Raw genomic sequence first — 141,483 nt, forward strand, 5'->3', positions numbered from 1 at the left:
TCAGCAATGCTCAAAGACGTCATCCTGTTGGATTATAGGACATGTAGGCTGTAAAGTTCTTTAATGATTTATTTTTAAATTTGCTTCGTCTCCATCTTAACAAGCTATTCTAGTCTTAACCTTTATCTGTGTTAAAATCCTCCTGCAGGTTTCTCTGGTCAGTTTCCAAGGGTCACATGATGTTTTGCTGGTTGGTCTCGTTCTGTTTCAAGATACTGAAAACAGGTGGAACGTCTCGTCCCATTGGCTGAATATTTTCTTGTTTTTAAAGAACGCTAAAGAAACTACTGGAGGCTGAACATGAGACCTTCTCGCTTTTAAAGTTGCAACCTGTTCTCATTCCCAGAGCACCAAATAACAACGCTTTGTCACATGTCTCATTTACATGTTCAAGGTACCCTTTATTTCGGTATGAGATGCACCCACTGTTAACTCATTCACAGCAATATCAAACACAGTCTCATTCCAGCAAGGTGCCAAACCTTCCTGCCAGGAGGCCTTTCTGACACATGGTTAATGATGAGAAACAGTTGCCATTTGGTTGGACTTAGGCACAAAAACGACTTGGTTAGTTTTGGAAAAAATGGTTCACTTTGTTTTCATATCTGTTTATGGAAAGTGGAAGTGGCGCAATTGTTTGACCCATCCATCGACCCCACCTTCCTCTACTTTCAAACTTTCTTTCCCTTCATAGTACATCAATTTGCTCGGAGCCTCTAATAATGCTGCGGATAGATTTACATTGGAGTTAGTTAGTGTTTCATACATACATACCCTAAAGTGTTAGGGTAACCCTTTAGCTTCTGGACGAGATGCCCTGGGAATGAGAACGGGCTGACCACTACAAATTTACGCTTTATACCGTTCAGCTTCTTAAAAACACACTTTTGATTACACATTTAATAGTTTAATCCATAAAACATAGAAACTGATGTCAAACCTCCATCTCCATCAGTCACCAGAGATCAAAGTGAGACCTTCACATTGTTGATTTTGCCAAAGTACAAAAAACAGAAATATTCAGTTAACAAAGATTAAAAAAGAAAACACAGAATTCTCACAATATAGAAAGTTAAAATCGTAGAGAATAAATGACTTCAAATGATTTGATAACTTATCATTAATCAGTATAAGCAGGCTGAGAAGCAAACAAACTGCATTTAAATTTCACAAAGATAAAACCAGTTTATAAAACCTGAAACAACAAAAGAGAAGCTAAAAAAAACACAACACGTGAACATCTACTGCACGATCACAGTTGTTGTGCCTGGAGTCTGGAGGTATTATAAAAAATAATCCACATTACAACATTTTTAAGATCAGAACGATGCCCGCAAAATGATCTTTACTTGATCATCAAACTTTCACTGATCTGAAGACTTTATTTGCAATTTTTAAAGGAATAGTTTGACATGTTGGAGAATCGTCTCCTTTTCCTCCCTGAGAAGCACATCTTAAGGCTGATTCCACTCTTATGTATGTACACTTATTATGATGCTACAGCCAGTAGCTGGTTAGCTTAGCTTCACACAAAGATCAGAAACAGGGGGAACAGCTAGCCTAGCTCTGGACGCTGTTCCTCATACCTCGGTTTTTATTCAGAAGAAGCAAATTAGATGTAACATGTTAATAAATGAGCTTAACAGGTGCCGGCAGGTGGATTCTGTTATGTTTGAACCTAGTCAAGCTAACTGTCTCCCCCTGTTTCCAGTCTAAATGCTAAACTAAGATAACCAGCTGCTGGTTGTAGCTTCATATTTGATGTATAGAGATGAGAGTGGAATGCATCTGAACATCTAACCCTCAGAGAGAATGACAAGATTTCATTAATTCAATCGACATGAATTACAGCAGAAACTGATCAATAAAGGCTGAATGACAGATGGATCAGGTTTGCTCCTGAGACAAAATCAACCTGCTCAAAGGAATAGAAAAGTTAATTTAAGAAGTTATAAACATTAAGTGGTATGTGCGACAGTTTCCCTTTGATCCACACTGATGAGATGATATCTGATTATTAGCTTTTCTAACACAGCTTACAAAGTTAAAGCAAAAATCCACCACAAAACTGATATCCACATTATTCCTGAGGTCAAACACAACACAGTCACATCCTCGTGTGAAATTATTGAATGTGAAGTTTCTTAATCTGTTGGCTTGTCTGGCTCTAAAATGGGTTTCTGTGAGTTTTGCTTTGACATTTCTGTCACCAAGTTGACCAACTGAAAGAAGTCACAGGAAGAACATCTATTGAAATCAGTTCTGAGGCGGAGTATCTCTTGAAACAAGCCCCTCAGTGGTCCCAGGTGAATGCAGGGCCTCTCCTCAGGCCTTGTCCAGTTTGGGGCTCTCTGGGAGGTTCAGAGACTCGACAGAGGACTGCTCATCTGGGTCTGGAAGCAGCTCCTCCTTGTCACTGTAGAAAGAGACAAATATCATTACATCCATTCATCCATCCATTATTCATTCATCCATCCATCCACCCATCCATCCTCCATCTATCATTCATCCGTGTATCTTTCATCCATCCATCCATCCACCCATCCATCCATCATTCATCTGTCATGATCATTCATTCATAATCCATCCATCATTCAGCCATCAATCCCTTATCCATTCATCATCATCCATCCATCATTCATCCATCCATCCATCATTCAAAGCAAAATCTGATCTGTTGGTGACTCTTCAGCCACAAACACAAACAGTTCCACAACTTGAATATTGAACAATAATTCAAACATAAAAGTCAATTCAAGGATATTCCTCTTTGTTCATTTTGTAAACTTAATGCATCGAATTCAGCGTTTAACTGGTTGTACTGGTTTAATAAATAACACTTTTTCTGTATCTGCACAGAGTGACAATAGAATACTGAAAATAATCTATCAATCACTGCGATCAACTTCTATTTATCAATACCCAACCAAGCACTGATGTGTGGAAGTGATGCAGATCATGTGATCATGTGACAGAGACAAGCAGACTGCTTCATCACCGGACTTCCATATTTCTGATTTGGGTGGGTGGGGTTGATTTAAATAAAAACCTGAGCTTTCCTCTGGCACCACCTTCAGGAAAAACAGTTTCACCTCGCTAAAGATCTTGCCAACTGTGTGCAGTGAGGATTACATCCTCAGGGGGGTGATGATGCGACTACAGACTGCAGATGACGAAACTTCATTTGAGGTTACTGATGGAGTTACACAGTGACGGGTGAACGTTACCTAATGGAGGAAGGACGACGGGACAGACCGCGACGTCTCATTGTGATGATGATGAGCGTTGCCAACAGCAGAGCAGAAATGGCTGCCAGAGTGATGAAGAGGAAGATGGCTGGAAGAGAGAAAAGATGAAGATTCATCGCAGTTGCACACTACAAGATAATGCACAGGTATTTTACACACAGGTGTTAGCATACAAAAGTTACTGTTGGAGGCGTTCAGAGGAAGCAGGTACTTCATTTAATGCAAGGCAGTGACAAGTGTTTGTGAAGCCGACAGACTGTCCTCAGCTTTGATTACGAACTGATGCCAAAATCCAATAAAGGTCTGACACGTTGTTCATGTTGCACTGCTGGCTTCTCTGTGTTGTGTGAATGTAATTCTAAAAACGCCTTCCATTAAAACTGTTCCAACCTGCATGTGATGAAGTTATTCACAAGTAATGTTGAAGTATGTTAATGATGCATTCAACTCTAAATGCAGTGTGCACTGGGAACTTCTAAAAACTAAAAGACCTGGTGATGATATCACACTGGAGGTTGTCTGATGACTGCAAACTAACCTGCAGTCCAGCGGTTACGAGCTCTGCCGTGACCGTCAAAGTGAGCTGGAAAGAGAAAAGGGTAGAATATTTAAGAAGTTGTAACACTGTGCAAAAAGCAAACAAAAACAGAATGCATTGATTTGCAAAGCATCAAAAAAGTTGTATATCAAGCAACGATGGGAAACAATTTCACTTTCAAAACTATAACAGTTAGTGTCCTCAGTTCCCAAACACTGAGTGTCATTTAAGAAAAGATGATGTAACACTGTGGTCAAAAGGTCCCTGACCCACTTTTTTAGAAGGTGTTGCATCAAATTCAGGATGAAAGTATATTCACAAAGAAAACCAGGTTTATCAATCTGAACATTAAGTATTGGGTCTCTGTACTGTATTCAATTGAATATAAATATAGAAATATATAGAAACCTGGCTTCCAGTCTGCAGTATGCCCAGTATGTCTGCAGTGTGGTGGTCACTGGGAGACATGTTGAGTGTAGTGATGATGAGTGTCTTTACCGTCTGTGGTGCAGCGCCTCAGGCAATCCTCCATGCTGCTGTAACGGTTCTGGTTGCCTTGACAACCACCATAAATGAATGACTGACAGGCGCCGGCGTTGGGGTTGAAGTAGAACATGGGGAAGGCAGCGCGGCAGGGACCGGGGTCAGGGCTCACCATACACTGGTCTAGAAACACAACATTCAGTTATGAGAGCTTCCTGGTTTTATTTGTCCCCAGACTGGATGTTTAGTGGTTTTCTTTATATTTGTTTACCTTTGTATTCTGTAAAAGATTCACCATCGACGGTTTTCTTGGAGGAGGGAAGCACAGTGACTGCAGGAAGAGACAAGAGAACTTCAACACTGACACACAGCATTTACTCACCTGAGATACAGACAGGCGTGTTTACTGATCTGTGTGGGTACAAACAGGTGTGCAACTGACCTGGGCAGCTACAGACTCACCTGCACAGGTGCAGAGAAGTGTGTCACTTACCTGTATGGAAGCCAGAGGCTTTAGCTGTCATTGTTATTACAGCCATGGTGCTAAATTATATACATATACCATCTGGTCCCAATACGTACATATATCACATACATAAATATATTGTATATCTGTATCTATCTCACATATTGTTTTATTGTTACTTAAATGTCTATTATTAGTGCTGTCATTGTATTTCTGTCCGGCACCTGTGCAGTACTTGCCTGCACCAGCAGAGTCAGGTGTGTCACTGATCTGCGCGGATACCTGTGTCAGTACAGGCTGGTGTGTTGCCGACCTGTATGAGTATAGACTCCCCTGTACATCTACATACAGGTGCAGTACTCACCTGTACATGCAGCCATGCAGCTCTCCTTGCTGTCATAGTTGTTGTTGTTTCCTTTGCAGCCTCCATAGATAAATGATTGGCAGCTGCTTGTCTCCGTGTTGTAGTACCAGCGCCGAAACGCTGCTCTGCAGGGGCCCACCAGAGGCTCCGCCCCACAGCGCTCTGATTGGACAACACCACAGAAACAGAAGTTTTATTCATGTCAGAGTTGTCTTTGTATCTGTTGTTTCATCCATCCAGGCAGTATCTTCATTTGTTTCTTTATCTTGTCACTGTTTGCAAACAGCAGACGGACAGAAAACATCAAGCAGCTAAAGAGACATACATTTTATATTGGGAGACAAAAGTGTTATGTATTCAGAATTCAGTAAGTTTTGTAAAGTCTTGTGAATGAGATGAAACGTGAAGAAATAAAAAGGAGATGAGCCGGTCTTGCTGCATTCCTGAACATCAATGCTGTTGTTAAAGGTGTGGTCACTCCTGCACTGAGATCAGCTGACAGAAACCACAGCTTAAGAAGAGAAAACACATTTCTGAGTCACCAGTTCACGTCGTTGTGTTAAACTGGTGTTGTGATGGTCTCTGTCCAGCTGCTTCTGTCTGTTACTAGAAATGTTTGTAAAACTACGTGTTATGGACAAAACTCCAAAATGCAGTCTTTTTTTTTTTTTTTACATTTAATGTTTATTTATTAATTTAGTGGAACTTTTTGTTGAAGGTGATGAAAAAAAAATAGGTTCAGTCTGAGCTGAAGCAGATCAGTGGACTAAATCTGACTGCTTTATGTTAAAAGTATGGACTCTTTGTGGCAGAGACAAGACTTTGACCACCGAAATGGTTGAATATCTTAGAAGAATGAGGTGAAGTTTCAAAGTTTACACAAGAAAAGATATTATATAGATGTGATCATATGCCAGAAAGACACTGATGGAGGTATATTTGTTTTGGAAGTTGGAACTTATCATTACTCCTGATTATTTTGTACGACAAAATGAGATGCTGGTTTGGTTCAGTCTTCTCATTAACTCCTGTTTTAGGTGTGTGAGAAGAATGACATATAGAGTGGTGCTTCTTGTCTTATTGCAGTGGTTTTATAACATCCTTCTGAATCATTTCGAGGTGTCAGAAAACCAGGAGACCTGCTAAATGTTTAGTAGATATTAAGATAGTGCAGGCAATGGGACATTTGGACCAATCCAAAAATGGATGGAGTATCTGTCCGGATTTTACCTGAAGCCTGCTGTGATGTGGTTTTTTATTTAATTTTGTGGTGGACTGGACTTCTGTATGTGCTACTTATTTTGATTTACTGTTTCTTATCTCCTGCGACTAGCTCATGTAACCCTGAAATAATATAAAACCTACCTTTTGTGCCAACTTTTTCTTTGAAATCAATAAAAGTTAATCTGCCTTTATTGATTAATCATACGTGATAATCTTCTCTAGGACACAATTTAATCTTGAACAGCTGCTGCTGTCATAAACTGATGGAAAGTGAAAGATGGACACAACAGTGAAAACAGAAGAAATAAATAAGAATTAAAGAGTGAAATAAACTGAAAAGCTGCTTCATTTCGCAGAGAGAAAACAGTTAAAACTTACCAGCAAAGTCTTCTGCTGACATTTCTGCAGGCAAGAAGAAGAAGTCAGACACAATCCACACAGACACACACACAAAGGTAACAAACACACACAGGAACACATACGCACACAGGGAACACACACCCACACACACACATCTTCAAATGTCTTGATTGACCAAAAGGCAGCAATGTTCATTTACTGATATTTAACAGAAAAACAGAATCTGACCACTGCAGAAACCAGAGGAAGACCGCAGCTTCAGACGATTTTCTGATCGATTAATCACTGTCTCAGCTCTATGCAGCTGTGTCCAGGTGTGGGTGTGTCCAAGTGGCGTGTCTTGTTTTTACAACACAGTGAAATGTGGAAGCTACAGTAGCTTGAGAAAAGCACCATGAGGCTGAATTTGACGAATTTACTGTTTGTCAGACCACAGATGAGACAAGAGTTAGCTAGCCAGCACTGACATGAAAGCAGCTAAAGACATGTGATGCCAATTGTAGTGGGAGTGGTTTCATCTACAGTGGGCTGGACAAGTGTAGGTGTGTCCAGGTGTAGGTGTTACCTGTCTCCTGAGGGTGTACAGACTCTGTAGCAGCAGGTTCAGGCTCAACTGGACCTTCAGCATCTTGAGCCACATCTGGATGGACAGACAGAAAATTATAAGATGGCATTAATCAGTTTAACCACTATTACAATGAATAACACACACACTGATTTTACACACACACACACACACACACACACACACACACACACACAGATAACACCTCTACTGACACCATGTCACCACTATAAATGGCAGAAAGTGTGTTTACTTGTTCTGAAGGCAGGAACCATTCGAGCAGCTTTGACAGGGGGTTGAGGAGCGTGAGTCGACTCATCAGGAAGAACTGAACCTGAACACACACACACACACACACACACACACACACACACACACACACACACACAGACTTCAGTTACATGGCTCATGTACTGGTTTCACTGGCGAGTTATTAGGGATGTGGATCTATTGCATTTATGGATCCTTTTGAAATCCCCAGCAAGTCTAATTCATTTGTGAATTACATGTGAAACATTGATTAAATGACTCGTTGAATGAAAACAGCTGGAGCCATTCATAACCACGACACCGATGACATTCACATGTTGATCTGGGATCAATAATTAACTGTGAGTTCAGCTCCTTCTGCAGAGAAGAGACACCGACCATTACAGACACACTGAGTCCACTGCTGCCGTTAATGATCTTCAGCTGATCTCATCTGATGTCTGTAAGAGGAAGAAGAGAGGAGGAGGAGGGGGAGGAGGAGGAGGAGGAGCTGGAGATTCAACCAGAAATCCTTTGATTTCTGTCCACCGGCTCAACTTCCTGAACCTGACAGGAAGCTTGCGTTGGTCATTTGTGTCTCGGCACTGGACACACAGGGATGACAGTGATACAGATAGCACCGGTAGACCAGTTAGACCAGGACTAACAGTCCAAGATGAGTCACTTCTGACTGTAAAGCACACTCAGCGCAACGAGCAGCATTCAGATTACGGCTCGTCATCATGTTGTATCATCACTGGCAGATGAAGACGCATGTGATCTGTTAAATGCAGAGCAGTGCATTGTGGGATTGGCACCTGACAGGACTGCACATGTTGGACTCTGCTTTTTCATTTAATTGTGTGACATTTGAGGGCAACAGACAGTAAATGTAGTGCACCACATAATAAATAGGAAGTGATGTTAGATAGTTTGTTTATCTGGTCTGATTCTTGCAGACTCACCTGCACAGGTGCAGAGAGAGGATTCTCCAAATCCTCATTTGTCCAACATAATTTAACTTGGTCTGCATTTTTCTTGCAAAATAAAAATCAAGGAGAGCAAACGCACAGCTTATGGCTACGCAGCAGATTTCATGTGCACTGTTCACTCTGTGTGTGTGTGTGTGTGTGTGTGTGTGTGTGTGTGTGTGTGTGTGTGTGCGTTTGTTCGTGATGACATGTGACACCATTTCTCAACAGGGTGGAGTTGTGTTGCTCCCAGTTGGTTTCAAATTCCTGTGAATGAATCCATCACTGTTCTGTCATCACACACACACACACACACACGTCATCAAAACTATGAAAGAACACATGGAATTATGAAGAAGCCTCCTCCAGCTTTGATGCAGCTTCGCTCTCTGTGGTCGTTCTCTCAGCTGCTTTATGACCTGGTCCTCAGGTAACAGGTTAGGCATGTCAGAAGGTCAATAGTGGAACTTCTGTCCTTCTTAATGAGTCTGAGAGCATCAGTTGTCGTGCAGAGGGAGTGTTGGTTTACAGTAAACAGCTCCATTCAACTACTGCAGGAATCCATTTTATGACGAGAAATGTTCAAATAAGAGAAATGACGTCCATCATTAAGACGTGAAGGTCAGTCCGTCCAGAGAGGTTCAGGAACTTTGAATGTATCTTCAAGATCATAAACCATCATAGCTCGGATGAAACTGGCTCTCATGAGGACTGATCCAGGACAGAAGACCGGGACGTCCCTCTGCTGCGGAGGAGAAGTTCATCACAGTCAGCAGCTTCAGAAATCAGCCGTTAACAGCAGCTCAGATTAAAGCTGTTCAGAGTTGAAGCAGCAGAAACATCTCAGCATCCACTGATGGAGGAGGTCTTCATCAGGCCTTCATGGTCCAACAGCTGCAGAGAAACCAAGACCGAGAGAGACCAGCATGAAGAAGAGACCTGCTCCAACCAAGAACCACAAGGACTGGACATCAGACCAGAAGAGACCCGGACTCTGGTCTGATGAGTCCAGATCTGAGCTGTTTGGTTCCAGCCATCGTGTCTTTGTGAGACTCAGAAAGTGAACTGATGGTATCTGCAGGTGTGGTTCCACCATGCAGCAGCAGGAGGTGGAGGTGTGATGGTGTGGGGGGAACCAGCACGGTTACCACAGCATCCTGCAGCCACAGGTCAGTCCAGCTGTTTGTCCTTCATCAGGACAACGACCCAGAACACACCTCCAGGCTCTGTGAAGGCTTTTTGACCAGGAAGTGATGGAGAGCTGCATCACATGACCTGGTCTCCACAATCAACTGACCAGATCCCAGCTGAGATGTTTGAGATGAGCTGGAGCTCAGCGTAAAGGAAAAGCAGTGAATCAGTGTTCAGCTTATATGAGAACCCCTTCAAGACTGATGGAGAATCGCGACGTCATGAAGCAGCTGAGAGAACGAGCACAGAGAGCGACGCTGCCATCAAAGCTAACAAGAAAAATTCTACTTGGTTTACATTTTTTTGATCTTTCAAACTGTAAATGTCTGAATCTACATCAGTGTACAAAGTGTGGACACAGTGTGTCCACACTTTGTACTGGTGCTGGTACGGTATATATACAGTATATATACGGATCAAATCACTCACACACAGCGCATTAAACTTCTAGTCATTGCTGAGGAGTGATCCAAAGGTTGTGGGCTCAAGTCCCGCCAGAATCACACTTTTGAAGTTGAGCCAACATGCAAACAATATAAATTAAATAAGTTTTCAATCCAGCAATTAAGACATGATCACTGTGAATATAATAACAAATTACCTACACTTATACCTAATAAATGTCCTGTTAAAAATGAATGTCTCATTTCTTTTAATAAAAAGACACTCAGGCCTGACTGCAGCTACAGCATTTGATTCAAAAATCGGACTCCTTCTCAGAGTCATAACCCAATCAACTGTGTATACAAGCACATGAAACACATGTTGACATCATTCAGTTTGAAGTCCACTTCTTGAAGAGGTCATGATCGCTGATGTCCATTCAGAGTAAATTCACTTAGATGTTACAGACAAAAGACTCTGCAGAACCTGCCAGAGAATCAGGTTCAAAGTGATCTAGTGATAACTGTCTGTACATCCGTGTTCACATTGAGAACAAAAGCTGCCAATGGCTAATTCAGTAGATTGCTAATGGAGACACTTTGAATAAACGTTGTCTCTCAGTTGTCTTGAGTCTGTCCACAATGTCAGATTTTGAAAACTCTTGTCTATGTAGATGGAAAATATCTCAACATACCGCCAGTCAGAACATTTTAACGTTTAAACTGAATTTAAATAAAACAGCAACTGTGATCAGCACGACAGCCAATCAGTAGCCTGAGACATCAAAGACACATGAACTGTGAGCAGCTTTATGAGGATGCTAAATGAAGCCTTTCAAACGTCTTTAATAGATGTGACATCAGTGTGTACCTGTGACTCCGCTGCAGGTGGTCTGACACTCGTCCAGGGAGTCAAAGTTGTTTGTGTTGGCCTCACAGCCTCCATAGATGAAGCTCCGGCAACTCTGACTGGTCACATTGTAGTAAAACTTTGGGAACGCCGCTCGACATGAACCAACCTTCATCGGCAGACGACAACGAACTGGAAGAACAGAAGACACGTGAACACAGACTGATTGATACTGATAAGTTATTGATTTAGCTTCCACTTCTGTCCACTACACCTCTGTTGGTCTGACTGCAACGCAAGCTAACAGCAGACGTTAGCATGGTCAAACCTGTAAGTGCTGTAAGCTTCCTCCCTCTGAGGCCACACCCGCTCTCTGCTGATCTACAACCAGCTTAAAGCTGCTTTTATGTCGCAGTTACACTGATGACACTGTGAGTCGAACACACAATGTTTTCTTAAAAGATGTTACGCAGACGACATAACAGCAGATCCTCAGTCATTTAAGTCTTCATTCAACCACAGGTGACAAATAAAACGGAGCATAGCACCGTTGTGTGGGGTGTCACCTGTGATTGGTTGGACAGAGATGATTGACGGATTTCAGGTTCCCACAGACACATATCTCTGTTTTTCCTGTTTCAAGTGTTTTTAGGATTAAAATCTGTTTCTTCCACTCTGACAGTATCTTTACTGCCCTGTGAAAAACATGCATCTCAAAAACAGAAACTCTTCTTTGTGATGGCGCATTTTTCAGATAGTCCATCAAATGAGTTATTTAGTTTCAAATGTTTCTGAATGACTTTGTTTTTACAAAGTCTGCTTCAATTTTACTGACGAATGTTTCTGAATAGAGACATTTTTCAGAAATAAAGTCTCAATACCGCATCATGCAATAGAGAAATAAGTTTAGATTGACTGTGCTAACTGAACATTTGTGAGACAGTTAATGTTCTATTCAGGGTCAAACACTTCATATTCAACGTCTGTTTTCCTTTCAGGTTTAAAGTTCCTCTTTCAAAGCTGAACAGAAACCAGACAGACCGGTCTGACCTGAAACACTCAGCAGAGAACAAAACCTCTAACACAGGCTGCATTCACACTGCAGATAACTGGGCTTAAGGCTTTCTGTAAAGACTCGGTATCTACCTGGCCAGGTTGGTTTAAAGGTGACAAGTGATGTCAGAGGAGGAAATACAATATACAATAATTCAAACTCAGCCACAGGACCATCCTCAGGACAATTTTAATACAAACTTATTGCCTCCTACTTAGAGCTGATTAGTAAATAATTTTCAAATTTCTGTAAAGTGTGAAAATGAATGAGGAGTGTCTGTAAGTAAACAGTCAACACTGGACTTGATGTTGGCCTCAGAATGTGAAAAAATGGCACAATCAGGCATCCTTGATAGTGCCGTCAGTGATCATACAGTTATTTTTTTCCTTATAAGATTTCTAAAAGACATAGAAGTGGTAGGTTGAGAAGTACTTAGATTCCATTTTTTGCTGTATGAGTTTCAGTCTGGCTTCAGAGCTGCATCCTTTCCTGAAACCTGCTTATTTATATGTTTGACTTCATGAAACAGTGAAAATTTGAAAAAAGCCTTTGACAGCATGAATCATGATATCAATAAAAGCTGCAGTGCATGGCTTCAGGCATTCGGCTATAAAATGGTTCACCTCTTACAGGAAGCACTCAAGCCTGTGAGGCTGATGGGGTTTTATCACAACCTCAGAAAATTACACGTGGTGTGCTGCTGGGCCTCTTTTCTTTCATGTGCTTATCAACGATTCGCCAGCGGCTGTGAACTGCAGGCTCTTGTTGTATGTAAAGGATGAGAAAGTGTAAGAGAGCGGCTCGTGGAAAACAAGCTTTCAGTACATTTGGGTAAAACTGAGTCAATCCTGCTTGGAACTAAGAAGAAATGGGATGTGAAGCTGTGGCTCCAGCTGTGCAACATGAGAGGAGCTCATAGATGGCAGGGTGGGTCGTATTTATGGACGAGGGTCACAGGACGCTAAGGACGTCTGGGGGACACTGTCATTTTAGCTGTCCTTGTCCTTTGATGTAGGAATTCTCTGGTTTCTTACACTGTGGTGACGTGTTCTTGATTTTCAGTTTGTCTTCTGCTTCTTTGTATTTTCTTTGTCTTTCAAAATCTTCTGACCCTGTTTGAAATACATTATTTTACTTTATCGACGTTATCCTTTGAATTTTTTTTTTTTTGTGTCACAAAATCAATCAATCAATCAATCATTCAATCAATCAATCAATCACAGTTACACTGCAATGTAGGAAGAAATACAAGTACTCAAAGAGTTTCAAAGGATTTCCTAAGAAACTGAAGAAGTAAATCACATTCCAGGTGATTTACCTGAACAGGTGAGAAACAGCAGGACGAGTTTAGCTGCATTTCTCACCTGTTTCTCTTTGCACCAACCAGGAAGTAACAGACACTAACACACTCTGCTGAGGCCTCTCTGCATTACTAATGCATATCTTTGTGGAATATTACAGATCTTTATACTGTGGTATACATTTTTCTACCATGCAATAGCACAAAAACACAGTATTTTATTATCCATATCTTACTCATGTGCAATTCAATTTTTTTTCCCATTGAGGAACAGCAACAGTGTGTTTATACTCTTTTGTATATAATGCACATCATATATAATTTGATTTTATTCTGTACCCTGTTGTATTGTAAATTTTGTTGTTTTCTATGTCTCCCTTTTATTCTTGCTATCTGTAACAACTAAACGTCCCCAGCGTGGGATCAATACCGTTTTATCTTATCCTCTGAAACTCAGAGAACATAGACCTTCATCAAATAAGGTGTTTTTTCTCAAACTTTCTCGACTGGTGGAATCATTATCGATTGAAAACTTCTGTTTCATATCATCTAGACTGTTGATTAGATAGAAAAACATTTTCAACAACCAGTTGAAAATGTTTCTGGCTTGTAATCAACATTGACACCATAATTAGGATTTCTCTGAAAGCCCTCACATACCTGACTTCATGCTCTTCATTTAGATACGGACTGATTTTACACAGTACGCTCACGTCAGTATGTCGGCCTGAACACCAGCCTGCAAATTACTCACTAACAATATTAATCAGATGATCAGCTGACGGTTGGGTTAAGGCTTTGGAATTCAGCTTGTTCAGGTACATCAGCATTACCACGAAAGCAGAATAACACATTTGATGAATGGCTTGATAATCTAAATTTCTATGAACGAAGAAAAGAACATTTCGATCTCTTGTATATAAACAGCCTTTTTTTTAATTTTTTTATTTTTTTTTTAAGAAAATCAGTTTTCCAGGACATGTGGGAATCAAATCTTCATCTTCTTCATGACATCATCATCACCATCAGCCTCCTTTAGACTGTTGGTCTCTTCATCTCTGCTCAGTGACTCATCACCTTACCTTCCTCCTCCTCCTCCTCCTCCTCCTCTTCCTCATGTCAGCAGATGTTTTTTTCTTATTCAACTTTCTAATGAATCAACCTCACTCACGTGCTGCTTTTATTTTGAAATGATTGAGTGGCTCTGTCATCAGATTTCCTCAGTTTTCTGTTTCCTGTCTCTGAAACTACTGAAAGTGGATCTTTGAGTTTTAAAGCAAATCATTTACTGATGTGACTAATTAATAAAGTAAAAATCAAACGAATCGATTATGAAGTTATTTGTTACTGGCATTTAGGATCCTCACTCATGTTTGTCTGATCACTTCCTCCCTTTAATCTATTAATAATCTATCTGACTTTGAACTTGATACTTTTCATTTTCTTGTGTCCTTTTCTGTCAACGAGGTTTTCACTTGACTCATTCAGCGGAAATGAGGAACTTTGCCGCTCTTACTGTTGTTGGTCTCGTTGGTCTTCGGCTCCAGGGGTCCCAGCAGGGGGGCGATGCGCCTCTCCCCGCCTTCCTTCGCCTCTTCGTTGGTCTCTGTCTTCACCTTCTTGCGGTAAACCTCGAACTGTGACCTGGGCTGGAAAACGCAGTCTTCCCGGTTCTGGGTCAAACACTTCACCAGCAGGCACTGCGGCGGTCCGTCCGCCGGGTGACCCAACAAAGCCATGTCGCAGTCGGCCTTGTCGCAGCAGGCAGCCCGGCAGCTCTCCGGGTCCGACACGCCCGGGATCACGTCCATGTGGAGCGTTCCGGGGTTCACGGAGGCCGTGTCCAGACTCTGATCCGTTCCCGGGAACTGGTCCCAGTCACAGTCCAGAGCCAGACCGGCACACACGAGGAAACAGACCGCCAACAGACTGCACCTGAAATGCCTCTGCTTCATGTTTCTGTTGATGTTGATCTGAAAGTGGAACCGGATTTAAATCGAGAATCACGCTGAAAACTGTTTGTGAGACGTTCGAAGGACTCAGCTCTGCGCGGACAAGTGACTCACTTCCGTGTTTGGTGGCTTTTTGTCGCAGCTAAGTTTACCTGAGTGACAGGTGAAGTCACGGCTGCCACGCCCACTCGCCTGCGTCAACATGACGCACAACACACGATTGATTCCAGACAAGAAAACATTGTGAAGGTTTATTTTCTCAGCAGCCAGTCAGAATACGACTTATTGATCATCTACTCCCCGTGTTCATTAAATTTCATCTGTCTAAATATTCCGAATAATAACAAAACGGGTTCATATTTCAAAAAACATTTAAACAAACATTTCAGGAGGATTACAATTATCTTTTATCCAAACGTGTCATTTCATTGTCTTTTTTGTTATTGGTATTCAGTATCTTCACGTCACCATTGTTTGACATGTTCTGATAAAAACAGAATGTTTTTATTGTGTAAAACCCCAAAATAAGAAATATAAGAACACATTCCCTTTTTCAAAACTAAATTTTTGTTTCTTATTAAAATTGACAATTAGAAGTTACGCTTTTTGATACCTGAAATGGGTTTTCTGTCACATTTATTTCTAAATATTTCTATTGTTTCCTTTCCAGCTCTTCTGAAAGCCTTTAACGTTTTATGTGAAACACCTTTTCTGTGCTCATTGTTCAAAGTTGCCGTCGAAATAAACCTGAAAATTTGCTTTATGTTGAATTTGTCACATGATCTGTTATTTCCACGCATTTCTTGTGACTTTGCTTAGTTCAAATGTTTCTACAGTTTTCTTTTTTAAAGCTCATCAGTGAAGGTACTCATGGTTTTTCTGCTTATAGCTGCTGTTCAATCACTGCTATATGTCTTTGACACTGGACAAAAAAAACAGGAATCTATTTTTAGGAGATTGACAAGGGCTTGAAAAACCTGCATATACGCATTCATTTTGGTATAAAAGTGGCATTATTATTATTATTACTAGTAGTAGCTGTAGTTAGGGTTACACCTCATTTTTAGTTACTGTTGCACTTCATAGTTTGTCACTTTTTCACCTTGTTTAAATGTAATCGGCTGATACCTGCAGTTCACTCCTCTACCACCGGGTGGTGCTGCTCCTTTATTCTACGTCAGCTGCAGTGAACCCCGGAGCTCTACGACCGAACGTGACCCTCTTATGCTGCATTTAATATCTCCTCGTAAACTTTACCATCACAAAACCCTACGCGTTGCTGCTGTGCAGCACTTTTGTCATAAAATGAAGTTTGAGGTGGTTTCTGATTTACATCATATACATGACAGTACATATACATCAAAGTATACATTGTATAAAAGACTGATTAGTGAAAGTTTGTTTTATTTTTTCTGATCCTTGATTCTTTTATTGCATCAGTCCAGAATTTAATGAAAGAAATAAAATGACAAACAACAATAAGTATTACTCCAATAACCAAAGATGATCTTGATTTATTCAAGTTGTTTCTTAAAGAAAAATGTCTATACTTAGATTTTTAAGTTTTGTCTCTAAAAACTGACTGTATCCTTTATTATTTCATTTAGACAATAATCCACAGAAAAGACAATACACACCAGAATTTCAGAGAAACTTAATTTGTTTGTGATTTGTGATGTAGTTTGAGAAACGATTCCCTGCAGACTTGACAGCTATGACAGGAAACGGAACCAGCTCTTCTGATTCCAAATTAAAAAGACCTCGAAATATAATCGTTATAAAATATGTTGATACGAACATTCTTTCAGGCACAAACAGGAATATAATGTTTCTGCAGAAATTATTACAGAATGACAACACGGTGCGACGCGCTGCCATCAGCTGTTATAAAATTTCACTTTCAGGGTTTAAACGCAAACAGGTCACATGAACTCGGCCATAAATCCCGACAGCACTTGAATGCGGCGCCGGCAGCGTGGTGCCCGCCCTGCTCTCAGTGTGCACGCGCCGCACGGACGGTTCACCGGTTCAATCCGAAGACTCGATTTTATTTTGTTTTCTGTTTTCACGGCGTCATCATCACCATTCATCTTTTTCTAAAGCAAAGCTTTGATTTCTTTGAAGACGTCATTTGGGTTTTATCATCATCATCATCATCATCGTTGTTATTATGATCAGTAGTATTAGAAGTAGTAGTAGTAGTAGTAGTAGTAGTAGTAGTAGTAGTAGTATTTCTCTCTCTCTTACTTTTTTTGTCTCTATTTAAAAATCGTGAAAAGGAAATCGTGAAATTTCACATATAAATATCAAAATCAGACTCGGATTTGATCAGCGGCCTCACAGGTTCCTGAAGCGGATTGTCCGGGTCCGGGTCTGATCGGTGCTGATGGCGGCTCACCGGGTGGGGCGGCGGGTGAACAAGGTGAGCGGCGGCGGTCAGTCACCGGGTCACAGCCTGCAGCGGCGGCAGGCCCGGGTCACCGTCAAATACAATCGCAAGGAGCTGCAGAGGAGGCTGGACGTGGAGAAGTGGATCGACTGCGGACTGGACGAGCTGTACAGGGGCCGGGTGAGTACTGCAGTACTACAGCCAAATACTGCTGCTGGGCATGGGACTACTGATTCAAGGCTACTATCTGAATCTACTAATATTACGTGTACCGACTGGCCTGCCGTCACTGCTGCTCGCACAGCTGATCCAGTACTTCATCTTTACGACAAACAAATACTTTCAGAGTGTTTATTGATGAATTAGCTGAAATGACTCAATCAATCAATCAATCAATCAATCAATCAATCAATCAATCAATCAGCGACATCACTTCCGAAGTACATCCAGCCTCATTGATCCTCTTCTGGTCCAGTCTAAGTGTTGGTTTGTTGTCCACCTCGTTGAACTAGGATGGCCGCTTGTTGCATTTGCTCTTTGCCCTTTTTATCTCTTTTTTTCCTTTTATCTCTTTTTATCTCTTCTCTTTTGTTCCTCTCGGTTAGGCTGAGTACTCGTTAGCTGTCTAATATGTGTTTTAGAGGAGTTTTAATCACTTTTCTGGTTGCTGTTTGACTTACTGCAGTACTGCATTACCTCATGATCGTAGTGATCTTATCAACATGTGTATAGTAGTTTTCTAGTATTCTGTTAGTTAATGCAGAATGTTGTACAGCAGACAGTTGCTACTTATTGAAGCATAATACACAGTTTACACATTCACATGAACACATTTCAAGTTGTTTATTATTTATGGTTGATATATATTGTACTGTCATGTACACAGTTGTACATACTTCGAAGTTTTTACATATCCCAAGATATTTCCTGTTTCTATTTTATTCACAGTTCTACAATGGGAACAATTCCAACTGTCCCGGTGTCCCCCAGGGGTGTGACGTGTGTTTGATTCTGATTTAAAGACGTCAATTTTAACTCTGTACTCTGTATTCTGTACCTGAATGCAGCATTTTATTTAGGATCTGTTTGTTTAGGAAGAGGTTCCACCATGTTCAGGTTATCCTCATTATGTACTAGTACTTTATACTATTACTACAACCCTGACTCCAAAACAGTTGGGACGCTGTTTAAAATATCAATCAAACAGGAAGTGATCAGCTGATCAAACAGCAAGTGATCAGCTGATCTGATCCTCTGGCACAAACTGACCTGAAATCAGCTCAAAGTCATTATATTTAATGTTCTTCCTCATCAGCTTCATTGATTTCTGTAAATATCTCTTATTGTGAATCTGATGCAGCAACACGTTTCACAGACTGAAAGATGTGGAACGCTCCAAAAACACCTGTTTGGAACATTCCACAGGTAAACAGGCTGATTTTTGCTACTGCAGCGACAAAGGAAACTGATGTGATTTTATGATTTTATTAGAAAAATCTTTTTATAACAAAACAAAAACACAGTTTCCAGACAGACAGCACATATTAAAATGATCCAAAGCACTTCACAAAGAAAATCTATCTCTTCTTCTTCTTCTTCTTCTTCTTATTATTATTATTATTATTACAATTGGTGCATGTGGGCACAACACTGGTCAGATATGATCCCTCCCCGTCACTGCTGGTCCGAATAAAGAAGAGACAAAATGACAAAACGACCAAACGACAAAACGACCAAACAACAGTAGAAACGCAAAGAAGGAAACGATGGAGGTCAAGTTTAAATCTGCAGCTCAAAGAACAAACAGGAGGTGACAAGAGCTGCAGGCCACACACTGAGTGTGTGTGTGTGTGTGTGTGTGCTAATGTGTGTTACTGTGTGTGTGTGTGTGTGTGTTACTGTGTGTGTGTGTGTGTGTGTGTGTGTGTGTGTGCGTGTGTGTGTGTGTGTGTGTGTGTGTGTGTTACTGTGTGTGAGTGTATGTGTGTTACTGTGTGTGTGTGTGTGTGTGTTACTGTGTGTGAGTGTATGCGTGTTACTGTGTGTGTGTGTGTGTGTGTGTGTGTGTGTGTGTTACTGTGTTGGTACCCTGACCAGCAGGGTCTTCCTGAGCTGCTCACTCATCCTTAACTTGATCACTAAACCCGGTTAAAAATATCTCTTGTGGTTCTTCGTCCACACTGAGGACACTGCATGAGAGAAGTGAGACTGGTACCTTGATCCAGGGAATGTGGAGAGATGAAGGGGGTGTGGGAGGTGGAGGTGGGAGTAGCATGGGGGTTAGAAGTTGGTTGTTGGCAAGCAGACAGACAGACAGACAGACAAGCAAGAAGACAGGCAGGTGGTCGTGGGACACGAGAGAGGCAGGTCAGGGAGACGAAACACAACAACACAAAATCATTAGGAGTACAAACTTAGTTGTTGCTGAAGTGTAGATGAAAGAGAGGGTTAAACAACAGTCTGATGAAAAATGGTTGAAGAGCCAGAAATGCTGCAAGCTGACGAGCTGATGAGTTCAGGTGAGCAGACTGGGACAGATGATGAGCTGATTGCAGACAGGTGCGCAGGACGAGCAGAGCCGGGAGCAGTGGGGACACAGGAAGGAGAAACACAAGGAAACCCTGAGGACGGTTCTGGGTTCACAGTCCAACACGGTTCTGCAGGTTAAACAGAGTCAGACGTCCACATCAACAGCAAACGCCTCATTTTACTCTGTGCTGACAGTGAGATATAACGTTGAATATAAAGCAGATCAATTTAACATTAATACAGTACGGTATCATATAATATGACACAATGCAGTATAGTATGGGATATGAGACGCAGTATAAGGTGAGGTGTAGTGATATAATATGACATAGTATATAGCCTAGTACAGCAACAGCACAGTTAAGTATAAGTATAGAGTACAACGATATAAGATAATTTAAAGAAGAATACTGCAATACAACATGAAAGACAGTAAAACATGCTATCAAATATAACATGGTAGAGTATTGGTAATATTTAATATAATTTAATAATAAAATAAGTAATATTAGTAACCGACTGAGTGAAGGATCTCAGGGCGTCGTTCATGACTGATAGGTTAGACTTTCATCAGCAGTGAGGAGAACACAGTGAGCTGAGGTGGTCCAGACCCTGAACAGGATCCTTCTGAGCACCTTCCCTGAGCAAGTCTTTGGCCACATCCAGCTGGTAGTAGATGGATGGATGGATGGATGTTGGATGGATGTTGATGGATGGATGTTGATGGATGGATGGATGGATGTTGGATGGATGGATGGATGGAAGTTGAATGTATGGATGTTGAATGGATGGATGTTGGATGGATGGACGGATGGATGGATGTTGGATGGATGTTGATGGATGGATGGATGGATGGATGGATGTTGATGGATGGATGGATGTTGGATGGATGGATGGATGGAAGTTGAATGTATGGATGTTGAATGTATGGATGTTGGATGGATGGATGGATGGATGGATGTTGGATGGATGGATGGATGGATGGATGTTGGATGGATGGATGTTGATGGATGGATGGATGGATGGATGTTGGATGGATGGATGGATGGATGGATGGATGGATGGATGTTGGATGGATGGATGGATGGATCCATCCACTCCATTCATCTGTTTTTGCTGAGTGTGTTTGATTCACAGCCTTGAACCTCCAGGGAAGGTGGAGTTATTGACGTGTCAGAGACGGGAAAAGCTGCATTAGAGGGAGATTAATGGGGGGGGGGGGGCTTCCACTGGACACACACACACACACACACACACACACACACACACGCACACAAATGAATATGAAATGCACATTAGACAGATGCAAAGGCAGGATATTAGTCAGGTAGTGAATGTGTGTGTGTGTGTGTGTGTGTGTGTGTCCAGTGGAAGGCCTGTCAGTGTGTTTGGTGATAAATAGATAAACAGATTTGCCCCTTTGGCTCATTTCCTGTCAGAGGCCCCATCTGGAGACACACACACACACACACACACACACACACACAATGTGTCACACACAAAGAGACTCCTAACAAAGACGTCAGACAGGCTCATCATCACAACAGCAGCAGCAGTGAAGAGGTCAGAGGTCGGATCACCATGACAACAGAGAGGAGAGTCAATCAGAGATCAGACATATTGATCGCTGAAGACATCTGTGTGCATAAGTGCGTGTCTGTATGTGTGTGTGTGTGTGTTTCTGGCATTTAAAGTTTAAAGAAAGGTTTTGGTGGCCTTACACACACATACACACACACACACACACACACACACACACACACACACACAGTGTTTTTCATTGGCTGAAGGTCATCTGTCCACATGTTTCAGATTTGATATAAATTGATAGTATTTCCTAATATGCATTTATTTCCTGTTTGTTTGGCATTTTACCATCATGTGACTCTTGATTTGATCGAGCAGAACAAAGCACAACTTCACTTTTGGCTGACCAACAAAGAAAAGGGAGAGAAAACAGCAAAAGGGCAACAACGCAGGGTTTAACATGCTCTCATGGTGGGTAAGACGTCATTTCACAGGGTGAGACGTCAATGTCCTCCCCATGAGCATCACAACGTCCTTACCACACGGCTCTATCTTACCTTCAACACCTTTGTAGAATCTGTACACAAGGTCTTAATCTTGATTTTCTACATAATTAAAGCTGTCAGACAAATGCTTTGCAGGAAGTAGTATAATATTTCTCTCTGTATTGAAGTAGAAGTATAGAGTAGCATACAAATGAAATATTCACTTAAAGTACAGGTACCTCAAACCTCAGTACAGTGCCTAAGTAAATGCTTTCCACCCTGAGGTATCAAAGTAAACTGGATTTCTCCTTTCATTTAGAAAACAAGCATTTAATATTGAAGGTTGAAATAGTCTTCACATACCTCGTACACATAGACCTCTTTCTGGACACATAGACCTCGCTGAAGACTGTCTGTGTGCAGCCTGAACTTTTCATCATAGTCCAGACTGAACATCTCAGTGAGGAGAGATCTCTGAGGAGCGAGGAGCACCGATAAAGGAGAGCAGCTGTCACATGCCTTCACCTTCTCTTATTGGATATCAGTTCCTGATTGGACTGATCTGACACTAATTTTCTATGCAGTGGTCTGCTGGGGCTGTGGAAGCTCTGAGAGGGACAGAAAAAGATTGAACAAACTGGTCAGGAGAGCTGGCTCTGTCCTGGAGTGCCCTCTGGACACCATCGATGAGAGGAGGATGTCAGACAGCCTGACGTCAACCATGGACAACCCATCATGCAGGGGGTGGCCCCTGCATGTGACAGCGGGGGGCTTAAGTAGCTCCTTCAGTAAAAGACGGCTGCATCCCATCTGTAAAAAAGAAGCTACCGCAGGTCTTCATCCAACAGCTGCCAGACTGTTTAACTCCAGCATCATGTGATGTAGCTCTGTGTTGATGTTTCTTTCTCATTTCAATGTCGTAAACCTGTTTTTTTTGCACCGCTGTTTATCAGTACTAATACATGCTCATGTTATCCACTATATCCTGTGCAATGTTTAATTTGTTGTATATTTTTTCAATTGTGTAATGACACTATTATCCATATTGGCAACAGTATTTTTGTAACCTGTACATATTGTGCATATACATATACTCATGCAATTCAGTGTTCTTTCAATGCAACAGTATTTCTCAAGTACAATCTCAACACATGGCTTTGATAGTTTTTCTCGTAAGAATATTGGCAATAGTATTTTTATGGGCAGTAGTATTTTTTATGGAAATTAGTATTTTTATTATCTGTACATAATGTTCATATACATAGTGATTTTTTAAAATTCTGTATTCTTTATCCTTTTGGAATTTCCCCTCGCAAGACTAATAAAGGAATATTGAATATATACTATTTATCTTGACCCTTCTGGGCCACTGTTTTTGCTCTTAAGAAAGAAAAGACATCCTTCATTCGTCACACTACACAACATGCACACTCACGCCATGCTTAGTGAAATCCTTCTTCTGCGTTTAACCCATCCTGGTTAGTCCTTCCTCCACAGCAGACCAGGAGCGGTGGGCTGCCAGCCAACCGGCGCCCAGGGACCCAGTTCCTTCTTCATGGTGATCTTCATACATGTTTTTAGAAAAGGGGGTGTCTTTTTTATGGAGGTTTTTTATGCAGGTGAACAAGGGGAGAACATGCAAACTCCACACAGAAAGGCCCCTTTCCTCAAGATAAGGGGCAGCAGGCAGGCACCAAAGGCATGGTGGAGGACATGCCCTCAGCACCCACAGCACGCCCCAGGCGTGAATCGAACCCAGGACCTTCTAGCTGTGAGGCGACAGTGTTGCCACTGTACCACCTTGCCACCTTGCTGGCTATACTTAATTTCCCCCGTGTGGGATCAGTAAAGTCTTATCGGAACATCACAGGAGTTTCACAGTGGAGTGAAAAGATAACAGATTCAGTTCCAGTGTGTCACTCCCAGGTTTACTCCCAGGTGTAATTTGTTTTCTGGTTCATCATCTACCTACAAATCTGTTAATCGTAGGTCTGAATAACAAAAGGACCACAACTGTCTGTCTCCATTCATGAGACAGATTTTTCTTTACGTGATCTTATTTCTTGCATTAATTTTTCTTATCTTTTTTTATCTTTCTTAAGTGATGCAGTCGTGTTTTTGTTGAGTTCATTATTTTAGGAGTGAAACTGATGAAATGGCCTGTGATGTTTTTCAGGAGGAGGAGATGCCAGAGGAGGTGAACATTGATGAGCTGCTGGACCTGAAGACAGATGAGGAGAGAACACAGAGACTGCAGGTAACTGTCTGACCGTCTGCCTGTCTGCCCATCTGTCTCTCTATCTGACCTCATAGTGTTTCATGTGTCTCTTTGTCCTCCAGGAGATCTTTCACTCCTGCAACAACAGCACAGAGGTGAGAACCACGCAGAGGCAGCTCTGTCCACGACTTATTTCAAAAATGTTTTCAGGAGTTCAGTGTGAACATGAAGTAAATTTTAGAGGAAACACGACTGCTAAGATGTTAAATTGGTGATTGAAAGCAGATTTAGATTCACTCTCATGTCCTGATGCCACAAACACTCATTAGAGCACCAGGTGTGGATTAATCCACTGATGAAGATAGTCCTCATCAAATGTGCCATTTGTCTGATCAAAGCGCAGTGAGCTGCTCTGTGTTTGACTTGATGTGTTCATGAGAATTTGATGGTCGGGGTTTGCTGTCAAACTAGAGAGAAAGATCGAAGACTTAACGAAATCCTCAGCATGTCGATAAACCTTTGTTCTGATGTAATGACCAGTCCAGCCCGTCGGGGTAGCTAACATTTAAAAATGCTGAATTACTCTTCTGTGCAGATGTTCATCAGTGACCTGGTGTTGAAACTTCACAGCGTACAGAAGCAGGAGGATCTGCACAATGACGGCATCGACCTCCCTCAGCTCCACGTGTTCCCGACCCGATCTGGGTCAACTGAAAGTGAAGTGCTGCACTGAGACGGCATGCTTACCGAGTCCGATCCTGACCTCAAAACCTGCTCCTCTCCACCTACGACCTGGAGGCAGTGGACTGGAAAACAAGCACACCCGGTGTCTGCAACCACCTAGAGTGTCCTGATCTCACACAAACACAAACCAGCTAAAGGGAATTTTTGTTCTTGAGTTCCTGAAATTCTTCATTGGGACTTTGTTATTAAAAAAAAGTCGCATTACTGACCATAGATCGGAGAGGTTTTTTTTTTTTTTTTTTTTTTTTTTGGTCACAGATCCTGTTTTACTCCAGACTTCACCAAATTTCCAGAGTATTTGAAGTTAGTCGACGTGTTGACGGAGCTGTCCTCCTGGGTTCTGTATCGAACCAAAGTCTGTTTGCAGTGTAAACACAGCTCATATGAGACCGGATCCTACTGATGTACCTGTGTTCTTACTGAGGTCACTCAGTGTGTCTTAAAAGTTTTCATAGAAAAATGATGCATCCATATTTATGTTCCCGGATGGTTTTAGTAGAAGCATCTGTCCACAGTGAAAAACCTGAAAATGAAAACAGTTCAGTCTCATCTTCTGCATCCTCTTTTTAGTTAACAGCTCCCGTCTCTCCTGGACAGACTTGTTTGTACATGATTTTAAATAAATCATTGCATTTGACATGAGTCTTACTTCGGACATCTTCTCTCATTTAAGGATCATTTCAGTTCATTATTATTGTGATGACTGATGACTGATGATGACGATGACCCTTTTCAAAACAAAGTCACAAAGGGACAGGATTAAAGCATTTCAAGATGGAGGCAAAATCAATTTAAATGATACTAAATAAAAAGCATTAATAAAACAACTATAAAGATTGGAACAATAAGGATAATAATAAAACATCAGACATGCTGAAAGTAAATCAGTGTTAACAAAAGGCTTTTTCAAAAGATTAGTTCCAGTCTGAGGGGCTCTGACTGTAAAGATAAGGGGCAGACCTGGAACACATCTGGGGTACAACCTATCACTTGGCCTGGGAACATGTTTAGATCACCCAGGGGGAGCCGGAGGACGTGGACAGAGCTCCTGTGGTACAGGTAAGGAATCGCCATCAAAACAGACAGATGCAGACAGGTGAGTACTGCAGGTATCTTGTCTTGTCTTCCCATCATTTCATCATCTTTGCATACAGTCGGGATACGATACAGGACAGAGTTCATGGGTCATGAAAACACAATATTTCAGGTGGCGAACATGTCGGCATGTGGAGGCGGCGCTCCGTACACATAACATGGGATAAAATGCCACAAAATGTGATCAAAACTGATAATATCATACGTAATAACTGTACATATCTAACAAGTGCGAATAATGCAATTAAAGTATCCCAAAAGTGGATCATGTGTGAAGATTATATATATATATATACTTTATTTAACCAGGTAAAAGCCTCATTGAGATTAAAATCTCTTTTCCAAGAGTGACCTGGCCAAGAAGGCATCCCAACAACATCATCACAAAAAAACAAATACAACAATATGAACAGACATAAAACAACTGTTAAACACAAGGGTACAGGTCAATACTGATAATCAAATAATAATAACAGCAATGAGGAGGGTAAATAAAATAGAAGCAGAAGAGCTCAAAAACAGTTACATTGATCAAGGGAGTTTTCCTCAGCTCTGATAATTATGTAATGACCGCACATAATCGGAAAGTGCAAATAATACAATAAACATGCAACCATTACAGGAAAAAAACAAAAACAACAGCTTAATTACTGCACACATAATATTCTAATAAAAATAATATAACTGAGAATATTGTAAAAAAAAAATCCTATAATTCTAAAAGCTTTAAATATTTCCTTAAATGTAATGAAATCTGATAATTTAATAACCTGCTTACAATAAAATAAAATGCAGAGGACATGCCATATTTAGTGTAACATGTGTGATTGGAGTTACGCTGTAATGATGTTCCAACGACAATGTGGATTTGTACACCTTCAAAACTTTTCTGGTCTGGTCCTGTGCAGAACAACCAATTAAATAATGCATGATAAATTACAGAAGTAATATCATCAATAAGAATGTCGAAATGAATATTTCTTAATAGAAAAATAGCTAAAATAGATCAAGTTTTTACCTTAAAAAACAAGCGATGACATAAAAATGAAACAAAGTGATAAAACAATAAGAAATTAATGAATACAAACATTAATAAAATTGAGTACTTTAAGTATTTTGTTTTATTTTCACACATCTAAGGACTAAACTTTTAACAGTCCGTTTGTGCCAAGTTAATGAAGTATATTGATCAAATTTCACAGTTTATTGTTGATTCATTAACTGATTAGTTATCAGTATCAGTTTCACTTCAACAGTACTTTTAAAATATAACAACAGTTAATATTTCAGTGTGGTTCACTGCTACAAACTGTGAGTTTCACTTTTAAATGATTTTATCTAAAGTGCATCAGTGGTTTTTCTTATTTTTTGTCCTCATTCAAGATCCATGACGGCCGGAAACTGGACTGACCTGAAACACACACACACACACACAATGAATCAATCACAAGATTTCTGGGCCGGTATTCACAAAGAAGAAGAAGAGACGTACTTTATTTATCACACACAACAATGCACGCTATGTGAAATTATTTCTCCGCATTTGACCTGTCCTTGGTCAGTCCTTCCTCCGTGGCGGACCAGGAGCGGACCAGAAGCAGTGGGCTGCCAGCCGACAGTGGCGCACCATTGGTCAGGTGGTGATCTTCTTGCATGTTTTTAGTGTTTTTTTTTTATTTTTTTTATGGAGGATACCCCAGATGAACACGGGGAGATCATGCAAACTCCACACAGATACAGATCCTCAAGATACGGGTCAGCAGGCACCAAAGGCATGGTGTAGGACACACCCCCAGCGCCCCAGGCAGGAATTGAACCCGGGACCTTCTAGCTGTGAGGCGACAGTGTTGCCGTACCACCACTGTAGCACCGTGCCACACCAAAGCTTCTCAGAGTCCTCGGACAGAGCTCCTAACGTAGCCTTCAATTCCCAGCAAGGAATCTGAGCTTAAGAGTGACTCAGGAAGTGTGTGAGAGCAACTCTGAGCAAGGAGGTACACAAACTCTGATCTGAGTGAGGAGGTGTGCTTGACCCCGCTGCAAGGTATGAAGCAGTCTTCTAAAAGCTGTGATTGGTTGTTACAAAAAGACAAAAAAAAAGGCTCTCTGCGCTCCTGGTAATGAATGGACAGTAAAATCAACCCATCACATCATATATTTGGACTGTATTAAGAAATGTGGAATCGTGACATTAATTTCATGAAACTCAGCAAAATGAAATGAATTGTGACATTAATTCAAAATGTTTGAACGGACCTCGTTCACATGCCGATTATATTGATTTGCTTACTGTTCTGTTTTCTGTCCATGCTGGTAATTTTACTCCTTCATGTATTTGATATTAATGGCGGACACAGACTCAGCTGTCAGCACTTCCTGTGACTGCTGGTGTCTTTATAAAAAGCGGTTTGGTTCGGCAGAAAGACCAAAACAACCAACGAAATGGATAAAAAGAGAAGAAGAAGCCAAACTGGACACAAGAGCAGCCTGCTGTCAGCACAGCTCGTGGATGGAAATAAAACAGTATTAAAGGGAAACTGGGTCCCGGGATCACAGCCCACAGGAAGAGGCAGCCTTGGGAGCGCACTGCCGCAGATCAGCGCGTCGTTCGCTCTCCTTTTATGACGAGCGACAGACGAGTGTGAGAAGCGCTGCTACGTGCTGCAATCCCAAGCGAGAGCGTTACTGCGCCGGGTGGGACGAGTAAGCTCATCCCTGATGAGGTCAAGCACAAACATTATCCCTGCACGATCGAGCCGGCAGCGTCGCTGTCATTTAAGGTACGGAGAACAGCTCTCCTTCCTCTCGGTCTGTCCGCCATCTTGTCTGTTTAAGACACTCTGAGGCTTCTTAAAAGTCCTCCTCCCTCCTCCTAACAGTTTTCACCTTAAAAGTTCTCTTAAGGCCTCAGACGCTCTGTGAAGAACTTTAATCTTACCGAGGGAAAATTCTAAGATCTTAGATTTGAGGAATTCTAAGATTTTTCTGAGAATGACGTCACTAAGAGCTGCTTTTAGCCTTAGCATGCTTTGTGAATACAGGCCTTGGACTCTAAACTCATCCTAACACGACTCATCTGTCATCTGGACAGACAGGAATCATCTTTCATAAATGTTTTTGTGGCCTGATTTGAACACGGTTCAGTTCATTTCTTCAATATTATACCAACATTAATTTTGTATTCCCATCTTTTACAGTTTCAACATAACTAAAAAGGAAAATGGCCAGAAGCAAATGTTTGGGCACCTGCATGGTCAATACTTAGTACTGTAACACTCCCTTTGGCAGGTATCACAGTTTGGAGAGGCTCTAAGGGTTAAGAGTCTTTCAGTTCTTTTTTGGAGGATTTTCTCCCTTTTCGTCCCGCAAAAGGCATCTAGTTCTGTCAGATTCTTGGGTCGTCCTGCACGTTCTGCTTTTTGGAGGTCCATCCACAGATTTTCGATGATGTTTAGGTCAGGGACTACGAGGGCCACTACAAAACCTTCAGCTTGGTCCTCTTGAGGTAGTCCATTGTGGATTTTGAGGCATGTTTAAGATCGTTATCATGTTGTAGAACGCATTTCTTTTCATCCTCTGCTTTTTCACAGATGCTGTACTGTTTGCTTCCAGAATTTGCTGGTATTTATTTAAATTCATTCTTCCTGTTAGGATTTGCTTTTAGTCTTCTAGTGTTTTCTCTTTCCCTTTTTCCCCCTGTCTGTCTGAGGCTGGGCGGGTCTTCCCCGTGCACTGCTGCTCTGCCTAATTACCTGCACATCTGAGGTGTGTTAGAGCCTGAGTGCTGGCAGTACTTAGGAGAGGCTTTCTGGACATATGGCTGCCAGTTCGTCCTGATCTTGACCGTGTGACCATCCTGTCCCTCGTGTGAGTAATCAACCAAGAAAACCTTTGATAGCCCTGCAATTAAGAATTGTCCTGGAGTTTTCCAGTGGATCTTTCTGTTGTATTTTTTGGACTTAATGCTTCTGTTTTCGCTCTTCATTTCAGTGTTCTCAGTCCCGCTCGGTGTGCCTCTCAGCCTCAGTTAACCAGTGTAGTTCTTTGTTATTTCCAATCAGTTTTGAGTGCGCCTTTTGTTCCTCCCTTTTGTAAATAGGGTTAGGGTTAGGGTTGGGGTTAGGGTTTGATTTTGTTTTTGTGACATTGTCTCTGTATTGGTCTGATCATTTGAGTCCTGAAATAAAACTTATCTAAGGAAAAACCTTAACACTTCCCTCTCCAATGAAACATTCCCCATGCACTGGCTGCAACACAAGCCCAAAGCATAATCTATCCATCCCCTGACAACTGCTTCAATGTGACTGTTGTGCACGTGACAAATAAAGAATTTGAACTGGACTACAGGTGGACTTGTCAATCCTCGACCCTGTCAACCTTTCCGAACAAACCCTAAATAAGTCAGCTGTAACACTGATGGGAGCGATAACTGCGGGGCCTATCTGATGTGTCTGCTGCATTCCCTGGTACCACAGGTGGCACTATGTAGAACATTAGCTGTAACATGTAGTGATGTGAAGCCATTCACTCAAATGGCACCTGCCAATAAAAGAAGTCTAAAAGCTGTGCAAGTATCTCACCAAATAATGAACAAAATCACAGCTTGCTTTTTTAATGTGTCATATGGGGAACCTTTAAGTTCACAGGGAACTTTTAAGTCTAATCCAAAGCCTGAAACCAAGTCTTATCCCTCATCCAGATATTTGGATGAGGGATAAGAAGTGAAATAGGACAAAATCTCCTCACCTCACCTAAAACCTGTCCCACTTTCCAGAGCTATAACTCAAATTTGAATAGTAGTATAAGACCACCCAGACCTTGTTGTGGCAGAAGCCCGGTCCCAGGATCAGTCCCAGCAGTGAGTTGAGGATGTTGGCTCCACAGAGGAGGGTTTGCAGCCCACTGGCAGCCCCCATCACACTGAACAGAACTACATTCCACTGAACCACACCTCTGGGCTCCAGACACACTCCAGACCACAGAGTCCTGTTATACAGATACCCTGCATGGCTGAGACAGAGACAAGAGACAAGTCAACAGAGTCAGAGTTAGGCCAAAACCTGTATTAACTTGTGTGTCTCTGTGGGTGTCTGAATGTATTTCTGTGTCTGTTTCTGTGTGTGTGAGACTCACTGGTCAGGGAGGGGTTTTAGCGGGACCCCCCACGTGGGACCAGAGGTGGTGTTATGTAGACAAAGAGGACCCTGAGAGAGACCGGTGGCACTGACCAGACAGCAGATCCCAGCAGCCAACAGACACACGCAGGAGTACACACCTTGACACAACATCTGCCAGACAGAAATTTGACCAATAACATCTGGATATGTGAGAAACACCTGTAACACCTGGCAAAATCCCTGACTATGGGAAGAAACACCTGTAACACCTGATGTGACACCCTGACACCTAATATAAATAAAAAATCTGACCACCCTCCTGAGCTGAATAAAAATCTCAACAAACTAGCGTCCTTGTGCAGAGGGTGAGGAGGACCTTCTGTTTCCTAGAACTTGTCTTCTCTGGCGGTGCTGGTCTGCAGGTTCTGTATCGCTCCTTAAAAGCGACTCTAACTTACCACCATCATCATTTTCAGTCTCACTGACTTTTTACATTTCTGATCATCATCAGGAAATTTTTTTTCAAATTTCTAAAACTTATCCTCAACCACAAAATATTGACAGATTTTCTTTTTGAAGCAGCTACAAATTACAGTTTTCTGTGCAACAACAATCAGAAAACATCCATCATCTCACCTCACTTCTGAAAGCACAGCAGCCTTTGGTTCTGCTGCTCTGCACAAACGCTCGAGCTCGAAGCAGAACCTGAAATCAGAAGACATGAAGACAAACATCAGTGTGATGTTTGCATGAATATTATCTGCATATAAAACTGTTTTGAGGATAGTTTCCTTGCAGACTTTGTTCAGCCTCAGTTTGTTTCTGATATATTCATTGTTTTTACATCTGAAAGCTTTTCACTGATAACGTCTGAATGACAATAAGGTCCAGTTTCTTTTAAACATATAAACATAAATACAGATTTTAAAAAAACAAAAAGAAAAAAAAAAACAAAACACAAAACCGAACAGGATGTTGACAAAGTTTTACTTTTGCTGTCAAGCATTTCACTAACTTCTGAGGACAGCTGTGTCCTTACCTTTAGTCAGTGCTAGACAGTAACTAAGTACATGTACTCAAGATCTGTACATGAGTACAATTCTGAGGTACCTTGAGTATTTCCATTTAATGTCACTTTGTACTTCTACTCTACGAATACAAACAGTGTGTTGTTGTGTCTTTGTCAGAAGTTCAGCCAAAGAGGAAATTATTTTATTTTTATTTCTCCTCAAAACTTCTGATATGGTTTCGTTTCAATATTTTTTTCAAATTAGCTGTTACTCAAAATGATCAAAAAGAACTGCAGTCAGGTGCCGTCAGTCATGTGACCCTGACCTCATATGGTAAGGTTTACTGTTTGACAAATGTTTATGGACATTTTCATACTTCTGTGACCCTGAGTCTGAATCGGGACAGGGACTATGTGAGAATGCAAATTTCAACAGGAAAATATATCTAAATTGTGACTTTAAGTTTGACATAATGAGTGTTTTTGTTTTAATAACATTTCATCCACTTTTTTCTTTTGCTGTTGGAAATTAGAGTCTGAATGTTTGAGACACTTGAAGCTCTCTGTGTAGTTTTCTAGTAACCCAAGTTCTCTTTAAATTCATTGTGTAACATTAGTTAAGTCCATTTTTTAACTCATCTGAAATCTGCATTGTTTACATTCATGTGTTACCTGTGTTGTTACCTCCACCTGTGCATCAGTGGAATAATGTGAAGCCAATGATCATCTATGATCATCTATGACCACAGATCATTAGATCCCAAAACCACAGATGGAGACATTTTAAACTTGGTGAGAAGTGAAGGCCTGAGTCTGAGTCAAACCTCAGATGAGAAAATAAACCAGCACACATGACAAAACACCAAAATACACAAACTGTGTCGCTGCGAGGGATGCATGACTCACACACACACACACACACACACACACACACACACACACACACACACACACTGGTGAGTTTTTCATCACTGCATGTATCACACACAGCACATGACACCTCACGCACTACATACGTGTGGACACACATACACACACACACACACACACACACACACACACACACACACACATACCAGGAAGCCGGACCCCCACAGACCAGTGGCCCATGTGGCCTCTCTGGTCACATGACCTTCCAACAGGAAGTGGATCTTCAGTTCAGGAAGCAGCAGCAGGATGTTGGACAGCATGCAGACGGCGGCCGTGGGAACCAGAGAGACGCCGACACACAGCAGACACCTTGACACACACATCTGTCTGCCGTCAGAGGGTGAGCGTGGTGTTAATCGCTAGAAGCTAAATGTCCTCTTCTGAATCTCCGTTACACAGCTTCAGATGTTGGTAACGAATGTCTTGAATTGTCAGAGTAACATCAGGAAAACAGTCCAATCATCTAATGAACAGATCAAACTGCTGCTGATCCAGCAGATCTTCACGCCGGAGAGTTTTCACCATGAAACTGAATCCGTCAACGTTTTACTGCAGCATGACATGAATGTACGTCAAGAAAGTATTTCATAGGACAAATGGATGGATCGGCCTAAAAGGTTCCCTGTGGAGTTTTGTGTCATAGTAGACTTTTTGTAAAAGACTGATTTCTTTCTGTGTATATTTTGTGTCACGTGGTTTCACATTATTCCACCGATCGACAGGTGGAGGTAACGCACGACATGCTGCAATGAGCCGACAAAGACAGAGAAGAAGACTGCCAGCAAGTAAAGGCAGCGGTCAACTTCAAATACATTTAAAAATCATCTTTATAAATACGTTTTAAGAGGAAGGAAATGCTCTCAACAGGTTTGACAGACCTCGACGAGACACAGAGCACTAACAGAAAACTTTACAGGGCATCTTTAACGAGGATAAAAACAATTATTGACTACAAGTTTCCTCCACGAAACATCAGAAAAGTCTTTAATGTTTGTCTCAGAGTCCAAAGAGACATCTTCAAACATCTTCTTTCCTCCAACAGGTTAAAAAACAAAGTGACTGACAAATCGTCTGCTCTCCTCTAAGAACAAAAATGTCCATTGTATTTAGACTTCACCTAATTAAACATGATTATCGATTGATAAAAATTATACTCAGACTGTAAAAATGTTTGAAGGTGTGAATGAATCACTGCTAATCAGCCTGATGATAAAAACATGAGTCCACTCACCCTGAAGATCAGCTGCTGCCGACAGACGGACGATGGAGCTTTGATTCGGTCTGAGGGACAAACTGACCATTTTAACTACTGACAGACACGTGAGGACATGCCTACTGCCATATATGGACACATGAAGCATCCTGAGGATCCACACTTACACTGTGCAATTACTGTCATCCAATCTGAATCCAGTACTAAAACTACTTCCAGAATCTGGTTTCAGTATCAAATCTGAATTCAGTCAGATACCTTATTGGATCCATTTAGGTTTCGTGTTCAACTTTTGAAGAAACTTGAGTTACAAAATATTTTTAGCAAACAGAGAGCAACGTCCACAAGAACGAATCAGACACCATCTTTTTTTTAACAGAACTCTTCAGGTGAATTTGGCCTAACTGTGACTTTGACCTAAGTCCAGCACAAGAACACAGACGAACACAGAAGAAAGACTTTCAGACCACCAACAATATGAAGGAGGTCAGAGGTCACTGAGGTGATGGTAGAGAAGTGAAAAACATCAAAGTATAAAATGTGTTTCTCTTGACTCTCAGAAAACTTCTAGAACCAGGTCTGACTTCTGAGCTCAGGACTCTGAGTCCACTTCAGCTTTTGCTCTATTTTTGGTTCTTCTAAATCCGTCGTCTTACTGTAGCTCATCTGTGGGCGCTGTGAGTCACTCTGTTGCTACAGAGGACAGCAAAGGCTCATGGGAAAGCTGATGGGTTTGACCTATTATCCAGCATTGACACCATCAACACTCACTCCTGGGAGGACCATTTCTGGTTTAACTGGATCTGGACTCAGCACTGATGCAGGTGCAGTATTCTGACCGTTTCACATGTGACAACTGGTCTTGGTCCGGTCTTTGATCCGCATCACCCTGCTTTTGGGGGGGCTCGTGTCCAGTTATCTGGTCTCTGAGGAGCACAGATGTTCACTTTTTCAAGAGATTTAGGGCGTATTCAGACCAGGAAAGTTTTGGTCCGCTGTCTTTGGTTTGGACCAAAATGTTTCTGTTTTTCTTTGGTTCCTTTTCACATCGCAATTTTCTCGCAATTTGTCAATAAACCCACAGGTGTGCAATTCGATCACTGGACGAAACGGTCGACCCCTCCGGCTGGGTCTCGGCCAGGCTGTTTGGTCCGCACCAGAGTTCAATGGTTTGTATTCACACCAATCCAAAAGGTCCGCACCAGCGATTTTTTTGGTTTGGTTGGAACCAAACAAGGCAGGTGTGAATATGCCCTTAGAGCCAGCTGTTTTGTACAAATCAGAGTTTGAAGGATGTGGACTTTGAAGTGAGACTTTTCTTTTGAAACAACAGGGCTGAGCACCTGAAAAAGGTGGATCTGGTACAGAGAGAAGCCAACTTTTTCAAGAAGCCATAGTCCAGTTCTTTGTTTCGGATCAGATTTTGTGTAAAAGTGGACCAAGAGCCTCCATTTCAAGTAGTCTAGATAAACTTGTTTGATCTCCAGATTTTCACTGGCAGTAACTGACTTAAATGAGCCAAATCAAACATGAAAACATACTAAAATTTGTTTGTAATGCACACAAAAGGTCGAAGGAGAAAGGACTGCAGACATCCAATAAAAACATCAGCTGATCTCACATCAGCTTCAAGAGTCCCATTCTAATAAAACTATAAACTTCACGATTTTGAACCAGGACCGTCAGTCTGGATCAAGAAGCTGATGAAAAATTAACTGTCAGATTTAGTGTCTGCTGCTTTACTTCAATGTTTCAGATACATATTTAATCAACAATTGGGTAAATATGAGTAACGCATTCTGAACTGACAGGTAATCAATATTTCAGGACTTTAATGACATCCCAAGAAAGTTTGCAAAATATCCTAACATGCTTCCTGCCGTGAATCACAGAAAACACGGTAGTTAAAACAGAAAATGAAACTATTAAAAAGACTAAATATCTTTAAAGCCCTTCACTCAGCAGGTTGAGAACGTCACGCATCGCGGTGTGAAACCAGGACTCGTTCCATCAGCTCTGATCCACGAGGACGGCGGTTTGGTGCAATGAGCTGCCGTCAACATCGGACTCCTTCGGGTCACGTGACCATGGTGAAACCACAGAAACCTCAGGATGTTGATGAAACATGTTTCGGGTGGAGGCAGCAGTCAGAGAACTAAATGTACCGTAGAGGTCGACGTCTTGTCTGAATGAAGATAAATGTTTTGTCAAAGGTTTGAAATGTAGTTTACTGATAAATGAGCCCACAGTCACACCAGCATCAACATCTCCAGGTGATGAATGAAATCTGAAACACCAGCAGCAACATTAAACTGACGTTTGATCAAATCAACAACTCAGTTAAAAAAAAAACATTTCAGCCAACTGTGGCAGTTTTCAATGTCATATGATTTCAGCCAAAAACATGGAGGAGCTTCCCAACAATCAAGAAGAAGAAGAAAAAAGGAAAAACTTTAAGTTTCAGATTTGATCAGGTTTTTCCTGTCAGGTAAAATCATGTTTCCACGTAGTTTCAGCTCTTAGAAAACCAGTAAAATCTCAGCGGGTGACTGATGATGACCTCCAGTCCTGTTTGTACAGTCAGTTCTCACAGCGCCCCCTTCAGGCTGCAGTGTTCAGCCACAACCTGAAAACTCCAGTCATTCAAATCCTGTCCTCGTACAGAAAATATGTTTTATCAGCAAAATGTGAAATTTGACTTTTGTGTGAAAATGGAGGAAGCGAAAAATCATGTTGCTAATCTGATAGACGCTAACATGCTAACACGGCCCGGTAGAGTCCATTTACAGGCTGCTGAATGAGCTGGATGTACAGACAACCATCACTGGGTCACTGTGATACTGACGGAAACTTCAAACATGATGATTCTCAGCTTTCTGGAGGTTTATTCTGATTGGACATCATAGATAAAGATCTCGTCAGGAGGTGAGGTCACACTGAATGACATCAACACGACTGACATTATTTATTTCTGAAAACATAGAGGAAATGAGGAGGTGAAGACCCTCTGACTCTGAACTGAAACCAGTTCAGTGATGGTAGAGAGACACTGGGACACGGTACAGAAGGAGAACAAGAGAGTTCAGCTACTCAGGCTGGAGAACATCTCAGTCAGTGTGGCCTGTTTGCTGCCTCTGCTGGAGGAGGGGGTGGGGGTCTTTGTAGTCTTCACAGATGAAGCAGAGGAGGGGGTGGGGGTCTTTGTAGTCTTACTGGAGGGTCTGCTGGGTGTGTCGGAACTGCCTGCCTCCTCCCTCCCTCTGTGGTTCTGGCGGAGCGGGTAAGCATCCGAGGATCCTTTGCGTCTGTCAGTGGCCCTCTGCTTCTCCTCCTGGTCCAGCTCCTTCTGCAGGAGCAGAGCCAGTCTCAGGTCCTCCTCCTCTTGCTGCTGTCTTCTCAGTAGCTCCGTCTCCCGGTCAGCAATCCCCTGCAGGACCGACCCTCCCACCTCCAGAGAGGAGGAGGAGGAGGAGGAGGAGGTGGTGGAAGAAGAGGACGATGAGGAGGAGGGCAGGGTGCGACAGACTCGTTTGGTGAATGTCACCTCCTCTTCCTGGGTCATCTCCGGCTCTGAGCTCTTCCTCTTGGTGGATGAAGGTCCTCCATCTGTGGTCAGGTGACTCCTGTGACTCGCGGGGTGAAGCTGATCCTCCACAGAAGCTGACCGAGCAGTTGGATGGAGGTCTGGAGGCTCAGGTCCGTCACCATAATAATCCAGTTGAGGGAGGGGACACTGGTCCAGGAGGATGTTCTCCTGAAACAGGAAGTTCGACAGTTTTCGTTCTTCCAGATCAAAGTGTTTGTGGTCATAAATCATGTTCAGACTTTGGGGGGGGGGGGGGGGGGGGGGGGGCAGAAAGGAGGTTTCAGTGAATGTAGCTTTTTGGACGTTTAATGTGAGACCAAAGAGCATCATTTGTCACGTTAAATGAAAGACGTGTTCTCTGGATGGAAATCAAGTGTGTGACGTTAAACATACCTTGTTGGCTGTGAAGTTGGAGGCCGAGCTGCTTTTAGACGGACGAGGACACAAGAACCTGAAAGGCAGAAATTACACCATCACCATCATGATCATAGCTTTAATTTCATACTTGTTCAGTCAAACCAGATGTAAAAAACAAAAAGATACACATCAGATATGATGAACGTTAAATCGTGATTTTAACTGAAATAAGATTCAACTACTGTAAAACCCTGTTTTCAAAGAAAGTCGTGACGCTGTGGAAAACAAACAGAACGTGATGATTTGTGAAACACTGAAACTCCATATTTAACTGAAAACAGCACAAAGACAACAAACACTGAAATCGAGAAATTTCCTTGTTTTTGAAAATGGTTTCATTATTCTGAATTTGATGCAGCAACACGCTTCTAGAACGTTTGAACAGTGGCAACAAAAGACTGAAGAAGCTGTGAAACGCTGCCTGCAGTCCAGACGGTCAGCACTGAAAATGTTTGGAGCATTAAGAAACGTCAAAGAAGGGGAGTCCGAACCTCTGCGAACGGAGAGCCAAACGTGAGCCCGCTCCAACTTTTCAGACACGTTTTCTAGATGAGGACATCATTTTCAAAAACAAGGAAATTTCTCAGTTCCAACACCTCATGTGTCGTCTTGGAGTTTCAATGTTTCACAAACCATCACTTTCTGTTTTTTGTGGACATTTTAAACAGTGTCTTTAAAAACGGTTGAGTCATTCTGGAACAGCTGTGTAACCCTGTTTTGATAATAAAATATTACACAATATTTTGTGATCACGATATCTATGATGCTATGATCAAACCCGAAGCTCATGGACCACCTATTCATACTGGTCTTTGTGTTCAGTCCTTCCCTGAAACGATGCAGCCTTTGATTTTAAATTAAAACACATTTCCAGCTAAAATCGACGTACTTCTCGATCTGTCCGGCGCTGACCTCCTTCTTCTTCTTGGCCGGAGTGACGGCAGCAGGACGAAGGTTTTCCTGAGAGACGGCAGCAGAGTTCTGCCGGAGAAAGATGAAGGAGACCACAAGAGAAATGAAGACTCTCGAAAAAGTTTTTTAAGACTCGACCGTTTTGGTCCAAACATTTACTGACCGCTGAGGCAGACGTTAATTTCAGACCCTGAACTGCGGCGTGTAAATGATATGACTTGTTTGCTCGTTCTACGTATCCTAAAAATGATAACAATCAGGACAGCAGTCGCCCCGAGGCATCAGGCAGGTCACATGACAGGACAAAGTGTTAACTGTTTTGTGATTGGTTCATCATTCATACAGCACAGCAGTACAGGAGAGCCAGGCGTGTGGTGTGCACATCAATGGCAGAACAGACACACGGGCTTCATAAGAACTACCAACAAGGTTCTACTGGTAAGACACACAGGAAACACACCGGAAGCACTGAGCTGCTCTGATCACAATATGAACGCGATAAAGGATCTGAAATGCCTCTTTCTTCTCAGTATGAGGAGATGAGCTTTGTTTGAGAAGAGGCTGTGGAGCAAAACAGGAAATCGTACATCAGACAGATGACGAGATGACTCGTTGTAGACTAGAAGTAGATCGGGACCTTTGATGATACTCGTCATCATCAAGCCTGCTGATGACACGACCGCCATTGACCTGATCGCCGGAAATAAAGAGACGAGGTCTGACACCGACATCTGAGTGCCAGGACAACAACCCCCATCTCAACGTCAACAAAACGGAGGCGCTAACTGTGGAAGACAGGAAGCAACAGAGTGAAGGACACGTCCCATCACCATCGATGGGACTCCTGTGGAGACACGTCAGCTTTTGGGGTTCAGTATCTTGAAGTATCAGTAGGATACTTCAGCATCTGGACTGCCGAGGCCGGGGATCGAACCACCGACCTCCTGATTGGCAGACGACCGCTCTACCTCCTGAGCCACAGCCACCCTCATCTTTTTTCGAGATAAGAAATAAGGATTTCATTGCCTGCAATAACTATAACATAACAGTATGGAACTGTTGCACACATGAATATAAAGACTGTAAACCCGAAAGAAGTCAAAACACTCAGGACTGAAACACTGACCAGCTGGCTACTGATCAGTCTAGCAAGCCTCTCGTCATCTTCGCGTCTCCTCCTCTCCTCCTGCAGCAGTTCCTCCTCCTCAGCCAGCAGCCTCCGGATGTACTCCTCGCTGGCCCTCCGCTCCTCCTCGTCCAGCGCTCGCTTCTCCTCAGTCAGCTGACGACACAAACAAGGAAGGTGTTTGTTTTGGGTTCTGTTGGACCTTGAGCCTTTTGTCTCTACGTGTTCTAGTTTAGAAAGGATCAGTTAGCAGCTTCTCGTGGCAGTGATGTCCATCAGCTGGACATCACTGCTCTAAATGCCAAAGGGACACTTTATGCTGCCGTCTGCTTCAGGTGTGTCTGCAGCCATCTTTGATTGATTGAACAGAAAGTCTGATCAGATGTTGGATGTGACTCAGCAGATAAAACAACCAGCAGCTCATCAGACGTCGTTCTGCTCCAGAAAACAAATGAAAGCAGACAAAAGTCTGGAGGTAAACAACTTTCCTGTTAGTGGTTGGTCAACGACCTCGGTACCAAAGTGCTCCGGATGACTGTCCTTTGGTTTTCTAGGGTTCGTAGCTTTTATTGTCCTGTGGATTAACGAGCGGCAAACCTGAATGCTGACATTGCTGTGCATGCAGATGAAAAATAACAAGTATATACAAAAGAGTGGGATAAAAAGAAACATCATCTAAAAAAAATTGTAAATAGTATTTACAGACTGTATGTACAGGTTGTATTGCATAGATTATTGCACTGATTACTTGGAGCAGTTTTTGTTGTACAGTCTGACAGCTGCAGGGGGGAATGACCTGCGATACCGCTCTTTCACACACTTTGGACGAAGCATCCTGTCACTGATGGAGCTCCTCAGTGCAGTGAGTGTGTGTTGGAGGGGGTGGGAGTCGTTGACTGTCATGGAGGACAGCTCGGCTGTTTTTAGTAAAGTGCAGTGGTGTTATGAGTCGAGTCCAGTTTGTTGCTCAGAAGAACACCACAGATATAAAACAGCAGCTGATGTTACATCATTTCCACCATCATCCGACTCGGCTCCTCCCGACCGCACACAGTTAACAAGACATTTTTTTTTCTGCCGTTTTTCAGTAAATTTCTTACATTTTTCATCCTTATGAAGAACAACTTTGGTACCTGACAAAAGCTCCTCGTGGTTTCTTGGTTTGATCGATCTAACCAACCGTAAACGACATGAAACATCTGCATTTACAGTGTTTGTTAAAGTGTTTCCTGTGCAGAAAATCACTTCCTGCTCTCCATCTGCAGCTCACACCACAAGAAAAGAGCGACGTGATATGTATTAAACACATCATCACATCAATCAAAAGATTATTAGTATGCTGATTTTTGTGAGGAGATGGAACTTACTTTGGTGACCTGGTCCTCGTATTCCTGCCTCAGCTCTCCTGGCTGACTGACTCTGGGAATACACACCGACACTGCGCATGCACGCACGCACACACGCACGCACGCACGCACGCACGCACACACACACACACACACACACACACACACACACACACACACACATTAAAGCACCATGGTAAGAGTACTGAGGTTTTCAGAGGTCTAAACCATGAACAGAGATCACTGAGTTATCAGGTTTTCTGGGACCATGGTGTTCACTTTTAACCAGGGACAGATCACCACGGTAACTTCTGCTTCAGAGGATCAACAGCCTGACCAATCAGATCATTAGACACATGGTGACATCACTCCGTGGCAGCATGGCGGCTCAGAGGTCAGCGCTGTTGCCTCATGTGAAGAAGGGTTTGAGGACTGTTTGAGTTCACATGTTCTCCCTGCATCTGTCCTCTTTCCCCACCATCAAACACATTCATGTTAGCTTCTGCTATCAGGGTCCTGGACCAGGTCTGAGGCTCCTGCAGAGATACCGTGTAGTCTGACCCGGCATTATAATCTCGATTCTTATTTTAGAACATAATGTGGGCGATCGCCACGAGCCAATCAATAAACTCAGCGTGAGCAGAAGCAGTTTCATATGATCAGGGTCACTGATGCTGGACTCACAGGACACACACAATGTTCAACGCACTTCCTGATACCCATCAATGAAGATTAAGAGTATTATGGGATGTCCAGGTGTCTTTGTGCGTCGTACCTCCCGGATCGTCCTCGGCGACAGCGTCCTGCCCGCTGAGGCGGCGCTGACACTGCAGAGGGAAGGAGGTCTGGATCTGCGTCCACAGCTGCTGGTTGACCAGCGTGTTGTTTCTGCTGTGCAGTCGGGCCCAAGTGGAAACTCTCTTCCTGCACAGCGGGCAGCACAGCGTGGCTTTATCCACCGACTCCAGGAAACAGCCCTGGGGAAACAAGGAGCTGTAACACCACGGATCAGTTCAGTCCTGCCCTGTTCGCCCCACTGCAGGCAACATGACACCATCTGAAGCCCTGAACGGGGTCCTGAGTCCTCACTCCTTCACTGAGGAAGTAGCTGCTCTCACCAACAGACACAGAGACATCAGGAAGCATCTGAAGCTGAACTTTCCTCCACTCCAAGAATCTAAATCCAGCTTTTGCCTCTGCTGGTGGGTTCGGTGGTTATTCTATATTAGGCTTATTTAATCACTGCTTCTACAGTCTTTAGTCTCATTAAGGTATTTATATTTATCTCAGGATGTGGTGTGACCCAGCTGAAGAACATGTAAAACCATGAGGCAGCGTCACGTTCACCAGACGCAGAAACTGCCTTTAATGTAACTTTATTGATCCCACGGCAGTAAAATAAAGATAATTCTGAGCCCAGCAGTTAACAACGACCTGAACCCAACACAGACAATGTGTGTGTGTGTGTGTGTGTGTGTGTGTGTGTGTTTGTTTTACCTTGCAGAAGGTGTGTGTGCAGGGCAGTGTCACCGGCTCCATGAAGATCTCCAGACACACCGGACAGCGGCACTCATCCAGAGACAGCGTTCCTCTGTCTGACACCGGGGCCATCCTTCTCCTTTTCCTTTTCCTTTTCCTCCTCCTCCTCCTCCTCTTCTTCTTCTATGGTTGGTCACAGCTCTGCTGGGAGAACTAAAGACTCAGCCGATCAGCCTGGAGGAGAAAGCACAGCTGTCAGAAATGAACCATCTTTGACTTTCTAATTACATAATGTCAGTCAGTGGTTAGTTTACTGGTTTACTCTTAGAACCTCATTCTAACCACAAGTTTGTTGGTCTGAACTTCATTCAGCAGATTACCTTGATTTTCTCAGGCTTCTTGAAAGCATCGGCATGATTCAATTAACAGTAATGACATTTATGTGTATTATATTTGGTTTCCTAGTTTAATGAGGACTTATAATATGGAACGCTTTCCCTGTAATGTGATGGTTTAGACTGGAGACTGAGTCGTGACGGATCATATCTGATGTCAGTGTTCAGTTGTTCTACAGTACAGTTTGTAAAATGTCCCATTGGCACTGATTAATGGCTGGACCTCTAACAGGTGAGACTGACAACACCTGAGCCATTCTTAATGTAGAAACAGTTATCTGAGCAGTGTGTGCAAGATCCAGTGTGCCAGATTTATGTTAAATAAATTGGTTACACAAGTGCCAGTTCCGTTACAATGAGTCAAAAATACTAACAAACAAACATGAATGAGACAAGTTGTTAAAGTTATTTTGAAGTGATCAGAAAGTTTAGCTGGTTGTTGAGTCCTCCAGCCTTCACGCACAGCAGCTGAATTCAGCTAGGTGCTAACGTTAGCTCACGTTACTGTCTTTCTGACGTCACAGGGCAAGTAACCGCCTCACCTGAAGCCCACCCTCAGCATTTTAACAGTCAAGAGCACAGATAAATACTGTTACTGTGACCCCCACCTGAGCTCTGTTCACCTGAACGTTTGAGGCTTCACTTGATGCTAAAGTTAGCTTCCCCACCAAAACAAACCGAGGCAGCGTTAGCTTCTCGGCTAGACGTCAAGTCAACCACAGCAGGCCGTTGTTCGTGCTTCGAGAAGCTAACAGTTGGCAGTTAAACCGTACAAACACGGTCAGCTCACGGCAACACCGCGGAGATTAATGGTCACCGGAACCTTGGGCCTGACAGACTATCAGAGGGGACTCACCGGAGAAGACCATCAGCAACAAATACCCGCGTGAATCAACTGTTTCTCAGCGCACATGCGCACACAGTCTGCGCTGCCTTCCAGGATCGTCGTAAATTACCACTCCCGTCCAGAGAACTAAAGAACCAAAGAACCAGAAGTATTATCACTAGAATGTATTTCAAGTATGGAAGTAAAAGTACTTGTTATGGACACAGCCCCTCTCACAACATTCAGTTACTACCTGACTACCTGACAGACAGATCGCAGTTTGTCCGACTGGGCAACGTTCTGTCTGAGACTGTGGAAAGTAGGACAGGCGCACCACAGGGGACTGTTCTGTCTCCTTTTCTCTTCACCTTGTACACCTCAGACTTTCAGTCCAACTCTTCATCGTGCCACCTACAGAAGTTTTTGGACGACTGGTGGGGTGTATAAAGGATGGACGAGAGGAGGAATACAGAGCAGTGGTGGACGATTTTGTAGAATGGTCTGGTAGAAACCACCTGCTGCTTACAAGACCAAGACCAAGGAGATGGTTACCGACTTCAGAGGGAACAGGACGACCACACAACCAGTGTGCATTCTGGGGGAGGATGTCACAGTGGTGGAGGATTACAAATACCTCGGAGTGCAGCTGGACAACAGACTGAGCTGGAAAACTAACATCAACGCTGTTTCCAAGAAGGGGATGAGCAGACTCTGTTTTCTGAGGAGGCTCAGATCGTTCAACGTGTGCAGCGAGATGTTGGAGATCTTCAACCAGTCTGTTGGTGTCAGCTCACTCTTCTTTGCTGCAGTGTGCTGGAGGAGCAGCATCGGAGCCGTGACACCAACACACTGAACAAACTGATGAGGAAGGCCGGCTCCGTTAACGACTGCAAACTGGACACTTCAGAGGAGGTGGTGGAGAGGAGGACACTGGACAGACCCCGAACATCCTCTTCACCACCTCGTGGACAGACAGCGGAGCTCCTTCTCCAACAGACTGCTCCAGCTCCGCTGTCACAAGGAGCGCTTCAGGAAATCATTCCTGCCACGAGCGTCACACTGAACAACAGCAGCTTAAAGAGTTCATCCACCAACCTCACAAACCAATACTTTACATTTTATCTGCACTACTGCAATACAACACTTATTTATATTTACAGTATATTTACATTTACATTTAGTTTGATATTGTATTCAATGCTGCTTTTTCTGTATATATCTTTTGTCACTTTTGTTAACTTTTTTAAATTCTTGTATATATTTTATGGTCGTCTGTGTTTTTTGTTCATTGCTACTGCAACAAAGCAATTTCCCAGATTGGGATCAATAAAGAAGCAACCTAAAGTCTTCTTATTACCATCATTTTCATTATGTTACATCAATTATTATTATTATTATTATTATCATCATTATTATTATCATTATTATTATTATTATTATTAAAACATGCAAGAAGATCACCACCTGACCAATGGTGACATAACGCAATTGGGTCCCCGGGCGCCGCTTGGATGGCAGCCCACCGCTCCTGGTCTGCCGTGGAGGAAGGACGACCAGGATGGGAGAAATGCGGAGGACGAATTTCACCTTCGTGTGCAGTGTCCAGTGCATGTTGTGTGATAATAAAGGGGAATGTCTCCCCCTGATTCTTCTGATTCTTCTTCTTCATCATGATACATCATATATTATTGGACTGTTATTACTGAGCAGTAATGTTTAAGTAGATCAGATCGGTCAGATAAATGTGGTGGAGTCGAAGTAAAAAGTAAAATGAAAATTAATCTTTAATGGCTGTTCAATGTTACGACAGACACAATTTACACTGTTTGAAATCTTTATGCAGAACAAAAACTGTATCAATGACAGTAACTTTTTGAATTGACACTGATCCTCAGAAGATGAGGAGGAGCAACTCTCAGCTGGACAACATGAAAACTTTGTGACCGGAGATGAATCTGCTGGGGAAACAGAAATATTTAGACTTGAACCTTGAGGAAACATCCAAATGAAAATCAGTCCACAGTCCTCTTTAGTGGAATCTGTTGAATAACTTCATGTATGTAGAAAACTTGGCGTACATTAGCTTGGTGAACATGAACCAGAACCAAGACTGCCTGAAACCTCTGACCACAGTTCGAGAACAGCAGAGGGAAACTATCTGATTGGACAGAAAGTACTGAAGCAAAGGTTCATTTAAGAGAAGCAGCCCTTTAATAGGACAGAAGAAGGCCTCTGAAAACTAAAGAGCACTCAAGTCACATGGAGCTGAACTGAAACCCCTTTCAAGAGACATGATGGGAAAAACACACCAACTGCTTTTCAGACTTTTTCAAAAGAAGTTGATCAGCCTGATCTTTAGCCAGATTTATTTTTGTCTCCATTGAAGAGAAAGTCGCAGTGTTTTCTTCTGTGAGCGAGGAAACAGCTCAGAGGACAAACAACAGTGAGAAACTGAGCTGGTCAGCAGACACAAGCTACAAACAATGCTTTGATTGGTTTTCCAGCTATTGACTCAAAAAGATTTTAAATACTGACAACAGAGAAGAAATTTGTTAGATGAATAAAACTACAGGAGCGAGATGATGGACAGGGCGGATGAAGACACTTGTGACTGAACAAGAACTAGTTCTGCGTTTTCTTTCTTTCAGTTTGTGTATGAATGAAACAAACGGCATCGACATGTTCGTACGTACTTGTTGGTTGGCGTATTTTTGGACTTGGGACAGAGCCGGGCTAGCTGTTTCCCCAGTTTCCAGCCTTTATGCTAAGCTAGGGCAACCACCAAGAGCATGTGACTGATATCCACCTGAACCTCGGAGAGAAAAAGAGGATTCTCTTCTGAGTTTCCTGTTCTGGTGCGTCACTGGTGTGTCAAGCCTTCGGTCCACGGGAAAGCGTTTTTCTGTTTTCTGCGTTTGCTGCTACACTCGAAGCTCTGAAGCTCATCTCCGCAGGTGTGCTTCTTGAGTTGCCGGGAGTCGGAGAAGCCACGGCCGCAGCGCTCACAGGCATACAGCTTCACCCCTGTGTGGATCTGCATGTGAGACTTGAGCTGGTTGGACTGCCTGAACTTCCTGCGGCACACGGCGCACTCGTAGGGTTTCTCTCCGGTGTGGACCAGCAGGTGGCGGTGGTAGTTCTGCGGCGTCCTGAACTCTTTGCTGCACTGTTGGCACTTGTGAGGTTTAACTCCGGTGTGCAGGAGCTCGTGCTGCTTCAGCTGCGACATGAGCAGGAAACCTTTCTCGCAGACGGCGCAGACGTGCGGCCGGTCGCCGCTGTGCTGCCTCATGTGGTAAAGGTACATGTGTCGCAGGTGGAAGGCTTTCCCACAGGTGCTGCAGGTGAACTCTTTGTTCTCGGCGTGGCTCTTCTCGTGCGTCCTCAGCGTGGTGTTGCTGCTGAAGCTCTTGAGGCAGATCTTACAGGTGAAGGGTTTCAGGCCGCTCGGCCGCCGTCTCCCCGTCGTCCCCGCCGCCTTCTCTCTGTCCTTGTTGTCGTGGACCAGTTGCTGGTGCTTCTGCAGCTGACAGTTGTAGAAAAACGTCTTTCCACAGCGGTCGCACATGAACGGCTTCTCCACACCATGAACCAGCATGTGGGTCTTCAGAGCCCAGGTACCCGTGAAGCCCTCTCCACATTTATCACACCTGAGACAGGAACACAGAGGAAACTGTGGTTTGTGTTTGTCTTAGCTCCTGCTTTTCTCGTTTTTAATCTTTAATGCAACGTTTCGTTATTCAGAGCATTGGGGGTTAGGTTTACTGCACTTTTTTTTGGGGGGGGGGGGGCTGTTTCTTGGGCGGGATTCAAATAAGATGAAAAATGTTGAATTACAGAGTCTGTCTGGTTTCTAATAGTAATGGTTAACATTTTGATGATCAAATTTTGTTTTATTGTTGATTATAGTTTTGGTGGATTTGGCTGTTATTGCTTTATTTTATCTTTCCTGGTAAATATTTTTGCCCTGTCAGAGCCTCGACCTCCTCTGGTATCGATATTGGACATGTGAAGAATGTGTTTCTGTCGTTTGCTGTTCGTCCCTCACGTCCTCTCCAGCAGACAGTCCCACACCTTTCAGGTGGAACAAAATATCTCCCTGTCCCTGCAGCACCTTGATTGTGATGCCTTCAGTGTCCACTTAGACTCTTTCCAATCTTCCGCTAATATGTTCATTTCTAATTCTTTTTCCCATTTCTCTTTTACTTTATTGTCTACGATCGCGAGCTATTAGTATTCTACTGATGGTTGAGAGATTATCTTTGGTTTTATTTCTGTGTGAATCAGGTATTAATTTGTCCTCTTCTTAATTTTCTCACCTGTAAATACTCACGCCTACACATTCACTGTTTATTTTTATGGACGTTTCCGTTTTGTTACAGTATCTGAAAAACAATGAATGCTGCTTTTCCTATAAATGTCCCAAATTCTATCATTTCTTTTTTTGTACTGACCCATTTGGTATGTGTTTTCATTTCCTTCACTTCATTGACAGATAATAGAACACCCGACCCTCCTTCTGACTATTGAACAAACATTTCAGGGTCCCGTCTGGCTCTGAACGAAAAACAAAACCTCAACCTGATTTAGTGAGTTTTCGTCACGTTTAGTCTTTGTGTCAGATATTTCAATCGTCCCTTCTTAAAGGTTTACTCTTCATTTTAAGTCCTCGTGCAGCTGTCTGAACGAAGACAACATCCAACAGAGATTCTGTTTAATGGAAGACGGAGACAAACCATTTAGAAGCTGCAGCTACAGGCTGTCAAATGTCAATCACCGATTGATAATCAAAACAGTATTGGCCAATACTTGCCCGTTTATCTGCTAATCATTTAGTCAACAAATGGTTTCAGCTCTAACTGGATGTTTTTGACCTCGTTAAAGCTCAGCCCTGAGTTGTGAATCTCAGTAACCCTCTACAGAAGTATGAACGGCGTAAAGGAGCATAAAGGAGCGGGTACCTGAACGGCTTCTCTCCGTTGTGGAGGCGCACATGTCTCTGGAAGTTGTACTTGAGGCCGAAGCTCAGCCCGCAGGTCTGACACATGAAGGGCTTCTCTCCGGAGTGGACCACTCGGTGCTGCAGCAGTCCCATCTTACACTTGAAGGCCTTATCGCACTCGCGGCACTTGTGCGGTCGCTCCTCGGAGTGTGACCTTTTGTGGACGCGCAGGTTACTGGCAGTGGAGAAGCTCTTGCCGCAGGTCGGGCAGGGGTATGGCCGGGCGCCGGTATGGACGGTCTGGTGCTCGCGAAGGCTCTTCTTCCTGGTAAAGCCTTTGCCGCAGACGTCGCACATGAAGGGCTTGACCGCGGCGTGCGTCACCTCATGGTACCTGAGTGCGCCGGCCGAGGTGAAGACGCGCTCGCAGACGGTGCACTTCAGCGGCGTCTCCTGCAGCCGGTGAGCTGCCTGATGGACTCGGAGCTGCCGCAGCAGTCTGAACTTGCCATCGCATCGGTCGCAGTGCAGCAACTTGTCGGGGTCGTTCTCCTGAGCCTCCCGCAGCTGGTGGGTCAGCTGGTGCTTCTGCAGAGTGCTCGCCTTGTAGAAACCTTTATCGCAGGAGCTGCAGGGGAAAGGTTTGAGGTGACAGGAGACGTGTTTCCTCAGCTGGTGCCTCTGATGGAAACCTTTGTTGCAGAGCTCACAAAAGAACCTTTTCTCTTTGTACAACTCCCTCCTCCTCTTCTTCTCCAGCTCCTTCTGCTCCTCCTCACTCACTGCTGCACAGAAGAAAAGGTTTCAGGTTAAACTCTGATGACAAGCCAACTGTCTGTGAACTTCCCCGTGGGAACTTTAATGTTCTGCCGAATGATGACTGATGGTGCCTCAGGTGACATAAAGCTGCACAAAGTTCAAGCTAATTCACCCCAAAACAGCAGATAAAGTTCACAAGTTCTTATTCTTTGCCAGTAGAAAACATTCGATGAACCCTTCAACCTCATATATGAACAGAAATCTGTTTGGAAACTGTAGTTTATTAAGACAGGAAACAGCTGTTCCTTCACACCTGTACCTGTTCTCTGACCCTCACAAGAGCAAGACTTTTGGTTTTTAGAGCAAAGGAAACTAAAGCGTGTTCTTGATGTGTTGTTACCTGTCTCACCCGGTTGACTCTCACTGACCGTCCGCTCCTCAATCCTGTGTTCAACACTTTCGATTTTTATCTCCGTTTCCTGCAAGCATGACGAGTGATTGTACTGTGAGAGCTTTCCAATACAAAGGCACTCATCAGCGGTTCATGGTATTACTGACCACACAACACTGTTTATTACAGTTTCAGCTTCAATCACTGAGAGACAGCATCTAACCAACTGCTGATCAACACGGATCAATTACTGTTATTCCTTATTACTGTGCTGCAGCGCCTTCCAGCTACAGTGTGTACATAAAAAAGACACATTTAATCATCATTCTTAAAATCGAAATGATTGATCGTAGTCAGAGGTCAGCCTGGCCAAAGAGTCGATGTTGTTTTATGTCACAGTGAATTCATCTCTGAGCGTCTCCATTGTGATGCCTAAATGATTATTCGAAGAACAAACAATCAATCAATAATGACAGTGATCATTATTTGGAGCTTTGCAGTGACCTCATGTTCCTCTGTGAGTGTTCTCAAATAAAAGCCAGTGTTCAAATCATCGCAGCGTCTCATGTAGCTGCTTCTTCTTCAATGTTTTTTCAATTGCTGTTAAGCTTCTGTCAGTGAAGCTCGACACTTCCTGCTGATGTTTCACATCAAGAGCAGGAAAGGGAGAGATTCTGTCCTTTGACCCACTGGAAGGCTTTTAATGTAAAAAATCTACAGGAAGTGTTGAGTTTTCCTGACAGTAACTTCGCTATGGTCAAAAAACAAAGTAGAAGCAGGCAGAAATGTTGAGGAAGAACAGAAGTCCTGAAGGTGATGAATCCAGGTGTGGTCCTCTCTGAAGGGAAATACAACATAACAACTCACAGCTGTTTAACGGCTGCTATTATAAAAGACTGTCTCATATATTCAGTAAAATACTTACAGCAGCAGCTTGCTCCTCTTCAGGTGTGGGCGTGTCTTTACTCTCTGTGGGCTCAGTGGTTGGCTGATCACCAGCCACAGGAAGTGTTGTCATGTCTGTGGAGGACTGCGTTCCATCTCCTGTTGATTCATTAGGATCTATGGAGATCTGGATCATTTCTACCATCACCTCGGTCTGAACATCAGTGTGGCTCATAGCAGCTGGCGGAGCAGCATCGGCGGTTTCAGCATTAGCGGCCCTTTGATCCGGTCTCTCAGGCGATACCTGGGGGGCGGGGCCACTCTGGCCCGCGACTGGTCCAGGGAGCGGCTGGCTGATGATGACCAGAGGGACCTGCGGGTTGCTGCTGGCTCTGCATCTGGATTTGGTGGAGTTGAGGATGGCCATGGCGAGGGCAGCTGGGTTGGCAGCTGGTTGGTTGATGTCCAGAGACAGGGCGGGTCCATCTGGAAGATTCAGTGCTGCGGTAAGACCATGACCGTGAGCAGCTCAGTGTTTACGTGGATGAAAACGTGTTGTGTCAGGACGTAGTCTGAGCCTGTCAGTGTAATGTCACATCATGCATGACCGAAAGCACTTCAGGTGTTTGTCCACACAAAGAGACCGAATGTCTGAGCGTTAGCTGAATGTTTCAATGTGTAATTTAACAAGTAGTTTAATGACCATGTTTAATTTAATGAGTGACTGTCAGCCAATCAGAGTAAAGTAAAACACGCAGGTGTTCTCTCCATCATCTCTGAGCTGCGACATTGCTTTTAAACTCATTTTAAATCTTTATGATTGATGTGGATGAGTGCTGGATGATCAGTTCATGTTCTCGTTTCATGACCCTTTTATTGTTTCACACAGAGGAGTCACGTGATGCCTAACATGACTCAGACCTCAGTTTATTACTGAATATACATTTGCTCTGTTGTAATACACGAATATATTAGTACACTGTTGTACTGTAGTTTCATAAATCCATTAGTAGCTGAACATGGGTGGAAACTCTTGACATTTTAACTTTAAACTGACCTGATGGTTTGATCCTATAAACCGTCTGTGTCGCACTCTTATTGGCTCCACACTTTCTCTCCACCTTTGACCTCAGTATAGACTCCAGGTGTCCCACTTTGTCCTTCAGAGCGTCGTTTTCCTTCACTAAGCTTGAGTACAACTCTCTGAACACTCTGCAGATTTTACGGACAGCCTCTCTGGTGGTCACATCCAGGACGGCCATCAGCTGAGTCTGCAGAAGAAACAGTTAGCATCAGTGTCTTAGCTTCCGTCTCAGACTACGTCCTGTTACAACATATTTCCATCCACATAAAGTCCCCACTTCAGTTCTGTTCCTCTCTTTCAAATGAGACATGTTGAATTATTTTTGTGAGGTTTGTCCTACCGACCCTTTATAAAGTCATCTGTCTGTCTGTCTGTCCGTCCGTCCGTCCGTCCGTCTGTCTATCCTTCTATCTGCCTGTCTGTCTGTCTGAGTGTCTCCTTCTGTTTAGTTGCTTTGTTTTCGTTTTGCAGTTCAGACGACAGCCGGTAGAGGCGTTAAAAGGATGCTGTCACTGCTGATTTAACAGAGCTTTTTTTTTGAAGCTTTACTTACCATTAGCAATTTACAATATACACAGCACTGTTTCCGCCAGGGGATTAGAGCAACAGGCGCAGTAACCAAACCAAAGTCCACAGACTAAATACAAAAAACACACACACACAAAAATAAACTATATGTAGTATACACAATCATCACTCTTTGTAATATTGGTCAAAAACAGAATTAGTTTTGAGAAGTCCATTAACAGTCATGCAGTATTGTTTCAGTTCATGTAGAAAGCAGGGTTTGGAGTCAGACCATTTTTTCTTATGAATATGAAATTTTCCAAGAAAAAGAAGTACCTGTACGAAAAAACAAGGTTTTTTTCACTCTCATTTTCCTCATGACAAACGACAATGTCCTTTTCTTTTAAATGGGTTACTTCCAGTTTTCCTGTTAATGTAATTCTGAATGTCCCTCCAGAATATTCTAGAATACACACAGTGACAGAACAGATGGCAAATAGCGTCTTCCTCTGTTCCACAGAAAACACAAAAATATTCAATATTCAACTTAAATCGCTCCAAGGTTTTTTTGGCTGGATAAATATTATGCATTATTTTATAAGAGACCTCTTTAACTTTGTTATTCAAGCAAAATTTATCTCCAGCCAGCCGAACCTTCCTCCAATCGATGTCCCCATACCGCGAGGTCCAAAAGGATTTTGCTGAGGGCACAGTTACAGTCAGCATGAGGCTCCTGATGAATTTATTCGAGCATTTGTTCTTAGTGATGTCCTAGCCACCGAGAAACAAACCACTGCTGAGTGGATCTGTCACAGAGACGCTGGTTGTTGATCCTCTAAACAGCTGCAGTAACTCCTCGGTATGGCATCAAAGACCTCTGCATATTCCTTTGGGCTGATTGGCAACCTGAATTTATCCAGGAATTCACCGTACATCAGTAACTGTCCCTCAGCATTCACAAGTTGTTTAACTAAGACAATACCATTCTCAACCCATTTTTATAGGACGATGATTTATTTTTATATTCAATATTCTTGTTATTCCAGATGTAATACCTAGTTGGTGAGAAATTATGTTTGTACACCATTTTCCAGGCCAGCAGCGCTTGTTTATGAAAATTTGCTAAGAGGTAATTTTTCAATCTTATAGTCACACTGTAACAAAAATTTTAGACCACCAATTGAGTTAAAGATATGTTTAGGGAAAATATTCCACATGTTGTCTTTTTCTTTGATCAAATTAAATAACCATTAAACTTTGAAAGTATTATTTAATGTCTGAAAACGTAGTACCTCAAGGCCACCATCCCTTCTCATATTACATAAAATATCTTTCCTTAAGTAATGAGATCTGTTCCTCCAAATAAAATCAAATAAGGTTATATCTAACTGTTTGTATATTGCAGCAGGCATTCTAAGTAATGAGGACACATATACGGCTCGAGATATCCCCTCCGCTTTAGAGAGTAAAACTCTGTCATTCATTGAGAGATTTCTCATTAGCCACATGTTGAACTTCTTTGATATTTGATCCACTATAGGGTCAAAGTTTAAGTTACTGCGAAGTTTTTCACTTTTATCAATGACAACACCTAAATATGTAATCGTATTCTTCACAGGGATACCATTCACTTCAGATTGATCACATTCCTTCAGTGGTAATAACACAGATTTGTTCAAATTCATTTAACAAGCGCAGAAACAAAATTTGACTTGACGCCATGATACACAAGATGGCGCCCTTTACAGTGTTGATAGTAGGTTTACATTGATACAAGAAGAAATGTCTGAATAGCAGCATTATCTTCACTTAATCTTCCGAATTTTAAGTAAATCGGATCTATGACCGTGATCCTTGACCGTAATTTCTACTAAAAAAAAAGACATTTTTCCTCGTGTTTCTGTTACTGTCTCGTGCGTATTCTCCAGCAAAGACGGAAGTGACGGTGGGATTTTCCTCTGAAGGTGCAGAATCTCTCAGATAAACGTCCATCCTCCTTCTCCTCAAACATTATATTTATTTTAATCTGAATATTTGTCCTCACCCGCCTCTCGTCGCTGTCTGTCCCCTCTTGTCCGAGTCTGTGTTGGAGGACTGAGACGGCAGATTCCACCGCCACCTCCATGATCAGCTCCGTCTGAGAGCAAAAAGTTTTGGTTGCCGCCGTGTCGATCTGCTCCATGACGGCCCGCTAGACTAACGGATGATCTCACGAGAGGAAACGATGCGGTTTACAAGGACTCGGAGCCGTTTGTCAGGCCATAGTAGAGGTGTGCCTGTAGGTGTGGGAGAAAGTCTGAAAAACAAACACTTAGGATGGTTATCTGCTGTCTTTGTATCTAATATGGCGCTCTGCTACACAGTCTACATCCGGTTCACGGACTGACCTTTCTAAGCTCAATGGTGAGATGTGCCTGTTCCTCCACACAACACGTCAAAAACTCGTAACGTAAGCTTCACCAGCCAAGCCTCGTTACACCCGTTTTGACATCATCGTAACTTCTGACCAATCACTGTTATTCAGGGTCAAAACACGTTTTGCTGACACATTTTATAGTGTTATTTTGAAGGTCTTCACCGGAAGTATTGAGAACTATTAATACATACATGCAGCCTTGAATATAAAAGTAAATAAAAACCGAAATGATAAAAGTCAAACTCAAATTAAATGTCAAGGAAAAAGATAAAGGAGCTGAGTGTTCATTGACCAATTTATTGTTGTTGTTGTTGTTGTTGTTGTTTATAACTGTACCTAAACTGGTCTGCGCTGCCAGTTTTATTTTGAAGGTGTTCACAGTGATTTCCATGACAGAAATAACTTATTTTCTGTATGATGAAGAAGCTTAGTGTACAGTGAGCAGTCAAACGTTTTATACTCCATGTTCATTTGTTTTACAGAGTAAAATTTCTCCAATACTCACATTAAACCTGAAGCAGCGATGGTTTACATACGTTTGATTAATACACACCTGATAAACAACATACAAACCATAGATAAGAAGAAAAGCAATGAACCGAGAATATCCAATCAGGAAGGTTTCTGACAGAAGTGATGAAGACATCAGACAAGAGGGACAAGAGGGACAAGAGGACAGGGCTGACAACAGGAAGTCAAAGGTCAATCGCTGAATGATTTTTTTGTGTTTTATTTCTTTCGCGTCTAGTTGAAACATAATCACCCATTGACATCACTTGACAGAGAACATCACCAGTTTTAATGGTAAAAGTGCTGTAAAAAAGGACCAAAAACCATAAAACCTGAAGTAAACTTGTAGTTTTTTGGGAGCCATCATTTGTTGGAGCGTCTTCAGTTCTGATGTTTTGGGAAACACCTCTTCATCTTTGAACGGTTTGTGTGATAGATTTTTTTTTACCATCGCAGCCTAAAGACGGACACACAGTGGTCAGAGATTTTTATCGATCTCTGTTTTTAATGTTTACACTTAAACTTCTGTTGATGTGCTCACAGTAATCTGATTACAGTTCAGTTCATCGATGTCATAGTGATCTTCAGCAGAAAAGACCTTTGAGATGGATCATGATGTTCGTGGTGATTCCGTTTCATCGGCGCGTCCTTGGTCGTCATGTCGACGGCTTCTCCTGTCAGACAGGTGAACCAGGTGATTGTGAGGACACTCAGGGTGAGGAATCGCGTGGACGCAGACACAGGAAAGAAAGAAATCAAATGTCTTTGTGGTGGTTTTACTCTGAAGAAAACCTTCAGATTCAGATGGAGATATGAATCTATTGATCATAAATCCCCACAAATATATTTGAATTTAATATTATTCCTGATGGTCTGACGAAGACTTCCATCTGAACATGTCTGAATCCAAGAAAATCTCTTCATAACATACATGTTTAAATGTTTGTTCTTCACACTGACTGAATTTCAAGTTTCACAAACTGAAGAAGTGCACTTAGTTTTAGGTCTGAAATCATATTTCTTGAAACAAACAACAACAATAATTTGATACTGAAGAGGAAGGAAACGATCTGTGTTTGTGAACATTGTCAGACAGTCTGTGTCATTTTGTGTGTGTGCATATTACAACATTAAATCTCCCTATGGCTTCAAGCTGATTGACAGAAATCACACAGGTTTCACCACAGTATCCCATAATGCTTTGCTTCAGTCTCATGTCACCTTTGATTTGACATTGTGCTGATCAAAGACTTTGTTTGCATCCATCCATAAATCGATACACGGCATTCATCAAGCCATTTCTTCCCACTGCCCCAAAAACTCAGACTGTCACGTGACCCACAGGTGACTTCAGGTGACCCTGATGAACTTCCTGGCTTGTTTCTGTCTCAGTTTCTCTTGATGTTTGAAGACGATGTATCTCAAAGACCAGCTGGTCCTTGAGTGAAACTCTGATCTGAACTGTGAAACGTTTTCATTTCGTTCCTTTAAAATCAGATGTTCTGGTGAGTTTAGTTGGAATATTTAAAGCGGTTTCATGAGTTTTGAAAATATAAAACCAACTGTGATAAATTCACTAAATAATTCAGTAAAGTGGAAATATTAAGTTGAAAACATCCAGATTTGCTGCATATTCATTTGACGCGAACACGATTTAATGGCGTTCGTACAAAGACAACACGCCAGCTCGCCTCCTGCTCTCTCTGGCTGTCCTGACGATGTCACCAGGTGTTTGTACCTTTTTTCGTATCTCGTTTTTGTGTCATTTTTCAGTTGTTCTGATTTGAGACCACTTTCATTGCTTTGTGTTCTGTACACAGTACAGATAGATGACAATCTGCTCTCTGCTCTCTTGTCTTATATGTTCTTGTATTTCGGGGTCTCTGGAGGGTTTGAACTTCTCATGCTGGGAAGCCTGCTGATAATAAATAGTCCTTTAAGAAGTTAACTGAATGATCTTTCAGCTCTTCATTTGTTCACATCATTCTGTTTATCAGCACTGAAGTGTTCTGCAAATGAAAAAGATATCTGAAATTCACTTAACTTGAAATGAACAAAACCTCTATATTTACGTCACATTGTCCATCTGAACGTTTGGACCTTTGAGCTGTGGGACAAAAACTCTGTTTCTGTTTGTGAAAGCACTTTTTTCAGCTTGTCGCCGTTCACATTGAACAAGTTTGTTTGGGATCAGAGATCATGGATCAGACGTTCTTCAGACAAACTGGTTTGTATTGACCAAAGGGGGAAAGATGGAGACCGGACATCCAATCATTCTCAGGGATTCAACCAATCGTCCTCTGAGCAAACCATGCTGTCTCCAATTAAACGTCAACATAAGAAATCACTTTAGTCTGAACAGTCAAACTGCACGAGTCCAGTCTGTGTTTCAGGGACAACGGATGAGACCAACCCGAGCACAACATGCCAAAATACTCTCCTTTTAAAATAGTGCTTTTTTCATCATAATAAAAGTTTGTTTAAATAAAAAAACACCATCACGTACTGACTTTTCTTCCACTCACAGACAAGCATCACAGACTCTTTTTGAAATATAAAAACATGTTTGACCGACACGTTCAGGTCATTTTTTCACACAGAGAAGAATTTAGAAAGTCTTCTTTCTTTTTACAGCGTTCTGCTACACGACAGTCAGACTTTAAAAAACATCTGAATCTTTTTCAGCGCTCAGATAGAAAAATAACATGTAGAAAGACGACAGAAAGCTCTGCTACACCTGTATGGCCACCCCTCGCTGCACTCTGATTGGATAGCAGAGCACCTGCACACGCCTGTGTGTGTGGGTGTTTGTGTGTGTGTGTGTGTGTGTGTGTGTGTGTGTGTGTGTGTGTTGACATGTAGTAAAAACTTGAGTATTTTTCAGTCACATAAATTAAAACATACAAGATAAAACATCTGCTCTGCAGTTTTCTCTCATTACTTCTTTGACAGTGTTTCAGCATCTGGATGGAGACGCTTCATGTGTCGATGTCACATTTCGAAAACTGTTCATGAGATCTGTTTGATTTATGATTAGAAATAAATGTTATATATTAAAATATTTGCAGCTTCTCTTATGCCTTAAGGATAGTTATAAAGAACACGAGTTATCTGAAATCTAAATGTTCATAAATCCAGTTGTATTCTTTGCTTCCTTCCAGTCTGACCTGAAACAAAAAGAAATGCTGTTTAATAATCTGCAAAATTAACTCTGGAATAAATCTGAGCGTTCAGTCTTGATGTTCTTCTAGATTCAGATCTAAACTTCAAGTCTCACATCAACGAGGTGACCAAAACTTCATATTGCACCTTCACCTTCACCTTCACCTTCACCGCCTCGATGACTGTAACACTTGATTTACTGACCTCCAGAAGAAAAACACTGAGAGGCTTAAGCTCATTCAAAACTCTGCAGCTCCACTGTGAACCAGAACCAGGAGCAGAGACCACATGAGTCCAGTTTGAGACTGACTTCCTGTAACATTCAGGACTGATTTTAAGGTCCTCCTCCTCGTATACAAAGATCTTAATGGACTAGCACCAAACTACTTCGCTAACTCCCTCCTTTACTTTTTGCTTTGAAGAACTCTGTGAACATCTGGTTCACTGATCTTCTTGCAGCTTCTGTCAAAGACTCAAAGCTCTGGAACAAACGACCTTCAGACATCCAGAAGCAGCTCTCTGAATATTTTTAACAGAAAGTTCAAAACTGATCCCCGAGCTTCAGACAAATGAGCTTTGACTTCCTGATACAGACCTGTATTTTCGGTTTTACCTGTATTTTATTATTTCATTCTGTGGTTTTACGCATAGATTTACTGTTATTATCAAATGTGTTTTGTTCTCCATCTTATCGTACGTTCATTTTTTATCCGTTTTTATGTCTTTTCTATGTGAAACACTTGGTGTATGTGAGTTTTTTGTTAAAGCAGTTTTAATTCCTGTATGAGCTGATCTACAAATAAAGCTTATTATGATTATATGAATTCTTTCTTCTGTTTTTGTTTCGGTTTGAGGTCAAATCAAAGACAACTAAAGTCATGTACACTCTTTCATGACGGCTCTCGCTGTTCACAGGAATTTTTCTGTCGTATTTGCTGCCTTTGAATAAACTTCATTGACTCTACAGCTGACTGACAGCAGTGAGAGGTCAGCTGATACTGTCAATCAAACATCCAGAGGAAACGAGGCAGCAAAGAAATAAAGAAATCTGTTTTGTTTTTTTTTTAACATGAACACGGTGTCAGTGTGGTGGGCGTGGCCTGATGACTGCATCATCACCCTCATCATCATCCTCCTTGTGTCTGCGTTGTCCAGAGCACCATCTGTTGCTGTGTTACATTGTCTGTCATGTGTTGCAGTGTATTTCAGATGGCGGTGTCCCAGAACACCGTGGTGGTCTGTCCGGCACCGCTGGCGGCAGGCGGGGCAGAATATGGCGGCGGCTGCTTCCTCTTCCAGCTGGGCAGGATGGGCATACTGTCCTGTTTACACAGATTCTTCTCGGGCCGCTGACGAGCTTTAATCTCTCGACACAAAATTCTTTTCTTCTCGATCATCTCCATCATGGTGGCATCGCCGCAGAGCCACGGCATCTGCAAACGGAAAACAGCTCAACATCAGCGAGTCCACAACGTCTCCAGAACCCTGCAATGAGGTCTGAGCAGGGTTAGCTGGGATGTCCACTTTGAGGCCTTTATGCACCTCCATGGCTGTTTCCTGTCTCTCTGTGCTCATTATTGACAGAGAAGGTAGAGACGAAATATGAAAATTCAAATGATTTAATTAAGTGATTGAAAGACTAAAATTATGAAGCAATTCAATGTATTTGACACCGTGACTATTGATTATTGATTGAATGCTGAATACTGTCAATCTGTTGTGTGATTGGTTGTTTCTGTGTACTGTGATGTCATCTCATGTGGGAGGTGTCTTGAGACAGAGGTGGTGCCAGGCAGCAGCTTGGAGTTGCTATAGTAAGTTTTGGCTAAGCAACTACAGAGCAACCCACAGCCTTTCAATATGAAAACTAAAAAAATCTGTTTAAATATGATGTTAAAAGGGTTTCGATGCTCGTCCTTACCAACAGTAATTAAAGACTAAATTATTATATTTTTCAAAACTAAGACGCGAGACTTGCGAGAGCTTGCCAGGTTTCATGAACTTCTGGTGGAAACAACCGCAAACTCCAGTGGAGACAGGTGACTGTCCCCTGCAGGTGGTGGACAGCATACGTACAGGATCTGAACGACAACGAGGGTGATGAACAAATTTGCCCAATGCTGACGGGGAGGACTGGGATGATTAAGAGCTGGTGTCGATGTCACGTGTCAGGCTCACGCTCAGGCTCAGGGTCAGGATCAGACTCAGGCTCGGGGTCATAATGTGCATTGTAGCTTAAGCATCACTGGTTTATTTATTCAGAAAATTGATCATGTAGCATCAGCAAAGCTACAGCAGTGAAAACTTCCTGCAGCTGAACGTCCATATTCAAACTTTCACTCATTTCAGGGTCAAAATGTGTGTGAAGGTGAATTTGACATGTTTGACTTTACTGTGGACCTGTGGACAGACAGACAGACAGACAGACACAGACAGACAGACAGACAGACAGAGACAGACAGACAGACAGGGACAGACACAGACAGACAGACAGACAGACAGACAGACAGATAGACAGACAGACAGACAGACAGACAGACACAGACAGACAGACAGACACAGACACAGACACAGACAGACAGACAGACAGACAGACAGAGACAGACAGGGACAGACAGAGACAGACAGACAGACAGACAGACAGATAGTTTATTTATGCTCTCAGGTCGTCGGTTTGATTCCCGTGTCACACTGATGTTCTTTGTTATGATGACAGGTGATGACAGACGCCTCAGGTAAGTCCAGGTTGACGTGTCACATGAGAAGCAGATATTCTTGAGATTATTCACAGAAATTCAAAGTTTTCACAGTTTGATGTTTAAACTCTGTGACATCAAAGATTTTATCGTCCTCAGTAAACAGAAGTGTGTTCACTGAAAAAAGTAGAACAACAACAAACACCAACGAAATGCATTCGCTGTCAAATGTAAAGAAAAAATCACCGTCAGCTGGCGGGGGTGGTGATGATGGTGAAGGGGCGGGGCAGTGGTACAATGGGGGCTGTGACAACGTGTCATCAAGGTTTATGAGTGGGCGGGGTTAATCTTGGCTGGCGTGGTTAGCCGTGGATGACATCATCAGTTTTTATTTTATTTTTGTCTAAGTGCAAAGTGTAAACAGTGTTTGAAGCGATGAAGTTTTAATGAGAATGAATTTGTTGTTGTTAATTTGTTTTTGTGAGATCAAATTCAGTTAGTTTAATGTTAGTTTAACGTTAGTTTAATGTTAGTATCAATAATGAAACTTTATTAGTGTTTAAGTGTAACTTCACTGTCAGTACAGATTCATTTTAGTGCCAGAAACACAATAGAAAAACATTTCATTTTAACACCAAATATTTCACACAAAACTGAAATTATAAAATGTCCCTTGAATGCATCAAGTTTACTTGTTCACATGTTTGCATTTGTATGTATTACTTGTTCACGTTTGCATGTTTACTTGTTCACATTAACTTCTTTCAAATTGAGTTGTTTACATGTTCACCTTTGCTTGCTTCACATGTTAACTTGTTTCATTTGTTCACGTTTCATATCACTTTGCAGTTCACGTCAGTCAGCTGATGAAGCTTTTGTCCGTCTGTAGATTTCTTATGTCTGTTGTTCAGTGAAGTTTAATAGCGTATAAAACATTAAAGTCTCTGTTTCAAATAAAACTGCTGTTTAATACATGATTCACAACATAGATCGAGATGAACAGACAAGTCACACGGGGGATTTACAGACAGACAGGTAAACAGACAGGTGTTTCACAGGTGTTGTACCTGGCTGAGGGCAGGGTGATGCTGCTCATGCAGGTGACGTTGTGGCGTCCCACCTGGTGAAGGAACTCCTGACGTTGACGCCGAACGGCCAAGTTTACACACCAACTTTGATTCTGCAGATAATTATTTTGACATTAATCAACACAAAGAGATCACTGAAGGAAGCAGAATCGCCTACTATTCACCTGGTGTTCACCTGTCTGGATCCCTCTAATCAGTCAGGATAAAGATCAGGCGACATGAACACAACAAAGCAGCAGACTAGACTGAATTTGATGATCAGCATCTGATTAGAAAACTTAATGTTTGATTAACTGACCCGTTATTCTCTTCACATGGAACCCTCACATCCTGTTATTCCCTCATAACAACGTAAACCCGACGTCCTCAACGCGTCCCTGTAGTGTCGCCGGACTCACCTCCTCCTCCTCCTCCTCCTCCTCCTCCTCCTCCTCCTCCTCCGGACAGCATCATGGTGGGGCTGACAGACGACCTTCCCATCCTGCTGGAACTGGGACTGGACTGTCCTTCTCTGTCTTTGCTGTCATGTCTGGGCAGAGACCTAAAGTCTCCTACAGAGACACAGCGAGACAAAGACCGGAGAGACACACATGATGAGACAATAAAACCATCTGCATTGTTTCTGACATCAGCAGCTAATTGATTTGTCCAAATCAAGCCGTAACACAAAGAAGCTCAGCATCACCTGTTAAAGCAGGAAGTCATAGAAACACTGAAATCCTGTCAGATCAGGTCCTGATGTGATGGAAAGTTATTATTAAAGCTTATTAAACTGACTCATATTGTGATCATCATGAAAGCACTTTTAGCTTCCATATTGCCACAGTATTTTCCTTTACACCTGGCCTGCAGCTGGTCACATTTACCTGTTTAATTCCTTCACATCCTGAGATCAATACATTCAAAACAGTGGCAGAGGGAAGCAGATCATGTTCATGATGGATCTGTCAGATATGCTTCACATCTGTAGAAATGTTATTTTAAGAATCCTCACATTGCGCTTCAATCAGGAAGTGAATGGAGATAGTTGTTTATCACAACAGACAATACGTGATAATTTAGCCTCATCAGGAAGTCTCTGGTGCTCAGACTCTACCGGGAGACATTTGTAATGGAGGGGCATCGCCCCGAGCAGCAGCAACATACATCCTCCATGGAGTCCAGACACTGCTGGTGGTAGCTCATGACTTTGTTGGCTGATGAGGATGATGAAATGATGAAGCTGAAGCTCTGCAAAGAGTGGGCAGTGATGGGGAGGTGGACTGACTCACATAACAGCAGCATGAGGCAGAGAGAGAATCATATTTAAAAAGACAGCAGCGAGATAATAGGCTAACGGTGAAGGTGTGTCGCTCTGCCATTGGACGGACGTGATCAGCTGATGAGAACAGGCCTAAAAGAAAAGTCTTCCTGACTGAGCTTTCACCAGAGCTTCATTTGTTTTATGTTACTTCATGATACTTCAAGAATTAAATAAGAAAGATTCATATAGCACACTACAACTCTCACCGATTGTATGCGGCCTATAAGAACTATGTGTAATGTTATTTAACAGTAATCAGCCTCACTGACAGAAAAAAACAATGAAACACAATTATTCTGTTAACAAATGAAATCTTCACAGAGTGAAACAAGCCAAAGTCCAAATCTGTCCAATCAAAGCAGAACTGAAAAGTTTCTGTGAACTTCATGTTGATTCCACATCTAAACCCATCAGTTGTGTCAGGATCTCCTCTGTTTTCTCCTCCCTCTGTCTGCTGTCTGTATGCGTTTGACTGCAGGGCTTGGCCGACAGGTCTGCGCCATCCCCTCCTCTCCTGAGCACACCTGACCTCAATCGTTCAATCAATCCTCATCAACCACCACAGTATATAAGCACCGGTCTGTCCACCAGTGTTAGTCGAGTCACCTGCTCACCTGTGTGGTAATACAGTGATCGACCCCATGAACCTTCTGCTTTTTGGCCTGTCTGTCCACCTGTCTCTCTGATTTGTCCTGTCCTCTGTGCTCAGGTGTCTGCCACATAGTAGGAAAGTTTCTTTGTTAAAGTTAAGGTTTGATTTTATTTGACCTGAGCTTTCAACAGCTGACATGGATTCTTTTAAGACTTCAGTCATGGCTGGTATGTCTCCCTTCATCCTTCCTAGAAATGGAACAAGCCTGCAGGCTGTTAAATTTCTGTGAGCGTGGTTTTAATTGATTTGAATCTTTGGCATGAAAACAGTGTTACCTGCCTGCTGCAGTGTGTCGTCACCACGTTCAACACCTCATTTATTTAATAAAATGATCTTCAGTCAGATGGCTGACTGACAGTTGTCACCATGGCAACACCGTCTCCACAAAGACAAAATGAACTGCTGATAATCCTCCTTCATAGAGCTGCAGTCCTTCATCCCTGAGTTCACCAGGACATTTAACCTCTGCCACCCAAATCCTGTGTGTCTGCTCTCTGTCCTAACAGCGTTAATGAGATCACTTCTCTTCAATCTGTCTGCAGTTTGGACTGATGGACCACATGATGGAGACCAAACAGGAAGAGATGAGAGATGAACACTGACAGATAGAAAAACAACAGCAGTGACACATTTCAATACCAGAGACAACGATAATACACAACTGTCCTCCATCTGTTCATCCCTCCGTGACTCCACTGCAGCTCTGTTCGTCTCAGCTGTAATCTCTCTGCTCAGTGCTTCATCAGTTCAGCAGAGACTCACACCTACTCAGGTACACTCAGGTTTCCTTTTGGAATGATATACTTAAGCAATACATCATGACAGGCCGTGATATATGCTCATTATACCACAGCTAAGGGGCGTTCTTCGCGGCAGGCACCTGGAGACGCAGCAGCGGCATCTGAATATCATGACTTCATGAATTTCGTTAGTAAATAATGTGAAGAATTGTAAAATATCATTTCCATGAGGCTGACAGTGACAGATCACCCTATAGAGCCCTAAGTGTCATAGTCGCTGTCAAGGTGCTGATCCTGTGACTGTCATTATATGGGAGCTGTCCATCGTACTCCGCTATTTGACTCCTAATTACTCATTGACGCACAGTGCAGGTTTTTACTGTAACAGTTGGTTGTTGTCATGGAAACATTGTTGCTTCCCTGAAGCGGAGTGATATGCTGTGATAAGGCTTTTTAGAATAGTAGCTGTGGTATACGCTCATTATATCAGAGTTAACAGCCAATCAGATTTCAGAATTTCACCTTTCAGTTTTATAATTAATTGTTTGTCTACAATGAATCAGCATTAATCAGACACTGACCATGCGATCTGACTCACAGCTGGGGTAGGCGTTAAAGACATTTTATTATCTTTATATTGCTGACTGATTTTACTTCTTCCGTTTGAAAAAACCTGTTTCAACAGAAGGTTTGAGAGCAGTGACCCTGCTCTGAGATAACAACCTCTACTCAGACTCACTTCAGTAAACTGAAGCCCCTGTAAGACCTGCACCCATGTAAGTTATTCTGATGGCAATTTAACATGTTGGTCTCATGTCTGCATCACCACCCTGGTCACAGCTATCAGACCTGAGACATTTCTGTGCGACTTTTCAATGTGACGTGAGTCTGAACTGAACTATGTCAGAGAGAACTGATGATTTTCATGTGAATCATATCAAAAGCTTATCTGAACAGAAAGCAATGCCTGAATGCAATTACGGTCGACTGTAGAGTTGACCCAAGTCAAGGTTAGGAGTCAAAAGACACATTATCTGGACAGTACCGTACTAGACCGTACTACTATATAAAACAGTAATACAGATGTAGCAGTGATGTAGAACTGATATAGTAGTAGTGTAATGCAGATCTAGTACTCAGTGTTGTCCTTACCTTCTCCCTCTAATCTTTTTGATGTTGTACTGATTGTAGTATGGATGTGATACCGATATAATACCGACTAAGCACACATTTAAACCTGTTGTAGTACTGAAGTGGTACTTATTTACTACTAATGTAGCACTGAGTCCCCCCCATTCTCCTTGGTATTCCTGTCTACCTGACAGGAATGTCTACCTGGTGTAATACTGACATAAAAATGATAAAGTAATGATGTCGTGCTGGTGTAGTGCAAATGTAATACTGAGTTACTGCTTCCGGATCCTTTCTTCATCACCTGTCTGTCTGAAGAAATACTAGCATAAATGGATATAATAATTATGTATTACTTATTACTTGTAGTACTGCTTCAGCATAGATGTTGTATTGTTGATGTACTGGTGTAGTACACTTTAAGTAGTGCTGTAGTACTTACTGTTTGCCTTCACCATCCCTGTTCTTCCTGCCTCCTGACCCTTTCTTGACAACCTGTCTCTATGTAATACTGGTTTAAAACTGATATAATAATGATGTAGTACTGTTGAAGTATTGATGCTGTACTTTCAAAAATCTCTGCTCTTCCTGCCTGCCAATCCTTTCTTCAGCCTGTCTACCTTATGTAACACTGATATAAAACTGAGGTAGTTCTCTGCTCTGGTGTCTCACTGATGTAATACTGTTGAAACACTGATGCAGTATTGGGTTTACCTTCACTCTCTTTGCTCTTCCTGCCTCCTGTTCCTTTCTTCATCACCTGTCTACCTGAGGTAAACAGGTTGTTGAGTTCATCCAGTGGGCTCGTGGGAGTATGTGACCTCAATGACACGTTCTGCATGGAGCCGTGGGTGGATGAAGAGTTGCTGAGTTTGGCCCCGCCCTCCCCAGCCCTGTGTGAGGATGAGGAAGAGGAAGATGAGGAGCGAGGCATACTTCCTCCTGCCATCAGTGCATCGTATGGCGGTGGCCTCTTCAGGCTTAGAGGAGTCAGAGAGCGACCCATGCTGACCGGAGACGGACATGCTGATTGACTGCGGGGGTAACCATGACCACTGTGGGCAGAGGCAGAGGACTTGTAGAAGTTTGAGGGAAGAGGCGGAGCAGATGAGCGGCCAGAGGATGTGATGGTGTGGGTGGAGGGCAGATCCCGTTCCCGTTCCCGTTCCCGGTCCCGGTCCCGTTCCCGGTCCCGTTCCTGTTCCCGGTCTCGATCGCGATCCCGCTCTCGCTCCTTGCGGTGGTGGGTGGAGCTCTGCAGGTGTTCGACACCGCCTGACTTGCTATAGGAGACATTCTCCATCATGGGCAGCCGGGTGACATCCAATGGGGTGAGGGGTGACTCATCGGAGTTTGGGGAGCACTGAGCAGGGGCGGGGGGGAAGACAAGCAGTGGTGGGCGGTGAGTGAGGAGGTTGGGAAAAGGTGGAGGGATATCGCACAGAGAGCCACGGGACGACCAGGCTTCAGGATCCATGATGGCAGAATGAGCGTCCTGCAAAAAGTCCTCCAGAATTGGGTACTTCATCTCCTCATACACCGACTCACTCTGTTCGTCCTCCACAGCTTCTTGACCTTTTAGCTCTTGCAGGATGTTTCCCACCATCTCAATATAGACTGGTTCCTCATCATCTGTGTCTCTCGAGGCCGGGCTCTGACTTTGGGATGAAGATTTGTCCCATCGCAAGGAAGACTTCTTGTTTCCATGATTACGGATATAAGATTCATCAAAGGAAGTGCTGAGCTGAGTGTTCGGGTTCCTTTTGGGTTTGGGTGGAGGCATCTTCTTGTAGTCCTCACTGCAGAGATGAGATCGAGCTGCAGACAGACAGACAGTGATGTTAAAACCTGACACTTAGATTGACTGACAGCAGCTACATCACATCCGAAAGAAAATTCTCAAACATAGGTCCGTTAACCCTGCATGTGTTGAGATTAACTAGCGGGTGTTGGGTTTAACCAGCCAACACATTCTCATCCCGTTGTCAAATACCGATGCTGCTTTGGCATGTTCCTCGGTGTCTCATACAGACACACAAAGTGCTCTGAAGTATCTGTGTGTGACGTACAAAGCTTTATTGCCAGAAAGATTGGTTAAGTTTAGGCACCAAAACTTCTTTTGGTTTCATGTTTGGTTTCACTTGGGATGCCAACCCCACTCTCCTGAGTGAAAGTCATGTGTACTCTAGTCCACGACCTCAACCCTCTAACGACTTTGTTGCTCTTTCTAGTAGTACGGTGGGTGGGGCAGTTTCTATAAACGTATAATACATCCCAGTGCATCTCATACAAATGCTAAACAGGCTGAACCAGCATATGTGAACTAGCAGATGTTGGGTTTTAACCATCAGGTGTCATAATTAACCAGCAAGTGTCAGATTTTACCAGCAGATGTTTTGTTCCCACCTTCAGCTTGCTCTGGTGTCTCTTTGGTCTCTTGGGTGTCTCTCTTGGTGACTCCAGAACCTCCATTAACCGTCTCAGAACTGCTGCTTAGTTTGGTGTTGGGGTCTCTCTTGGGTTTGGGTGGGGGTTGTTTTCGATTGTGGTTGGAGTCATCATCTCCTCCACCCACTGAGTGGAGGGACTGGGATCGGACAGTGAAGCCCTGACTTGGCGGGGGCAGACGGTCCTGTGGTGCTGGCATCGTCATGAAACCCATCCTGAAATGTTTCCCAGAGTATGCCCCGTCTGTTGCCATGGCAACATCTTCACCAATCCTGGATGGACCAATGAAAAGACTTTAGCGAACTGTGTGATGACCAATCAATGCTCAGAGGTATAAAAGTAAAATAAATACATTGTAATCAGAATCTGAACAGTCACAGGAAGCACTTGCTGAGCTTTTTCATCCATGTTTCTATTCATTTTTCTCTTGTGTTTTTTCTTTGAGTTTTTGGTTTTTCCTTTAACCCCTAAATCCTATTTTCCTATATGTTTGTGCCACACGGAGAAAGCAGGTAATGCACTGTCAGACTCTCAGTATGTGTACATTATAGGACATCCTCTGTCCTTAGATCTTGGATTGAGATAAAGAAAAAAATGTGAAATCCTTTAACAGTGGAAAAAAGACAAACAGCTCAGGAAGGATCCCTCTTCCAGGACAGACAGACAGAAAATATATGTATGTGCAGAATAGGTCAATTAAAACAATCACAGCATATACAAATGTTGATGACAAAAATGCAAATTATATGTCGATGCTGAAACATAAGTGAGGAGTGTGTTCTTTCTTTTCTATGTTACGTTTGTTTCTTTCCTATATTTAAACTTCTGCCTTACGTTATGTCGTCATGTATCTTAGATTCTTATTTTATTTGCATTCTTTTTATACATTTTAAATTAGCATTGTCGGATGGATTTCATCACCAACAAGTGCGTCTCTGTAGACATGAGAACTCGATAACAACAGTTGTCTTCATTTTCAGCGGTGGAAACAGTTTTAAGGTTTTATGTGTTAATGTGTTTTCTACCTCTTGATGGCTTCTTCCTGTCGCCTCTTCTTCTGGTGTTTTTCTTGCAGGTAGGTCCAGTTGGTCTGGTTACGAATGCGGTCGCTCTCTCTGGCAATGTCAGAGGCATTCTGAATCACCAGACCATCGTATGTCCGAAGGCCACTGTCCTCCACATACTGAAAAAACCTCCTGAAGGAAGACGCCTCTTGCTGAGATGTCATGGCTCCCCAAAGACCTGAGAGGAGGATCAAGAGGACCACATCAGAGAGGACAACACGTTTTTTTCTTATAGTATCGGTGAAAGAAAGTGTTTCGGTGAGTAGAATTTTAACTTGCTTTAAGCTGGTTTGCCTTCGCAAGAAAAGAGTTCATCCAGGTTATACAAAGTCTAGCTTATGTCTGGATAAATTCATATCCACTTTAAATTTGAAATTCTCAAACATGTTATGATCTGGTCTGTTAAATTTGGACAATTCCTGTTTTATTTTGAAGTCTTCCCTCATGTGTCAGATTTTACTTCCTGTGTTTTCCCACCTTTGTGATTGTCTGATTTATGTCTGCTGTGTCTGATTAGTTCTCCTCCCCTGTCTATTTAAGTGAATGTCTTTCCCTTTGTCTGTGTCAGTTCATCACTTGTATGTGGTGTACCAGTTCCTTGTCAGTTTATTGAGTATTTCCTGTAAGTATATTTCCTACATTACCTTGTTGTTCCCCAGTACCGTGCTTTTTGTTTCTTTGGACTGTTGGACACTGATCCCTTTTTTCTTTGCAGGTTTTGCTGGTTGTTTGGACATTTTGATTTTGTTTCTCACTAGCTTCCCCCACCTGTAGTCTTTTGTTACCTTATTGAGTAAAATAAGTAAAATAATATGCCTTTTTGTCTAAGTCTGCATATTGCCTTCACTTCCTGTTTTTTTCCTGGACCACAAATTATAACAAAACATAAAACTTCACAAATAAAAAATGTTTTTGTAGATACCTCATATTTATTTTTTTTGTTTTCTGAGGTTGTTGATCTGTTAGCTGAATTGCATCTGTGTTACCATCAAGAGTAGTTATTCTTCACTGTAGTAAAATTTATTGTCACTTTTCCAGTGTGAACATGGTTTAGTGTTACCTGTGAACACTCTGTGGGTGGAGGTTGGGGTGTTTGACTGAACAAATCCTGTTCAAATGACAGTGCACACAGTTGACTTCTGCTAGCAGTTGGTGTTAGTTTGTTTTAACCATCAAGTTTGAACTGCAACCTCTATTTTTGACCAATCTGCAGCGGTTTGTTTACGGTTTGTGGGAATGTCTGTTTCAGTTTGAGCATCAGGAAACAAAGAGAATTTAATTTTTCCTGCAGCATTATTTTGTAAAAACACAAATGAGATATTGTGTAAAAATGAGAAGTTGTTGTTAATGTGCTGGTCAGGATACTAGAGAAACAGCTGGATACAAACGTGGTTTCTGTCGCTGTCAGAGTGCATGCTGGGTGATGAGAGCGTCCTTGAGTGTAGGTTTTCTGACTCTTTCAAAGACCCTGTTTACACGTAGGGAAAACACATGTTTTCATGCAGTTTGGCCTCTCATTTACACACAGAGTTTTTTTTTTTTTTTTCACAGAAAATGATCATTTTTAAAAACTCTGGAGTGGAGATTTCTGAAAATGCCAGTTATGTGTTGGCATGTAAACTGGGTTAAGCAGTGTTTTAGGTTCCAAAACCTCACAACATGCGACTGAAAATACTTAACGTCATGTGAGCAACCTATCAGTCCACACGAACGAACCTCGCGCCATATTTACTGTTTTGAGAGTAACAGGAAGTTGCACGTTTTATTCATTGTTGTTGATTCTGAGGATTCTGATTGGCTTGCATTGCTTTATCTTTCTCCCTACACTGCCGCCTATAGGTTTGGCATAGTTATGATGGCGCTCGATGGCGTATTTATCCAGGTTCAGGTAAACGACAACATTTTTGAAAATGATGTTGTGTGCACGGTGTTATGTTTGAAAATAGTGGGGCTAAAGTATCCATTTTCCAAAATACCCTGCTACGTGTAAACGTAGCCTAAGATAAGATAAACTTTATTGATCCCACACCATCGAAATGTAGTTCTTACAGACTGCTAGAGTAAAAAGGAGGAGTAGAAAAGAACAAATAGTCAATAAAAAAGATGCTAAATAAAATCAATTTTATATATATATATATATATGTGCATTATATACAAAAAGGGTATAGAAATAATATTGCCTTGTGAAAGATAGTGGTTTTGTACTACTGTACAGTAGAAAAACAGTAAATGTATGGCATAGTAAAGTACAGTGAAAAAAATACACAAGCACAGTAAAAAATATGAACAGATGTAATGTGTATTAGCAAATGTTAAACATGACGCAGTAGGGCAAAAACAGTAGATTTGTGATGTGAAACAATATCAACACAAGGCTGCATTAACTGATGCTGGAGTTAGTCTGTCGTTGGAAAGAATGACCTGTGATAATATTCCTTCGGTCACTGTGGATGCAGCAGTCTGTTGCAGAAGAAGCTGCTTAAAGCCCCTACCGTCTAATGTAGGGGGTGAGACAGGTTGTCCATGATCGATATCAGCTTGGCTAACATCCTCCTCTCACCCACTTCCTCGATGGTGTCCAGAGGGCAGTCCAGGACAGAGCCAGCTCTTCTGACCAGTTTCTTTAGTCTTTTTCTGACCCTCTCAGAGCTTCCACAGGCCCAGCAGACCACTGTGTAGAAGACTGTAGATGCCACCACTGAGTGATAAAAAGTTTCAGTGTCCTACATACTCCAAAGGACCTCAGTCTTCACAGCAGATGGAGTTGACTTTGGCCCTTCCTGTACAGGGCATCTGTGTGGTTTGCCCAGTCCAGTTTGTGGCTGAGGTGAATAACTAGGTATTTGTACTTGCCTAAGATGGCCAAACCCTGGATGTTGTCCAGTAGTCTGTGGTGCCTTCCTTTTGAATCCACTGCCTCTTTTGTCTTGCTGGCGTTTATGTGCAAGTAGTTCAGTTCACACCATTCTACAAAGTTGGCAATGACCTTTCGATATCCCAGTGACCCCACAGAGCTGATTTGCACAGTCCCTGAGTGGTCTGGAGCTGATGACATCAGGGTCTGTAGCCTTCCTCGCCTTCATATTCCTGAGCTCCTTCCTCACCTGATCTGCTATTATGGAGAGGCGGGTTAAGTGGTGTGAGGAGGGTGCTGCTGGTGTCAGGGATGCTCTGAGGGAGGAGGAGGGGTGTGTGGAGAATTAACACCGTCAGGTCTGGACTCTGGTGGGTGGGGGGAAGGAATGGGGTAGAATCAAATCTGTTGAAAAACAGATTTAGTTCATTTGCCAATTCCCGGTGTCCAGATTCTGGGGTATGTCCCACTGTCACTGCTGTGGCCGGAGATGGTTTTCAGGCCTCCAAATCTCTCTGACATTGCTCCCCTGAAGGCATTCCTCCAACTTCCTCCTGTAGCTGTCTTTGCCTCTCAAAAGCTCCCTTTTCAGCTCTCAGGCAAGGAGCAGATGAACCAAGTTGTAATCAGAGCCACCCAGTGGGGGGAGGGGTGACGAACTATAAGCATCCTTATAGTTTGCGTCCAGTCAGTCCAGTGTTCTATTGCCTCAGGTAGGGCATTTAATATACTGGGTGAAGGTGTCTGCAGCTGTGAAACATCGCTATGCCCCCAGTTTTCCTCTTACCACTCTCCTTCGCTCTCTTGTCCACTCTCAGAAGTTGAAAATTGTCCAAACTAACATGCAAGTCTGGTGTGAGTTCATTCAGCCATGTCTCTGTGAGGCACATAATACTACACTCCTGGGACTCCCTCTGCGTATGGTTAGCACCGTTAGCTCTTGCATCTTATTAGGGAGAGATCTCACACTCCCCATAATAAGAGACACTTTGGACACATGGTTTATACCGTCTTTTCTTTTCTTTATGCTTCACTCCAGCAGTGGATCCCCTCTTCCTTCTTACTTCCACAGGGATCTCCAGTCTTTCCACTGGGAGTACCTTAATATTGCACAGTGTTAACAGCTGTTCCAAGGTATAAACGATGGAGCTGTGACTGAATGGATTTCCCAGTGTGGTTTTAAATAGTCCAGAAAAGAGTAAAAACTATGTCACCAGTGTCACCAGTTGTTCACCATAGGCAAACACATTTGACTGAGACTAGTGACAGAAGAAACACATAAAAACTAAAACAATGCACTAAAACAAAGAGGTTGGTGCTGCTTTAACTAGCTGCCACTCTTGCGAGGCCATCTTGAAATATCATAATACATACATATTATTCATTTTCTATCCTTTTCCAAAGTATTTTTCAGTTTATTGGTAAATTAGTGTTGTGTTAGAGTAAGTTTGCTTTATTTACTAGGGGGGGTAGCTGCAAGGTGAAAGCTCTGTTTTTTGACAAACTGACTGACATACGATTAAGCTTTCCCTGGCTGTGAGATGTTGAGTGGGGGAGCATGGTTTAGTTGACGGTGAAATTGTTGGTAATGATACTGTTAAATCTGTGTCAAGGATGAACAGTGCTGTGGTAATGATGCCTTTGGTCTGCCCCGGTATTTTCTCGTGAGTCTCTCTGTGGCCATCTCACTCCCCTGGCTCATGGGTTCCTGAACCAACACACCTGCCTTCAATCAGCTCAACACCTCTCCAGTAAATCAGCCTGCTGTTTCAGCTACCATGGTAGTCACATGTGTCAGGCCTGTAGTTTATGGTCCTCACTCAAGTCGCTTACCGTACTAAACAACAAGGAACTTCACATTCGTACCTTTTCTTATTCAATCAGAACCTTTGTGCCAGTTAATTGTGGAGGTTGATGCCTTAGACACTGAGTTTGTTGATGTTCTCTCTCAGCACTCAGTCTAAAGACTCCCCTCCCCCTGCCTAGCTAAATGATAGCATCAGGAGCTACGTGCCATGAAACTTGTCTTGGAGGAATGGAAACACTGGTTTGAGTGGTAAGAACATCCATTTGGTGTGTGGACAGACTATAAGAACCTTTCATTTGTTCAGACTGCATGACATTCACCTACCGTCCTGGCTCCAGACAGTTTCTCTCAGGAGCTCCTGCCAACACTGTTATCAAAGGGGACACCAGGAAGTGCACCAGGCCTGGAAACCAATTTGACACTCTAAAATCCATATGACCAACACAGGTGTTGCACATTTGAAGGTGAGACTGGATTGGTCTGTTGCACTAGTTTTAAGCCTCTTTCACACATAGTTCCTGGTCAAGTACCAGGATAACCTTTTTATTATTCACACATGCAGTGGAATAGAGGGGAAGGCACAGTCCAGCAAATGAGGGTTATGCAACATACATGGATACCCACATCCATAAAACTTAAGAAGTTGCCATGCCGGGTGTACAAGTACATGTGTACTAATGTTTTATTATGTTCTCCTTGAATGAGTAACACACATTCAATGTGTCATCAGTGGAGTCTTGTGATTGGTCTGCTTGCTACATGTGAAAGTGTCTTTCGTCAGAAGGACACAATCTGTTACATGCTTGTCCCTGGAATCTTACTGCTTTCATTCAAACACAGCCGTACTGGCAGTTTCCTTGAGATGTTACTGGATCTAAACATAGGATACTGGTGGTAGAGATTTTCCTGGATATCGATCTTGGCTCCCATTCACACATGAGCCCATGCAGGAAATGTTCCTGAAATTTTCAGGGATAGACTATAAACTACATTGTAGGCAAAGGAGGTATTTCTTTGTGTCTGTCTGTCTCTCTGTCTGTCTGTCTCTCCCTGTCTCATTATCTCTAGGTGTCTCTCTCTCTGTCTCTCTCTCTCTCTCTTAATCACTCCCCTCCCCCATCTCTCTGTCTCTCAGCATCCTTCTATAAATGGAACAGGGAGTCAGCTGGTAGTTACCTAGCAACAGCAGCATCTCTCAGAGGAGCATGATGTAATGCTTCCTGTCCATGGGTGAGGAACAGAAGAGGAAGAGGATCAGGAGAGGAGAGAAGGAGATGAGGACCTCCTGTGAGAGGCAGCTTTAGCTCCTCAGAGTAACGTCAAGCCCTGCTGTCCTGACCCTCTGGCCACTGAGGTGTGAATTCTCAGGGTCTGAAGCCTCAGAGAGGAGTCAGCTTAGTGTCATGGTGGGTTATATTCCCCTCCCAGTTCTAAGTGACCCAGTCCCTCCTAGGCCAGCACACCTTCAGCCTGGTCCTCCTGTGAGGGGAGTGAGGTGAGAGACACAGCAGAGCAGGAAAAGAGCTGATTGGCCCATTGGAAGCAGGGCATGTGTTGGGGGAAAGCATGGAGTTAGGAGCACCCAGTAAATAACAAAACCATGACACTGGCCCTGTCGCCCCGCCATTCACGGTCACTGAGGAGGGGTCCTACTCATCTCTTCCCTCTGCACACGACAGGAGACATGACTGTTTCATGTTTTTCTACAGTGATTTGGCTCTCACACATTTTTAGTGACAACATGAAACCTTTGAGGTAATTTTTACCCAGATTTCTACTATTTTTTCAGTCTGATGTTTAAAACACTTCCAGAGTTTCTGTTAAAGTCTGAATCTCCCTGTAGAAATCTCAACAATAAGTGTAAAAGTTTAACTCTCATGATGACCTTTGATGCTGAAACATTACTCCACCTGCATCCCAATCACAGCTGTCAATCATTCATGTACTGAAAACATCTCTGCAATCAGAAGAGGAAGCAACAGATATTTCATGTGTTTGTTCGAACCATTTAACTGAGCTCTGGTCAACTCTCTTCTTTAACAGAACGATGGTTTAGCAAGTAAACCATAAATAAACCAGACTTCTGCTTTAGAACTGAGGTTTTTAGATTTCTCGATACTTTGCTTTATTAATGTATGATGATATCTCTTTTTGAGTTTGAGCTGCAAACTCCAAACACTTTAGTGCTTGATCGGATTAAATGGGCGCCTGCGTTGGAACATTTTGACACAGACCCACTTCCTGTTTGAACTTTGAAGGATTATTCAAGACATGCCAGGTATGTTCACCCTCATTTATTCAGACAGTATCTTGCAAAACAAGAGTCCACTTTTAAATAAAACTGAATTTTCCTTTAATCTGCAACTTTATTCTCAAATCTGATCCAAGATGGCGGCCATGTTGAAGTGAGATGTTGCTGCCTCTGATTTTACAGATTCAAACACAAATATGGTGTGAAGGAGCCAGATGTGTTTTGAACGCACTTTATTGACACTGTCAGTAACGACAGGAGCAACTCGACGACAAACAGATGAACATTTTTCATCAGCAGAGAAAACAAAGTCTAAACAACCAAAGTGCACTGATGAATAAACCAGAAGAACAAACATGAAACCTGTGAAACGACAGAATGAAGCTGAATGAAGGAGGGGAGAGAGGGCTTACCGGAGGATCAGCAAGGACTCAAACTCCCTCCATCCTCTCTTGACTACCTCCTTCAGTGTCTCCTTCAATGTCTCCTTCTTTCCCTCCTTCAGTCCTCTCTGTGCAGAAACAAAGATGGAGTGATGAAGCTTCCTGACGTCCTCACAGATTTCTGCAGCTCGGAGGAAACGATGACTCGCTGCGATTCTCGGCTACACCAACGTTAATCCACATCCACCCTTCAACACCTCCCTTCTCTCTTCCTTGCCTTCGTCCTCCCGTCATATATCCTCACAGCTGTAAGAATCACAGCTCACACACACACACACACACACATACACACACACACACACACACACACACGTCTCACAGTCACACACCCTTCAGCCACACACACACACACATCCCCAACGACAGTCGCCACAAGAAACGAGAGGCTGAAACCACGGCAACCTGACAGCATCCTAACCCTGCTGACTCCTCCCCCTGCTGCTGAAAGAGAGGGGGGGTGGGGGGTGGAGAGATAGAGACAGGGATTTGATTGATTTTTAAACCAACATTTATTTATCTTTTTGTTCCATGTATAAAGTCTTCATATGTGACATTTTACTCCATCATGCTTCTTCCCAGAGGTGTTACAGTCACATCAGCACATGATCAAAGATAATTTGTCCCTCTGTCCCCCCATAACCCCACACCGCCTGGACACTGTCCAGGTCCTGAGCAGCTCGGTAAAAGCTGAATTCTACCTGCAGTCTGGACTTCACCATTCTCACAAACACAGGAACCACGTCGACATTCAAGGCTTCCTCCACCTTCCTCCTCCGGCTCACACACACCGCCATCTGAGCCTGTCCTCAGAAAAAGTTCAGTACCTGACATTTGTTCTTTCTTTGGCGAGTGTACTTAAAACCAAAGATAAAAAACTGCTGTGTAAAAACTTCTCCACATCTGCTAAAAAAGGCCTCCAGCAGCATAAACAGAGCCCTGAGACGAGTGAAACACCGTCTCTCTGTGGCTGCCGAGGGGACATTTGTCCTCTACGGCAGCGTTGACCACAGAGATGAAGGAGTTAACTGCCACGATGCCATGGAGGATCTGTGGAATTGGAGTCGGAAAGCAGCTCCCCTGCTGGCCAGATGGACTAGACCCTGTCCACCCTCCTCCTTAGGAAGGAGCAGGACACTCTGAGGGACCCAGTGAAACCTCTACCAAAAGAAATCCACTAAAATTCTCTGAATTTGCGATAGAAGAGAAACTGGGGAATCAACACATGCCAACCAATGCCACAGAGCAGAAGAAACAAGATTATTAATTACCAGAACACGGCCTCTGTAAAACATTTTGGGTAAAATCCACTTCCACTTCATGAGTGGGCCTTTGACTTTTTCTAAAACACCATCCCAGTTTTTCTGTAAAAACATGTTGTTGCCCAAAAGAGACACCCAGGTATTTTAGCCCCCCCTTCTTCCAGACTAATCCTCCAGGTAGCTTGAACCGATCTCCCAGATCACATCTCAGCTTCTGAAGCAGAGGCTCGATGGCTAACGAGTAGAGCATGCCGTACAAAGAGCAGCCCTGTTGGACCCCCCTCTGAACACTAAAAGCGGCATTCAGACCTCCATTAGTTTTCAGAACACTTGCAATGTCACTGTACAGAACCTGGATCTTGGCTGTGAAACCTGGGCTGAACCCAAAAGCAGCCAGAGTTTGCCAGAGATACTGGTGCTCAACCCAATCAAAAGCCTTTTCCTGGTCTATTGAAATCAAACCAGTGTCTGCAGCCAATGAGCTAGAGACCTCCAAAACGTCCCGAATTAAAATGACAATGTCACTTATGAGCCTGCCGGGCTCACGGTAAGTCTGGTCAGTGTGGATGACGGACGCCATCACCTCTCAGAGTCTGGTGGCCAGGACCTTGAACAGTGTCTTGTAGTCCATGCAGAGCAAAGACACTGGTCTCCAGTTCTTGATCTCCTGTGGGTCTCCCTTCTTGGGCAGTAATGTGATGACAGCCCTCCTGCAGCTCAGAGGCATCTTCCCGCTCTCCAAGCTGTTTGATACGACCTCCAACAGGTCTTCTCCCAACACAGACCAGAAAGATTTATAGAGGTCGACAGGAAGACCGTCTAGGCCAGCAGCTCTGCCACTCTGTAGGCTCATCGGAGCTGTACGCAGTTAATTGAGGGATAGGGGGCCCCCCAGTTTATCATTGGCCTCAGTGTCCACCTGAGGAAGACCAGAGAGGAAACTGCTGCACCCATCCAGGTTTTCATTTCTCGGTTTGCTCTTGAACAGGTCTTTGTAAAAACTGGCTGCGAACTTCCTGATTTCAGAAGAGTCTGAGATCATGAAGCCGTTGTTGGACCTCAAAGAGTGAATGATCTATCTCTGGCCGTTTTTCCTCCTCCACACCAAAGAAGAACCGAGAGGGGGCATCCATCTGCGAGATGTTAAGAAACCTGACCAGAGCTCCCTGTGCTGCAACGCCCAACAGGTTGGCTAGGGCCAACTTTTTAGATTTGAGGGAATCTAAAAGCCCTCGATCTCCTGTAGAATCAGCTAAACTTTGCAGTTTTACCACCTGAGTCTCCAGGTCCTTCATAGATCTGATTATGTCTCTAGTGACATTACGAGTGAACTGATGGCACAGCTGCTTGATCTGTACTTCGCCGAAATCCCACCACTGCTGGAGACAGGCAAAGTCAGATTTACAGGATCTATGGGTGAACCAAAAACACTCAAAAGCTGATCTAAAAGCCTTGTCCTGAAGCAGGGCGGTGTCAAAATGCCAGAATGGAGCGCACAATCTGAGAAGCCTACTGGGTCAATGTGACAACTTTTAAAAATGTTGACATGGTGTTTAAAAGAGTACAGGCGGTCCAATCTGGCCAGAGATAAAACACTGTCTTTGCAGTGACTCTAGGTGTACTGTCTGTGGTTCAGATGGAAAACCCTCCACATGTTTGGCAGCTCATGAGCTGCAGTCAGCTGTCTGAACCTGTGTGATGAGGCAGGATGGGGCTCCTGGTGGTTCCTGTCCAGCTCTAGATACTTAAGCCTGGTTTATGCTTCTGTCGCGTCGACACTGTACCTACGGCGTCAACGCAGACCCCATGCGGACCCTACGCCGTAGCCTGACGTGCACCTCCAAAAAATCCTGACTACACATCGCGCCGACGCGTCGTGACGTGAACATCGAGGACTGTGATTGGTCCGCTCAGAACGTAATTTTCGGTTCAGTCGCAGCCCTATGGTCGCAGCACAACAACACCGCCATTTTCAAAGTTTCTTTGGTGAGAGCTACAAGAAAATTGTTGTCTCTGACCGGAAGAAAACCAAGGAATCCGACAAGAGCCCCCCGAAACCATACAAATACACAGCCACACCCCCCTAGCGGCTTGGCGGTGAATTGCGGAGCAACGCGTTCCCTCGACGCAGGAAACTATGAATGCTTAGCGAAGGCGTCGGGTGTACGCCGTAGGTACGGCGTCGCCGTGATGCAGAAGCATAAACCAGGCTTTAGTACAGTTAAAATCGCTCCCTAAAAACAAATACTCCTCACTGCTGCAGGTTCTAATGGTGTCACATAAGACGTCCAGTAAAGGAAGTCTGTCCAGCCTGTTGGTTGGTGCATAAACATTCCAAAAGACGCTTTGACCTTCAATACATAGCCCTGAATGATTTCCACTACTCCACAGGAGGAAGGCAGGAAACTCCACTCCTCCACTACAGCTGGACTTATGGCTCGGAAACAACTGTCCATCACACCTCCCCCTCCACTCAGTCTCATTGTCTTTGTCACTGTGTGTTTCCTGAACCAACATCACATCCATCTTCTTCAGCTCCATCAGTTTAAAAAAAGCAGCTCTTTAACGTTGCCTCTGCCTATCTTCATCATCAGCAGCAGTTTGTGTTGTAAGTTTCAGAATCAGCTTCTTTAGGCGATAGATCTCCTGCCCTGTCAGACTGTTTTCTCCACTGTTTCCTGATGTCTTTGTCAAGGATCTGGCTAGCTCAATAAAAGCTTTTAGGTCTGAGAAGTGATCTTCAGCCTGCACCAACCTCAGCCCCTTCGTCCCTTGCAGGAACTTTTTGATGTCAGCAGGAGGGTACTGGCTCTGCCGGTCCTCCTGGGCCAGCTCTTTAGCCAGCGCTTCGAGTTTGATCGCATGACGGCGAGTCAGCTTCTCAAACATTTCACCTCCCTCCATGACGGCCATACTGCCCAACAAGGCTTGTAGCCCGCCACCAAACAAAACACACCTGAGCAACAGGTGGATACACCTGAGAGGATCAGTGTGTGAAAACACTCTAGAGAAATACAGACCGAGAGATAGAGAACAGTTTGAAAACTCACTCACACTGAAACGCATGCTGCCACTCTACCCTCCACTCAGAGAGACAGACAGACAGACAGACAGACAGAGACAGAGACAGAAAAACAGACAGACAGACAAACAGACAGACAGAGACAGAGACAGAAAAACAGACAGACAGACAGACAGAGAGACAGAGAGAGAGAAAACTGAAAACAGAAACAATGAGAACAAACTTCCTCATCTGCTGGCTGAAATACACCAATGGGCAAACACAGTAGCACTTTCTGTGAGCTAGTCAACCAATGAGAAGAACGAAAAGACGGCGATGCATCTGTGGGCTTCTTGAGCAAGTCCAGTTTGAAAATATCCGTGTAACAGCCTGACAGGGCGAAGGCACCAAAGACAGTCAGGAAGGCGGCTGGTTTGCAGCTCAGCCACCTCAGGTCAAGGATTTCACTCAGAACAGAGATACAACACAGTTTGAAGGGATAAATATATTATCCTTGATTCCTCTCCTTATTTCTTTGCCTTGGTTATTATCTTGATTCCTCTCCTTGTTTCCTCTCCTCAAGTCCTCTCCTTGTTTCTTCTTCTTCTTTCCTCTCCTTGATTCCTCTCCTTGTTTCCATGATTCCTCCACTTATTTCTTCTACTTTTTTTACTTCCTTGTTTCCTCTCCTTGATTCCTCTTCTCATTTCTTCTCCTTGTTTATTTCCTTGATTACTCTCCTTGTTTCCTCTCCTCCTCAAGTGCCTTCCTCCCTTTGCTGTGTGTGTGCATTTGTGTGTGTGTGTGTGTGTGTGTGAGTGTGTGACCTCAGCACAACATCGTCCTGCTTTTATCCAATGATATATCGTCGCTGTGGTCATGTGACATGCTGTCAGCTCTGGTGTGATTACATAATTTCAGCTTCAGTTTGATGTGAAATTATTTCTGAGCATCTGCTTCTGTTATTCTGCTTCTCTTAGAAATTCCCTGATTTAACAAAATGCAGCATTTTATTTGAAATATTCACAACCAAAAGAAAACATCTTCTGTCCAACGTACCAGCAATACCAACAAGCTCTACTCTATATGAGAAGAGATGAGATGATGAATGGTTTCACTCTGCAAATGCTTGTGATCATGTTTAATTATTGAGAGCAGACAGAAACCTGATGTTGAGACATCATTCATTAATAAACACCATCAGATTATTGATTTCTACATATAATCTGATGAATGACACAGATTTATTGAAGGATTATTGCAGCATGACCACAGTTATTCTACAGCAGAGTGCATTTCACCATCATCACGGCAGACCCCCAACCCCTCACCCCGGGGCTTTGTACTGCGCATGCGCTTCGTTCTGCAGCAGTCCGTGTGTGTGTGTGTGTGTGTGTGTGTGTGTGTGTGTGTGTGTATTTAGCAGCCACAGATCGGGCGCCGCTCACTAATCTGACGGATCGGTTTAACCGCCTATTAGCCCGCTCAGTGTCGATTAGCCCGGCTCTGTTTAGTCTGGCACGACCGCTGTGCCAGCATGTCGTCCAGCCCGCAGGACCAAAACCAGGCGCCGAACCAGGAGCCTAAAGAGGAGCCGAACCAGGAGCCGAAGGAGGAGCCGAAGGAGGACACGAAGGAGGAGGTGAAGGAGGAGGTAAAGGCGGAGGAGAAAGAGGAGAAAAATGAGGAGGTGAAAGAGGAGAAAAAGGAGGGAAAGAAGGAAGAAAAAAAAGAGGGGAAGGAGGAGAAGAAGGAATCCTGGAAGGATTTCATCTACAACCCGAGGACCGGAGAGTTCCTGGGCCGGACCGCCAGCAGTTGGGGTAAGACGGGCGGCCTGGACACAGGAAACGGTTCTGGAGCTCAGGGACCCGCGTCTGTCTTTCTCTCTGTCTGTCTGTCTGTCTGATCATGAGGAGGTCTCGCAGACCCAGTCACGGTCGGTCTGACCCGGTCCGGCGCGGCTCTGGGCGCGCTGAGCTTCTGGACAATCCCCCTGATACTGAGACCCGAACCGAACAGCGCAGGGACAGAAGTACAGGATCAGGACTGTGTGTGTGCGAGCGTGCGTGCATGCGTCTGCATGTGTGTGTGCGAGCGCGCGCGCGGGTGTGTTTGTGCGAACGTGCGTGCGTGTGTGCATGTATGTTCAGGTGCGCGCATGTGTGTGCGTGTCATTGAGTTCATTGGTGTAAGAAATACATCTGAATTATACTACAGGTTTCTGACTGTTACTATAACAAACTGCAGTATATCACAGTATCTACATGACATAATATTCTTCAGTGTATCAGACTGTATATTTTCTGTTAATTTTATTGTTTTGGTTTTTATTGTTTCTGGTTCACTGCAGTGTGTGTGATGATTGGCTGGAAACTGAAGTGAAGATTCAGAGTCAAAGGTCATTACTTCATGGACCAATACATCATTAATATCATGCAACACCACCTATGAGTGATCGTCACAGTGACAGATCCATGATGTCACTTCCTGTCTCATCATGTTGGTATTACAGATGCTTTAAAAATATTCAAATTATTTGAATTCATTGTTGTTCAGAAACTTGTTTAATGTGAATCACTCCCCTCTCTAAGTTAGACAGTATTTTGCAGTACAGTTACACTCTCATCTACACACACACACACAGTACTGAAGATTCTCTCCAGCCCACACGCACGCGCGCACACACACACACACACACACACAAACACACACACACACACACACACAGCTGCTATACAAAGTACTGGGAGCAAATCTGGGTTCAGTGTCTTACTTAAGCACAACTGAGCACATGGACAGGAGGAGCCGGGGAATCAAACCACCAGTCGTGGGACTGATGGATGATCCAGTCTACCTCCCAAGCTACCGCCAGCACTGTTCCCCTCCAGGCATTGATTAAACCCTAAAAACTCATCTGTCTCTTTTCCATGAAAAAAACCCTTCATGCCTTAAAATAGCTGGATGTAACTCTACACCTTTGCCTTCATTTCATCTGCTCAGTTTTAAGTCATCCCTGCCTCTGTGTCCACCCACCTGCAGCTTGAGTGCACCTGCTCACCAAACACACAAACCTCTGCTTGTTTCCTGCTTCATTAGCCACTGTACTCTGCATGATGGCAAGTAATATTGGAGTAATTCAGCCTGATTTTCAGGTCCTTTGGTAAAACATGAAGGTGAACATTTCTCCTTTTGCAACTTTGCAACCAAAAACAGAACACAACTCTGTCATCACTGCAAAAATCATGATGCATAACTATACCGACTTCTCCTCTGATACCCCTCATTTCACTAGGGGGAAGGCTGCCAGGCAGACCTGGTAAACCCAATCAAGTAATGAGGCTGAACTCGGAACATCTGGCTGTTTTGTAAACAAACAGTTTTCAGTACTCTGTCCACCATTTTCGTAGCTTCCTCTTGAATGCATGCTGCTTGTGGTCTGGCACCTGGTCATGACCCTTTCATAAGGTCACCTGCATGCTGTTATTGGCTGAGGGCTACATACCCACTGCCCAAAGGTTGCAGCCTAATAATTTGAGGTCGTGGAAGTAACATTTTGAGGAGCTCCTGAAGCCAACTGACTTTGAAGACTGAGGTCTTCAAAAAGCTCCATAGTGCCCAAGAATCATCCTGAGGTGTTGAAAGCTCCAGATATTGCTGGACTGTTACAGCTAACTCTTCAGTTTCTCATGGAGCTTGGGGACAGTACCTGTGGAATTGCATGGCAGAGTGAGGCAGCTCATTCATTTTTGAGGTACGGAGAGTGTCGGTATGCTGACCTCAGCATTGTATGTCTGCTTTTTGAAGATGAAGTGATTCCATTGGTTTCATCGGATTGTGACCTCCAGTGAGCGCTGGGCCACTTTCCTGTTGAGTGTGAAGCAGCAGGATGCAAGTCAGCACCTGCCAGTCTGGGAAATCATTCAGGTTGTAATGAGTTTCTGCCCCAAATTAAGGAGTACAAGTACCTCACGGTCTGGTTTATCAGTGAGTCCAGATGGACGCAGGTGGATTGCTTCAGATTTGGATGTAATATGGACTTTGTATGAGACTTTGGTAGTTCAGAAAGAGCTGATCCTGAAAGAGGATCTCTGGATTCACCAGGATCTCTCGGGATCTCTGCTTAGGTCCTCAGCAGAACTTTCTTGGCAGGGCGTCTGGGCTCAGCCTTAGTGGCAGGGTGAGGTGAGGGAACTTGAGATGGGTTCAGGTGTGTCTTAGGGAAGGAACATGGGACAGGTGTGCACAGAGAAGCAGGGTCATGTGACTGACGTGTGTGAAAAACTTGCAGAGGGCGTCTGGTGGATCGGTGAGAAATAACAGGAAAGGTTACAAATGTATATCTGCACACCCAAATGCTGATATAGTTTCAGCCAATCTGCAGACCCCCTCACTTATTTTTATATATACAATGTGTGTGTGTGTGTGTGTGTGTGTGTGTGTTTGAGAGAGGGAGAGATATGTGTGTGTCACCAAAGTCATCTACTCTTTTCAGAGGTGTTCTGGCATGAACTGAGAAATTAAATGAACCACTTGTTATGTTTTTAGGAGTTCACAGGACCCAAAACACCGGCTCAGACAGATGAGACAGGAAGCAGGTGAAAGTTAAGCCATTTAATGAATATAATGCTGGGCATGAGTTTGGACGAGGCAGACACCTGAGCACAGACAGGGAAATGTAAGACAGGAAGGCAGGTTGCTGACAAGACGAGAATATTCTGACAAAGGTACTTAGTGCTTTTCTTTAGCTCTGACCGTTTACCACGCAGCAAGGCAGATGATAAGATGAAAACTGGTTGAAACCCTGTGGCTTAAATACTGTGTAAGCAGGAGAGTCTTGATTGCTTGATTGAGCTCACCTGTGTGCAGGAGAAGAGGAGGCAGTGCCCAACCAGTTGGCCATGCCCAACAGTAGCACAAACTATGGGCCTTTCTCAATATGCGTTCTTCTCTGTACTTGTGTTCTTGTGTACTTGAGAAACGTCATCAGTCTGAGCCCAAGTTCTGTTCCAATTCAAAAGTCCGCATCTCACCAAGTACAGTCAAATACCCGGATGTGTTCTTGCCCCTCCCATTTTATCGAGGATGCATCAGGTGGTGACTTGTGTGGACTTGGGGCAGCCACGTATCCCAGAATGCATTTCGTAGCACCGATGGCGGTGGAGAGGACTCACAACTGTAAAGTTACAAGTTTCGAAATACTACTGTTTAGTAGTACGGAATGTGGTTTTACGATTATTTTATGTGAGAAAGTGGATGTTAAAACTTAAAATCTGTGGTCGATTCATCACGATAGCGCGTAGTTTAAAATTTGCTCCACAGTTTTCGGAGATAACCGGCAGACGAGCTGCGATGGTGACGTCATCAAGTACGCTGCCGTCCCTATTGCAGAATGACTGTCCTGCGTCCTCCCGTCCTGGAGAGACTGTACTCCCAGGTCGAACTTGCTAAGTCCGAACTTCCAAGTTCATAAGTCCGAACTTGCCGTACTTGGTTATTGAGAAACGACCTAAGACTTGATGGACTGGGGAAAGACAGACTGGAGACAAAAAGAGGGGAGAAACAGCGGAGCACTATGCACACATACTAATTCAGCACATTTAACTACCCATAATGCACTACAGCATCTCACAGCTGTATCTACAGTGTGTTAATACTGAGCTGGAGCTTCTGTATAAAGTAAGATAAGACTTTATTGATCCCACACCAGGGAAATTAAGTCGCCAGTATTACAAAAAGTAAACACAGTGGCACAAAAGAATCAAGATAAAAACGTGTACAGGATACAGAATAGAAAAACATCTTCATGTACAAATTATAAAATACTAAATGCCATAAAGGTCCTGCTGCCCATAAAAAGTACTATTGTCAAAATTCTTATGAGAAAACTATCATATGTTGTATTGCACTTGAGAAATACTAGGTTTCTGCGCAATGTATACAGTTTATAAAACTACTGTTGCCAATATGGATCATAAAAATTGCTATATGCACAGTTGAGACAAAATATACAACAACTTAAAATGTAGGAATGTAGTCACATATATAATGTTACATGTACAATGAAGTTTCTATATAATGTAGTTATTTGTATAATGTAGGTACATCATGTAACTAGTTACATGATGTAACTAGCTTATAGAACTGGGAATGTGGCTAAAGGGAGGGACAAAGAGGCAGAATATTACAAGTTACAGCTATAATGTAGTGAGATTGATATATACAGTAGTTGCATCATGTACATTGTACTCAGTTTTGTGATGGAGCAACATTCATAGTGTGCTACTTTGAATCTTCATCTGTTATAGTGTTTTTGATGAAATATATTTTTATAATCAACAGCTGACTGATCAGGATTGGCAGGACCTGGTGAGAAGTACACTGTTGTATTTGTAGGCTGCTAAGTCCTCGGTCAAAGGGGAAGTGACATGAAGGAGAAACTAAAAGTTTAGATAAAACATATTTAAATGTGTTGAATCTAACAACAGGGAGTGGTGTGAGGAGACTGCTGGGGGAAAGTGATGAGGAGAAGAGAAGAAGAGCCATTGTTAAATGATCTACTGATGTGACTGGACAGGACAAGTTAGTTGCTTCCTAAAACAAGAAACAAAAGCAAAATACACAGTGGAGAAGTTTCAGTGCAGGAAGATGTTTGTCTACTCTGTTGTGTTTAAATAAAGTGTTTTTTGAATTATCTCCCAAGGTCTTATCCTGCTTTTCTACCTCATCTTCTATGGGTTTCTGGCGGGAATGTTCAGTCTCACCATGTGGGTGATGTTACAGACTCTGGATGAGAATGTCCCCCGCCGTCAGGACCGAGTGGCCAATCCGGGTGAGTTCATTACTACAGGTTTTCATGTTTAACCGCTTAACTAGACTTCTTGTTTGCTCTATATCCACAATGATCATTTGGCCAGGACTGTCTTGAAAGAGATGTCTAGATTCTGGGATTAACAAGATGGTAAAGTTTAATCCTTTGGCTAGGATATCTTGCTATGGATGGGTAGATTCCCTGTCTGTCTGGTTCTTCAGCCACCTGTTGTGTGTTTTATCCGGTGTGAAGTTATCTTACTTTTGCCTCCAGGTGAGTTTTGCTTTTCTGGTGTTGACTGTAGGTTTTGGAATTTTCATGTCTGTACCATCACACCATAGTATGTGCCAATAGTTGACCTCACATCACAGCAATAGAATCAGCCATGAGGAAAAACAATGAAAGAGAAACAGAGGCAGAACAGATCATCTTGACGGTATCGGCAACCCTTTCCAATGCAAAGACACCCTTTTCCAACCTGACCATTCAGTAAAAGAAGGCTGTGACATCACTAAGCAAGGACCAAAACACCACCATCCTTCGGCTGATAAATGAAGGTGCACAGTGGTCCTAAATACAGCAGACTACGGTGCCAGGGTCACTAGACCACTCAGCGGCACTAATGCATATGAAACACTGACTGTCATCCCACCAGTGGACAAGAAAAAGGCCATAGAATGTTTACAACAGCTACAGAAGGAGAAGATCATCAGATGTGAAGAAGTCGATGAAGAGGATTCTGATGAAGATGCCTGTATTCTGGAGAGCCAGCCCATGCATTTATGGACTTCCCAAGATTCCATGAAACCATGGTGTCCTATGATGTGACCTTATTATTTACATGCACCCCAACTATGGAAGCAAAGGAAACTGCAAGGAAATTTCTCTTACAAGACAACACTGTCAACAATAGAACAAACCTCAACCCAGATCAGATTTGCAAACTGCTGCAACTCTGTTGAACACCCCACCTACTTTCATTACAATAGGGGTTTTACAGACAAAAGCATGGCTGCGCCATGGGCTCACCAGTAACTCCTATTGCGTCCAACCTCTACATGGAAGAAGTAGAAGACAGTCCTGAACTTCTTCAGAACAACATCGAGCCGCTAGTTTAGATATGTAGACGACACATGGGTCAAAATCAAGACCCAAGAAGTGCAGGCCTTCACAGAACACATGAACTCAGTGGACTGTTACATCAAGTTCACTTGAGAGGGCATCAGAAACATCAAACTGGCCTTTCTGAAGTGTGCTGTTCACACTCTATGGTGCATGCTCTGCTGTGACAGATACAGCCTGTCCTCTACTTGCCTCCATGTCAATATATCACTCTGTCTAGTTGTGTTCTTGTCTGTCATTATGCCTCATGGTTACTTCGATTGTCAGTCACTGCTGTTGAGTCAAGATGATCAACCTACACAAGGTAATCTGGGTTATATTTGTGACTCCATGGAATATTAGAAAAAAATAGAAAAACAGTTTAGCACTATGGCCAGAAGTCCTTGCAACACTGTAGTGACCTATAGCTGGATGAGTTGCTCCTTCTCTAGTCTTCTACCCTTAGCAACACTAAACCAGCTGTTGTCCTCCTGTTGCAAATCTGACCAAGGAAGAAGTTAGAGCAGGACAGGTACATAACAGGCCAAGAAGGTAATCAGACCCCCTTTTCCCTCCATCATGCTGTCAAATGTCAGTTATGTTATTTTCCTGTTTCTATATTACAAATAGTAACTGAAATGTCACAAATCGCAGACCCAGAGTGCCAGCCAGTGGTTGGAGGATATAACTGTACAGACTACACTTACTTCTCTATTACAACCAAAATTCCTAAGACATTAAGAAAATATCCCTACTCCAAACCATTTATATATGCAGTTCGAATAATAGGTGACCATGATCCAACTTTAACAAAGGGTACTTTATTGACAAAAATTTATAAACAAAAATACTTCCCAACTAACTCTCGTAACAAAACTTAAATGAATATCAGCAGTACTATACAGTACAACTGTTCCACTCTCCCGCCTCACTCCTCACTTTTTCCCAGGTGCAGTTAACCCTTTGATTAAATAATCGAGATCATTAGGATCAATGGATCCAGTAGTTGTTGATCTATTATTCATGATGGCTTCAACCTCACACAGTACTCTCTGTAAAGTCTCATTATCCAGTGTTTTTTCTTTGAGGACAGAATGCAGAATCTTTTTCACGAGTCTGATCAATCTCTCCCAAACCACCGCCATGTTTTTATTCTGTCTATCAGTAATGGCTTTTGAATCCTATGGTGATCCAGCTCTTGAAAAGCTTTCTTTAGCTCTTTCTGTGTGCCCACAAAGTTTGTCCAATTGTCTGTACAGATGCTCGTCACTGAGTTTGGAGAACATGTGGCTTCTTCCAGAGTGTCCAATCTGCTGATGAATAAGTTGTGAGACGAGCTTGAATGTGTGAAAATATTTGGGTAGGATTGGATTCTTCAAATCTATTGGCATTGCCAATTTGCTTATCCAATTCAATTCAATTTTATTTGTATAGCGCCAAATCACAACAGAAGTTGTCTCAGGACACTTTCCATACAGAGCTGGTAAAGGCCGATCTCAGAACCAGGATCTGTGTGGGCGGCCATCTGCCTCGAGCGGTTGGGTGAGAGAGACAGACAGAGAGACAGACAGAAATGTAATCACAGTAACAGTGACAGTGGATGTATTAACAGTAGTAGCAGTTGCAGTGGATGTCAGGCAGGGCCATGGCAGGAGACGCAGCTGTGATCCACAGTCCAGATTCAGCCACTATCCACGGGAACCTGCGAGACGACAAAGCACAGAGACTCCGAGGAAGAAGCTAAGTTAGTAATAGGCCTTGGTAGGACATGAAAGCATGCAGATGGAGAGAGGGACTGGTCCAGGGCAAGTCTGAGCCAGCCCTAACAATAACATTCATCAAAAAGGAAAGTTTTAAGGCTACTCTTAAATGTAGAGACAGCATCTGCCTCCCTGACAAAGACTGGAAGATGGTTCCACAGGAGAGGAGCTTGATAGCCAAATGCTCTGGCTCCTGTTCTGCTTTTGGAGACTTTAAGATAGTGGCAGTTCTAGACAAATTTTACAAGGGAGGCCAAGGAGAGGCCAGCGTTTAACCGGAGGGGCACATTAAAAAATGGCAACAAATGATATTTAAAGATTATAAACTTTATTGTACTTTAAAATCATATAAACATTTATTTTGTTCAAAAATGAGTGCAGGTGCAAGAGAGGTAGGGCCATAAAAAATGAAAAATACAGTACAGGGTACAAATACAGGGTGTCAATTCAATGTGAACAAAAGTTCAGGGTATAACAATATGCCATTTCCTATTTATGGAAGCTCCACTACTGTGGACAGATGAGCCCACACTTGAGTATTTGAATTGGCACAATGCTGGATCAATTAAATTTTAATTAGAAGAAAAAAAGTGTAGGGGCATGCATTACATTTCTTTGCCTAAACATCCCTCCCTACTTAACACTGGCAGACTACTCTTGATTACTTTACTCAAAAGTATTTGTTATTGCAATGTTACAGCCAAGACAGATGAAGTTACATGGTTAACATCACAACATTGTGTAGACCTAGCAAGGATATTGACATGTTTACAGAGGCACAGGCCTCCCTAGGCCTCTGTGTAGAACCGCCACTGCTTTAGGAACCATAAGTAAGCCTGCATTCTGGGAACGTAGCGTTCTAGTGGGGTAATAAGGTACTATGAAAGATAAGATGGTGCCTGACCACTTATGGCTTTCTAAGTTAGGTGGCGGATTTAAAACTCTATTCTAAATTTCACAGGGAGCCAGTGCAGAGTAGCTAATATTGGAGAAATATGATCTCTCGTCCTCATTTTTTTCAGAACACGTGCTGCAGCGTTCTGGAGCAATGGGAGAATATTCAGCAACGAATTTGGGCAGCCTGATAGTAAAGAATCGCAATAATCCAACCTGGAAGTTACGAATGCATGGACTAGTTTTTCTGCGTCGTTTTGAGACAGGATGTGCCTGATTTTTGCAATGTTACGTAGGTAAAAAAAGGCAGTCCTTGAAATTTGTTTTACATGGGAGTAAAAGGACATGAAGATGGCCCACAGAAGAGGACATGAGAACAGATGGAGCTGTTTTCTTTCACTTGCCTAATATTCTCTAATAGTACAAGTTGTTGTGAAAAGTAACATCTTGATACATTCTCCATGGACAGATTTTATGCTCCACATCTTCTGCTGATCTCAAGGGTGCCCAGTTTGAGCTTAGGCCAGCCTGTTTGATTTTCTCTCTTTGGTTTAGTAGAAGAACACCATCTTTCACTTTCAATATCCAAGAGACACCTCTCTGCGCTTTGCTCAATGATGAGTAATCCTCAACCATTTTGCTTTTTTGGGATCTTTTCTTCAAAGCTCGCACTGCTTACAGAAACATCTTTTTTGACATCCAGATTATCTGGAGGAATCTGCCTCAGTTTCTTAGGGACTCTGGCCATTCAGTTTCCTCCTTTTTCAGATACTGAGGACCCTTCTGCCACCTCAGTAACCATAGAAAGGGTTCTACATTCATTCATTCATTCATTCTTCTGTGATGATTTTATTTTAGACACAGCACCAAAGAGGTGGACCTTCGTTGTATATGCCTCCAAGCCTTTCTCAGTATCTCTACCTGGCCACCAAAGAAATCTGAGGAAAACCCTGTGATTTTCATGGACACGCACTTTGTAGAAAATTGCTTTGATGTCTGCCATGAAACACAAAATATATACAACAACAGTTTAAAAATATATAAACAAGAATAAAAGCAGTTTGTTAAAAATATAACTAAGCATAATTAAATACATAGTTGTATAATACATATAATGAATAATATATATAGTATTATAATGATATAATAAAAATACAATATAACTAAGTATATAAACAAGTATTCAAAGTAATTCAAAAAAAATGTGCAGTTGTAGATGATAAATACTGTAAACAATAGACAGTGTGTGCAATATTGCAGATAATATGTAACACTGGAATACTGGAATTTGTGAGGTTGGTGGATGAACTGTTTAAGCTGCTGTTGTTCAGTGTGACGCTCGTGGCAGGAATGATTTCCTGAAGCGCTCCTTGTGACAGCGGAGCTGGAGCAGTCTGTTGGAGAAGGAGCTCCGCTGTCTGTCCACGAGGTGGTGAAGAGGATGTTCGGGGTCTGTCCAGTGTCCTCCTCTCCACCACCTCCTCAAAACAGTCTAGTTTGCAGCCGTTAACAGAGCCGGCCTTCCTCATCAGTTTGTTCAGTGTGTTGGTGTCGCGGCTCCGATGCTGCTCCTCCAGCACACTGCAGCAAAGTAGGGTGAGCTGGCACCAACAGACTGGTAGAAGATCTCCAACATCTCACTGCACACGTTGAATGATCTGAGCCTCCTGAGAGCCTGCTGATCCCCTTCTTGTAAAGCTCTTATATTCAACAGCATATCTTGCATCCCTCATCCCTCTCTTCTTAAGGTTTAGAGTGCAATAACAATAAATAATTCAATATTCATAATTTATGGCTCCAATGCTTTGTATCTATTGTTTATTATTTTATATTTTGCACGACTTCCCTTATTGTTCAGTCTTTTGTTTTATTCTTTGCCCTTTTTTCCAGTGCAAGTATATTGAGTGTAATGGTTAAATTGCGACAAATTCCTTGTATGTGTAAACATACTTGGCCAATAAAACCAATTCTGATTCTGATTCTGATTCTGATGAATACCAGAGAAGCATTTCAAGCAAAAGACCCTCACTGAGTGCAACCCATGACCCATGTTCTCCACAATAACTGACCAAAATTCCTTTTATGCCTGTTTTTCACACCTTTAACTTGTAATTTGTGTGAATGGCTGCTAAGAACTCTACCTGTCGCAGAACCACCAAGTTCCCTTCATTGGAGAGGATGCAAGGCGATGGATGAGCCAGGCAAGACCCTAAGACCTACAAGGGTGCTGAAGGCCTGTGCCATGGAGCTCACTCCTGTTCTCCACTCATTCTACTGTGAATCTCAGAGAACTTCGATAGTTCCCACCCTCCAGAAAATATCCACTATCATGCTGATGCAAAGTAATCCCACCCTCAGAACTCACAATCACTATCGAAGTGCCTTGAAAAGCTGGTGCTGAGCACCATCATGACAACTGTCAGTCTACAACTGGACTCCCACCAGTTTGCCTACGAGGCCAAAAGGGAACTTTTCACACACGAGATACACAGCTTCCTGACTGACTGACCCCAGACTGTAAGTGCCATCACTACAACATCTTCAACCATCACCACCAACACAAGCGTCCCACAAGGCTGTGCCCTCAGTCCCTACTTGTAGACCCTGCAATGACTGCATTAACCCATCTCCATACACCATACATACTGGAAGTACAAAGCATTGTTCAGTCCATAATACTCTACTGTTCCCCTTGTTTTCTTACCATGCTATCTGCCTCCAACAAGAATTAGCTGTTATGCTGAATATCACACACATTAATTCCAAAATCATTGGTCTCCCCACCCCCATCCTCTCAGATCTCAATAACAGGGCCATTAACATAACACAGGACACCCCCTCAACACATTTTCACTCTACTCCCATCTGGCTGCAGATCCAGTACACTGACAGCAGTAGTTTAGCCCTTCTGCTATTCTGTAGCTCGCTAACTACAATAACACACTCTGTTTTGTGTAATGTATTTATGTTGTGTGTGGTATGTAAATGTATATGTGTTCTGGAGGCACACACAATGCAATCTCAGGAAATTGGTAGCAATAAAATCTCTCTGTAAATTACAGCTTTATCATTGATTGGGTTTTTTATGAATCACTCTACTGCTGAAATAATCTGTTAGTTGTACTCTATTTTCAGAGCTTGATTATTGATTATAGATTTCTTTTGCTGAGCCCAGGTTTGGTAATTCGTCCTCATGCAGCTGAAATCTCCTTCAACCGCAGTGACCCGGCAAACTACAATCAATACATCCAACAACTGCACAACCTCCTGCAGCGTGAGTACAACACATCCTGCTCTGCAGAGTTAAAGGGAAGTTTCAATACAAAACTTGAAGGTTTTGAACGTTCAGTGAAGCTGCTGATGTGTCATGTGACAGATTAACTGGAATTTCTATCTGAACCATCAGCTCTGAGCTGCAGACTGTTATAAACAAACAAAACTTGATTATTCTGATCTCTTACAGCAAAGAAAGTGTATGATCAGAGTGACTGATCTGTTGATTGATCAGTTTCCATTGTCTGATAAACTCTGATAACACAATGTTCAATATTCAACAAAATCAAAACAATATGATCAACTTGCATCTCTAAACAGGTGAATCACATCTGCGGACAGCTTACCTTGATTACTTCCAGCAGGAGGCTTGGCCTCTCCATAGCAGACATGCTGATTGGTTTCCTCCTTGACTTCAGAACAGGAAATCCCTTTAGACTGTGAAAAGTTCCATTGAGAGTTTTGTGTTGACAGGACATGTTACTTATTGTTTTGTTGTTGTTTATCTCTTTAGATTATAATGACAGCATTCAGGAGCGTAATGACTTGTGTTTGGTGGGTGAATACACTGAACAGGACGATGAACCCATAAAGAAAGTTTGTCAGTTTAAACGCAGTACACTGCGTCAGTGCTCTGGTCTGCCTGACACCAGCTTTGGATACGCTGAAGGGAAACCATGCATCATCATCAAGATGAACCGGGTCAGTAAAACACTTTCATTCAGTCTGTTAGGATGCTGATACATCACACATAGAATCCTGTGAGTCAGTCTCATGTGTCATATTGACTGAACAAAGATCTGCTGTGTTTTAGTCCTCTGCTGTCAGGTTATTTTCACTGCTGAGGCACCTGAAGCATCAACACAGTTACTGCAAGTTAATATACGTGAAGTTCTTATTCACAAGTGACTCAGTGTCCACAAATTTATGTTGTAAATAATTAGGATTATAAACAATATATAGAGTTATTAAATACAAATGTAATGAATCAAAACAATAACAATCTGCCTGTCTGCAGGTCATCGGACTGAAACCACGAGGAGATCCTTATATCAACTGCACTGCTAAGGTAACACACGTGCATTGGAATTTCCCCCTCACGGGACTAATAAAGGAATATTGAATATTGAATTGTGCATGCACGTGCACATGTGCATACACACACAGTCATGTTCCATCACTTCAGAGGACATCACAGAGAATTACATTCATTTCCTGGAGCCGTACCCTAACCTTAACCCCAGTCTTCCCCCCAAAAATGTAATGATTAACATTATGGGGACATATGTTTGTGTATGTACGTCCCCATAAGGAAGGAGAGTCCCCACAATATGAGTAATACACACACACACACACACACACACACACACACACACACAATTATCAGCTTGTTAACCAATCAGAGATTGAGCCAAAGCTCAGTTACATATCCAAACATGGTGATGCTGAAACAGAAATACACAATAATAAAAAATAACTGTCCATTTTTCATCCATCATGAAGCCTGAATAACTTTAATAAATTGGTGAGAATATTTGCTGTGAAGTCTGTTGTGTAGAGAGACGTGTAGATTATTATGTGGGACTTAATATTTTGCAGTATTTCAGTGTGTATGCAGATCTGAGTGTGATACTGTACTTTGATAACCCGAACTGATGTAAAGTGTTTCTTTTTTCTCAGTCTGCTCTCATATTCTGTGTTGAAGACAATTTGATTCTCCGCATACTGTCAACTCTTTATATTTAAATAAATGTGTCTCTCTGGTAGGGAGACAGTCCATTACAGATGCAGTACTTCCCTTCAGAAGGTCGTCTGGATAAAATGTTTTTCCCGTACTATGGCAAGAAAGCTCATGTGAGTAAATTCTCTCTGCTTAGTCTTTATAATTATTACTGTTATCATTATTCATTTCTAGACAGGAGAGAACAACAAGAATAAGTGCCCTAACGCAACTTTCTCGTCCAACTGGACGTAGGTGCTACAAGACAATGCTACCAAGTAGTGCAAAAAGTGCATAGAGTCGATAGTTTTTTTTGTTTGTTTCTTTTTTATATAAAGAACAAGGTGTTCAGTAAAGAGCTTGGTCTTTAGTCTTTTTCTAAAGATCGCAAGGGACAGGACAAATGGAGTTTGGTAACTCGTTCCACCACCTGGGAACCACCAAAGAAAGGAGTCTAGCTAGAGATTGGGGGCTTGGGCAGCACCAGCCGCCGTTCCTGCGCAGAGCGTAGAGAGCGGGAGGGAACATTAACCTGAATGAGGGAGTTCAGGTAGGTCGGAGTGGTTTTGGTGGCAATTTTGTATGCAAGCATCAAGGACTTATACTTGATGCGGGCAGCAACTGGGAGTCAGTGGAGGGATATGAACAGCGGAGTGACATGCACTCGTTTGGGCTGGTTAAACACCAGGCGAGCCGCCGCATTCTGTATCATCTGTAAAGGTTTTAGCGAGCATGCTGGGAGCCCTGCCAATAAGGAATTACAATAGTCGAGGTGTGATAGTACCAGCGCTTGTACTAGGAGTTGTGTTGCATGCTCAGACAGGTAGGGTCTGATCTTCCTGATGTTGTACAGGGCGAATCGGCATGGCCTAGCAATAGAGGCCACATGCTTTTTGAAAGTTAGCTGGTCATCAATCAAGACACCCAAGTTTCTGGCAGATTTTGTGGGAGTGAGCAGACCCGAGTCAAGCTGGATACTGATCTGTTGTTGTGTAGAGTGACCAGCTGGAATGACAAGGAGCTCAGTCCGACAGGTTAAGCTGAAGGTGTTGTTCCTTCATCCATGCCGAGATATTGGCGAGGCATGCCGATATCCAAGCCAAGACCGTGGGGTCATTTGGCGGGAACGAAAGGAGGAGCTGGGTATCGTCAGCATATGAATGGTATGAGAGGCCATGTGAGCGGATGACTGCACCAAGTGCAGTGGTGTATATTGAGAAGAGAAGGGGTCCAAGCACTGACCCTTGTGGTACCCATGTGGACAAGCAGTGGGATTTGGACACTTCTCCTGTCCAAGATACTGCAAAGGATCTCCCTGAGAGGTAGGACTCAAACCAGCGGAGAGCAGATCCTGAGAAAAGCTCAGCAAGTGTGGAGAGGCAGCTGATAGGTCATGCAATGGTAGAACAGAGGAGTGTCCAGTAGCCCTAGCTGATCGTAATGTTTCCACTACAGATAAGTCACCGTAGAGTGTTTGTGTTTGAAACTGGATTGGCTGGAGTCATGTACATTGTTCTCAGAAGGGAATTCAGAGACCTGATTAAAGACTGTGCGCTCAAGAGTCTTGGAAAGGAAAGAGAGGAGTTAAACTGGCCTGTAATTTTCAACCTGAGCTGGGCCGAGTGTAGGTTTCTTTAGCAGAGGGGTTACTCGGGCTTGTTTAAAAGCAGTGGGGAACACACCCGTTGTAATTGAGGAGTTGATCATGTGGGTTACAGCAGGGATAAGTGTGGGCGAAATGGCCTGCAGGAGGTCGGAGGGTATGGGGTCCAGTGGACAGGTGGTGGGGCGAGAGTCAAGCAGAAGATTGGAGACTTGCTCCTCTGTGACGTGGGAAAATGAGGAGAGTGAGGCTTTGTTAGCTGGTGGTATCCTACTGAGTTGAGAGAACTGGTTGCTGGTGGTCGAAGCCTTATCAGTGAAGAAGGAAGCAAAGTGATCTGCTGTGAGCGCAGTTGAGGATGAAGGCTGTGGAGGGTTGAGTAATGAGTTAAAAGCAGAGAATAGTTTCCGAACATCTTTGGCGCTACTGATTTTCTCCTGATGATAAGTGAAGAGAAACAATGAGAAATACTGAAAACAATGAAAAACGCTGGGAAACAATGAGAAACACTGAGAAACAATGAGACATGCTGGGAAACAATGAGAAACAATAAGAAACGCTGAGAAAGTGAGAAACGCTGAGAATCAATGAGATAAGCTGAGAAACAATGAGAAACGCTGAGAAACAGTAAGAAACAATGAGAAAAACCTGGAAACAATGAGAAACAATGAGAAACAATGTGAAACGCTGAGAAACGCTGAGAAACACTGAGAAACAATGAGAAAGAACATGAAAAGCTGAGAAACAATGAGAAACGCTGAGAAACAATAAGAAATAATGAGAAACAATGAGAAATGCTGGGAAGCAATGAGAAACAATGAGAAACGATGAGAAACAATGTGAAACGCTGAGAAACAATGAGAAACACTGAGAAACAATGACAAACAATGAAAAACACTGAGAAACACTGGGAAACAATGAGAAACAATGTGAAAGGCTGAGAAACACTGGGAAACGCTGAGAAACAATGAGAAAGAATGAGAAATGCTGAGAAACAATAAGAAATAATGAGAAACGCTGAGAAACAATGAGAAATGCTGGGAAGCAATGAGAAACAATGAGAAACAAAGAAATAATGAGAAACACTGAAAAGCAATGTGAAATGCTGAGAAACGCTGAGAAACAATGAGAAACAATACAAAACACTGAGAGACAATAAGAAATAATGAGAAATGCTGAAAAACAATGTGAAATGCTGAGAAACGCTGAGAAATAATGAGAAACAATGCAAAACACTGAGAAACAATAAGAAATAATGAGAAACGCTGAGAAACAATGTGAAATGCTGAGAAACGCTGAGAAACAATGAGAAACAATGAGAAACAATAAGAAACAATGAGAAACACTGATGCTGGGAAGCAATGAGAAATAATAAGAAATGCTGAAAAACAATGTCAAATGCTGAGAAACAATGAGAAATAATGAGAAACACTGAGAAACAATGACAAATAATGAGAAACGCTGGGAAAGTTCTGTTTCTCTTTGGACCTCGCTTAAATAGATAAAAAGAAGACTAACAGACCAGAATAAAAGCTGCTGTTGACAATCCACTGAGGAATTGAGGGCTAATGATTGACAGCTGAAACAAATCAACAATTACAAGTTAAGCAAAAGATAACTTTCAACTTAGAATCAGGTATTAACAAAACTTCCAGTCAAAACCATGACAAACATTCACGTGCACGTTTGCAGGTTTTACTTTGGAGTTCAGAGACGATAAATTCTTCCTAAATTTACACACTGAACAAGTTCAATGAGGAAAATAACCCCTACAAAAATACAGAGAACTGCATGTATCTACAAACCACTGCAGTGTTAACTCTACCTCTCTCTCTCTCTCTCTCTGTCTCCCTCTGTCTCCCTCTCTGTTGACAGCCTGACTACGTGCAGCCTGTGGTCGCAGTGCAGTTGCTGTTAACTAAAGAAGACCATAACGTGGAGCACACGGTGGAGTGTAAGGTCGAAGGTTCAGACCTGCGGAACAACGATGACCGGGACAAGTTTCTGGGTCGCGTCACTTTCCGGGTTAAAGTGTCGCAGTAACCAGACACACCAGTTGCCATAGATCCCACAAACGGGGTTTAAACTGGAAATAAATCTCCAGTTGTGGACACTTTGTAATCCAGACCCGATCTTGTCCTGGATGTCTGAATGTGGTTCATCCTGTTCAGACTCTTATGAGGAAGTCAGATCTGCACCACTGAAAGCAAAATATGGTTACACTGTCAGAACCCTTGAGATCTGTTTCTGGTTCAGTTCTAATCCTAAATCAGACCTGATCATAGTTCTGTCCCAGTGTGGTTCAGACGTGGTTAACCCTAACCCTGGTCCATCTGTTTTACTTGGTGGTCTAGCTCTGCTCCTCAACAGACCAAACAGAAGCCAGAGTGAACCTGTTCAGACAGCTGGAGCAGATCAGGTCTGTGGTGGAAGCATGTGAGCCAGCTGCACAATGACGTGTTGTTTTAAATGTTTGTCTCGTAGTGATGTAACAAAACCGAAATATGATCCCAGCAGAGTGTGAGGAGCAGCGCCGCAGAAGCTAACTTCACGCTGACAGAAAAAAACAAACTGACTACTGTAAAACTTTGGTTAGTAATCGGATTACTTTCATCCATCATGAAACAGGAACTGCCTTTTCATTATGTTTGTGATTATTGTCGGCGTTCAGCTGCAGCTTCATTATGAACATTTTCAATTTCAAGGACCAACAAAAACCAGATTAAAACCAAATTTTTGACCAGGAGGGTGAGGGTGAGCACACTTCATTGTAGCAGCAGGATGGTATGACTGTAATCTGATTACTGATGGTCTGTGTGTAAAAGTTTGATGGTTAAACAAAATATTACATTTTATGCAAACAACTACCAAATGAAAATTCATTGTGTTCACACAAATGTTTTATAGAGAAGTCAGAGGAAATGTCATGAGGACGCGGAGCTGACGTGTTTTCACGTCAATGCTAATTCCAGTTTCCTGTTTAAAAGTGACACTGACTGTAGAAAAGACCTCCATCTGGTCAATCATTATTAATGATAATGATGATGGCGCCCTCTAGAGGACCAGCATTACACTGTGAAGCACAAAGCTGCGTTGGTGCGCCACCTGCTGGGACCCCCACCCGCTGCCGGGCTCCTTCTGTGCGTTCGTCCGTCAGAAAGACGAAGGTGGAGTTCAGCTCCCATCGATCTCTGCTTCCTTTTCACCTCCTGAAGTCCCCTCCTGTGGACATTTGTCATCTTCATCATGTCGATGGAAGTATTTTTAAATTTGTTTTCAAATGTGCTTCATGAGTATAATCAGTTCCTTTCAATGTAACCTCACTCGACAACCACACGTAGTTTTTGTAAATGTGAATTTGAGTGTGATTCAGTGATGTTGTGTGACTATTGATGATGACATCAGCACAGAACTAATCAGTCTTGAGTAAATCAGTTTCATCATCACGTCTCAGTGTTGTTCAAACTGTTTCTGTCTTGAATGAAAGAGACTTGTCTCAAAGTGTTGTTATGTTTCTGTCTGCTGAAGGAACGACGATGCATCCGCACCGATGGACAGAAATGTCCAGCAGTGTCACTGCTTATAGTAAAAATCTGTTTCTCTCAGTCTTCATCACAGTTTGTCTGAATTTACATCATAGTCATCACATCCCAACGCCAAGGAGAGCTCTCAGAACAGGGCCGAGGACAGTTGGCATGCCAGTGATGACTCGGCCGACGACCAGCAGTTGAGGTGTCACTGGACCAAGCGAGGAGTAAATATTAGATCATTTTTGTGTCTTACAGGTAAAGGCCTTTGGATTTCTGACTGTAAGGTTGTCGCTCCTAAAGGTTCAGTTCAGGATCCAGCTGGATGTTTGCAAAGATGAAGCTTAGTTCAGCACAGTTAGCGTTACTGAAATCCCTCCTGATCGCAATGACAAGTCCAACAACAGACGGACAAGTCCACAGCAGATGGACGACAAGTCCAACAGCAGACGGACGACAAGTCCAACAGCAGACGGACAACAAGTCCAACAGCAGACGGACAACAAGTCCAACAGCAGACAGACAACAAGTCCAAGAACAGACGGACAACAAGTCCAACAACAGACAGACAACAAGTCCAACAGCAGACGGACAACAAGTCCAACAGCAGACAGACAACAAGTCCAACAACAGACGGACAACAAGTCCAACAGCAGACGGACAACAAGTCCAACAGCAGACAGACAACAAGTCCAACAGCAGACAGACAACAAGTCCAACAACAGACAGACAACAAGTCCACAGCAGACCGACAACTTTAAGTCATAACACAAGAGTTTTGGAGAAGAAATGTTTCCGAAGGAAAGACATTGAGCACCCTCTAGTGGTCAAAGCTGAAAACAAGGCATCAAGGCCAAAACAAAGTGTTAACGAACAAAGTTTTAATGAATGAAGGCGTTTTTCAACAATCACATACGAATTAGCAGACAGGGAGGAGGAGCAGCAAGTCCAGTGCTGGAGGGTCCAAGGAACCGGGCAGTGTACGTGTGTGTATATGTGTTTCTGTGTGTGTGTGTGTGTGTGTGTGTGTGTGTGTGTGAGTTTTTCTGTGTGTGTGTTTCTGTGTGTGTGCCTGTGTGTGTGTGTGTGTGTGTGTGTGTGTGTGTGTGTGTGTGTGTGTGTGTGGAAGCTGCTGATGTCAGCAGACAGACTGCTGAGTCTGACTGACAGCCACTTATCGGCTCAGCAGAGACACACTGCTGATCACATTATGTCACAATAACAATAATTATTATTGATCCAGAGAGAAGTGAGAGTGATTTTAACCGTAAATCAGATTTTTCACACAGAAAATGAAAGAAGAAAACTTTGTCCGCAGCCAACGAGCCAATGAAATATCAGCAGTGAGTTTATCCTTTAGCTCGTACCTCCTCTTCGTCTCTCAGCAACCAAACAAACACACTCGTGTTAATTTTTCAGTATAAATAATTCAGGATTTCTTCCTTTTAAATCGATAAAAGCAGGTATTCACTGACATCAGAGGTCACATCACAAGCAGCCGACAGCCAGAAGGTCAAAGGTCGAAGCTGCACCATGTTTATTTTTGGTGGAAAAATGGCGTTAATGGAAAACCTAACAGAAATAAGTTTTCCCCGTTTTAACTGGCTCATCCAACAGATATGTGTGTGTGTGTGTGTGTGTGTGTGTGTATAAATATACTGTAGGCATATAATGTACATTGATAAACTTACTTACTTCATTTTTGTGTGTTTTTGTTTGCTCAGTCTATAAAACTGAAACATGAAACATGGAAGAGAAAACAGAGAAACGACTCTTTATGGTTCAAGGACGTGTTGTGAAGCCACAGAGGACGAGAACGACGTTCAGTCAGTAATAACAAAACATCTCAGGGTGATAATAACACAATTATTATCAATATATAATAAGAATTATTATAATAATAGCAGCAACAACAACTGTTCAGGATTATGTGTGTGTGTGTGTGTGTGTGTGTGTGTGTGTGTGTGTGTGTGTGTGTGTGTTCACTCTGTAATGATCTGCATGCTGACCAGGCTGTGTGTGTGTGTGTGTGTGTGTGTGTGTGTGTGTGTGTGTGTGTGTGTGTGTGTGTCCATTATAAATAATGCAGCTCTGTGAGTCAGCTGTTAGAAACCTGCCGTCCTCCTCCTGCTCATCACTGCTACTCTCAGGTCAGTACTCCTCCTTCTTTCTGGAGTTTGTTTTCTCTCTCAGATCAATATTAACTGATATTATACCAAAATTAATCTCATCTGAAACAAGCCTAATGTGTTCATACGTAGACTGAAAGAGTTACTGGTCTTCTGTGTGTTCAGTAGAAGAGAATGAGGATGTTATGAAGCCTCTGCAGAGAGACCGAGGCTACTGTGTACATACACTGTACTACTATGTACTTCTTACATACTGTACATGTCTAAGTGCATATACATGTCTCTGCAGAGAGGCCGAGGAACTCACGCCGTTGAAGCTTCATCTTATGTTGACACCTGATAACTCCTTCAGTGTTCAACTTTTTTTTTCACAGACTCAACAAAATGTGAAAATTTCTTTGAACTCTATTTCCTGATTTGACCATTTTTAAATGATCCAGTCAGTAAACCAAATCAATCGAAACAATAATGTAATTCGTTTGTTTGACAGATTGTATTTGAAACTTTGTTTCAGTCATTTCAACACGTTAAAGTCTGCATCACACCAACAAAAAGATATTTAAAAAAACAGGTGGTCTTCACTTAACATGCCACCAGTCGAGTTATGAGAGAATCTTCAGTTTGTTAAAAACCTGAAATAATCATTGTTCATATTCAAACAACTGTTTCCTCAGCTCAACACGAGGGAGCGTAAAACTGCTGAGCATCTACAGCCGACCATCTTAACTTTCTGAAAATACAGATTTCATGTCCTGTCGTCTCTTTGCTGCAGGTCGTGACGTCAGTCGATCACCATGAGTCCGAAACATGTCGTCTTCAAGAAAGTTTCCCGGGACAAGTCGGTAAGTAGTCAAAGTGCAGGTCACGTCAATGTTGGAGGGACTGGGGGGGGGCTTCAGGCAGTGACAACCTAATGATGTGGAGGCTACCACTGAGGGACCCTTGAGCAAGGCACTGAACCTCCACTCAATCCTCCATGTTTTAGGTGGCGGTCTACATGGCCAAGAGAGACTTTGTGGATCACTGTGACTTTGTGGATCCAGTCGGTGAGTTCCACCTAAACCTAGAAATCCTTTGATGGATCAGTTTTCAGATGACTGGTGATCAATGACGCGACAGCTAACAATGTACAACATGGAACTCTGACACCAACTGTTTGTTGGAAGATGTGTACTTTTTCTCTTTTGATGGAGCTATGCTAACAGTTTCCCCCTGCTGCCAGTCTCTGTGCTAAGCTAAGCTAAACATGCCCTGGATCATGACTGCAAAGTGGGGAATTGCCCCATGAGACACCACTTGTTTGTGATAGTTTATTTAAAGTGAACATTCACCACTACAAAATCAGCAAAGTTGCTTCTGCATTATTACTAATTACATGTTCAGCAGAGCGCCCTTTGTCAACAAAAGTTTCTTTTTAAGTTAATTATGCACTGAGATAAAACTGATCTTTATCTTCTCATCTGACATCTGAGGATTTACTGTAAAATGTTAGAATCTTCCTTTAATTCTCAGTGAAATGGAGGACATTAGACAGATGTTCAGACATAGATGAGAATCATAAACTTGGGTCTAAACCTTGGGAGAACACCTGAACATAAACTCTGACCCATGTGTACAAACATGTTATGGGCATGTCAAGGCTGATCCACTTTTCCAGGTGACTGTAGTGTTTAAAGGGAACATGGCCGACAGGTGTGCGCACACGCCGTTTTATTGATTGATTGATTGCACTTTAGTAATCCCCAAGGGGGAAGTTCTTTTGCTACCAAGCCACATCACACAACAACAATCAGGACAATAGATACATCAAGACAGGGTACAGCACAACATGCACTACAGCAACACACAAACAGGTGTGCCACATAGACACTGACAGGGCACAATAATACCACAGCAATACCAATAAGTAAATCACCCCATCATGAATTAGTCAGCAGCTCTTATTATAGAGTCTGATTGCTGTGGGAACCAAGGACCTCCTAAATCTCTCAGTGGAGCATCTGGGTAGAAGGAGCCTTTGGCTCCTACCACTCATAGTGAAGATGCTGTGCAGAGGATGGTCATCCCTTGACAACACACTCCTCATCTTCCTCATCACCCTCTTTTCTACTATTTCCTCCACAGAACTTGGGCATGAGCCAATGATGGAGCCTGCCTTCCTTATGAGTTTGTTAAGCCTGTTCCTGTCCTCAACACTTAGGCTACCGCCCCAACACACAACAGCATAAAAAAGGACGCTTTCCAGTATTCCATGATAAAATATGTTTAAAATAGGTCTACCAATATCAAATGACCTCCGTTTCCTAAGAGATAATAGTCTAGACTGGGCCTTCTTGAAGGTAACTCTACTGTTCTCCTTCCAGTCTAGTTTACTATCTAAATGCACACCAAAGTATTTATATGAGGGAACTACCTCTACTGGCTGACCTCTAATAAGAACAGAGGCTACCTCATTCTTTTCCTTTAAAAATCAAACACTAGCTTCTTAGTTTTATCCATATTTAAAATGAGATGGGCATCATCACACCAACTGACAAAGCTATCCACCTCATTCTGATAGGCTGCATGGCCATTGGTGGTAATGTAGCCCACCAATGCATAGTCATTAGAATACTTCTGTAGGTGACATGAAGCACTGCTATGTCTGCAGTCAGAAGTATACAGTGTAAATAAAAAAGGAGATAAAACTGTGCCCTGTGGTGCTCCTGTGTTAGTGGTGATGATCTCAGACTTGGTGTCATGAACCTTAACACACTGAGATCTACTTGTGAGGTAGTCAGTAATCCATGCAACAGTAGATGAATTAAAATTAAAGCCAGAAAGCTTTTTAGCTAAATTGTGAGGATGTAGAGTATTAAAAGCACTAGAAAAATCAAAAAACATGATTCTCACAGATGCAGCGGTCAGCTCTAGACGATTGTGCACCCTGTGCAACAAGTAAAGGAGTGCATCATCTGTACCTACGCCCTCCCTATATGCAAACTGAAGTGAGTCCTGAAGGCACTGACCTGTGCTCTTAGGTGCCCCAGCACAGTCCTCTCACAACATTTCATCACAGGTTAGGAGAAGGAGGTTAACGCAATAGGTCTGAGGTCTTAAGTGCCTTAGCATTAGGTTTTTTAGGTACAGGTACAATATAAGATGTTTCCCAGATTGCTGGAATTTTTGACACAGACAGAGACAAGGAATACAGATGATGCAGCACCGCACACAGCTGATCAGCACATACTTTAAGAACTTTATAAGCACTGTTTTAGAAATGGGATTCCTGGACTGTACGGTTAACGTTTCTTTCTGTGTCATCTTTAAGATGGCGTTATTGTGATCGACCCAGTGCAGCTCAAAGGAAGGAAAGGTTGGTATATTTCACCGTTGACCTCCTTGTACTTGCTCTTGTATTTAAATATATTGATTTCCGATCAGAAGATAAAAGCGTCTTATGCCATGGTCTGGGTGAATACTCGATTCTGTTTGGCTGCAGGGTGTCCATTAAAAAGTGTTGTAGGACACCTATAAAAAAGTTCCAGTCAAATAGCCTGATTGTTCTAAATTATTGCGCTGGCTCAAACGCTAGTTGGTAACCGTGGCAACAAAAACTCAGAACATACGTTAACATACGTTATTTCAGAGTTTATTTATCACGGCAATGTCGCATTTAATTTTAAATAGTTCGTCGCCTGTCTTTCTGTTTTGCTTACCTTACTTACTTACTTTCTTGATACAGAGTGAATGGTGGATAATATTTCTTGCAATAAAAATGATTTAGGAAACTATCTGTGGACTTTGAGTCTTTGAAACAAAATTTGGCATCATCCTCTGGACACACACAAGTGGTAAGAGGTGCACTTGCCCTCTGAAATGATATTTTGTATCACGTAACATAACGTCAAGCAATCGTGTCACTTCCCTGCACTGATTAGGCCTAATATAACAGCTGCGCCGACCGAGCTGCAGGTTCTGTGGCCAGAGCCAGTTACCTTGGCAATGCATCACAATGAGAGATATTAAATAGTCCACTCAGCCGCCTCTTGTGAAAAACTTATGATTTTAACGGTAAAAAACAACATTAACGTATTAATTATTGATTTAATATTTATTTCTTTCGTAAGTGACCATGGTATAAGCGGGATAATGCCCTTCGAGGTGTCCATTATCAGAAATGAATGGACTTCACGGAAACAACCATCCGACACGTCGTCCATTCATTTCTGATAATGGACACCTCGAAGGGCGTTATCCCTTACATAATCGCCTGAACTAGAATATAGATATAATCTATTTACATAAGTGGAAGACAAGCAGGATAAATGAAGTCATAGGATTATCACATTCTTTAAATGCATCGTTTTAGTTGCTGTAAACTGACTGCAACTTGGGCTCACTTATCATTTTATACAGACGATGCACAACTCATCATCATCATGCACATCTCATTACTGTAACCAAACTGAAGTTCATCAACAGTTAATGACTGATTGCATTTAAACTTTGAGTGGTCTGTACCACTGCACTGTTCCACTGCAGTGTGGAGTGGAGCTGAACTTTAACCTTTGAAGTATTTTCATAGGAAAATATTTCATGGTTTTATATTAACCGTCATCACTGCTTAAATTATGTTTTTATGTGTCGTCAGTGTACGTGATGCTGTCCTGTACATTTCGATACGGCCGTCAGGACATGGATGTGATGGGTGTGGCTTTCAGGAGGGACTTGTTCCTGGTGACCCGGCAGGTTTACCCCGAGTTGCAGGACAAAGAGAAGCTGACTCACACCAGGATCCAGCAGAAACTGCTCCGAAAGCTGGGAGACAATGCTTTCCCCTTCTTCTTCGAGGTGAGATGCTGACACAGGAAAAAAGAAATCATACATCCATCTGTTTTCCACTGTCGTCTCAGGTCGAGGTCTCAGACAGACACCTGACCAGACACTATGAGGGATGAATTATCAAATACAGTAGATATCAATTATGAGATGTCTGTATTTCAGTTTCCAGACAACCTGCCATGTTCTGTGGCTCTGCAGCCTGGACCATCTGATGTGGGAAAGGTAACATCACCAACACTACGTTTCAAAAGTATGTTTTAACATTTGCTCCGGATTTTCCTCTGCAACGTTGAACTCAGTGAACCTACCTGTTGGAAGTGATCCGGTTAATGTCTGTGCTCACATGTGAAGGTGGATCCAGTTCATGTCTGTGTTCACGTGATGATGGATCTTGTTGACATATCTCTGACAGAAATGTGCGGTGGAGTTTGAGGTGAAAGCTTTCTGTGGTGAGAACCAGGACGAGAAGATTGACAAACAGTGAGTTCACAGTCCACCAACAGTGAATTGTTGTTGTTGTTGTTGTTGTTGTTGTTGTTGTTGTTGTTGTTGTTGAGTCCAGTTGAACACCTGTGCTGGCACTATTTCCCATTATGCCTTTTAGGTTTCATTTGATTCCCGGTTTAAATGTGGTGCTCTGTGTGTTTCTGCAGGAGTTCAGTTCGTCTCACGATCCGTAAGATCCAGTTCAGTCCAGAAAACAGTAAAGTGGCTCCAGTAGCAGAAACCACCTTTGAGTTTCTGATGTCTGACAAACCGCTGCACATCAAAATGAGCCTGCCCAAAGAGGTAAGACAGGCAGACAGACAGACAGACAGGTTTTCAGGGTCTCACCCACCAGGACTGCATCCCTGTCCTTCACTGAGAGATTGTTTGTCTGTTTGTTGTTGTTTATTTGTTTTTTTGCACAGTAAAGAGTAGTTTTCTAAAAACATGATGTGTACAGACACTTTGACGTACTCTAGATACAGACACACTGTGTCCGTATGTGTCCATGTATTTTATGTATTTGTACAGCAACAAATACATAAAATACATAAACATGAAACAGAAGTTTCCAGAAAGACAACACAAACAGAATTCTATTAAAATTCATAAAACATAAAGATTTGACCACGATCATTCTTCATTTCTGTCTCTGTCTGTCTCCATGTCTCTCTGCCTGTCTGTCTGTCTCTCTCTGTCTGTCTGTCTGTCTGTCTGTCTCTCTCTCTCTCTCTGTCTGTCTGTCTGTCTGTCTCTCTGTCTGTCTGTCTCTCTGTGTCTCTCCCTGTCTGTCTGTCTGTCTGTCTGTCTGTCTCTCTGTCTGTCTGTCTCTCTGTCTCTCTTCCTGTCTGTCTGTCTGTCTGTCTGTCTGTCTGTCAGACGTTCTACCACGGTGAACCCGTCACAGTGAGCGTAGAAATCACCAACTCGTCCAGCAGGAACATCAAAGACATCAGTGTGTCAGGTGACTTCACACGTTTCTGAAACACCTGGGTTCACCTGTTGTCCACTCAGACTGTTCTGTTCATTTAATAAATGTTTTTCTCCCCACCTGTAGATAAATACGTCCTGTTATCTTTTAACTCTTAATTCAAACATTTCTGTCTCTGTGTTTAGTTGAACAGGTGACCAATGTTGTCCTTTATTCCAATGACAAGTACATCAAATCAGTGGCCAAAGAAGAGACAAGGTGAGTTCAACTCTTCGTCTTTGTTCAGATAAATCAATCTGTGGAGCTCTTTCATGTATTCTGCTTCTGCTGTTTAACTGACAGTTACTGTGTTTGGAGCCAGAAAGTCGACTGAGCACATCATGACATGAAGTGTTGAAGTAAGACAGATGACTCTTAGACAGGAGGCAGATGAAGAGTGGACACTTTTAATGAACCAGAAAACCATACAATCCAAGTGTCAGATCCAGTTTCTTCAGTTAGACGAGGACAGGGCGTTGAAGTGTTGAAGTAAGACAGATGACTCTTAGACAGGAGGCAGATGAAGAGTGGACACTTTTAATGAACCAGAAAACCATACAATCCAAGTGTCAGATCCAGTTTCTTCAGTTAGACGAGGACAGGGCGTTTAGCACCTGAGCACAGACACAAAAAGGAAAGTCAGGAAGACAGGTGGCAGACAAGACAAAAAGGAAGTGAGCGATCCTTCAGAGGTCTCGATCGTGGCCACGCAGGTAGACTGACCATCCGACGAATCCTGGCTGAAACCCTGGTGCTCACATACTGCGCAGGCAGGTGAGTCTTGATTGATTGATTGAGAGCAGGTGTGCTCAGGAGGAGAGTAGGCGGGGCCAACATGTCGGCCACACCCTGAAGCGAGACGGACTCAGATGAGACAGACAGGAGACAGACAGACAGGAGACAAAAGGAGAGGAAACACAGGAGCACAAAGGGGAGAAGGAGGAGAGGCTGCAGATCTCCTCAGACAGACTTCTTCTGTAAAACCTCTTTATGTTCTGACACAACCGAGCTTTATTCAGGCAAAACTGTTTGATTTCAGCATCATCTTCATCATCTTCACCTTCAATGTCTGAAGGTCAGAGGTTTTTAATCTGGGTGTGTGTGTGTGTGTGTGTGTGTGTCTGTGTCTGTGTCTGTGTGTGTGTGTGTCTGTGTGTGTCTGTGTGTCTGTGTGTTTGCAGTGACTCGGTTCCCTCTGGTACGTCTCTGAAGAAGGACTACACTCTGTATCCTCTGCTGGCTCACAACAAGGACAGGAGGGGACTTGCTCTTGATGGACGACTCAAACATGAAGACACCAATCTGGCTTCATCTAGCATGTGAGACACACTGAGAGACACTGAGACACACTCATGATGACTATATAATTGGGACAGAGTAAAGACAACTTCTGTCTCCGTGTGTCTGTTTCAGAGTGAAGCAGGAGGTGCTGAAGGAGGTTCAGGGCATGCTGGTCTTCTATAAGGTTGTGGTGAAGATGATGGCTTCTGGGTGAGTGTGAACTGCTTTGCATGCTGGGAGGTCAGCTGACAGACATCCTGCGTCCTGACGTTGATGATATTTCTGACAGATTTCGGCTCAGTGACGTTTCCTTAACGTCAGCTTCATTGTTCTTTCTGTGCTGCTGTTTATCCCCAAAAGCCCAAAATACAATCGCACGGTGCTGTTTTCAGAGCAGAATGATTGAATGAAACAGAACTCTGAGCAATGATGAGACAGCCAATCACAAAGCTCATCACACAGTTCACTTTTCCTGAACTCCACGATGGTGTCAAATTACATAATGAACAACACTCATTTACACTTTAAACAAAGCAGCTGAAAATGTTGCTGTGGTCTGTCCACTGTGACATCATGTGCACTGTGACATCACTGTCCACTGTGACATCATGTCCATCATGACTTCATGTCCACTGTGAGATCACTGTCCAATGTGACATTACTGCACACTGTGACATCATGTCCACTGTGACTTCATGTCCACTGTGACATCATGTGCACTGTGACATTACTGTACACTGTGACATCATGTCCACTGTGACTTCGTGTCCACTGTGACATTATGTCCACTGTGACTTCGTGTCCACTGTGAAATCACTGTCCACTGTGACATCACCGTCCACTGTGACTTCATGTCCACTGTGACATCATGTTCACTGTGACTTCATGTCTGCTGTGACATCATGTCCACTGTGACATCATGTCCACTGTGACTTCACTGCACACTGTGACTTCACTGCACAATGTGACATCATGTCCACTGTGATATCACTGCACACTGTGACATCATGTCCACTGTGACTTCATGTCCACTGTGACCTCACTGCACAATGTGACATCATGTCCACTGTGACTTCATGTCCACTGTGACTTCATGTTCACTGTGACTTCACTGCACACTGTGACATCATGTCCACTGTGACTTCATGTCCACTGTGACTTCACTGCACAATGTGACATCATGTCCACTGTGATATCACTGCACACTGTGACATCATGTCCACTGTGACTTCATGTCCACTGTGACCTCACTGCACAATGTGACATCATGTCCACTGTGACATCATGTCCACTGTGACTTCATGTTCACTGTGATTTCATGTCTGCTGTGACATCATGTCCACTGTGACTTCATGTCTGCTGTGACATCATGTCCACTGTGACTTCATGTCCACTGTACCATCATGTCCACTCTGACTTCATGTCCACTGTGAGATCACTGCACAATGTGACATCACTGCACACAGTGACCCATGCCAACCAACCTCACCTCTGCCAGCATTTGCAATAATCCCTCATCTTGCAGTAAATATAATGATAACGATAATCGTATAACACATGCTGGATATGCATTAAGAAGATACATAAGAAGATGAACTCGTTGTGGATCTTGTGGTCATCTTTGTTGCCAAATAATCCTTAAATTACTGGAAAAAGTAAACAACTAACATTACTCCAGCTGTTTTTTTAATGTGTAGCATCTAGCTAGTGTCAATGCTACGTTGTATTGTGTGACACTTGTGCTGGTGTAGTGTCCAGTGTTTGCATTCTGAAATATTCACGGGAAATAGTATTCACCTCACGTACCAGTACTAGTGTGTGAATATGGAATTTCAGATGGGCCTACTGACGTCACAAAATTTTATCTTTATTTGTAAGATTTGTCTTACTGAAAATATCAGATGTATGAAAGAATAAAAGCAAATTGTGCCTGAACTCATCGTGTGTCTCTCTGTCTGTTCACACTGACAGGACCATTGGATCCAGGTAACAACCATCAAATACTTTCTGTGTGTCTGTATGTTGACATGTGGAAATACATCACATCTGACTAACATGTCTGTTTTACAGTGAAGTGTCTCTGGAGCTTCCTTTCAAGCTGATGCATCCTAAATCTGAACCAGGTACAGACCACCCCTCCTCATCCTCTACTCCACACACCTTTAAGTTCATTCTGACCTGAGAAGTCAAGCTTTCAAACAACAAACTCGAGGTGTTCAGTTAGATTTCTCTCTCGGTGTTTGTTTTCCTTATGTTGCTTTTTCATTTCAAAGACATGCAGAAGAATCACGAACAAACAATCAAATTCAGCTGTTAAATTGTTGTTTGACTTTACGAGAAAAGAGAGAAGAGCTGACCTCCAAAGGATTTATTTCTTCTGGGTAAACGAAGAAGGAAACATGCTGATGCTCTTGTACGTCTTTGCCAGCGCTGGATGAACTTCAGCTACCGATGGGGAATGACAGACACTTTTCTGAATCTTCTGTTTTATGCTTCTCGGAGCCGTAGCTGTGTGGACCAGCACCAGGACTCCTTAGTTATTGTCCTCGATGACTTTAACAAAGGAGGTCTCGGCCCACCACTCCATTGATCACTTGGGCCTGAACAAACTGCATGAGAAAATGAAACAGTCCTGACCCCTTCTTCCATGATTCCCCCGACTGCTCCAGCTCACCGGCAACACCTCCCCCACCCCAACAGGGGCTCTGACCTCTCTACAACTGCCCACCTCAGAGATCCCCTCCTCCCCTACCACAGTGATGACTGAAGACGACTTTTGATGAGGGACAGAGCCAACAGGTTCAACATGACCCTCCACTTGATCTTCCTGCACTTGGACTCCCCAGGAACCTATACCTATGTTTATGGATGTTAGCTCCACCGTTAACACTGTCGTCTCAGCTCTGCTGCAGGACTTGTTCTCACAGCTCAGTGTGACTAACTCCACATGCAGATGGATTACTGCCATCCTGTCTGACAGGAAACAGCACATGAAGCTGGGGATGCATGCCACGGACTCTCGGACCAACAGCACAGGATCCAGGATCTCTGCTCTTCTCTCAGTACACCAAGAGCTGCACTCCAGTCATCAGTCTGTCAAGCTCCTGAAGTTCACAGACAACACCACCCTTATTGCACACTTCTCTGGAGGAGATTAGTCCGCCCACAGGTGTGAAATAGACCGTCTGGTAGTGCGATGCAGGCAGAACAACTTGGAGCTCAATGCTCTAAAGACAGTAGAGATGGTTGTGGACTTATGGAAGATCCCAGCACCACCTGCCCCATCACCTTGCAACTCCGAAGTCGATACTGTGTAGTCCCTCTGCTCCCTGGGTACCATCACCACCAAGGACCTCAAGTGGGAACTGAACATCATCACCAAAAAAGGCCAGCAGAGAATCTACTTCCTGCTGCAACCTGCCAGTCTATGATGGTTCACTTCTACATTGCTGTCATCTGTTACCATCTGGCACACCAACCCACTCTCATTCCCAGAGTGTCAAATCCCAACGCTTTGTCACGCCCCTCAGTATGCTAAAGGGAGCCACACTGGGCTTTTAACAAGTCCACTGTAAACTCATCTGTGCAATATTAAATGCTCACAGCAATTTCTCCGACCGTCCATCACGTTCTCATCCCAGCGATACACAAAACCTTCTAGCCAGAAATGAAATGGTCACAGTTTGGTTACAGTCAGACACCAAAACCACTTGGTGAGTTGTTGGAAAAGAATGTTCAGTTAAGGGAATTCTAGGATTAGGGTGGTTCTAGGTGGGTGAAAGTCCATCCACCCCACTTTCCTCCATTTGAGGACTTTCTTGCTCTTTGTACTACGTCACCTGGCTCTGACCATTGTGTGTATAGCCTGTGGATGAACTGTGGTGTGTGTGTGTGTGTGCATGTGTGTGTGTGTGCGTGTGTGTGTGCGTGCATGTGCGTGTGTGTGCATGCGCATGCTAAGCAGCTTGTTGTGTATCGCTGACAGCAGTCAGCTGTTTATCATCTCAACGAACTGCGTCACATCCCGAAGATTAACATCCAGATTACTGTAGATCAATCCAGATTACACACACACACACACACACACGCACACACACACACACACGTCTGTACCTGTCTGTCTGTCAGGACCCTCAGTAATACACTGACCTGAACCGGATGAAGACTTAATGAGCTGCAGGTCATCTGATGAGCTGTGAATCAGATCTGATCTCAATTTTTTCAAGGTTGTGGTTTTAACAGAAGATCTGTTGACATGTATGAATGTAAACATCAGACATAGAAAGACGAGAGATGAAATAAAAACAGCCTCAATGTGGACGAAAATTATTATTATGAAAATGTTTAATCTGCAGCCTCAGTGTTAAAATAAGTTTCCCATCACAAATGTCTTCATATACATTTTACACGGGAACAAACTCATTATTTTTTCTGTTGACCAAACTCACTTCGACTTTTTAGTTTGGAGCCTCAACATCCTGAAAGATGAGATTTTTTTCTTGTGGAACGAGACAATAATCTGTCAGGACTTCCTTGTAGTTTAGGACAACTCCTCAGTAAACCGTCCCCTAAATGTCCAGAATGTACTCTCACCAAAGTTGTAAAACTTGACAAAGACAGAATCATCCTTTATTTTACAGCCACAGTTGGAGAACTTGTTCAGACTTTGCTGTTTCTCATGAAATACATTGCCATCTGAAACATCAGAAAGTTTGACAGATTTATAACTGAAAGTCTCACAATGTCTCTCTTTTCTTTCCTTCCATCACGTCTCCTGTCTGAACTTTTGGACTTCAGCTAAGGAGGGGTAAGACCACTTACTGTGTTACATAAATGTTAGAACAGTGTTTGTCTGCAAGCTGTCAGATCTGGACCTGCAGAGTCCTCAAACAGGTCTTTGGTTTCAGCCAGTCACACCACAAAGGTGTGACTTTTATCACAGATACAGAAAGATCGATAAAACAGATCAAATTCATTTATTATTTCCTAAAGTCCGTCAAGACAAATGAAAAATGTCTCTGTTTAAGAATATTTTATTCATATTTTCAATATATATAATTTAGACCTTTAACACTGTCAACTTTGTTTTATGAGCTGAAGTTAATCAGTCAATCAACATCTGCACATTTTCATTTATTTCTGTCACTGATTTGGTTTCAGCAGAAAAACAAACATATCTACAAACGTTCAGATCAGGATGAAGTTTCCAATAACAAATGAATGTTTATTTGAGTTTGTGTTCAAAGTGAGAAATTAAACACATATCAATAAAAACTGATCCGCAGTGATCCACATGTTGAGCCCGTTGGATCGGATGCACGTGTTGTTCTGACCTGAGATCAGTTCTTTGTTGCTCTGCTCAGCCTTCAGCACATCAAAAGATCCTGCAGGTATCAGCTGCTGTTACCTGAGCAAACAGGTGCAGCGCTCACATTCCTGCAGCTTCCTGCTCGTCCCATTTTTTTACCTGTTCATAGACACAAAGCAGATCTCAGGTCAGATCAGGACTGTTAAAGACCAAGTTTCATCCTGTTAGGCGAGCAAACATCACCTGTCCTTAAAAGACATCCACCGGACATCAGTTTAGTTCAGAATGAAGGATTGATATTCATCAGCCGACAGTTCGTCCACGCGAAGCCAACTCACCTGTCTGTCTGTCCTCACCTGTCTGTCTGTCTGTCCTCACCTGTCTGGCCCTGTCCTTATCTCATAATGCAGTAAGATAAAGTTAGAATATAGAAATGGAGATTAAATTGCTTACAGAAAAGCAAAGTTGTTGGCAGCGTTTTTCCGCCCTGATTCTTGTTTGCAGGTATTCCTTTCAGCTTCAACAACCTCCACCAACAAGTCAAGGTGAACCTGAGGACAAAAAAAAGTCCTCAAAGCTGCTGCACATAAAGATTAAGAGCTCTCGTTAATAAGTGATGACAAGCGGATCAGCATATTGGTCAGCTCAGTCTGAGCAACGTTCAGAGAGGCGAGGCAGAAAATGAGGTGCACCTAGCATGGCTGCTAGAGGAAAAGGTGTGGGTGGGGTCAAAACACCTCACTAATCTGCCCCTCCTCTCTGTGTCTGACAGCGAATCGGACGACATGGTGTTTGAGGAGTTTAAACGAGCATACCTGAAGGGAGTGGTCTACGGCGATGACGACGAGTCCCCCACAGAGGCATGAACTGCAAAGATGGCCGCCACAGAGCAGATGCAGCTGTCCCAGTCATCTGTCATTGTCCAGAGCTGAAGAGAAACACAGTTTGACCTGTAGACACGCCATGATTCCTAATGCTTTTAGCATCTCTATGATGTTTCCTGTAGCACCCCCTCAGGACAAGCTGCACATGTTCAGCTTCACTGTTCAGACTGTAAGAACAGACAAGTGTCAGCATGTCTGTTGTCACACTGTGTCTGTATCAAACTCTGCAGCCTGTAGGGGGCGCTGGTGCTGCATCACATGATGAAACACTTGTCACGCACACTGCACCTGTCAGACAGACAGGATGTCAGGATGTGTTGATCATGATCGTAAAGTTGAAACTACGAAATAAAGAATGTGACGATAATTTCCTCGGTTTATTTCTTCTTCATTTGCTCCAGAAAATTTTTAATTTCCAGGCCAAACTGTGTTTGATATGAAACATTCTGTGACTGAGGGACAACAAATGTTGATGTGTTCAAAATGCAAATGAATAGTTCCATTATTGTGAAAAATGCTTGTTAGTCTGATGAGATTATTGTCATAATCTGACTGTCGGTTTCATTTGATTGATATGAGATTGTAAAAGCTGAACTCTGCTTATCTGCTGATGGATTATTGCAGGGTGTTTTTAAGATATAAGTAATATATAACTAATAAATTCGCTTTCATCAACATGATGAAATATGTTTCTGTGTCCTAAGATAAAAAAACAATATGTATTAATGTTACTTATAATCTGTTAGTGTGTACTTAAACTGAGAGATTTACAGCATCAGTGTGTTTATTGCTCAGTAACTCGGAATGCAAATAGTTCCAGCTTCCTGTTTGATAAAATAAAAGAACAAATGTGACATAAAATAAGTTTTTGCACTTGGTTTTGTTTTAAAAAGAGATTAAATTAAACATAATGAAACATAAGTGCAGCATTTAAACACAATGTGAATCTGTCACTGATGCACAAATGGGATGTGTGACCATGTGACCATGTAACTCCGTGCTCACATGATGTCAGGGTTGTTGCTTTTTATTGAACAACAACAGCAATAATAATATGAATAATATTCCTAATGATAATAATTTGATGAATTCTTGTGGAGTTACATGATGACAGTGAAGGTGCTTGTGTCGTGTTGTAGTGCTGAAACTGTGATTATGAACTAACATTAACATTTATCTGAGAGGTTGTTTATGTTTACTCATTGGTATTTCCTGCTGTCAACTTTTTGATGTTATTATATCTTTACATGCAGGCAGTGTTGATATTTTCCTGCACCACAATGTTCAACATGAATCAAATTGCTGTTGAGAAAGTCCAGTAAATTAGTAGCAGAAGAAGAACAATATGTCCTCATGTGATCAGCTGCTGATTGATTACCAATCAGTGACACACAAACAGCTGAAGGTTTCTTTCACTGTTTTATTGGAGCTTTTTCTCAGAAACAACAACAGAACGGCCACAAACAAATAAACAAAAAGATTTCTGCATCTAATTAAAGCCTGCTGCTTTCCATGGAGGTCATTCATGAATCACCCTGGACTGAGACTGTCTCTATGTGACTGTGATATGTTCACAGTGAAGCAGCTGTTGATCACCTTCAGCACCCCTCGTTGACCCTCCTTTGTGTAACATTTTAAGAGGCTGCTGAGCATTTCATTTTCACACTTCATGTGTTTCCTGCTGCTGTACGAGGACTAGAAACTTCTCTTTAAAGCTAGGCCCAGTTCTGACTTTAGCTGCTTGAGGAAACCCCTCTGAATAAGTCATGAGGGCGTGAACTCCAAACACACCTGGACATTCAGGTTTTCTTTGTTCCTTTGCTGAAGAACAGAGCAGACACTTTTAGGAAACCCTGCCCAGCTGAGACAATGTGGATCTGAAGCGAGGTTGTACATCGCTTTATGCTGAGGCTCTAGGATCAGATGACTCACTGCCAGGAAAACTCCAACAAAGTCTAGAAATCACACCAGTTTGCACACAAAGAACAGAGACGAGATGGATGATAAAAGATAACAATGACGCTGATACCTCAGGATGTGATTACAGCAGGCTCTCTTGTAAAGAGGTGCCGCTAATCTATTAACAGCAACATTAATGTAATGATGTGACTGTATTGGAAATATAAAGACCCCAAGAAAACTGACAGGAAAGGACACAATAAACTGTAAAAATAAGTGAAGCTACAATACTGAAATAGAGGGAAACTAAAATGAACCAGAAATACAAGGTCAGAATCAAAACACAAACTTTTCAGTTCAAGCCAATTTGAGCCGCCAGACATGTCCAGCAAAATATAAAAATTAATTTGAACAATTATTATGACAAAAATCACTATTATTCCATTTCATTCATTTTTGGGGTATTAGAAAAACTAAGATCCCTAATTATTACTTATTTTTATGGTCTGGGTACAGCAGACACAGTGACAGGAAGTCAGTCAATTCAGGAAAATTGGGAACCTCCTACCATTTTGCTTTTTAACAATACAACAAAACAAGTGTTTGCTTTTGGCCCACAAGTTTCAGTTTGGGCACCTCTGCTTTAAAGGATCTCTGTACTGTTGCTTTGTTCCACACCTGATTGTTTTGTTCAGATCTGCCCATACAAATCCTAACATAGGGGAAGCCAATCAGTCTTATTTAAATGGACTAAACAACAACACAAGCATGAAGACACCCTTAAATTGACCTATTCACATCACAATAAACATGGATTCCTTCAAGGTTCCAGGTGAAAGGGGTATATGTTTTGATCGAGGGGACATAAGTCCTGCTTTTAGTTGGTGGAGATTCATTAAGGATCAGGAACTTTTCTTGTCTCAGGGCAATTATGTTGTTCAAGGACACTGTCCAGTATTTAGGTGGTGTAAGGAATCTTCTGGTCAGCATGTCTGGTTCATTTATTCATTAGCATTTAAGTGGTTGTCTTTTGGTTCCATCATTCTACAGGTGAGCAAAAGCAAGTTATTCATCACTGAAGCTAATTGGATCCCCCACCAGCAGGTGAAGTAGGGGGTTTGGCAGTGCTAGACTAAGGCATGTTGCCCCAGTTGTATCCAGCCTCAGGTGTGATCATTGGGGGAATAGGTGCTCTAAGTAAGGGCATATCGCATGTATCTGGGTGGAGCAAGAAGCCAGAGAAGGTACTGCTGGAGTCAGCACCAGCATACATGCCATTGGTGGTCAGATCCTTGACCTGAAGCCACACCCTGTCCCCAACAACCAGGTGAAGGATGACTGAATGTGAGGTGGTCCCCAAAACCTTGGGGTCTGTGGTTTTGACAACTGGCATAAAATTATGAAAGAGGCCAACTTTGAGGACTCGTTCATAGACGGTGAGGTGGTAGCTGAAGACATAGGTGCCATTGACGGGGGCAGTGTAGAGGCCGGTGCTGGGGTCATAACTCCCTTGGATGTTGTAGAAAACGTGGGAGAAAACCACAGGGGCATTGGGTTGAGGGTAACTGGACGTCAACCCTGCAGCAAAGGCTGACTGGATGCTGGGCATGCAGGGACCAGGAAGACCCATCATCCCCATGTGCCCCATGTCTCCCTTATCCCCCTTTGGCCCACTCTGCCCCACAAGCCCCACCTGTCCTTGCTCCCCTTTGTCCCCTGTGTCCCCCTTCTGTCCTGGACTCCCATCTACCCCGTCTGTACAGTTACACTCCCCCTGGGGCCCTGGTTCTCCTTTTTCACCCACAGAACCAGGGGCACCAGGTCGACCGAGCTCACCCATATCACCCTTAATGCCTTTGGGTGCCGGCAGTCCTGGGATACCAGGCAGACCTCTGGGTCCTGCAGGGCCAGGCAGACCGGATGGTCCCGGGGGACCCTGGTTGGACTCACAGGCATCTGGACAAACTCCGTCATCTCCTTTTGGACCCTGATCACCTGGACGGCCCTCCAAACCTTGCTCACCTTTGTCACCTTCAGGACAACAATAACAGTTCAGAAGCTGCTGAGTCAATGAAATGAAAGTACCTGATAACTGGAACTGTTTTGTTGCTCACCTTTGAAGCCTCTCTCTCCTTTGGGTCCCATAAGACCCTGGGGTCCTCGGTCTCCCTTCTCACCCTCATCTCCTTTCTGTCCTGGGGGTCAAACACAGTCAGAGGAAGACGATGTAAAGCCAGTGTACAGCGTGGTATCAGCTTTGTGTTGTGAGAGCAGAGGGTGATTGGAAGTTGTTTACCTTTGATCCCTTGTCTGCCGACAAAACCTGGAGGACCTCTGAACCCCGTCATCCCTCTTCTTCCAGGGCTACCTGGACTACCTGAGTGGGAAAGAGAGACCAACATGTTATTATACCAGCACTCCCTGCAAATGTAAATATTACAATATGGTTACATTTAGTCTGCAGTATTACGTCTGTACTTAATTACTATGAATCAGAACTCTTACTACATACATGTGCCTTTGTGTATTGTTTTACCTGGCAGTCCCCGGTCTCCTCGGTCTCCTTTGGGCCCCTGGCTACTCTGGCACTGTGTGCAGAGACAGAACCAGGGGATCTGGTCTGGGGGGGTGGGGACTGAGGCCTGCAGCAGCATCTGGCAGTAGGCTTCTAGAGCCCCTGCCGGCGGCTCCGTCACGTTGTCTCCGACAGGGTAAAAACTGCGTCCAGGGCTGTCAACCGGTGGGTAGGGAGGTGCAGGAGGAATGTTGAGGGGGGGCTCCCAGCCATCCTCAGTCAGGGGCTCAGGCATCGCCATGGCAACGAGGAGAGAAACTCCCATCAAGAGGAAGTGAAATGGAAAGGTCGGCATGTTCTGTAGAGAAGAGCCACACCTCTGTCATGATTCCTGATTGTTTTCCCATCAGCCACCAGTGTTTTCATCATTTTTTATCTACTTGTTTAAGGTCAAAGAGACATCATCATCGTCATCATCAACCACTGATCCACATGGATGTTTCACTGATAATAAAACACATATTCTGGTTCACGGTAGAAACCAAAACAAACAAAAAATTCAAACTTTACTTCTTCACAGAATATTTATTGCCATCTCTGACAAAACTTTTACTGCCTCCATAGATGTTCTTTTTAAAAGTTTACCAAGACAAATAACAAAAGGACACAAGTGAAAGAGAAAAACATTTGATCTCTGTACATTTCAGCTTTTCACTGATTGAATAAAGACAACAAAATACAATAAAGTCAATTTTCAGCAGTAATAAAGTAATTTCACTGAATCAAGGGGGAGGTTAGTGCTGATACAATTATTAGAATTATTATTATTCAATTATCAAAATATGTTATCACTAATTTAACCACAAAGACAATGAAAAGAATTCATGTCATAGATTTAAGCACAATTCTATCATAATATTATTATTACTACTACTTACTTTATACTACTTACTTTATTCTGTCTTTTCATTCAGTACATTTTACATTTCAGTAAATTCTACATCATGTCTGTAATTTTCTTTTCACGTTCTTCAACTTTTCATTTCTTTTCGTTTATTAAAAATGTAATTGAAATGATCTCAGTTGTTTCACTCACCAAATTGTTGATTCTTTGATGCGTCGCAAAACATCTGAAGTCTCAGAGTTACCTGCACACTCACCTGTCAGCTGCTAATAAAACACCTGGACTCCACCCACCTGCTGCTCCACCCACACACTGCCAGATACAAGTGTGTGTGTGTGTGTGTGTGTGTGTGTGTGTGTGTGTGTGTGTGTGTGTGTGTGTGTTGAGTAACAAGTTGCCCTGAGTTTTTGTGTTTAATCTTTAATGCATAATATGACCTCATTACAATAATACACACAGGTGTCAAATCACAATGTATACATGAACACACACACACACACACACACAAACACACACACACTCACTGTGCATACTGTTTAAAATGAACATCTGTTTTTTCAACCTGTGACGTCTTTCAGTGTTTCTGCGTCGATTTCAAATGAAAACATCAGGCTGGATGTTAGCTAACACATTAAAGGTGTTGTTGTTTACCTTCGTACTGTCAACAATCCGTTTACATCACTGCATTTATCTTTGTTATTAAGAGTTTATTCTCATTTATTCTCATTCTCATCAGTTCAACTACAGGTGAGAACATCTAAACGTAGCCTGTCTTTGTCCCTTTGATCAGGGGACAGAATGGACTCCAGGCGTCCACGTGGACACAGTTATGGACTCAGCATTGCAGTTGCTGTCTCTTCATGGACATCTGGAAGTCCATTCACTTCTTTATTTTGTCTCAGCTCAGTCGCTTCATGGCAGACTTTTTAGCAGCACAGACACAGTTGATCAGTCAAAATCAAAAAGTTCCACAGCCGGCCCAGAAGCAGATCCTGCTGGGCTCTGTTCCCACTCCAGGGCCTCTCTTTCATTCGTGAGGTGACCTGGTTAGACTTCAGAGGCCGTCCTGATAATGCAGAGGTGTAACTGTGATCCCTCTCTGTATGGACCATCCAGCTGGACTGATTGAAGCCTGTCACCGGATCCTACACAAAACAAATGCTCTATAGGTGTGACTGAGTCCTGGGAATGAGGATGGGAGGATCCATGTAGGTCAGCTGTGGGCTGATGTGGTCATGTAGGGCACCTGAACCAGGTGACACACCCACCTGATGAGCGCCACGTTCAGCTTCCATCAAACGCTGATGACCTGGTTTAGTGAGAGAACTGAAGTTTCACCTGTGAACTGGCTGAATTTGGCTCACAGGTGAGCTTCAAGTTGAACACTACCCTTGAGTCTTTTCCTCTATTTGCACCATAAATTAAAACACTCATATTAGACACAAACTACACACATTGTATGTATTTTGTATGTATATACGTTACTGTATATATTCCTTATAAATCTAATATTAAATATTAAATAAATATAGATGTGTTCTTTCGTGCTACGTTTCTCTCCTGTATTCTCTTTTTGTGTTTATATTCTAAATACTTGAATATCTGTTTGTACATGGATACATATGAATAAACATGAATAATGACAAATGAAACCTTGTGTGCGTGCGTGTGTGTGTGTGTGTGTGTGTGTGTGTGTGTGTGTGTGTGTGTGTGTGTGTTACTTTCACTGCCTTGTTTGTTTCCTAAAACAATATGAACTGGTGGTGAAACTGGATCCCAGTAAACAGAAACCAACCCCCCAACCCCCCCGAGAGTCTTTGAGACCCTCTGAGCCTCCACTGAGACCCTTTGAACCTCCACTGAGAACCTTTGAACCTCCACTGATACCCTTTGAACCTCCTCAGAGACCCTTTGAACCTCCTCAGAGAACCTTTAAACCTCCTCAGAGAACCTTTAAACCTCCTCAGAGAACCTTTGAACCTCCACTGATACCCTTTGAACCTCCTCAGAGACCCTTTAAACCTCCTCAGAGAACCTTTAAACCTCCTCAGAGAACCTTTGAACCTCCACTGATACCCTTTGAACCTCCTCAGAGACCCTTTGAACCTCCTCAGAGAACCTTTAAACCTCTTCAGAGAACCTTTAAACCTCCTCAGAGAACCTTTGAACCTCCACTGATACCCTTTGAACCTCCTCAGAGACCCTTTAAACCTCCACTGAGACCCTTTGAACCTCCACTGGGACCCTTTGAACATATCATCATATTAGTCATACTTCTGTCACGATTTCCAAGTTTCCAGTTTCTTTCTTTTCCTAACGGAAAAAATCTAGTCCGCTGATCCTAAATGAGCTTTTTATCTGCTGCTACAAATGTCCTCACAACAACTCTGTGTTTTTTTCACAGTTTACAGTTTAGCCATTGAAGATTGCACATATATTAACAGAAAATTCAGTTGATGGTAAAGACTCCGCGTGTTTCAAACAGAACACAGAAAGTACACACGTCACCTGTCGAGTTAAGATTGAAATATATATTTTAGTTTTTATTATTATTATTATTTTAAGAAGTTGTGGTATTGAGATATGACGAAATATTGTAATGCCAATTTAGACCACCAGGGGTCAGTAAGCGCCATCTCATCTTCTCATGTGCGTTGTCCGGGCTGCGCCGCTGGGGGGCGCTCCCTCCCCGGTCCACCCCGGGGGTCTGGTGGCAGGATGGCGGAGGCAGGGGGACCGGTGTCTGCCGCGGTCCGGTGCCCGGACGAGTCGTCGGACAGCGAGCCGGAGCAGGAGCCGGGAACCCCGCAGAAACTCATCCGAAAAGTGTCCACGTCCGGCCAGATCCGCAGCAAGGTAACGAGCGTTTAAATCCCGGCGCGTATTTGCAGACTTTACCTGTGGTCAGTGTCTGTTTTCATTCAGCGGGGGTGGGCCACACACAGCCCCGAGGTACACCGCTCCCCTCCAGGGAGACAACGGAACTCTATACTAAAACCTCACAGTTCAAGATGTCCTCCCCGTACAAACAAATGATCTACAATGGCCGATAACAGTTATCGCCTTTTCGGAATAAAGAGGGAGCGCTGAGCAATTCGGCATAAACCAGACTCACCAAACATTTCTAATGTTTATAACGCTTCATCTTTTATAACCGCTTCGACACTTTTTCCCACGTCCCCTTCCTCCACTCCTCGGTGTGGTTGGCCATAACGATCACAGGAAATTATTTTAAGAAAGGGGCATTTAAGTTAAGTCACTCCTACTTGGTGGATTTTGATTTTGCCGATTTGAGGAGAGGATTTGACTGAACTTTAAAGTGTTTACTGCTTGTCTTTGTTTTGCGTATATTTTCTAATGAACGATGTCTTCTGAATTCTGACGGATTTTAAGGTGACTTTAGGTACAGTCCTTCTGCCTTCCAGAGCAAACGGTACATTAGGAGAAAGGGTCAGAGCTGCTCCGCCAACACTCTCGTAAATTACATTACGTGAAATCAAATGAACAAACACGTGATTTTTGTAGATGTTCGGGTTTAAACAGAAACAGGGAACGTGATTTAGTGCCGGACGCCCGGTTTTAAATGTCTGTTTCTTCAACGGTAGCTGGAATGTGCAGCTCCTAGCTAACTTTATTAAATTAGAACCGGGATCAGTTTACGGTCTAAAATTCATACTCTGGGAGAAACTGTACTGAAACACAGGTAAAGTATATAAAAACAACGTGGTGTCACGGGGAAAGGTTTGTTTGCACCGTTGTACGGACACAAACCGGGAGTTCGAGGCAGGGCTAACCCGGCTAACAACTGCTAGCCGAAGAGTCTCAGGCCCGCAGGAGAGCCCCGCCGTTTCCCACTACTGCCCACCCGTGAGAGGTGGTCTGCACTCCGCGGTGGACTTTGACTACAGGTCGGTGGAAGTGAGGAAAGTAAAACCGGCAGAAATTCTAAACTCTCGGGTTATTGTGTGTTTCGGTGTGAGTCCGCTTAATGAGACATAACGGTCCTCAGTGTTCGTAATTACCGTTTGACGGGGTTATCGTTAAATAATAGCGCTCTTTTAGACGTTAATACCAGCAGAAATGTTTGAATTCCTTCCAATTTCACAACTCGGTTCAACATAACTGCATATTCATTACGCAAGTGAAGTTTCATTAAACTTTTCTGTAGTTTAACAACGACGCGCTGCCTTCAGGGTGCCCCCAAAGCTCAGGAATACCAGTGTCACCGATCTAAAGTGATTTTCTTCAGTGATAACAGCAAATAAACAGTGATGGAGAGGTGTGCTCACACTAAAGACTGTTTAAGGCCCTGAGATAAAGTTACGAAGAGTTTTGCTCATCTAGAAAAGTGTGTGACTGAGAGTAGGTATAACGGCTGTTTGAGCTGTTAGCAGTCCTGATGGTGTCCACCAGCAGTTTGTCCTCAGTGTCCTCATTCAGTGGTTAGAATATAAAGCCCTGCTGTTGGTTAATCTACACTTAGTTGGGACTTCTCATTCCTGTCAGCTCACGTGCTTTAAATAGAGCTTCGCTCGTGCATATTTACCCTGTAAGCCGGTGGGAAGACTGATTATTCAGGGAGATTTCATTCATCCAGCAGAGAAACACACTGATCTGACAGAAGAAGAACCTCCTCAACCACATTGGCTCATTCATTGTGCTTTCTCTCTTCATTATTCTCAGTTTCCTTAATTTATTTAGCCTTTATGTTCACACGACGTATTCAATGTCACCAGCCTCATCACATGGATGTCAGGATGGCATCCACAGTGGCGACATGTCCAATGGTCCCTGAAGGCAGCAGCAGCTCACCGCAGACTGACGTGGATGTTTGATTCACAGGAAGTGACCTCGGCTGGAAGCCACTGGTTTCTATTTAAAGCTCGTGTTTTGGGAGCTTCCACAGTCTGAGACAAAAACATGAAAACTGAGTCATGTGGGAAATAACAAGATATTTGTGGTCAGGAGGAAGCCGTCCACAATGGATGGAGCGTCTCAAGGCTGACTGCTGCTAATTATCAATGTCTCATTAGGAGAGGCTGTAGAAACGTGGTGGCTCCTATTCATTTAGACATTACATGTGCCATATGAGCCCATAACGTGAATAGATATTTACTGCTGACATGGACACAGCCGTCCACTGACGAGGACTGGTCTGCCACCCAGCTGCCAGAGGGAGGGGTGCATTGTGGTTAATGCAGGCCCCGGGTCTTGATGAGGAAGACGACGGTGTCACAGGATTGTTTGAGCTGTTGGTCTCTGTACTCCAGCCGCGGGTCATTGATGAGTACTAACGAGTCCTGCTGAATGGCTGGCTGCTGTTTGCTCCTTTCTACATGAAGATCCATTGATCACTGATTAATCACAGCTGGTTTATCAAGAGAAAGAAACGTGTTCACACTTTTCTTTGAATGTTTGGGCTTTAAAACGTCACGTACAGTTTCCCAGTCGATCCCCACAACTCAAAAGACATTCGGCTTCCTGTCACATGACAGAGAGAGGAAATGATCCGGAGTCTGCTGGGAGAAAGGAGGAGACAGTTAATCAATCATCAGGATAGTTGCTAATTATTTTCCGGTCAGTTGACTGATAGATTAAGTACAGCCGAGTAAATCTGGTAGCAACAGTTCACTGATGATGATGATGTCGTCATTGAGTGAGACTTTTACTTTGAAAAATACACTGAAGACAACATGTAAGAAGACAGTCAGTCCGTTCATGATTAACGTGACTCTTTCAGAACAGACAGAGTTTAAACAGCAGCCTTGTTGTAATGACGAGTCAGCAGTATTTCTTGTGCTATCAATAACGTCTTTTATGAAACGTTGTGTAACGGGCTCAGTTGACGACCTGTTTCCTGTCTGACCGATGAAGGTCTGTGCGCACACCGCGCCTCTCTGAATGGCCGCCGTTGTGAACTTCATCACAAGACGACGGCATCGACAGTGAAGAAAGCTCCGATTATTTTCAGTCTTCAGAGCGCAGGCGCTCCTCATCAGTACACCATGCTGCAGTACAAATACACCAACGAAGGAACCCCCCCTGGATTTCTGGGTTTTTCATTCATCTTCATGGAAACAGAAAGTTTTTTTGAATTGATGCAAAAAAAACAGAAGATTTCAAATAGAAAGTAAATCAAGTACTCGGTAGTAGTTTTGTTGGACTGAAGCAAAGATCCAAATCATTGAGCTGTTTGGTCCAAAGAAACATTAAATCTGTGACTGATGTCAAACCATCCTGATGTCTCCCATCAGCGCCACCTTCAGGACAAAATGTCCGAAAAATCTAAATCCAAGCACAAATTCACACATCTGCTTCATTCATAAAAGAACTGAAGTGTTACTGAAGCCTTAATAAAGTGTGTGTGCGTGCGTGTGTGCATGTGTGCGTGTTGCAGACCGTGTTGAAGGAGGGTCACCTGATGAAACAGACCAACTCGTTCCAGCGCTGGAAGAGACGATACTTCAAACTGAGAGGACGGACTCTGTACTACGCTCAGACCGCTAAGGTGACTGACCCTTAGTCTGCTGCTCAGGCAGCAGGTGGAGCACAGGTACAGCTGTGCTGACCTCAGAGCTGTGGTTTTGTGTTTATATGAACGCCTGTCGATGACATCACTGTGTGGGCGTGGTCAGAGGAGCGTTCAACTGATCTCAGAGTTAAATTTCCAGATAGTTTGATATGAAAATGTTGTTTTCGATGGGACTATTTCCCTGCTGAACTTTTCCCTCAGTTCGTTAACTCGTCATCAAGGTGAAACGCTGACGTCACCTCAGGTGTGACCTGTACTGTGTGTGCGTGTTTGCAGTCCATAATCTTCGATGAGGTCGACCTGACCGATGCCAGCGTGGCCGAGTCCAGCACCAAGAACGTCAACAACAGCTTCACGGTGAGTCGCTCTTCCTCCTGACAAGGTAAGACGAGCTCCTCATCATCAGACCTCAGACTGATGCTGCGTCAGAGAGGCAGGTGGAATCAGCGTGAACACACACACACACTGTCCTGCCACCACACACACTCACCACAGCACCAAGTGTGGATTCATCCGCCACTGAAACTAGTCCCAACAAAAGCTCCATTCCCTCCTGTTTGAAGTGTTTCCAAACATTTACATCTTCAGAGGGAACCAATCGGCTTGAAGCTGAGAGCCACAGACAGGAAGTCAGACAGAACCAAGAGACGGACTGTGTGTGTGTGTGTGTGTGTGTGTGTGTGTGTGTGTGTGTGTTCACGCTCAGGATGTTCTGCGCTTCTGAGGACCTCCTCCTCCTCTTCTTTTTCTTCTACTTCTTTCTCCTCAGTTGGTCTCCCCTCCTCCTCATCGTGGGGGTTGGCATGACGACAGACAGGAAGTAGGCTTGAGTCATGTGAGAGGATGTGGGTGGGGCCAGTGGGTGGAGAGGGCGACATAGAGAGAGAGAGAGAGGTGGTAACAAAGCAGCAGAGAAGCGACAGACCGTCACACAGTGAAGACCAGAACCAGGAGGATCTGAACCCTACTGGAGCTGGACTCTGCAGTGTGACCTGGACTAGATGGTGAGGTGGCTTTTAGAACCAAACAGAGTTTGTGTTGGCGGTCCAGGACTCAACCTGACGTGGTCGTGTTTACCAACACGGTAAGAAAGCTGATTGGTCGGAGTCATCGCTCAGACTGTGATATCATATTTCAGGCTTTGATCAGAAAATGATCAGATGTCGGACAGCATGGACAGACGAGCACCAGAGAGCAGCTGACAGTCAGGAAGTCAAAGGTCGACCTGGCCCACAGTCTCTGTGTGTAGTCTGTGACTGAATCCACCAGCAGCATCAACTGAAGCTCCTCTTCTTCTTCCTCTTCTTCTTCCTCCTCCTCCTCCTCTTCTTCTTCTTCTTCTTCTTCTTCTTCTTCTTCTTCCTCCTCCTCTTCATCCTCTTCTTCTTCTTCTTCCTCTTCTTCTTCCTCCTCCTCTTCTTCTTCTTCTTCCTCTTCTTCTTCTTCTTCTTCTTCCTCTTCTTAACCTTCACTTCATGTTAAAGGTGGAGACGTCTTCAGACGGTGGTTTTAACCGACCGACCGTCCCAAACCTCCAACCGTTTCATTGCCTGTCACATAAATCTGAAATGATTCGTTTTGTGTCGACTGACTGATCAGCGTGAATTTGTTCTGTAGAGACGTGAGGAGCAGCTCAGAGTCTTCATGTCGCTGAAGAAAGCAAAAAGAAAAGGCAGCTGTTCGTCCTTCCTCTGCATCCCACAGCAGTTTCTATTGTTCCTCACTGTCACAGGATGTCGTTGGCGGGGGGGGGGGGTCAGACAGAACAGAGGGTTTGGTTGAGGAGGGAGCAGAGAGAAAATGTCAGGAATGATGGAAACACTGACAGCTGTGTGTGTATTTGTACACCATGTATTCCTCATGTTGTGGGGACATAAATGTTTACACAGTCACATTATGGGGACATACTGCAGGGCTGCATAACGTAAATCATGCTGTTGATGTGACGCACAGATTCTTAGCTGCTGACAGGGAAGTGTGTCAAATAGCTGATGATTATTATCAGCGATGTCTGAGTGTGTGGAGGAAGTCAAGTTCACTGACAGCTGGCGTGTAATAAGCAATGACTGAGCCTGTTTCAGTCATAGAAATCTGAGATCATTCACACAGCAGAGCAGGTGCTTTCTCCTGTGATAAAAGAAAATAATGGAAAACAGAGCACTAACACATCCTTCCTGGTGGACCCTGAAGGCAACACGCATACTATATTCATGAGGAGCAGAAGCAGAGCGTCGCGCTTTTCAAGAGAAACAGACAAACGGTCGTTTTTCTGTTGAAGTTTAAGACAAACCAGTGTGTCTCAGTTTGTGAGGACGAGCTCTCTGATGATGAAGGTCAAACTGAAGAGTCATCACAGTTACAGACAGGATGAAGTGAACGCTCTTCAGGAGTTTGATGCTCATCAAGCAGCTTTCACAGACCTCATCCTGACAGACAGTGTTCTGCAGCAGGTTTGTGCTAAGCTAACAGCTAAGAGGCTGAAACCTCCTTCAGAAGGAGAACTAGTGAAGGAGAGCCTTGTTTGTGGAGCTGCTAGTGCTGACAGTACCGAAAACCTCTGAGCTGAAGCTGAAGCTCCAGCAGCTTCTCAGCTCTCTGCTGTCACATGAGAAACGTGTTGAAGAGGAAACACTGAGCACATTCCTGTTCTGAAGAACAGAAGCCACTCTGACCTCTGAACCTGCTGCTGAGGTGAAACTCGTTTGGTGTTCGGTGAGAAGTTTCAGGACGTGAAGAGTCGATGAATGGAACCCATGATGATGAGAAACCAGCTGATGTTTCTGACAACCGACAACATGAAAACACTGAGCTGCAAAGAACGAGCTGCTGCTGAGAGCAGCTCATTCAACACTGAGTCAAGACTGACTGAGCCAAACCTGGAGAACAGCATCATCATCATCATCATCACTACCCTCCGACTTCAGACGTTTCATCAAAGAGCAGCAGTCCAGCTGTTGCAGAGGTTCGTGTGGTGCATGTGTTCAGTAATTAGTTTGGCCCTCAGAGGATGTTATAAAACTGAAATGAGCCTTGGAAAGAAAAGGCTTCTCAGTGATTCGTACTGATTTAATATTTCTGTCCTCAGTCACATGTTGAACTACAGATCTCAGTTTGTAAATGAACCCCTTCAGATAGTTCTCGTCAGTCGCAGCCACGTGGGTTCAGATGAAGCTCCTCTCTTCTGTTTGTTGGTGTCATGTGATCCTGAGCCGTGGGCTCAGCGTGATGTCGTTCAGCCTCAGAAAGCCTCCAACTTGAGCTCTGTGGAGGAACAGTGACGACCAAAGTTCTAAAAACAGATTCGGAGAGCTTCTCCGTCTGCAGGTCGACCTTTGAGGCCTCACAGGGAGGACGTGTGACTCCTGATTGTGTTTCCATCAGCTGTTTTGGCTTCGGGGCACTTTGATGACCCAAAAGCTGTAACAGGAAATACCCACATCTGGAGGTCAGGGTCACATCACTTTCAGAGTTAAAGTCTGGGCAATGAAAACATGCGCTTGAAGCCAAACTCCAGGCAGTGTCACACAAAGCTGGTTGGATACAGCGTGAAGCTCCTCCCTCCATGAGCCTCTGATGTCTGCCTGAAATTGACCTCCTTTCTGAGGCTCTATGCTCCGAAATGACAAACTCTTAATCTGTCAGTTTGGTCCTCTACAGCACCACGAGCCTTTATTTTCCTACAGTTTGGAGTTACTTTGAACTTCTCACTGTTTCCTGTTCAAAGGGTTTGTTGTAGTCACCATCGACAACACTGCCCCTGAGAGAACCTAAGAGAACCTTAGAGAGCCTGAGAGAGCCTGAGAAGGTTGGAGAGAATGTTGGATTGAGTGTCGCCTCCAGAGCAGAGCCCAGATTTCATTCCAGGGACGGTCCAGAGAGCAGAGGAAACAAAAGCAGAACCATGTTTGGTTCTGGTTCAGGAGGTTCCTGTGGTGGACAGCAGTGAGGGTACTTTTTGCCCATCATGTTGTTGGATTCTCAAAGTGGTTCTCATGTTTTCCTGTTGGATGGATCAGATGAAAGTGGACACTACAGGTCGAGAGCTGTTCAGGCCTCAGTGAACAGTTTCATCTGATTTTACATTTTAGGAACCTTTTAGCACCGATAGCACCGATTCGGAACGTTTGTCCAGAAACCTTCAACAGCTGCTGATTGTGGAAAATTTACTCTTCATGGCCAGAGCCTGTGTGTGTGTGTGTGTGTGTGTGTGTGTGTGTGTGTGTGTGTGTGAGTGAGAGAGTTTACACAGCTGATAAGGCTGACTTCAGTGAGTGTGTTTGTCTATTTCTGTCAGTGTGGGAACAAACACTTCATTGTGGAGCAGCTGAACAGGAAGTGGAAGTCCACATTAGTTTCTCTGGAAACTACACATGTACACACAGACATATACACACACACACACACACACACACACACACACACTCACACTCACACACATTCCTGCTGTGTGTGTTATTCCAGTCACATAATCAGAACAATGGTCCTGTAAACTCTCAGCTGCACCAACAATACAACCAATTAAAACTTAGTATGAATGTATGTGTGTGTGTGTGTGTGTGTGTGTGTGTGTGTGTGTGTAGGTCATCACCCCCTGCAGACGTCTCATTCTGTGTGCAGACAACAGGAAGGAGATGGAGGAGTGGATGGCAGCTCTGCGTAGCGTCCAGAACAGACAGAACTATGAGGTGTGTATTATTACCAGTATGACCAGCAGCCTGAGTCCCAGTACGAGGTGCTGACTGTACATCTGTCTCTCCCAGTCCACCCAGTACAGCATGGACCATTTCAGCGGGATGCACAACTGGTACGCCTGCTCTCACGCCAGACCGACATACTGTAACGTCTGCAGAGAGGCGTTGTCAGGAGTGACGTCACACGGCCTGTCCTGTGAAGGTACACACAGTACACACAGTACACACAGTACACGCTCAGTACACACAGTACACACACAGTACACGTTCAGTACACACAGTGCACACACAGTACACAGACAGTACACACAGTACACGTTCAGTACCCGCTCAGTACACAGACAGTGTACACAGACAGTGTACACAGAGAGTACACACAGTACACACTCAGTACACAGTGTACACAGACAGTACACACACAGTACACAGTGTACACAAACAGTGTACACAGACAGTGTACACAGAGAGTACACACAGTACACACTCAGTACACAGTGTACAGACTTTATACACAGTACACACACAGTACACACAGACAGTACACACAGTACACACTCAGTACACAGTGTACACAGACAGTACACACTCAGTACACAGTGTACAGACAGTACACACACTACACACACAGTACACACAGACAGTACACACTCAGTACACACACAGTGTACACACAGTGTACACAGACAGTACACACAGTACACAGTGTGTGTGTGTGTGTGTGTGTATTAACTGTATATGTGTGTATATTAATTGCGTGTGTGTGTGTGTGTGTGTGTGTGTGTGTGTGTGTGTGCGCCTGCCTCCTCAGTGTGTAAATTTAAGGCTCATAAACGCTGCGCAGTCAGAGCCACCAACAACTGTAAATGGACCACACTGGCCTCTATCGGGAAGGACATCATCGAGGACGAGGACGGGGTGAGACACACGTGAATATTCCTGGACTTTAATAGTGACTGTAAACGCCTCGTCTCCGCCCGTCCCCTGACCTCCGACCTCTGTCCTCAGGTGTCGATGCCCCATCAGTGGTTGGAGGGGAACCTGCCAGTTTCGGCTAAGTGTAACGTCTGTGATAAGACGTGTGGCAGCGTCCTCCGTCTGCAGGACTGGAGGTGTCTCTGGTGCAAAGCCATGGTGAGTCCGGTTACCATGATTAAACCCGTCGCTTCCTGCAGATATTTCACATTAAAAGCCTTCCAGCAGAGGGAGGATTACTCCATCACGTTCAGCAGAACGAGAGCCAGACTTTCAGTTCACGTCACTGCAGTGGATCCAGTCCCAGGGCTCCAGAGAGACCACCTGGGCTTCCTAGATAAATGTGAAGGTCAGAAGAGGATGACAGAGGGACAAACAGCTTTCTTATGGATGTCAATGACGATACGACTGCAGATTATTATGTTATTATTATGATTTTACCATTTCATTTTTTACAGTTCTGTCATGAAAGAAACGACAATGATGTCCATGTTGTTTTTCAAGAGAAGAATATAAGAAAAAAACAACCTTCATTTCCATCGGATTTATAGTTTACCAGGTGCACCTGAATGCACCATGGAGTCTCCCTTTTACACCTATTTAAAATGCAACGGAAACCTGCAGGTTAATGCGTTGCGGTCAGAGCGTGATCAGATCTGATGACACATCCGGCTCACGTCGTGTAACACAAACAGTCTGTACGATGTGCTGACGAGAGGAGAACTGTGTGATGATGAGCTCCTGGTGCTCCTCTCTGGGCAGGAAGGTGTTCATCCTCGTGAAGCTTCAGAGGAGGAACCAACAGGGGCTACTGTGACCACACCCTTTGAGCTACTCAATGGCTTTTATTGTGAAACATCTGTGCAGGAAGAGAGAGTGGCGCTGTAGAGTGAAGAACGTTATGCATCCTGTGGCAGGTTCAGGAGAAACTCAGGTGAGGTGTGCTGGATTTACGTCTGAGAGTGTCCCCTGTTCTGCAGGTGCACTCAGGCTGTAAGGAGCAGCTGTCCTCTAAGTGTCCTCTGGGTCAGTGCAAAGTGTCCGTCATCCCTCCGACAGCACTCAACAGCATCGACTCTGACGGTGAGATTGATCTGATTAACCCTCAGACAGTGTTAACGTCCACAGTTTGTCCTCTGTCTGTCTCTGATACTGAAGTGAATGCTGATTTGTCTGTTGAGGTTTCTGGAAGGCGTCATGTCCTCCGTCCTGCACCAGTCCTTTGCTGGTGTTTGTCAACTCTAAAAGTGGAGACAATCAGGGCGTCAAGTTCCTGCGACGCTTCAAACAGCTGCTGAACCCGGCGCAGGTGTTCGACCTGATGAACGGAGGACCACACCTGGGGTGAGAGAGGAAGAGAGAGTTTGATCTGAGCAGGTGTGAGCTGTGCTAACTTTACTCTGTCTGTCTGTCTGTCTGTCTGTCTGTCTGTCTGTCAGTCTGCGTTTGTTCCAGAAGTTTGATACCTTCAGGATCCTGGTATGTGGAGGAGACGGCAGCGTCGGCTGGGTCCTTTCTGAGATCGATGCTCTGACACTGCACAAACAGGTACGCACATACACACACGCGCGCACACACACACTAAAGAAGAGGCAAAACAAACCAAAGCTGCTTCTTAAACTGAGCTTCGACAGCACTCGTCGGAGGAGGGGTGGAGGAGAGGGAGGTGGGTTTGCCCATTCAAAGTAAGAAGTGCAGACTGAAGATGTCAGATCTATTCTGGATGTCGTGTCAGGAGGTGCGCTTCCTTCTCCTGCTGTGAGGACTGAGCAGGGACGGGGGCTTTGTGTCGAGCCCCACCCAGACCAGGACTGATCGAGCGACGATGCCAGAAGGGGGCACAGATCCGGCAGCAGGATGGAGAGCCTTGGTATTAGATTCTCATTCGCAGGTTTGTGCTGGGCTGAAGATGAGGGTGTCCATGAACTTCTCAGCTTCCTGGATCTGGTATAGGGTGGAGATTCTTTGGTCCAGCTCCATCATCTTACAGCAGGCTGGGCGCAGCTGACACAGCCGGATGGGGAGGTGATCGGAGCCATGGATCACAGGCGAGGCCTGTCCTGTGTACCCGCCGTGGAACTCAGGCTTCGGGTGGAAGTTTTGACACCCGGTGTCTCCCTGTTCGCTCGCTAGCTCCCATGATAAGAACAAGTCAGGCTCTGATCTGAGTATACGATCACTAAAGTCTTCTGCCTCATAAAACAAATACATAAACCAACAAAGATCTAAAGGAGTGGTGTCACATGTGGCTTAGAACTGGACACAAGAATTCAGTTCATAGCAGCGTCAGACTGAGACACACGACGAAGGCATTGTCCTCAATGTGAATCTCTTCAAACATGTTGGGACAGGAGCAGCTAAAGTTGTGGAATGATTTAAAACACCTGTTTGGAGCCGGTGAACCAGTCGTTCACCAGCGAGGATGGAGCAAGGTTCACCACTTTGTGAACACATGAATGGATGAAGGAGATGAACACATGGACTCCGAGACACTTCAGAAAACTGCTGTCGGTAAAAGAACTGAACTCTGTTTTTACTGACGTTTTAAACAGATTTCCAGCTGTTTTGAATCTGCTGCAGTGGTTTTCAGACTCGGGGGTCTGCAGGATTCTGATTGTCTCTGTAAGCTCTGAAGGCAACATGTTCTTGTGTTGTGTGTTTTGCTGTTGTAGTGTCAGCTGGGAGTTCTTCCTCTGGGGACAGGGAACGATCTGGCTCGGGTTCTGGGTTGGGGTTCTGCCTGTGACGACGACACTCAGCTGCCTCAGATACTGGAGAAACTGGAGAGAGCCAGCACCAAAATGCTAGACAGGTAACTCCCACAGGTAACTTATGCAAGACAGGTGCAGTAAGTAATGAGAGACAGGTGGGTGATGGTGGACAGCTGAGTGATATTACACAGGTGAGTGTTGATGGACAGGTGAGTGACCATCAGACAGCAGATGAAGCTTTAAGACACTAACAGCAGCGTTTCTCTCTTCCTGCTGCAGGTGGAGCATCATGGTCTATGAGACCAAGTTTCCACGGCAACACTCTGCATCCACCGTCACCGAGGACTGCAGCGACGACTCTGAGGTAACAGGAAATGGCGATGATGTTTTAGTTGGACAGACTGATTGGATGAAGACATAAACTGAAGAACAAGGAACTGAAATGAACAAACGTTCTGCTTTGAAACCTCACGCTCACCTGAACTGAACTGTGTTCGCCGATCCAGGTTCAGCAGATTCTGACCTACGAGGACTCAGTGGCTGCTCACCTGTCCAAGATCCTGACCTCAGACCAGCACTCTGTCGTCATCTCCTCCGCCAAGTACGACTGTGTGTCTCCGTCTGTCCAGCTTCTGTCTGCAGACCTGCGTCTCTTTCGCTGACTGCGTGTGATTTGTCTTCAGGGTTCTGTGTGAGACGGTGAAGGACTTCGTGGCTCGCGTTGGTAAAGCGTACGAGAAGAACACAGAGAGCTCCGAGGAGTCGGAGGCCATGGCCAAGAAGGTACGTTCACGTTGTTGGACAGATGTCAGTGGCAGGAGCGTCCTCATTAGGTTTGAGACATCAGGGACAGCAGTGCTGAGTGTCAGTCTAATTAATTTATTAATCTAACTAATGCTGCCGTTCAAAGAGTTAAAAGCAGTTTTAAGATGAATCTGAAGGTGTGCGAGCACTCACAGTCCACAGCTGAAGGTGTGCGAGCACTCACAGTCCACAGGTGTGTTGTTTGCACTTCCTGTGTGTTTAATGGAAGACTTCCTGTTTGTGTCAGTGTGGTGTGTTGAAGGAGAAACTGGACTCTCTGCTGAAGACTCTGAATGAGGAGTCTCAGGCCTCCTCCGTGTTCCCCCCGGCTCCTCCTCCCACCATCGCTGAGGAGCAGGAGGAGGTAGAGGGAGTCATACTGCCTCCTCCTCTTCATCATTATCCTCCTCCTCCTCCTCCTCACGCCCCATGCTCCCCACGGACCAACACCTCACCCTCCTCTGCAGCGGCCGCCATCTTTAAACCTCGAGAACAGCTGATGCTGAGAGCCAACAGTCTGAAGAAAGCCATCAGACAGATCATCGAGCACACCGAGAAAGGTACGACAGGCAGGTCAGACAGACAGACAGGCGGGCAGAAGCAGACAGACAGATGGGTCACACACACAGACAGACAGACAGGCAGAGACAGACAGACTGGTCAGGTTTCCATTGACATTCATTGGTTTGTGTGTTGCAGCTGTGGACGAGCAGAACGCTCAGACTCAGCAGCAGCTCTTCTCTCTGAGTCGAGCTGAGGAAGAGGAGGGTCTGGTTGAGGAGGAAGAGGAGGAGGAGGTGGAGGAAGATAAGATGTCTCTTCAGTCGTCCTATAGCGTCAAACACCGCAACACTCGCAGAGGTCAGTCATACTGCTACTGTTACTGAGTTAATACTGCTATTAAAACTGCAGTAGGTAACTTGTATAAAAGTAATTTTTTGTCATATTTGCTAAAACTGTCACTGTGCCCAGACAGCAGTACATGAAACATAATCTGTGAAAAGAAAATGGCTCCATTGGTCCCACCTACTGCTCCTACTGCAATGTGCAAGAATCCACTGTGCACGACACAAAACAACCAATCAGAGCCAGAGGAGCATCTGAGGGAGTGTCTGACATCTGTCAATCACTACTCAAACACGCTGCAAAGCGCCCCCTCCCTCCGCTCATGCTGCCGGCTGCCGCTCAGTCAAACAGCTCTGTGAGTGGCGTCAGGAGGCCAGTGAAAGCTACGGTGGAGCAACAGCCACCCGCACAGGAGAAACTGCCCATACCGCCGCCAACAGCAGCATATACGGCCAAGACAACAAGTAACCAGAAAGCTAATATGGTGATTGTTACAGTAACACTCTGCAGCGCAGACGCTATGTTAGCGACTGTGATGTAGCGGCCTGGCAGAGTTAGCTTATTTCCGATGCTAAGGCTAACGTTACTGGTTGTCACGGCAGCCACGCAGACACCGCGGGGAGGAGGGGCTTGGAGGCAGGGCATGAGTGCTGCAGAGAGGGAGGGGGAGGGACGTGGAACTTGTGTTGGTTCAAATTTTCAGGCAAAGTCTGCTCTCTTCCCCATCTTACCTACTGCAGCTTTAATGATTTGGTGCTATACAAATAAAGATTGAATTAATACTGCTCCTGGTACTGGTACTGCTGCTAATACTGCTACTGTATGTTTCAGCTCACTTTAGTGAATCCTCAATGCTCTGAAATCTAGTGGCAAACTGTTGACTGTGACTTGTTCACTTGTGTGGAGGTGAGGGTTCGAGTCACCTCTGTACGTGCAGTCTGGCAGCAATGAATGGCTTCATGTTCATTCAGACATGAACGTGAACCAGCACATATCCAGAACCATCAGGACTCAGGTGGTCAGGGTCTAATACTACCTGGAGGAGCTCTAGGGGAGTTGGTTAGCCTTGTTGATACTGTATGATTCTTATGATGAGTGAAGTGG

At 43.5% G+C, this 141,483-nt stretch overlaps 9 protein-coding genes across 17 annotated transcripts in view; 4 read left to right on the forward strand and 5 right to left on the reverse strand.

Annotated features, from left to right (window-relative positions):
• Positions 1-893: 893 nt before the first annotated feature.
• spint2 (serine peptidase inhibitor, Kunitz type, 2) lies at positions 894-15,325 on the reverse strand. Its single transcript, XM_076735865.1, has 11 exons — positions 14,763-15,325; positions 10,914-11,084; positions 7,502-7,582; positions 7,249-7,323; positions 6,702-6,725; positions 5,100-5,261; positions 4,541-4,600; positions 4,285-4,452; positions 3,787-3,831; positions 3,228-3,336; positions 894-2,416 (listed from the first exon to the last, which is right to left on the reverse strand). The coding sequence occupies exons 1-11, from the start codon at positions 15,199-15,201 to the stop codon at positions 2,326-2,328; spliced, it is 1,425 nt and encodes a 474-aa protein (XP_076591980.1). The 5' UTR covers positions 15,202-15,325; the 3' UTR covers positions 894-2,325.
• Positions 15,326-17,182: 1,857 nt separating this feature from the next.
• ppp1r14ab (protein phosphatase 1, regulatory (inhibitor) subunit 14Ab) lies at positions 17,183-25,737 on the forward strand. Of its 2 annotated transcripts, XM_076735548.1 has the most exons (4): positions 17,185-17,767; positions 24,305-24,385; positions 24,469-24,501; positions 24,942-25,731. In XM_076735548.1, the coding sequence occupies exons 1-4, from the start codon at positions 17,585-17,587 to the stop codon at positions 25,077-25,079; spliced, it is 435 nt and encodes a 144-aa protein (XP_076591663.1). In that variant the 5' UTR covers positions 17,185-17,584; the 3' UTR covers positions 25,080-25,731. The 2 variants fall into 2 exon arrangements, with proteins under 2 accessions (XP_076591664.1, XP_076591663.1); XM_076735549.1 differs by lacking the exon at positions 24,469-24,501 and having other exon boundaries at positions 17,183-17,767; positions 24,942-25,737.
• Positions 25,738-27,555: 1,818 nt separating this feature from the next.
• Positions 27,556-36,172, reverse strand: LOC143323728 (transmembrane 4 L6 family member 5). Its single transcript, XM_076735740.1, has 6 exons — positions 34,473-36,172; positions 33,388-33,568; positions 31,939-32,007; positions 31,319-31,473; positions 31,003-31,195; positions 27,556-27,596 (listed from the first exon to the last, which is right to left on the reverse strand). Exons 2-6 carry the CDS (start codon positions 33,562-33,564, stop codon positions 27,564-27,566), a joined length of 627 nt encoding a protein of 208 aa, XP_076591855.1. The 5' UTR covers positions 33,565-33,568; positions 34,473-36,172; the 3' UTR covers positions 27,556-27,563.
• A 97-nt stretch (positions 36,173-36,269) lies between these two features.
• Positions 36,270-44,663, reverse strand: rnf168 (ring finger protein 168). 2 transcript variants are annotated; one of them, XM_076735738.1, is made up of 8 exons: positions 44,572-44,663; positions 43,339-43,554; positions 42,617-42,818; positions 41,863-41,933; positions 40,496-40,651; positions 39,347-39,438; positions 38,434-38,491; positions 36,270-38,208 (listed from the first exon to the last, which is right to left on the reverse strand). In XM_076735738.1, exons 2-8 carry the CDS (start codon positions 43,450-43,452, stop codon positions 37,537-37,539), a joined length of 1,365 nt encoding a protein of 454 aa, XP_076591853.1. In that variant the 5' UTR covers positions 43,453-43,554; positions 44,572-44,663; the 3' UTR covers positions 36,270-37,536. The 2 variants fall into 2 exon arrangements, with proteins under 2 accessions (XP_076591853.1, XP_076591854.1); XM_076735739.1 differs by having other exon boundaries at positions 44,324-44,608.
• Positions 44,664-46,300: 1,637 nt separating this feature from the next.
• Positions 46,301-55,475, reverse strand: LOC143323946 (uncharacterized). 4 transcript variants are annotated; one of them, XR_013077418.1, is made up of 7 exons: positions 55,154-55,460; positions 52,576-52,789; positions 51,559-52,004; positions 50,643-50,721; positions 49,503-50,268; positions 47,235-48,191; positions 46,301-46,496 (listed from the first exon to the last, which is right to left on the reverse strand). XR_013077418.1 is itself a non-coding variant. In XM_076736137.1 (6 exons), exons 1-6 carry the CDS (start codon positions 55,289-55,291, stop codon positions 47,402-47,404), a joined length of 2,433 nt encoding a protein of 810 aa, XP_076592252.1. In that variant the 5' UTR covers positions 55,292-55,475; the 3' UTR covers positions 46,301-47,401. The 4 variants fall into 4 exon arrangements, 3 of the variants coding, with proteins under 3 accessions (XP_076592252.1, XP_076592254.1, XP_076592253.1); XM_076736137.1 differs by having other exon boundaries at positions 46,301-48,191; positions 55,154-55,475; XM_076736139.1 differs by having other exon boundaries at positions 46,301-48,191; positions 50,652-50,721.
• Positions 55,476-56,239: 764 nt separating this feature from the next.
• On the reverse strand, positions 56,240-78,222 carry nyap2a (neuronal tyrosine-phosphorylated phosphoinositide-3-kinase adaptor 2a). Of its 2 annotated transcripts, none has more exons than XM_076734776.1 (7): positions 77,645-78,222; positions 70,281-70,497; positions 69,214-69,527; positions 67,522-68,625; positions 63,380-63,532; positions 62,961-63,073; positions 56,240-60,630 (listed from the first exon to the last, which is right to left on the reverse strand). In XM_076734776.1, the coding sequence occupies exons 2-7, from the start codon at positions 70,481-70,483 to the stop codon at positions 60,403-60,405; spliced, it is 2,115 nt and encodes a 704-aa protein (XP_076590891.1). In that variant the 5' UTR covers positions 70,484-70,497; positions 77,645-78,222; the 3' UTR covers positions 56,240-60,402. The 2 variants fall into 2 exon arrangements, with proteins under 2 accessions (XP_076590891.1, XP_076590890.1); XM_076734775.1 differs by lacking the exon at positions 77,645-78,222 and adding an exon at positions 76,157-76,359.
• A 5,054-nt stretch (positions 78,223-83,276) lies between these two features.
• Positions 83,277-102,543, forward strand: LOC143323757 (sodium/potassium-transporting ATPase subunit beta-3-like). Its single transcript, XM_076735804.1, has 7 exons — positions 83,277-83,757; positions 88,638-88,766; positions 95,676-95,774; positions 96,288-96,475; positions 96,792-96,842; positions 97,541-97,627; positions 100,972-102,543. Exons 1-7 carry the CDS (start codon positions 83,472-83,474, stop codon positions 101,137-101,139), a joined length of 1,008 nt encoding a protein of 335 aa, XP_076591919.1. The 5' UTR covers positions 83,277-83,471; the 3' UTR covers positions 101,140-102,543.
• A 2,153-nt stretch (positions 102,544-104,696) lies between these two features.
• Positions 104,697-119,426, forward strand: LOC143323756 (S-arrestin-like). Of its 2 annotated transcripts, XM_076735802.1 has the most exons (16): positions 104,697-104,773; positions 105,525-105,594; positions 105,738-105,798; positions 108,063-108,107; positions 109,386-109,585; positions 109,739-109,798; positions 109,989-110,056; positions 110,230-110,365; positions 110,942-111,026; positions 111,179-111,251; positions 112,214-112,351; positions 112,446-112,523; positions 114,285-114,299; positions 114,384-114,436; positions 117,111-117,120; positions 118,394-119,426. In XM_076735802.1, the coding sequence occupies exons 2-16, from the start codon at positions 105,547-105,549 to the stop codon at positions 118,485-118,487; spliced, it is 1,164 nt and encodes a 387-aa protein (XP_076591917.1). In that variant the 5' UTR covers positions 104,697-104,773; positions 105,525-105,546; the 3' UTR covers positions 118,488-119,426. The 2 variants fall into 2 exon arrangements, with proteins under 2 accessions (XP_076591917.1, XP_076591918.1); XM_076735803.1 differs by lacking the exons at positions 117,111-117,120; positions 118,394-119,426 and adding an exon at positions 114,587-115,377.
• Positions 119,427-126,525: 7,099 nt separating this feature from the next.
• dgkd (diacylglycerol kinase delta) overlaps positions 126,526-141,483 on the forward strand; it is a 27,637-nt gene continuing 12,679 nt past the window's right edge. Inside the window, exons 1-16 of one of the 2 annotated variants that reach the window (XM_076734878.1) lie at positions 126,526-126,679; positions 130,221-130,331; positions 130,632-130,712; positions 134,936-135,040; positions 135,116-135,248; positions 135,855-135,961; positions 136,052-136,177; positions 136,999-137,101; positions 137,200-137,362; positions 137,458-137,566; positions 138,691-138,830; positions 139,009-139,093; positions 139,236-139,330; positions 139,413-139,512; positions 139,781-140,093; positions 140,233-140,394. In XM_076734878.1, the coding sequence (XP_076590993.1) occupies positions 126,542-126,679; positions 130,221-130,331; positions 130,632-130,712; positions 134,936-135,040; positions 135,116-135,248; positions 135,855-135,961; positions 136,052-136,177; positions 136,999-137,101; positions 137,200-137,362; positions 137,458-137,566; positions 138,691-138,830; positions 139,009-139,093; positions 139,236-139,330; positions 139,413-139,512; positions 139,781-140,093; positions 140,233-140,394 (2,071 nt within the window). In that variant the 5' untranslated portion in view covers positions 126,526-126,541. Of the gene's footprint in view, positions 126,680-130,220; positions 130,332-130,631; positions 130,713-131,284; positions 131,440-134,935; positions 135,041-135,115; positions 135,249-135,854; positions 135,962-136,051; positions 136,178-136,998; positions 137,102-137,199; positions 137,363-137,457; positions 137,567-138,690; positions 138,831-139,008; positions 139,094-139,235; positions 139,331-139,412; positions 139,513-139,780; positions 140,094-140,232; positions 140,395-141,483 lie in introns of those variants that run through there. The other variant, XM_076734879.1, reaches the window with a different exon arrangement.

This window comes from Chaetodon auriga, chromosome 7 (genome assembly GCF_051107435.1).
Source record: "Chaetodon auriga isolate fChaAug3 chromosome 7, fChaAug3.hap1, whole genome shotgun sequence".
Taxonomy (NCBI): Eukaryota; Metazoa; Chordata; class Actinopteri; order Chaetodontiformes; family Chaetodontidae; genus Chaetodon; species Chaetodon auriga.

Bases quoted from the DNA above. Each gene is read 5' to 3' on its own strand.
- rnf168 (XM_076735738.1), bottom strand. From the start codon at position 43,452: ATGGCCCCGGTGTCAGACAGAGGAACGCTGTCTCTGGATGAGTGCCGC. The intron at 39,439-40,495 runs GTCAGTGTTTCA...TTTCTCCGGCAG, and splicing joins GACTGATCAGTAGCCAGCTG to AACTCTGCTGCCGTCTCTCA. The intron at 38,209-38,433 runs GTATGTTTAACG...TTCCTGTTTCAG, and splicing joins CCAACTTCACAGCCAACAAG to GAGAACATCCTCCTGGACCA.
- LOC143323756 (XM_076735802.1), top strand. From the start codon at position 105,547: ATGAGTCCGAAACATGTCGTCTTCAAGAAAGTTTCCCGGGACAAGTCG. The intron at 105,799-108,062 runs GTGAGTTCCACC...GTCATCTTTAAG, and splicing joins TGACTTTGTGGATCCAGTCG to ATGGCGTTATTGTGATCGAC. The intron at 111,252-112,213 runs GTGAGTTCAACT...GTGTGTTTGCAG, and splicing joins GTGGCCAAAGAAGAGACAAG to TGACTCGGTTCCCTCTGGTA.
- spint2 (XM_076735865.1), bottom strand. From the start codon at position 15,201: ATGAAGCAGAGGCATTTCAGGTGCAGTCTGTTGGCGGTCTGTTTCCTC. The intron at 7,583-10,913 runs GTACACACTGAT...GTGTGTGTTCAG, and splicing joins CACCTGCAGCGGAGTCACAG to GTTCAGTTCTTCCTGATGAG. The intron at 3,337-3,786 runs GTTAGTTTGCAG...TCTCTCTTCCAG, and splicing joins TCGTAACCGCTGGACTGCAG to CCATCTTCCTCTTCATCACT.
- nyap2a (XM_076734775.1), bottom strand. The intron at 63,074-63,379 runs GTGAGTCCGGCG...AATTATCTGCAG, and splicing joins AGGAGGAGGAGGAGGAGGAG to AATCAAAGTTGGTGTGTAAA. The intron at 60,631-62,960 runs GTACAACACCTG...TTCCGTTTGCAG, and splicing joins ATCACCCTGCCCTCAGCCAG to ATGCCGTGGCTCTGCGGCGA.
- LOC143323946 (XM_076736137.1), bottom strand. From the start codon at position 55,291: ATGGAGCAGATCGACACGGCGGCAACCAAAACTTTTTGCTCTCAGACG. The intron at 52,790-55,153 runs GTGAGGACAAAT...TTTCTTCTGCAG, and splicing joins CAGACAGCGACGAGAGGCGG to ACTCAGCTGATGGCCGTCCT. The intron at 50,269-50,642 runs GTAACAACACAT...TCTTCTGTGCAG, and splicing joins GAGTCAACCGGGTGAGACAG to CAGTGAGTGAGGAGGAGCAG.
- LOC143323757 (XM_076735804.1), top strand. From the start codon at position 83,472: ATGTCGTCCAGCCCGCAGGACCAAAACCAGGCGCCGAACCAGGAGCCT. The intron at 88,767-95,675 runs GTGAGTTCATTA...TGCTGAGCCCAG, and splicing joins GGACCGAGTGGCCAATCCGG to GTTTGGTAATTCGTCCTCAT. The intron at 96,476-96,791 runs GTCAGTAAAACA...GCCTGTCTGCAG, and splicing joins TCATCATCAAGATGAACCGG to GTCATCGGACTGAAACCACG.
- ppp1r14ab (XM_076735548.1), top strand. From the start codon at position 17,585: ATGGCGGCTCACCGGGTGGGGCGGCGGGTGAACAAGGTGAGCGGCGGC. The intron at 24,386-24,468 runs GTAACTGTCTGA...TTTGTCCTCCAG, and splicing joins AGAGAACACAGAGACTGCAG to GAGATCTTTCACTCCTGCAA. The intron at 24,502-24,941 runs GTGAGAACCACG...TCTTCTGTGCAG, and splicing joins CCTGCAACAACAGCACAGAG to ATGTTCATCAGTGACCTGGT.
- LOC143323728 (XM_076735740.1), bottom strand. From the start codon at position 33,564: ATGTGTGTGTCAAGGTGTCTGCTGTGTGTCGGCGTCTCTCTGGTTCCC. The intron at 31,474-31,938 runs GTGAGATGATGG...TCTGTCTGGCAG, and splicing joins GCTGTGCTTTCAGAAGTGAG to ATGTTGTGTCAAGGTGTGTA. The intron at 31,196-31,318 runs GTGAGTCTCACA...TCTCTGTCTCAG, and splicing joins CTAAAACCCCTCCCTGACCA to CCATGCAGGGTATCTGTATA.